Genomic DNA, 105,549 nt, shown 5'->3' with positions numbered 1-105,549 from the left:
GGCTCTGGCATAGGCCAGCAGCTACAGCTCCTAATGGACCCCTTGCCTGGGAACCTCGGGTACAGCCCTAATAAGACAAAGACAAAAAGAAAAAAGAAAAGTTACTGAAAGCACAGAGTCTAGTAATGATGTACCACTAATTTCCCACTCATTTGTTTAAAATATTGTGTTCTTTTTAGTGCCAGCTGACTTGGATTGGTGCATTCAATGCATGTCTGGGTAGTTATGTGAAGAGCATGTTTGTAAAAATTTAGCTTTCTTTTGGCATTCAGAAATTTTTGCCAACCTCCGCAAAGGAGTCCCCTAACTCTAATTAAAAAAAGATCACTCAATTCCAGTACCAACAATAATAAAATACTATAAAGTATTTAAAGGGTAATGGGGGAAATGACTTATTTAGAAAGTATGAAATGATGAATTATGGTGTATATCTGGGGTCTCTAGCATAATAAAAAAAGATGTCCACCTTTATTAGTATAGAGTCTGTACACTATACAATTCCTTGTGTATATTTACTATCTATGAGGTCAACAATAGGCCTGGTATTTTGTGGAAAGCAAAAAGCCCAAACACATGATTCATACAAGGAATCAAACAATTAGTTTATGTAAGCTTTGCATGAGCAATAAAATAAGCCACTGTTTAGTATTAGAATATGGTAATCCTTGTTGCCTTAAAAGTCCTCAATTTGATAAATACTATTTCTTTTAACCCATGTAATTCTCATTTCTTTAGTAGTTTTCACTGATTCTTTGCAAGAATGGTTACATTGCTTTTGCCATTGCTTTGGCAATTTAGTGAAAGCTCTACTATGAAGAGACTAAAAATAAGACAGATTTTCTATGAGTGAATGGATGGATGGGAGTGAGGAAAGATGCCCTTAATATGCACCAGGCTTGCATTTGAAAAAAAAATAAGAAATGCTTCTAGTGACATCCATCCACAAAGGTACTCAGAGTGTTGAATAAATAGGATGTTCTAATAGTCAAAACATCAGGTCCATAATCTCTGAGGAGAAAAGAGAAAAAGTGGTCCTAGCTTTATGGAAGACTATATATATATATATATATATATATATATATATATATATATATATATATTTTTTTTTTTTGGTCTTTTTAGCTATTTCTTGGGCTGCTCCCGCGGCATATGGAGGTTCCCAGGCCAGGGGTCGAATCGGAGCTGCAGCAGCCACAGCAACGCGGGATCCGAGCCTCGCCTGCAACCTACACCACAGCTCACGGCAACGCCGGATCGTTAACCCACTGGGTAAGGCCAGGGATTGAACCCGCAACCTCATGGTTCCTAGTCAGATTCGTTAACCACTGCGCCACGACGGGAACTCCTATTTTTTATTTATTTATATTTGGCCACGCCTGCAGTATGTGGAAGTTCCCAGGCCAGGGATAAAACCCATGCCAAAGCGGCAACCAGAGCAGCTGCAGAGACAAGGCCAGATCCTTAACCCACTGCACCGCAATGGAAACCCCCTGGCACTGGGCATCACCTTTTCCATATTTGCCACTCTAAGGGCCTCAACTCCAGAAGGAAGCCAAGGGAGTACTGCCTGTGCTCCATCCCAGTGCCATCCAGTAGAAATATGTGAGCCCCATTTAAAAAGCTACAGGTTAGGAGTTCCCATTGTGGCTCAGCAGAAACGAATCTGACTAGCATCCTTGAGGACAGAGGTTCAATCCCTGGCCTTGCTCACTGGGTTAAGGATCCAGCATTGCCGTGAGCTGTGGTGTAGGGAACCTCCATATGCTGTGGGGTTCGGCCCTAAAAAGACAAATTAATTAATTAAATAAAAAGATACAGGTGAAATCACTTTTAGTATATTTTATTTAACCCAATAGATCTAAAATATTGTCATTTCAACATGTAATGAACAGGGGAAAAAATGAGATAGTTTGCATTCTTTTTTAAATCAAGTCTTTGAAATCCAGTGTGTACTTCACACACAGGTCTAGCCAATTCCATAAGTGTGAGACAAGCCCCCTACCCCACCCCTCCCCAGCTGACATGTGAATAGGAAAAAATTTGTAGTTTCTTTTAAAAGTCCTATTTATTTTTCTGGTTGTCTTGAATGCTATGGAAATTGCAACCTGACTTTTAGCAGGCCCCAGGCCATCTCCTTGCACGAATTCAATCACTGGCTCTTTTCAAAATTAACTCATTAGATCTGGAGCAAAATACAAAAACCCTCAGCATTTTTCCTTAGATTATAATTGAACCAAACTGCTCCCATCATTCATTTTCATGTTTACTAATCCTTTTCCAGACTTATCTTTGGGCGTATACCTCTAGTTCTGCCTTTTCACCTTAGAGTCAGTATACTCTCATCTCCCCATTTAACTAACCCTCTTCCTTGTATCCTTTTCTAAAAAAAAAAAAATCCAGGAGTTCCCGTCGTGACACAGTGGTTAATGAATCCGACTAGGAACCATGAGGTTGTGGGTTCGATCCCTGGCCTTGCTTAGTGGGTTAAGGATCCGGCGTTGCCGTGAGCTGTGGTGTAGGTTGCAGACTTGGCTCGGATCCCACGGTGCTGTGGCATAGGCTGGTGGCTACAGCTCCAATTGGACCCCTAGCCTGGGAACCTCCATATGCCGCAGGAGCGGCCCAAGAAATGGCAAAAAAAAAAAAAAAAAAAAAATCCAGGAAAGGCTTCTAAATGGTGTAACTTTTAAATGATCGCAAATCACCTAGCTTGAGGGTGACTAACAGAAAAAGTTCATACCTTAGGACTAAGTTCAATTTCAAAGGATTCTCTCAGAATACCCTGCTGATGAAGAGGGAACAGAAGAACATTCTTTCAGAAGCACACTGTGCAAGCAACCCACTCTCACCACATTCTAATCCCACCCATATTTTCCCACTGTGCGACTGAGACTTGGTCAACTTACACTTCTCTCCAGTAACCCATCAACAAAGATGGTGATGCAGCTGTGGGCCGAGGTTAACATTTTATGAAATATGAGGGGAGAATTTTCTGCATAACAAGCTTTGCAATCAGGGACACCTTGGTTCAAATCCCAATTCTGCCATTTATTAGCAATGTATCTTCAGGAAAGTTATATAACCCTTCTGGAATACTAGTTTTCTTGTTTGTAAAATGAGAATTAAAATCCACCTTATGGGATAGTCATAAAGATTAAGCAAGATATGTAAGTAGGGCTTGTGCATATAATAGGTGCTCAATGAATGTTACTTCCCTTTCCTTCTGACCTATTTGAACAAATTTAACCAGCACTTTATACAGTTAAGCTTTATCAATTCTTTTCATTAAATATCTTTCTGGTAAAATATTAAAATATTGATGTGAATAACAGCTGGTATTGAATATTCAAAGCCACAAGGGAATTCCTTAATTAATAGTTCTAAGATAATATCTGTAGATTGAATCTGTGCCATGCAATAAAACAGCTCTTCCTTGAGCAGCTTTTTTATAGAGTAAATATTTTTAAGGCAAAAATTGGAAGCTGCTTTTAAGGACATTAACTTAGAACATGTTCCCCTTTCATACCAAATTAGACATTATTAGAGCCGAAATTGCCCAAATCAGTATGATTTCTTTCTCCTCACATTTTAACCAAGATGCTTCCCTTTATATCGACAAAAACTGCTTAAGTGAGACTCTTGCCATCCCCAGTAAATGCATCTGGGCATCAGTACTTGAGAGAGAATTGGGTTTGACAACACCCAGAAGCTCACAAGGCCATGTGCTTTTTCTCAGACCTCTGCATTTGGGAGCAAGAAAGCAGAATTACTTTGTGGACTTCTTTCAAAACATTTTACAAAATATAAAAACCTTACCTTGTTAAACATAAAATAATGCAGCATCAGTTTCCAAGTTGTTACTGCATTTTAGCCCCTACTATGTTTTAAACAGAATAAAGTATTGCCAGTGAAAAATATCTTCCAGTCGTGTGCCTTTTTGAAAGCTATTTAGGAGACAGACATTAATTTGATGGGTTAGAGACTGCTGTTATCCCACTAAATGAAGCTGAACTTTCTTAAATCTAAAAAGCTTACAAAAGCGAACTGTAGAGATATTAGTCATGCAAAAGCATACTTTTTCCTAATCCTGAATAAGTCAACTCTCTAAGAAAGCTGTCCAGAGCCTACAGAGCAAAAAGGACTCTCCTCCCATCCTCCTCACCCTGACCAATTTAATCCAGATGTTTAAGTGAAAAGTGAGTTTTGGCTTTTAAAATTGAATTCTTACTGGGGCAGCATTAGAACTGATGAAAAGAGTATCCAGACAAAGAAGTGCATACAAAATCTTTCAGATCATGAGAAACTAAAAATTTGTTAAAATATTGGTCTGCAGAAACAGGTATTTTATGCCCAACTTAGAGGGAAACAAAACCAGAAGTGCGTGCTGCTTTTATAAAAAAGTTGCCTCAAATTTAAGTTCATTCAAGTATTAAACGGTGTCAATCTAAAATGCAGTTTCATCACAAAACCATCTTACTGGTTTGCAAGTTTCCAAGCCTCAGGGTTTCATCATGCATCAGCATAGAAGGACATTATCAGCATTTGGTAGGAATAAAAATGGATTGCCCACCCTCAAAAGTCTCCCCAATATGGCTTTCCCTGAGACAAAAAGGTAATTGAATTTCATTTGTTTTCAAGGCATATGTTTGGAGAAATGGCACTTTCTCTAAGTAAGTGCTTAAATGATTTATTTCTTAAAACAGTGTTTTGCTCACCTGGCTTATGAAAACCAGAAGAAATTAGTTATTTCACCATAGATTAAAAGAATATTATTAGCTATTGTTGACAATCAAGTATCGTGATAAAAAAATTAAAAGAAAAGTAAGAAAGTTCCCCTGTGATGTAGAAGGTTAAGGATCCAACATTGCTGAAGCTATGCAGCAGTTCACAACTGCTGCATGGCTTTGATCCCTAGCCCAGGAACTTCCACATGCCACAGGTGCGGCCAAAAAAATTAAAAGTAAATCTTTGTGTATTTTAAATTCAGGAGATTCCCCGCCCCCCATGGTAGCGTTTTAAGAACATTTACAATGGAATTGAAGGTAGTGAAGTAAATGATTATGCCCTAGAAGCCCTTATAATTCACATATTGCCTAAAATGAAAGTATTTTAAAACTGGGAAATGGAGCAAGAATAGCAATAAAAATTGTGGCGTGGAAATCAATCATTTTACTTTTAAAATGGTATTTTTAAAATGTATCAGATAATCATTTAATTAGAATTGGACAATAGTAAGTCATGTCATTCTCTGTAATAACTAGGTCTTAAGTAAAAATTATTTCACTAATGGGTCTTTTATTTCTCAAAATGTTCAGGCATAAAATTTTGGTGTTCTTTAATTTTTCGATCCAAGAGGCAAATATTGATCATGCTAATTAGTTTGGATGTTTTTATCTATTTTTCCTCCCCATGACCTGTTCTAATAATATGATATTATTAGGAGAAATTCCAGTGAATCATATCTTGTATGCCTTTCCATATATAGAGGCCAGCCTCCTAAGCCAACCAACCAACCAACCAGACTGAGTCTCAACAGATTTTAAAACTGGTTCTCAATCCCCTTCATTCACTCCTGTTCTGAGGGAACTGTAGTCCTTTATAAGGACGCAATTAGTTGTTTTGTTGTCCCCCTACCCCCACCCCACGCACTCATGACATATGGAAGTTCCCGGGCCAGGGATCACATCTGAGCCCCAGCTGCAATCTACACCACGGCTGTGGCAACCAGATCCTTAACCCACTGCACCAGGCTGGGGATCAAACCTACACTGCCACAGAGGCCACACCAGATCCCTAACCCACCACACCACAGCAGGAACTCCAGTACTTAATTAGTTTTAATATAATATTAAACAAATTAGTGTTATAGTTCATTATATTTACTTTTTTCTTTCACCTGCTATAAAAAAAGTATAATAAAGTATACATACAATGTGTAAAAAGATAGAATACATATAATACAAACTATGCATTTACATGTATCAGTCTCCATGTTGACAGGCATGATTTCTTTAGGAACTATTGCTGAGAGACTAGGATATTAAAAATTTATATAATTATATTTAGTCTAATTTTTACTGCCTTAATACAACGAATGACACTAAACATAAAGTGTTCTGAAGGGCTTTCAAAATATATTTTAATGGCCTAATGCTTACAGGTTATTAAATATAACTTGAGTAAGTTTCTGATTGCTGGAGACCTCAGAAGTGATGGTTTTATTGACATAGGATGCATACATTTTCTTTTTTTCACAATTATAAATGAGTTTTAGTGGATACTCCTTTAGAAATTGAAACATTTTGAGTTCCCTGAAGAGCCTTGAGAGATATATATTCTCAAAATTAAGGAACCTCGATAAACAAAATTAAAACATTTTTTGTCGAGCATGCATTCATTTCATATTCCCACTAATATATAATTGCTACAGTATTAATATTCTCAGGAACAACAAAAAAGTGAAATATTTATTATAACAAAATACCTCTAAAATTTAGCCATTTCCCATATCTTCTGAAATATGCTTGGAAATATGGTATCATCGGCAGCTGATTTGTATGTGCGGGGGGATCTTAACTGGATATAATCGTTATTTGATAAATGCCACATGACTTTATTTTTTTTCTTGCCATATGACTTTGTGTTTGGGGACTGTCAAATCCATCGAATTGGAAATGTTCATGGCTGCCTCTGGGATGAATCCAGCTGCTTGTTTTGAGTCCAGAACATTAAAAAAAAAAAAAGGAAAAATGCAGCTACCAACAGAACACTACCAAACTACTATAGTAGTCTGCTAAAAGAGGGTTGATCAGGCCTTTTACTGCACAGTGGGACAGCTTTGAGTTGGAATGCTAAACTGTTACAATGCCAAGACATCTGGATTTTTTTTTTTTTTTTTTTTTTTTTTTGCTATTTCTTTGGGCCGCTCCCGCGGCATATGGAGGTTCCCAGGCTAGGGGTCCAATCGGAGGTGTAGCTGCCAGCCTACGCCAGAGCCACAGCAACGTGGGATCCGAGCTGCGTCTGCAACCTACACCACAGCTCACGGCAACGCCGGATCCTTAACCCACTGAGCAAGGGCAGGGACCGAACCCGCAACCTCATGGTTCCTAGTCGGATTCCTTCACCACTGCACCATGATGGGAACTCCTGGATTTTTTTTAACCTCACATTGGATATTATCTAAGGAATATTTTTATTTTTATTTTTTTTGTCTTTTTGCCTTTTCTAGCGCCATACCTGCGGCATATGGAGGTTCCCAGGCTAGGAAACAGCACAGCACAGCCACAGCCACAGCAATGCCAGATCCAAGCCGAGTCTGCAACCTACACCACAGCTCACGGCAACGCCGCATCCTTAACCCACTGAATGAGGCAGGGATCGAACCCTCAACCCCATGGTTCCTAGTCAGATTCGTTAACCACTGAGCCACGATGGGAACTCCAAAGGAATATTTTATATTTGGTTCATGTATAATTTGTAAATTTTGACAACTAAAATTGGAAAAATATTAGTAACTTCCTACTGACTTTATAAACTGGTAGTGGGCTGCCACCATTACCCAGATTTTTCAAAATGTAAATTTACTCACTAGATGGGAAGCTCTTTAAGAGCAAGGACCACTTGTGTATTATTCATCTTTGTGCCACAAACCTAGAACCTAGTGGATATTCAACAAATGTCAACTGAGCTGAACTGACCTGGGCTGAGAAAAAAGTTTGTCAGATACACAAAAATGATTAGACTGTAGGCTGGCTTGACACAGAATTAATTTTGAAACTAAAAATGAACTGAAGACACATTGCCTGCAAGAAAATAGGCTCTCCCTTTATTCCTACTCTCTGGAATGTGGGTAAACTGTTTCCTTTGATCATGGTACATAAAGAGGCTGATATATCTGCTAGTTTAGCCTCTTTGAATTGGCTTCCCTCCATCACCTAACGTTTAGAAACAGACTGGACTCCCACTTGCAAAGTGACACCTCTGATTAACTCTATGACCTGAGGCCTCAGACCCAGGGGAAGCAGGAAACATACATATTTAGTCCACATAACCAAGGCAACAAGGTCAGTGTACCTGAACACAGGAGAAAAACAAGCACAGATGATGCTGAATATTTTAAAAGTGTTCCCTGCACCTCACTCTAATGGTTGTTAGAAACATGGATAAGTTATTTCTGAAACCAGAAAAATAAAACTTCTCTAATATGTGTGTGTGCTTTGTTTTTCATTGCCAACACTTCACAGGCAATCTTGGTCAATTAACATTATCTTAGTACCAACAAAAAAGGTTCAGTTTGGTTTTGACATAAGTGACTTAGATATTTTCTTTTTAAGCATATAAGGAGCTATAGACCTCGAATAGAGTGCCTCTCCCCCAAACGGGGAGACATCTAAATTTGAAACTAGTACGTGAAATGAGACTAGCTATTGAGAATCCTGCTCTGAAAGAGAATTTCTAATTTTGTTACTGATAAGATTATTGTTTACTAATTGCTTATCTTAAGCACTCTTATCACTATAAATTAATACATTTATATTCTAACCTGGGAATCTCCAAGGTTTTGCTGGTGGAAAATAGTTTCTCAATCTGAGTCAGCCCCTTCATCTATGTTGTATCTTGGGAGGCCCAGCTGCAACAAAATCCAAAATATGGGAGGAAACTATAAGACAAAACAATTTAATTTCATTCTTCCTTTTTTTTTTTTTTGTCTTTTTAGGGCCGCAACCGCGGCATGTAGAGGTTGCCAGGCTAGGGGTCAAATCGGAGCTGTAGCCGCTGGTCTACACCCCAGCCACAGCAATGCCAGATTCGAGCCTCTTCTGCGACCTACACCACAGCTCACACAACGCCTGATCTTTGACCCGCTGAGTGAGGCCAGGGATTGAACCCGCAACCTCATGGTTCCTAGTCGTATTCGTTTCTGCTGTGCTACGATGGGAACTCCCAATTTGATTGCTTAATTAATTTAAAGGGAAAATGAAGGAGGGGGAACTTATAGATTAAAAGGGACTTAAATAATCTTGTAAGGTACCAATTTCAAGCAGACCAACCGTTAATAAAAGAGAGGTCAATTTGTCACATATTTGAACACAGTCCAGATATCTGTTCATATTAATAAAGTTAAAAATTGTAGCTGTGATATGATACTATAGTTTTTTTTTAACTTATCTTTTTGTTTTGTTTTGTTTTGCTTTTTAGGGCTGCACCTGCAGCATGTGGAAGTTCCCAGGCTAGGGGTCAAATAAGAGCTGCAGCTGCCGGCCACAGCTACAGCCACAGCCTGTGCAACATGGAACATGCAACCTACACCACAGCTCGTGGCAACACCAGATCCTTAACCCACTGAGGAAAGCCAGGGACTGAACCCACATCCTCATGGATACTAGTTGGATTCTTAACTTGCTGAGCCACAACAGGAACTCCAAAAAAACACTTATCTTTTAAAGATACATATTAAAGAAATTATGGAAGTTCCCACTGTGGTGCAACAGGATCGAGGCACCTCTGGAGCATCAGGATTCAGGTTCAATCCCTGACCCAGCACAGTGGGCAATACCACAGCAGTAGGTTGCAACTGCTGCTCAGATCTGATCCCTAGCCCAAGAACTCCATATGCCGGGGGGCGGCCAAAAAAGAAAAAAAAAATTATGGATGAATCAATATATCTGAGATTTGCTTCATAATTGGGGAGTGGAGTGGGAAGGAATGAGTGAGATATAGATGAAATAATATTGGCCGGGAATTGAAGCTGGGTGATGGATACAGAGAATGTCCATTATCCTCTTCTCCCCATACTTTCCTAAATGTTCAGAATTTTCCATAATGAAGAGAATATTTCCAAATGAAAATAAAAACAACCACAGCAGAAATTCCCTTGTGGCACAATGAGTTAAGGCTCCAGCATTGCTGCACCTGGTAGCAACTGTGATCCAGGTTCAATCCCTAGCCTCGGAACCTCCATAGGCCATGGGTACAGCAAAAAAACAAAAAACACAACCACAGCAAACAAAAAAAAACACACACACAAAAGAGAGGGGGCACTACTAGGTTCCCTGGGATAAAAATCCTAGTCTAGCTTCAAGCCCCATTAAGTAGTCATATTCACAGGGCGGGGGGGATGTCAGCCATACAGCAAGTTCATTTACCAAGTCTTGCCGTTCATCTTAAATCGTTAGCCTGAGAAAGGACATTAAGTTGTCTGAGTTTGGTTTCTTACCAGATACCTTTTAATGTCCAAGTTTATTACCCAAATTTAATGTGAGTTTAAGAAAATATAATTTTTGAAGCTAACAGCGTTTTAGCATCTGTCGAATTTATTAAGCATAACCACAGAGGTATTGCCTTCATGCTGTCACACACAGACACAAACACAGATACAGCACAATATCCATATTTAGCCCAAGTACATTCCTTCTGAGGCTCATTTATATGTCTTCATATGCTACAGCCCATCATTTAAATAATGGATATTTTCAATACCAATTCCTTTGTTGACTTTCTCACTGTAGAAGGAATAAAGCACATAAACATATTGTTACTTTTTTTTTTTTGGTCTTTTGTCTTTTTTAGGGCCACCCCCACGGCATATGGAGGTTCCCAGACTAGGGGTCGAATTGGAGCTGCCGGCCTACACTACGGCCACAGCAACGCCGGATCTGAGCCGCCTCTGCAACCTACACCACAGCTCACAGCAACACTGGATCCTTAACCCACTGAGTGAGGCCAGGGATCAAACCCACAACCTCACGATTCCTAGTCAGATTCATTTCCACTGCGCCATGACGGGAACTCCTGTTACACATTTTTATAGGCTTACTATGGTAAATATAATTCAGGGTACATTACTATTTCACAATTGTTGAGCCACACGTAGGGGATTTTTTTAAATTATTACACTAACATTATCACCTATATTAAACTATAGTACTCTGCTACAGTTCATGTTTTAAAGTGATTCTAGGGATCTAACTAGTGCATCTATAGAAACAGTAATAATGTCATCAAACCAGGAGAACATCAAAGTGTTATCATTAGCCCTGAAACTAAAGTAATAGGAATAATTTGGTCATCAAATGAGCCCCAATATTTTTAAGCATACTGACTGTATTCTGGTACCATATCTTTAATATTTCCTTAATATTTTATACCACCAGGTCAAATTATAAGATAACTACTCTGTGGTGCTGAATTATGTCACTGTTTTTAAAAACTAGCAGCAAAATGTCTTTCCCCAAAACTAATTTAAATGATACGAGGAGTTCCCATCGTGGCTCAGTGGTTAACGAATCCGTCTAGGAACCATGAGGTTGTGGGTTCCATCCCTGGCCTCGCTCAGTGGGTTAAGGATCGGGTGTTGCCGTGAGCTGTGGTGTGGGTCGAAGACGTGGCTCGGATCCCGTGTTGCTGTGGCTCTGGTGTAGGCTGGTGGCTACAGCTCCTATTCGATCCCTAGCCTGGGAACCTTCATATGCCACAGGAGTGGGCCTAGAAAAGGCAAAAAGAAAAAAAAAAATCATACGAAATTAAAAAAATTCCTAGGAGCTCCCACTGTGGGTCAGCGGGTTAAGAAGCCAACCAGTATCCATGAGGATGGGAGTTCAATCCCTGGCCTTGCTCAGCAGGTTAAGGATCCTCCGTTGCCTTGAGCTGTGGCATAGGTCACAGGTGCAGCTCAGGATGGCATTGCTGTGGCTGTGGTACAGGCCAGCAGCTGCAGTTCCGATTTGACCCCTAGCCTGGGAACTTCCTGCAGGTTCAGCCCTAAAAAGCTAAATAAATAAATAAGGAGTTCCTGTCGGGGCACAGCGGAAATGAATCTGACTAGGAACCATGAGGGTGTGAGTTGGATCCTTGGCCTCGCTCAGTGGATTAAGGATCCGGTGTTGCCATGAGCTGTGGTGTAGGTCGCAGAGGCGGCTCAGATCTGGCGATGCTGTGGCTGTGGCGTAAGCCGGCGGCTACAGCTCTGGCTACAGCTCGGATTAAACCCCTAGCCTGGGAACCTCCATATGCCTCAGGTGCAGCCCTCAAAAGATAAATAAATAAAATAAATAAATAAATAAAATTTAAAAATTACTAAAAATACTACATACATATAAAACAGCTGTGTTGGCACACAGGTTCTTTTCAGAGTGCTTAAAAAAGAATGCAATCCCAGAGACAAAAATAGGCATCAATGGCTTCCTAAGTGTTATTAGGAAAAATAAAAAATGAGGCTTCAGTGCTTAAATATCTGTAAGATGTGGAATGTATGAGAGCAAATTTCACCTTTAATTCCGACGCCTCCTGCATAGGTTACCTATATCTCAAAAGCTAAGGGGACCTAATCAGAGACTTACATATCTTCTGCAGACATCCTCATGACTCCAACACACAGGGCATGCTGTTTTCCTTCTGCCATGATTGCCTGAAAACACAGGGCTAAGAAAATAATTTATCTATCAAAATGCCTTGGAGAGGGGGTGTCACATGACTACTTAAGCCACTCTGAACCCAAACTGCCTTCTCACTTAGCCCATTAACTCCTTGAGGGCAAGGACCTAGCAAAGTTTATGGGCACATTGCAATAATCAATAATGCTAAATCAATGAATCTAATAATCATTATTGGTTTTAAAGTCAAATGTTAACAATGCCAACAAAAGAAAAAGTCACGCAAAAAAAAAGGAGATAAAATTTCTTGCATATAAATATTAAAAACTGAAATAAATAAATATCAATTGTTCTAGTGCTTAAATCACTACATGGTGGATTTATATAAAGAACACATTAATGAATTCTCCTATGGCTCAATGGGTTAAGGATCCGGCCTTGCAGTCAGCTGTGGTGTAAGCCAGGGGCTACAGCTCCGATTAGACCCCTAGTCTGGGATCCTCCATATGCCTCGGGTGCGGCTCTAAAAAAACAAAAAAACAAAACAAAACAAAGAATTAAATCCCCAATCTATCTTTAACAGCCCAGTGTAAGCTAGGAGTCCTACAATCAATGAATGCCTTTTTTCAGGGATCAATGCTTTTAGAAGAACATACAGATCCTGAGGCTTTGGCTGAAATTCTCTTGAAACTTGTAAATCAACCACATATTCTTTCTCTTTTTTTGTCTTTTGTCTTTTTAGGGCTGCACCCACAGCATATGGAGGTTTCCAGGCTAGGGGTCTTATTGGAGCTACAGCTGCCGGCCTACACCACAGCCACAGCTACACCAGATCCGAGCCACGTCTGCAGCCTACACACCACAGCTCATGGCAACGCTGGATCCTTAACCCACAACCAGGGAGTGAACCCACAACCTCATGGTTCCCAGTCGGATTTGTTTCCGCTGTGCCACGATGCCAACGGCACATTCTTTAGAAAATAAGACCTACTCATCTGTGAGAACAGAAGCTTTATTGATGACAGAACTGCTGCTTTAAAAACTTGAAGAATCTAAGTAATGGGAAACTGATATCTGAGTGCAGAATGCTTGCTCTAAACTGAGTCTTCAGCAACTATGGAGACAGCAGACCTGAGCTGCAGGAGAAAGCATCATTACTGAAGAAAACACTTGAAAATCTAGAATAAATTAGAAGGGAAGAAACAAACAAGTGCCATGTTCATTGGGGACTGAAATGGTGGTATTCTTCGAAAAACCAAGTGAGGAAAAATAAAGATTAATCTTTAGCATGCATCATTCCTTGGCTGAAACAAACAAAAAAAGCCTTAAAAAAAAAAAAAAAAAAAAAAAGCCCAGGAGTTCCTGGTGTGGCTCAGCGGTAACGAGCCCAACTAGTATCCATGAGGAGGCGGGTTCAATCCATGGCCTCACTCAGTGGGTTGAGGATCCAGCTTTGCCATGAGCTGTGGTGTAGGTCGCAGAGGCGGCTCAGATCTGGCGTTGCTGTGGCTGTGGTGTAGGCTGGCGGCTACAGCTCAGATAGACCCCTAGCCTGGGAATTTCCATATGCCACAGGTGTGGCCATAAAAAGACAAAAAAAAAGGCTAGTGTAAGTTTCAATCTATTGGGAACAACCATAATGTTTTTGGTTATCATCTGAAGTGTCTAGAATGTTAAACATTGCAGTACATATTTTAAAAAGTATAGGTTCAAGGGCACACAGTACCTCTCTGTACTAGTTTTACAACTTTCCAAAAGTCTATAACTTTTCAAAATAAAAGTTATTTAAAAGGTAAAAAGTAAAAGCTAGGGGAGTTCCCATGTGGCTTAATGGGTTAAGGATCCAGGGTCATCACTGCAGTGGCTCAGGTTACTGCTGTGGCATGGGTTCATTCCCTGGCCTGGGAACTTCCACATGCCTCAGGAATGGCCAAAAAAAAAAGGAAGTAAAGGCAAGGTGCCAAGAAAAATTCCCATTTAGGGGACATTTCAGAACTATAAACTTCAAAACTTAGAAAAAGCATAAACATAAAAAAGTAACCTGTCCTCACAGAATACTTTTCTCTATTGGTTTTCAATTCATTCACTCAACATTCCACAAAACTTTGAGCACCTATTATGTGACCAGTATCTATGTCAATACAAGCTGTCCCTAAGATATAAATATATGACTTATACTACCTCTCAGATATAACTGCCACAAGAGAGGACACCCTCCTTTTGAGCAAATGACACATTCCTTTTTTTTTTTTTTTTTTTTTTTTTAGGGCTGCACTCATGGCATATGGAATTCCCAGGCTAGGGGTCAAAATCAGAGCTATAGCTGCTGGCCTACACCACAGCCATAGCAACGCCAGATCTGAGCTCTGTCTGTGACCTACACCACAGCACACAACAATGCCAGATCCTTAACCCACTATGGCCAGGGGTCAAACCTGTGTCCTCATGGATACTAGTTGGATTGTTACCACTGAGCCATGATGGGAACTCCAACACACATTCTTAAACCCACTCCAATGGCCTTTTCACTCCAGTGATTTCTCCATTCCCTCTAAGTATGGTTCCTTTTCTCAACCTGAGGCAAATGGCCATGATGACAAAGGAGATGTCCTCCTGTCCAGACTAGTTGACCAAAAAACTAATCTAGAATATAGCTGAAACAGCACTGTAGAAATGGAAATAATTTGCATTACTCAGATACATCATGCAGAATTACTCATCATGAGTGAATAGATCCTTAAGAACTATCTGGGACTTTAACATTTCTCTTTGAGAAAACATGTGCTGAGGCCCAAACAATCAGCTTAAAAATGAACTTTAAAATAAAAGTTGGGGATCGCCCATAGTTCCCACACTACTCACTTTTAACATTTTACCTGGTGCCTAAGTTCTTTTCTCTCTCTTCCTCTTTTTTTTTTTTTTTTTTTTTTTTTTTTTTTTTTTTGGCCGTAGTGAGCAGCAGCTTGATGTAGGTTCTCAGTTCCCAGACCAGGGAATGAACCCAGGCCACAGCAGTGAAAGTGCTGAGTCCTAACCACTAGACCACCAGGGAACTCCCTCTTTTCCCTTTTGAGCGCTTCTACTCCAGTGTATCTGGGGTAAGTCAAATGTAAAAGTAGCAAGATGATGTCCAGATAAGTGATCCAATCATATCATATACATCCTCTCCATTAATAATCAAGAGTTTTATAACACTGGGCCCCAACTGAGCTGAAATGTAGCTTGGACTCTTGTACTACTTGTTCTCATTTAATTTCTAAGATGGGCATAATATTGTCTCAAGAAATAACGTTGCTTCAGAGTTCCCATTGTGACTCAATGAGTTAAGAACCTGACCAGCATGCATGAGGATGTGGATTCCATCCCTAGCCTCGCTCAGTGGGTTAAGGATCCAGAGTTGCCGTGAGCTGTGGTGTAGGACAGCAGCTGCAGCTCCGATTCCACCCCTAGCCTGGGAACTTCCATATGCCACAGGAGCAGCCCTAAACAGAATAATAATAATAATAATAATAATAATAATAATAATAATATTGCTTCCCACATCTTAGAAAGGCATGAGATAACAGTAACCTCCAAAAAAGTACTTCTCATGTTCTCTTCGATGATGGATCTTTCAGTAATAACAAGAGCACAATGAACATATTTTTCAAGAGTTACAGCATTGTAGGAAGAGTTGTTTCAAGAGTTGTAGGAAGAATACAACAATCGTATCTACCGCAGCAGGGTAAAGTTTAGCTCCAGGAGAAGTTAAGCCTGGACACATGATATTTGCTCCACTGAGCACAAATTTGATGGCTCCTTTATCAACCTGCTGGTGTGGCAGGATAAAAGGATCTAGAAGAAAAGAAATACATTACATAAATTAATAGGACTCAACAGAAAAAGGCAAAGGACATGAACAAATATTCCCTCAAATTAGAGTACTCTGAAAGATGCAAAATAAAACACCTTCCTTCACTTATTCGTGTGTGTGTGTGTGTGTGTGTGTGTGTGTGTGTGTCTTTTGTCATTTTAGGACCGCACCCACGGCACATGGAGGTTCCCAAGCTAGGGGTCCAATCGGATCTTTTGCCGCCGCCCTAGGCCACAGCCACAGCAACACCAGATCCGAGCCAAGTCTGTGACCTATACCACAGCTCACGGCAAAGCCGGATCCCCAATCCACTGAGCGAGGCCAGGGATCGAACCCACAACCTTATGGTTCCCAGTCAGATTCGTTTCCTCTGGGCCACAACGGGAACTCCAAATTGGTATATATTTTTAAGAAAAATAAGCCCCAGTGCTAGCAAGAGTGTGGGAAAGCTGGCATTCCCATATACCGCTAGAAGGTTTATAAATGGATACAACCTTTCCTTTGGACTACTTAGCACAATGTATCAACGGCCTTGAAAAAGTTCAAACTCTTTGACTCTGTCTGTAATTCTACTTCTAGGACTTTATCCTAAGAAAAAATAAGAGATGCATGATAATGATATATTTAGGTAGAAAGATATTCATTATAGCACTAATATTTATATTAGAAATAAACCGGAGGGGTTCCCATCATGGTGCAGCAGAAACAAATCTGACTAGGAACCATGAGGTTGCAGGTTTGATCCCTGGCCTCACTCAGTGGGTTAAGGATCCGGTGTTGCTGTGAGCTGTGGTGCAGGTTGCAGACGCGGCTTGGATCTGGCGTTGCTGTGGCTGTGATGTAGGCCAGTGGCTACAGCTCTGATTCGACCCATAGCCTGGGAACCTCCATATGCCGTGGGTGTGGCCCTAAAAAGACAAAAGACTAAATAAATAAATAAACAAACAAGCAAACAAACAAACTGGGAATCAGCCTAAATGTCCAACAATAAAGTAAGAGATAAATGACTTAAACTATGTCTATAGGAGTTCCCGTCGTGGCACAGTGGTTAACAAATCCAATTAGGAACCATGAGGTTGCAGGTTCGATCCCTGGCCTCACTCAGTGGGTTAAGGATCTGGCGTTGCCATGAACTGTGCTGTAGGATTCAGACTCGGCTTGGATCCCGAGTTGCTGTGGCTGTGGTATAGGCCGGCGGCTACAGCTCCAATGGGACTCCTAGCCTGGGAACCTCCATATGCTGCGGGAAGCGGCCCTAGAAAAGGCAAAAAGACAAAAAAACAAAACAAAACAAAACAAAAACCTATGTCTATAATATCTATATACTAGAACCACTTTTTTTGGATAATATGTAATACCCTGGAAAATGTCCATAATATGTGATGAGTGAAAAAAAAGAAGAAAAAACTGCCCAAAAGATCAGTGGTTGCTAAGGGTTAAAGGAGAGCAGGAGATGGGAGGGATGAATAGGCAAAGCGCAGAGGATTTTTAGGGCAGTGAAACTTTTCTGTGGGGTTTGGGGGTGGGCTGGGGTTTGGGATGGAAATGCTATAAAATTGGGTTGTGATGATCACTGTACAACTATAAATGTAATAAATGTAATAAAATTCATTGAATTAAAAAAAGAAACTATTCTGTAAGATACTATAACGGTGGATACACCATATTATGCAACTGAAAAAATCCACAGAATGTATAGCACACGGAATAAACCCTAATGTAAACTATGGACTTTAGTTAATTATAATAATGTAGCAATACTGGTTCACCGGTTAAATAAATGAGGCACACCAATGCAGGATATTAATAAGAAAGGAGGAGTTCCCATCATGGCACAGCAGAAACGAATCCGACTAGGAACCATGAGGTTGTGGGTTCAATCCCTGGCCTCAATCAGTGGGTTAAGGATCCAGCTTTGCCATGAGCTGTGGTGTAGGTCGCAGACACAGCTCGGATCTGGCGTTGCTGTGGCTGTGGTGTAGGCCAGCGGCTATAGCTCCCATTCGACCCCTAGTCTGGGAACCTCCATGTGCTGCGTGAGCAGCCCTAAAAAGCAAAATAAATAAATAAATAAGAAGAAGAAGAAAGGAAGGGTGGGGAGAAAGTATATAGGAACTCTGTACTTTCTGTTCATTTTTTTTCTATAAATCTAAAACTGCTCTAAAAAGGTCTATGTATTAAAAAACAAAAACTATATATAACAGCCAAATTTAAAAAGGAAAAAAATAGGAGTTCTCATCAAGGCTCAGCAGTAACAAACCAACTAGTATCCACGAGGACTCGGGTTCAATCCCTGGCCTCGCTCAGTGGGTTAAGGATACAACTTTGCCAAGAACTGTGGTGTACACAGGCACAACTCGGATCTGGCCTTGCTGTGACTGTAGTGTAGGCCGGCAGCTACAGCTCCAATTTGACCCCTAGCCTGGGAACCTCCATATGCCATGGGTGCAGCCCTAAAAAGACAAGAAAATAGGAGTTCCCGTCGTGGCGCAGTGGTTAACGAATCCGACTAGGAACCATGAGGTTGCGGGTTCCATCCCTGCCCTTGCTCAGTGGGTTAACCATCCGGCATTGCCGTGAGCTTAGGTTGCAGACTCGGATCGGATCCCGCGTTGCTGTGGCTCTGGCATAGGCCGGTGGCTACGGCTCCGATTCGACCCCTAGCCTGGGAACCTCCATATGCCGCAGGAGCGGCCCAAGAAATAGCAAAAAGACAAAAAAAAAAAAAAAAAAAAGACAAGAAAATAAAAAGGGAAAAAATGCATTTAAATATAACACATAGATATATATACAATACAGGAAATAACTGGTTGGAAGTACACTGACATACTAATGATGGTTACCTCGAGGTCATGGGAATACAAGTAATTTTATTTCTGTATTTTCCAAATCTCTAGAATGAATACACATTCCTTTTGTAATTTAAAAAAATTATTTTTTCTGTGTTTATATGTATCTACTATTAATTCATAACTTAACAATGAAAGGATCCCTGAAAGATTTAAAACAATGACTGTAGCAAAAACTTTTTAGACTTCTCAGGGGTCGAATCAAAGCCTTAGCTGCCAACCTACACCACAGCCACAGCAACACCAGATCCAAGCCTTGTCTATGACCTACACCACAGCTCACGGCACGCTGGATCCTTAACCCACTGAGCGAGGCTGGGAAGCAAACCCACGTCTTCATGGATCCTAGTCGGGTTCGTTAACCGCTGGGCCATGAAGGAAACTCCCATATCTCTATTTATACACACACATTTTTTTTCTCTACCATTTGGCATTTTAGACATATTGCTTCACACATGCCAGATACTCTATGATTTAAAAAGCAGAAATTTTACTTCACAGTTTAAGAATTCTTGTGTACTGGGATCGCACCTTCCTTTGATTTTCTTTTGTAATGTACTCAATTTAATAACACGCAAATATGGATAGGTAATAAATATCATTTTGTTTCCTAACATCTGACCTTGACACTCAACTAATAATAACTAGGACTCCTACAATTACCTGATGCTTTCCCTTATACAGAATTCTTTCTATGAGGCAAATCTGGATACAAATTTAAAAGAAAATGCTCACAGCACTTATTAGAGTTTGTATAAATATCTAATTGTTGTCTACTCTCCCAACCAGACTGTTAGCTTCCCAGGGACAGGGACCAAGTCTGTCTTTGCTTCCCATTAACGTTCTCAGATGTAAAGTTCAAAAAATATTTGCTGCGGAGTTCTCTTGTGGCAGCGCGTTAAGGATCTGGCATCACTGCAGCCGCTGGGGTTGCTGCTGTGGCACAGTTCAATCCCTGGCCTGGGAATTTCTACATGCCTTGGGTGTGCCCCCCCCCCCAATTTTTGTTGAATGAATGAAGGAACACTCTTTCTTGGAATTTCTGGAATGTATAATGAAAGAATTTGCATTTTTCAGATTTACCACAAGATGGGGAGGGGGGAGATTCATTTTAACTTTATATTCCACATAACCTAGTACTACTAAGTTAATAAGAAGAAGTCATTTTCAGCTCCTTTTGTGTCTTTCCATATCCCCAAATACATATTTCCTAAGAAGACTTACATTTGTGAAGTAATCTTAGGGTTGGATAAAAAGGCGCTTCTCTTTGTCTAAAAAATAGTAACTCACCATTTACTGTAAGGATTTCTATATGTTCATGGCTGTAAGACAAATGTCACAAAGTACCAAGTTAAATATTTTCTTTCAAAAATGAATACGCCAAACATCCTTTAAATAATGTATATACAAAACATGCATATACAGAGATGCAATAAGTTTTAAAATTTTTCAATAAAAAAGAAAAAAATTGTTTAAATCGTTTTACCTATCATACCAGTCCAGTAGAGAAAAGGAGGGAAAAATGAAACCTGCTACAATTTTATTTCACATTTTTATTATTTTAATTTCCTTGTTAGATAATAAAACAAATCTCTAAAGTACAAACTGAAATAAATCCAACTCTGAATAAAAACATTTAATTAACTCTAACAAAATAATCAGTACACAAAGCCACATTTTTCACAAACATAAAAAATTTTTAAAATACAAATAGTGATAAGTTTTATTCATTTAGAGTAGATAGTTGTGAAAATAATTACATTATAGGGCAATCTAATCATGCAATAAATCTAATCATACAATATTCAGCTTCTCTGAGCTTTACACAGAAAAAAAGACTGACCATCTCACTATTTTGACAGGATCTTTCTTAGGCATGATTTGATTAAGCCATGGTTCAATACCTGGAAATTGCTCTATCAATTGATTCTTAATACCCTTTATAACTGAGGTTTTCAACTGGATGAAGTTGGACACATTTTCTTTTTCATCAAATCTGCCAAATGATTTTTGCAAGGAAAAAAAGGCATTTCTAAGAAGACATATCAGAATAGCTAGAGGTATTGTTTTAATTAGTCACCTATTTCCAAGCAAGTATTTAGATGCCTAAAATAATTATGAAATAAATTGTTTTTAAGATACTATTTCCCTTTTATTCTGTCCTGCACAATACCAACGTCTTAATAAAATATTTAAATAAACTGTCATACGTACACAATTAGCAGAGGGACGAGGGAAAGGATATGAAGCATATTTCATATCATAGTCTGTAATCAGCTACACAAATGCCTTTCCTGGAAAATCTTACTCAACTCTACCCAGGAAGAAACTGATTCCCACCTATAACAAAACCCGTGTAAAAAAATCAAAAGCAAAACAAAATAAAATGAAAATACCCTTAAGCGTTAAGATACAAAAGCCCAACTTAATTATAACAGAAAATCAGCCCCTCCTAGGCTCTGTAATCTGCTGAGATTTTTTTCTAAAGTGATGACGACGATGGTATTTAAGATCCCTATTTATTTTTGCTCAAAACGTCGTGCACAAAACCCACCTTCCTTTGCCCACGTTCCCCCTGTGCTTTTTGCGTCTATCAAAACTGGAAGGCAATCTCACTAGGTAGGTTCCCAAAGAACTTTTGTCTTCCTTACGCTCAATAGCCTATGCGGCAATCACGGTATTTTCAAAACAAAGTTAATCTGGCAGCTAGGCAATAGGCATGACAGGCCGCTAGCTTCCTGTCACCCAGACTCCTTCACTCCCATGACCCAGGAAGTCAAGCCTTCCCTTATTCGGTTCATAACTAATAACCACATGGCAGTGAGTGCAGGGCTCAGCTCTCGGCTAAAGAGCTTATGTCCCTAAATCACAGTACAAGGATGTGATTGGTAGAATCCTTGGGATGGAGATAGGATTGGGAGAAAAAGTAAAAGAGAGGTAAGGAGAAAGAAAATGAGGGTGGGAGGACCGAAACCCATTTGAGGACTGGATGAAAGGCTTAAAGAAGTGTTGCAAGTTGCGAGTTGAGAGCATAGGACTATAGAAAACCTTAGGGAGTAAGGATGGCTGGGGCTGGGAAGAGAGAAAGGGAATTTTTGCTCTCGCCCTCTTCCCCACCCCCACCCCCTTTGTGAGCATACGATGGAGGCCACAGTATGTCCTTACTTCTTGAACATGATCCAAGGTGAAGAGGGCGACGATAGGGAAGGGCCCAGAACGGGGCGGGGGCGGGGGGGACTGAATTAGCAAGGGTCCCGCAGGTTCCCTTACACGAGGAAGGCCGGCATTGACAGTCGGAGCTGTTGTCGTTATCCGGAAAGGCAGACAGCCAGCCTCACTTTACGGTTCTTAGTGAAATTTGACTACTTCCGCTTCTCTAAATACGTCGGCGCTTTTGCCGGCCCTTTTTGGGTTACCGATCCCTATCCAGAGCGGGTAACTGAAGGGCGGGACTTGAAAAGGAAGAAGAGCTAGAGCAATCATCCTAGTAGCAGGAAGAGAAGAATGGAGTGGGCGGGGCAATCAATCAAGGTACTATTTAAACCCGTTGCGTCACTACGGATTCCTCAAAGGGTCAAGGTTCTTCCGTGTATCGTTGCTACCTGCTGTCAAACAATTTTTTAGTGGGAATGATTTTTGTTTCCCGAAACAACCGAAAGGATTGGTGCTTACCGACCAGCATGAATCTTGGCAAGCCTCTTGACATCATGCTAATGTAGTGGTGGGCTTGCCGAGTTTAGCAAATAAAAATACAGGACACCCTGTACAGGACATTTGGATTTCAGATAAAAATGAATATATTTTCTAGTATAAACTATACCTCATTCAATATTTGGGAAATACTTTATTCCAAAAAAGAAAATTTGCTTGCCTTCTGAATTTAAGTGGGCATCCTGTATTTTAATCGGGGAGCCATACTCACTGGCCAAAGAGAGGTGCCTCCAAAGAATTCACTAGGTTGTGGTCCCCTGCTTCACCCTCATAACCATAAGTTGAGCTTTAAATCAAGAGAACTTCTTGGAGTTCCCTTCGTGGCTCAGTGGTTAACAAACCCGACTAGCATCCATGAGGTCACGGGTTCGATCCCTGGCCTCGCTCAGTGGGTAAAGGATCCAGCGTTAGCGTGAGCTGTGGTGTAGGTCGCAGACACGGCTCAAATCCCACGAAGGACTGGCGGCTACAGCTTCTCTTCGACCCCTAGCCTGAGAACCTCCATATACCTGGGAACCTCCACGTGCCGTGGGTGCGGCCCTAAAGAGATAAAAAGACAAAAAGTAAAATAAAAAAAGAGAAATACCTTACTTAAACGATCGAATGTCCTCTAGGCAATCAATGCTAGACTAACTGATTGAAGAAATAACAGCTAAAGAAACACGTTTTACTTATGCAATTTTTTTTGTCTTCTTTTTTGAGGGCCCACAGCATATGGAGGTTCCCAGGCTAGGGGTCTAATCAGAGCTGTAGCTGCCGGCCTGCACCACAGGTCACGGCAATGCTGGATCCTTAACCCACTGAGTAAGGTCAGGGATGGAACCCACAACTCATGGTTCCTAGTTGGATTCGTTTCCGTTGCACCACAACAGGAACTCCCTACTTATGTAATTTTTAAAAGTAGATCAAATCAAGGGTTTTGATCAGCAAAGAAAGCATGGAAAAATACAAAACCTGAACAGGTACTACCTAGGCAGTGGGGTAGGTGTGAAGGGATCTGTAAAATAAATACACCCCTGTCTCTCCAGGGAGCAAATACTCTAGTCTGTACTGGGGAGATGGCCATTTGGGTTGTGTTTGAATTGTACAACCAACTCAACTTGCCTTGATTCCATGGTAGCAACACACTTCTGATTATAATTTAGCTTCTCGTGAGGTTCTGCACAGAAAGAATTTGCTGTTTTCAAATTATATCCCTGTGAACAATTGTTTGGCTTTGTAAATTAGTCATTTAGGATGTTGTTTTCTGCATCAATCTCTTGTGAATGTTCTGAGAGTGAATCCACATTCCCAGCATCAATCAACTCTGTGACATTTAAAGTATTGTTGATGAACATGCAAAACTGAATCCCAGACTCCAACCTGTGATTCGTGCTACACTATTGGGCTTCTTACCAGAAAGGAGAGCTTTCCTCTCCTGGCAACTCTCACATCACCCTGGGAGCCTACCATGTAACAGTAGCTACATTATAACAGCCATAAACAAGGTATTATTAAGGGGTTTGAGGTAAGTGAAAATAGATATTTTATATTCAATCTATACATAATAACACTTTAGTAATAGCTATGTATTACACTAGTAAATAAAAGTTAACTTGATGGACCCCCAAATTAATAACATCTAGATGGACTTCCTAATTTATTGAACTTTTTGAGAAACCTACTAATTTTAGATTTACTAAAAATTAACACAACATTGTTAAGTCAATTACAAGTCAATAAAAATTTTTAAAGATGAAAAGTAAATAAAAAGTATTATGCTGAGTATTTGCAGTGCTAGAAATAATAGCTAACTTTTCATGCTCTAAGAATTATACATACTCTAAATTATGACAAATCCCACATGCATGGAATTAGCTAATTGCTACATGTGCATACATATTTTAATCCACTTTCATACACTCTAATAATCAGAGAAACCAAATCTGAATTATGACAAATTCCCAGTTATGTCATTAGTATGAATGAGGGAGGTATTTAGTTCTGCATGTGCGCTTGAATACCTTTATTCATAACCCATCTACACAGATACATGGGCAGGAGCCCACTTTTCACTGCAGTGTGTCTCTGGTTTTATGTTGTAAATGAGATCATTATAAAGTGGGTTCTGTTTCTCCAAGGTTACAATTAAGGGTTTACTCCTGACAGAACTCATCTTCAAATAAATCACTGCTGCAACAAACAGTATGTCATAAAAGAAGAAATACCTCAAAATAAACCTCTTCAAAAAATGGAATGTATTCATGAAATAGTTATAAAGGACTTTTATGTTTTAGACATACATGCTGTCTATACTATAATTTGTGCATACAGAGTTCCCATTGTGGCTCAGTGGGTTAACAACCCAAACAGTATCCATGAGGATGCAGGTTCGATCCCTGGCCTTGCTCAGTGGGTAAGGATCTGGCATTGCTGTGAGCTGTGGTGCAGGTTGCAGACGTGGCTCGGATCCCAAGTTGCTGTGGCTGTGGTGTAGGCTGACACCAACAGCTCCGATTCGACCCCTTGCCTGGGAACTGCCATATGCCATGGGTGTGGCCCTAAAAAGACAAAAAGTAATAAAAATAAAATAAAATAAAATGCTTACACAGGGGGAGTTCTCGATGGCCTATCAAATTAAGGCTCTTGCATTTTCACCACTGTGGGTCTGGTCACTGTTGTGTGGTGCAGGATTGATTTCTGGGCGAGAAACTTCCACAAGCTGCAAGTGCAGCAAAAAATAACAACAGAACAAACAAGAGAGAACCTGAAATAAACATTGCAGGTCTTGTTTAAAATAATTAATTAATTAAATTAAGTTAAATGCTTACACAGCTATTCCCTGGCCTGGGAATTTCCATATGCCATGGGTGTGACCAGAAAAAAAAAACTCAAATAAACAAAAAACAAAACAAATGAACTCCTATATACTTCCCCCCCTTATCTTTTTATCTTGCTTTTTAAAATTTTATTGAAATATAATTGATTTATAGTGTTGTGTTAGTTTCAGGTGTACAGAATAGTAATTCATATATATATTATGAATATGTTATGAAATATTGACCACAGTTCTCTGTGCTGTATAGTAGGTCCTTTTGAAATATTATGAAATATTGACCATAGTTCTCTGTGCTGTATAGTAGGTCCTTTTTGATCCATATACTTTTACTTTTTTTTTTTTTTCATGGTGGCAGGTAGTTTTTTATGCTGTGCCTCAGTAGAGGCGCTAGGACTTGCCCATGGTGCTCTTAATGTACAAAGCCCAGATGTATTGCCAATTTTTCTTGAACAATGACACCAAGAAGTTGACAACTAAGTGGATGTTGTACACAAGCTAATCATCTGTCATCTTCATGTAGCCAACAGCCACTGCCAGACACAGTACCTTCTTTATCTGGAACTTGATGGTGGACTTCACTTCATCAATTTGGCCACCATATTCTCATTGTGGGTCTGCAAGGAAGGAAGGGAACTTGCCAGCCTTATTGAGGCCTGGGCCCAGGATTTGTGGGATCTGCTTGATGAGAGACCAAAAAGGCATTATACTTCTTGGCCAGCTTTTTGATCAATTTTTTATTCTTGTCGAGTTTCTTTGGTGCCTCGATGTCCACGTGTGGGATATACACAGCCTTGGCCTCATCACAATACTGCTGGGCTCCAGATCACGCATGAAAAACTTGGGGCAGGGAGTAGACCTAAACCTAACAGTGCCTGAGAAGTGGTTGTCCTTCTCAGGGTCATAGTTCTTCAGGCGGATTTGAGGCTCCACTGTCTCAAAAAACTTCCCTCGCTTGTGCTGGTTCCCATGCAGGACTTCCCGTGCCGCCTCATACAGGGTGTCTCAGGAGACTGCTTCTCATGGTGCCTGGCAGAGTAATAACTGGAAAAGAGCTGGTCCTTATTCTTTAATATTTGGCTGCACCTGCAGCATGCATAAGTTCCCAGGCTAGGGATTAAACCTAAGCAAGAGCAGTGACCCAAGCCACAGCAGTGACTTAACTTGCTGCTCCAAAAGGGAGCTCCCTGGTCCAAATAGCTTTTTTTTAATTGAAGTATAGTTGATGTACCATATTACAAGTGTGCAAAATAGTGATTTACATTTTTAAATGTTAGATTCCATTCATAATTATAAAAACATCTATACACTTTTTTTTTTTTTTTTAGGGCCGCACCTGCAGCATATGGAAGTTCCCAGGCTAGGGGTCAAATCAGAGCTACAGCTGCTGGCCACAGCCACAGCAACACCAGATCCAAGCCATGACTTCGACCTATACCACAGTTCCCCAGCAACAGTGGATCCTCAACCCACTGAGCAAGGCCAGGGATTGAACCCACATCATTATGGTTACTAGTGGGATTCGTTTCCACTGCACCACAACAGGAACTCCAGCTCCCATATACTTTAAATCATCTCTAGATCACTTATAACACCTAATACCTGCTGATACTATGTAAATAGTTGTAAATACAATGTAAATACTATGTAAATAGTTGCCAGCTCTGCAAACTCATGTTTTGCTTTTGGGAACTTCCCAGAATTTTTATTTTGGAATATTTTCAATCTAGGTTGGTTGAATCTGTGGATGTGGAACCCTTGGATGGAGGGCAGGGAGGGCAACTGTGTTCATTTTGGGTTTTCTTTTTTTCTTTTTTTTTCCCTTTTTTTGCTTTTTTAGGCCTTCACCTGCTGCATATGGAGATTCCCAGGCTAGGTGTTGAATCAGAGCTGTAGCTGCCAGCCTACACCACAGACACAGCAACACAGGATCCAAGCCGCATCTGCAACCTATATATACCACAGTTCATGGCAATGCCAGATCCTTAACCCACTAAGCAAGGCCAGGGATCGAACCTGTGTCCTCATGGATGTTAGATGCGTTAATCACTGAACCACGTTGGGAACCCCGGTTTTTCTTTTTTATGTTGTATGTTTTCTCCAACTATTTCTGGTAATCCTTTGTTGTGTATGCATATTAGTGAATAAGAAGCAAATCAGTTAGCAAAGATAGCTTGCATGGATTCCCTCTGTAGTTTTGTGCCTCTGACTGGCCTGTTTCCTGAGCCGAAGGACTTTGTGTAAGTGGGTTATGTGTGTTGATCTGTCAGGCTGCCATTTAAGGTAGGTGTGTATGAAGGAGACAGAAAGGCTATTCTCCCCACTCCCTGCAAATTGCCAAAACAATTTTACTCTGGCAGTGGAGAACTTCAGTGTATTTCTCTGTTGTCCAAACCTCCTTCTCGATCTTCATTTTTCCATATATTTTGTGGAAGTTCAGATTACACCAAGGTCTGCTCTGTTTTTTTCTAGGACCCTACACCGACACTAGAAAACTTTTGGAAACAAATAGCTTACTTTTTTTAGCGTGAAATTTTTAAGTTTTAACTTTGGAATGGATTGGGGGAAGGAGAGGTAGGACTGATCACAAGGGGGCCCAACTGATCCTTTTTTTCTGAATGCAATTCTTTTGACCAGAGAGCCTTTCCTGCTCTTTGCATTTATTCATTCTGAGATTTGATTTTCTCTGGATTTAATCCAGTAATTTTCTCTTGCAGGTTTTGACTAGGCTCCTCCTTCTCTCTTATCAGTATGACCATATCTGATTTCTTTTTTTGTTGTTGTTGTTGTTGTTGTTGTTGCTATTTCTTGGGCCGCTCCTGCGGCATATGGAGGTTCCCAGGCTAGGGGTCCAATCGGAGCTGTAGCCACCGACCTACGCCAGAGCCACAGCAACGCGGGATCCGAGCCGCGTCTGCAACCTACACCACAGCTCACGGCAACACCGGATCGCCAACCCACTGAGCAAGGGCAGGGACCGAACCTGCAACCTCATGGTTCCTAGTCGGATTCGTTAACCACTGCGCCACGACGGGAACTCCCATATCTGATTTCTGTCCTCAAGGGAGTCTTCACAATTTCTAAACCACTGATGATACACTTTCCTTCAGTTTTACTCTTCGTCCTTTTGCTATTCTGATCTTCTAAGAGATTTGAGGAGGGAAGGATGGGGACAAAGTTATAAGTGCTTGGGCTGCCATCTTGATCTAATCTGACCCAAGTCATTTTCTAATGTCAGTTTGACTGAGGCAAGGACAGTGACCAGGGCTCACTCAGAGAGGTCAAGAGAAAGGGCCTCTTCGGTGTAACTTCTGATTACACAGGACTTCTAATAAATATCCATTAGGATTGAGAAATCTAGTATCTATATTTTAGTGCTTCTGAGAAAGCCAAGGTGACAATTGGCAGCCATGACCCTCAGAACAGAAAAACTGTGCACAAAAAGTTCCTTCTTTGGGTAAGTTGATTAGAAGAGGGCACTCATTTGGGTAGGCCAATTATAAAAATGTTTGCCTTTCTCTACTGACAGCAGCATCCCTGCATTAGGGCACAAGGCTTGTAGACTAGCAGAGTGTGGGCTAAATTTCATCCTCCCCATCCAATACACATACCGCCTCAGTGTACACCATTGTGCAGAGCATATCCTGCAGAACCATATATAGGTGAACAATAGCCTCTGCCAGTGCCCCTTACACCCAGAGACAAGGTCTCTACCCTCTGGGCTTCTTCCAATTCCATGCACAGGGCTGAAAGGTCAGGTTAAAGCTCAGAGAGACTGCTCAATTAGGCCTCCTATGACAGCAGCCTTTGCTCCCCACTACCCACTGTCCCAAGAGACAAGCCTCTGACCTCCCTGAGCCCTCGCAGAGCCAGCACTGCAGAGCAGCCAAGAGATCCTGTCTCCAACAATCAGAGAGCTCTGAATTTAAAGACTAGGCCCTCAGAGTTCCTGTTGTGGGTCAGCATTAACGAAACTCACTAGTATCCATGAGGATGTGGGTTCAATCCCTGGCCTCCCTCAGCAGGTTAAGGATCTGGCATTGCTGAGAGCTGTGGTGTAAGTTGCAGATGTGGCTCAGATCTGGCATTGCTGTGGCTGTGGCCAGCAGCTGCAGCTCTGATTTGACCTGCATTAGGCTGGGAACTTCCATATGCCACAGGGGAAGCCCTAAAACAAACAAATAAACAAAAACCTGAGGAGTCTGTGTAGAGGACATATGCTGCTTTGGTTTGCCCAGCATTCCTTCCTCCCTGCTTCTGGTAATAGCAATCTTCTTCCTTTGGAGACCTGCTCCCCCTTCACTGTTCTTTCAATATAGCCCAGGCGGGACCAGCAATGTCAGCACCTTGCCCCATTCCACCTCCACACACATAGCTGGGCACCTAACCTAGGATGGGCTAATCACAATATCACTGGACACTGTGGCAGCTCCAAGGGGTAGTAGACCTATGACCCAGGCCAGAGATATAAGACTTTCCTTGGAATATTTCAGATCAGAGGTAAAGAAGTAGCTTTCTCTTTTCTTTGGGTCTTGAACTGTAAGTGCACAACCCCAGAGTAGATGGTAGCGTCTCTCTACCATGTGGAAGAGTCTTAGAGAATGAGGTAATACCCAGAAGAAAGAGCCTGAAAAGACAGATGAAGAGATGAGTGAGAACCTAGGTACTATTTGAGTCTCGGGATCCAGGTGTGTCTGAGATCTGCACTGCCCTGACCAGTTATAGAAACCAATAAACTCTATTTCCTCTTAAGCTTATTTGAGCTGGGTTTCCATCACTTGGAAATAAGACTCCTAACTAATAATACAAGCTGGATGTAAAATGAATGTACAGACTCCAAGAGCTTTCATTTTTCCACTTTTTGAAGTATTACAAAGTAGTTCCCTTTTATTTTCCAGAATTTATTATACAACTTTTTTTTAATTATAAAACTTTTTAAACATACAGAAAAGTTTAAGGAATTTCACAGTGAACACCAATATACCCACCAGGGAGATTTTTACAATTAACAGTTATTATTATATTCCACTAACTTTTCTTTTTTTCTGGCAATACTGGAAATAGAAACAGGAAAAAGAAGTATCCCACACACAATAGTGGAAAAAGATATGTGTGAAACGCCAACTGGTACAGACAAATAAGGGCTCCTCAAATTCTGCTCTCTCTAGACGAAGGGTCGGGAAAGGAGCAACCTAGCAAGACAGAAAATTTTAAATAACTGATGTACTCTAGCCCAAGGCCACAGAAAAACCGCACCCTGCCCGTCACCTGTGCCACCGTTGGCAGGCTATTTCGAGGCTGCCATCCCACTTCTTCAGCCCGCTCCCCTCAGTGGAGACCACGTGAGGAGCCTGGCACCCCTCCGCCCTCCACACTGGGATGGTGTCGGAGGAACCCTCCCCAAGGAAGGCCAGAACTTTCGCTACCACTCAGTGGTGTTAGCGCAGGTACTGTGCCAGTCTTGAAACAGAACAACCTTGGCTGACCCACCAATGTCCCATAGGTGGTATTATTAAAGAGAGAATAACCCAGACTTTAGGAAATATATCGACAGCAGATTGCTCTGATGGTTAGCTTTCACTTTTGGCGCCAACTTGGCCGGTTAGGTGAATGGGGTTTCTCCTAAAGGGATTGATCAGATGCGCTGTCAATCATCCTTGAAATCCGTTAATTTCACAGGAAATCCAACCTCGATGGGCGGGGCTTAGCTTGACGGTTGGTCGCTAGTCACTAGCGTGTTTACCGATCAGTTGTCTTCCGAGTCCTCAGGTTCGAGATCAAACTAGATAGACCAACAGTAAACAACCAATCCTGTTGATTTTTCTGTGACGGTGAGCTTAGCAGCCCCACTGAGATTCTGAAATGCAGGGAGGGTTTCCATTAAGAATTTACTGAATTTCCTGAACGTGGACCTGCTTTCCGGCCAAGAGACACTAAGTGATGCCACATCTTAAGACAATTTTTAAATTATTCTTTATGTTGTACTTCCTTTCATTATTCCCAAACGTTCAGAAGAGGTATATTATAAATTATAGCCTTTATTCACCTGCGATATGGAGAATTGAGGAGAAAGTATGTGAGAGTGAATTGATCTGTGGTGAAAACTGTGCCCGGCAAAGTGGTGACCACAGGAGGACCCCCAACAACCGTAGCTCCGTAGCCTGCTTAAGAGGCCAAAATAGAAGATAATTAGAAACAGGCTGAGATCACAAGTGAGATGGTTCTTTGGAGAACCCTCCAAAATAGCCTTAGGACAGTTGGAGTCTAGTCCTTGGCATTCGAGCCAGCGAGGGCTTAAGCCATCATCATTTACAATAGGATTTGAAGGGCTGCATCAGACTTACAGTTTAAGATGTTAGTCTGAGCAAATGTGTTTTTGCCCCCGCCCCAATACCTTTAAGTAAAAGGAGAAAAAGAAATATAATAGACCTATAACTACAAGGGATAACAGAGAAGGGTGTGATTAGCATGCCGACATTGTGAGAATTTTCTTGAAGATTTATGAAACAAATAGGATAAAATTGGTTGGGAAACCAGAGCCAGTGACTCCATAACACCAGACAGATATGGGAGAGGGCAGCTGTGAAAGTGAATTCTCTGTTTTCTAACATAGCCCCCAAAGATAGACGATGTCACAGTCATCTGGATCAGGGGATGGGAGTGATGATGGAGCTGTCGAAGAAGGCACTGGTGAGTAAATGAACTAGTAAAACTTAAAGTCCAAATGATCATTGAATATATCTAGGGGAGTTCCTGTCATAGCACAGTGGAAACTAACCTAACTAGTATACATGAGGATGTGGGTTCGATCCCTGGCCTCGCTCAATGGGTTAAGGATCCAGGTTGCCATGAGCTGTGGTGTAGGTCACAGACACGACTCAGATCCGGAGTTGCTGTGGCTGTGGCATAGGCCTGCAGCTGTAGCTCCATTTTAATGCCTAGCCTGGGAAACTCCATATGCCTCGGGTGCAGCCCTAAAAAGACCAAAAATAAAAATAAAAAAAATAAAAAAAAGAACATATCTAGGAAAATACATCTAGGAGTAAATTATTAAATTATTCCTAAGGTCAAACATAATAAAACTACTAATAAAAAATCAAAGCAAGGTGGAAATCAGTTTCCAGACAGCGATCAGGAGATGGTGGTCAAGTGGGCCCTTCTGCATTTGCTTTATTATGGTTGTTTTGCAGTGAGCATGAACTCATATAATATTTTGTCCAAAAGTTTATATAGTTTGATAATATTTAGTGTTGCTAATGGTGTGGGCAACCAGTGGTCATTCTGAAGTTGGGTGTGTATGCACAATATTTCTTAAGGGTAATATGGCGATCTATCGAAATTTAAATATAGCTTCCCCTTGACCCAATTCTATTTCTAATATATCCTCACAAATACTTTAACACATGTACAGAGATCTATGTTACAGGATGTTCACTGCTGCAAGTTTGTAGTAGAAAAAATTGGGAGTAACCAAATGTCCCAAAATAGGGGAATGGTTAAATAAAAATGTGGTATGTCTTTATTATGAAATAGTATGCAGCCCTTAAAAAGAATTAGGCAGAGCTCTATGTACTATCATCAAAAGATCTCATATATTGGATTTAAAAAGCAAATTGTAAGAGTTCCCATTGTTGCTCAGCAGGTTACGAACCCAACTAGTATCCATGAGAATGTGGGTTCAATCCCCAGCCCTGCTCAGTGGGTTAATGATCCAGCATTACTGAAACCTGAGGTGTAGTTCATACATGCAACTTGGATCTGGCATTGCTGTTGCTATGGCATAGGCTGACAGCCGCAGCTCTGATTTGACCCCTAGAGTGGGAACTTCCATATGCCACAGATATGGCCCTAAAAAGAAAAAAAAAAGCAAATTGTAGAGCTATATATACAGAAATGATAACATTTTAAAAAAACACTGAAGCTTCCTATTTGCAAAGATACAAATATATATATATATATATATATAAATGGTGAGGAATGCTATGCACTAATCTTTTTTTTTTTTTTTTTTTTTTTTTTTGGTCTTTTTAGGACCGAACCACAGCATATGGAGGTTCCCAGGCTAGGGGTCAAATCAGAGCTGTAGCCAATGACCTACACCACAGCTACATCAATGCCAGATCTGAGCCTCATCTCCAACCTACACCACAGCTCATGGCAACACCAGATCATTAACCAACTGAGCAAGGCCAGAGATTGAACCTGCATCCTCGTGGATACTAGTCAGATTCGTTTCCACTGAGCCATGACGGGAACTCCCCTATGCACCAATCTTAACAATGAAGGGACACTTCCACTTTTTAATCCTATATTCTTTTATTTTGGTTTTGTATTTTTTTTTCCAAAATGTGTTTGTGTGTCATTTGTGTAAGTAAACAAAACTGAAAGATAACCATTAATAGAATGTAAATAGTTTATAGAACTTCCCAGCCACTAATAGTTGAAAACAATGCAGATAGGAAATTCAGTCCGTCCAGCAAAAGTAAGGAAAGGGGAAAAAGAAACAATAAAAGTGTGTTTATTATACTTTTTTTAAAAGTGCCAGGAATATGGACATCCATATACAGTAGTCCTTGGGTATGCACAGGGAATTAGTTCCAGAACCACCCTCTTCCAGCAAACACCAAAATCCCCAGGTATTCTTGTCCCTTATGTAAAATGGCAGAGTGCAGTCCCTCTTATGTATCCACTGATGCAGAACTGGCCCATACAGAAGGCTAAATGTGCAATATACTATGCTGCTCTTAAAAATGGTGAGATAAGTCTATGAATAGTGACATGGAAAGATGTCCATGATATAATATTTAAGCAAAATAAATAAAGTCACAGGACAATTTGCACAGTATGAACTTCTTTTAGAAAAAGCAAAAACTCTATCTTGCTAAATATTTAGAAAAAGATCTTTAATTAACAAACACTAACTGAGGTTACCTTTGGGGATCAGGGGAAGGTATCACCTTATTTTGGAGTCAAAGTTTATTCAGACCTGACATCTCTAAATGTACAACAGATCATATTACTTACTCCCTTCCCTGCTTGAAGCTGTTCAGTGGGTTGCCCATGACCTACTGGATCGAATCCAAACTCTGGAGCATGGCATACAAAGTTCGCCACTATCTGAACCCTGCCGATCTGTCTTTATCTCCTACCATCCTCCCTACAGGCCTATTGCACTGTCAGTCACACAGCATGGTCATGCTTGCATTTGTTTAAATGGGCCATGATTTTCATCGTACTTCCATGTCTTTGCATACACTGTTCCCTTTTTCAGGAAACGCATAGATTTCCAGATCTCGCCATCCTGAACTACAAAGCAAGTTCAGATTTGTGTAACTCATATACAAATAACAATTCTGAGCCCTCATCTGTGGACCATGGGAAGTCTGCTCTACCAGGTGGGAGGGCCGATACCCCCCCAGCTCCTGAGTAATTTCAGGGTGTCCATGAGAAATGCTTAAATGTTCCAAAAAATCAGTCCTCATTGTCATTTGCCTTCTTTGCCAACTATTCATTCTCCAAACTGCTATGCTCCAGCATTCAACAGGTCACCACTTGCTATCTTTATACTTTTAAAATCTTTTTATTATATAATTTTAATACATACAAAAGAATATATGTGACATGTAATTTATGGAGCATAATAATAAAACAAACATCCAAAAACCCACGATCAGCTTAAGAACTAGAACATTACCAATCCCTTTTGCATCTACCTAAATTGTCACCTCTTGCTTCTAGAGCAATCCCCTATCATGGATTTTGTGTTTATTCCCTTTTATATTTTAAGTTTTCATATTACATATCCATAAGGTTTCCTTATTTTTGAGCTTTACAAAAATTATCAAATTGGGAGTTCCCATTGTGGTGCAGTGCAAATGAATCCGACTAGTGTCCATGAGGAAGCAGGATCAATCCCTGGTCGCAGACAAGGCTTGGATCTGGCATTGCTGTGGCTATGGTGTAGGCTGGCAGCTGCAGCTCTGATTCAACTCCTAGCCTGGAAACTTCCATAAGCCGCGGGTGCGGCCCTAAAAAGCAAAAAAAAAAAAAAAAAAATCCAATTGTACGTATTCTTCTGTGATTTGCTTTTTTCATGTAACATTATTTCTGTGATTTATGCATGAAGCTGCCATTTAATTTTCAATGCCGTGGAGTATTTTCTTTTGTGAAAGTACCACAATTTATCTAGCCATTCTATCGAAGAATATTCTCTTGCCATTCTTTGAAGTCTATGTCAAAGGTGATGCAGACTAGGAACAGCAAATAGGGAGTTCCCTTCGTAGCTCAGTGATAAACAAATCCATGAGGTTGCAGGTTGGATCCCTGGCCTCACTAGTAGGTTAAGGTTCCGGGTTGCCATGAGCTGTGGTGTAGGTCACAGATGCAGCATGGGTCTGGCATTGCTGAGGCTGTGGCGTAGGCCAGCAGCTGTAGCTCCGATTCAACCCCCAGCCTGGGAACTTCCTTACGCCTCGGGTGCGGCCCTAAAAAGAAAAAAAAAAGAAAGAAAAAAGAAAATACTTCACATATTTTGAGTCACTTCCTCCTTTGTGCCACCACTAAACATTCTCCACATATCTCTTTTTAGCACTTAGTATATTCAAGGGCAAGGGTCAGCAAATTTTTTTTTTCTGTAAAGAACTAGATAGGAAATATTTTGGGCTCTGTGGACCTTATAGTCTGTTTCAACTACTGTACTCTGTTGCTTTAGCACAAAAGCAGCCACAGAAAATATGTAGATGAATGAGTATGGCAGTGTTCCAATAAAACCTTCTTTATAAAGACAGGCAGTTGGCTGGGTTTGGTCCACTGGCTGTCATTTCCCAAACCCTGCTCTAGTTCATCTGAAGTCATGTAGCATTGTCCAGTATTGTGGTCAAACGTGCATCTGTATTATCTCATTATCTTATTTCCCATGCCTCATCACTCCCTCCTTCTGCCCTTTTGTGATTCTGAACTCCTATATCTACGGATGAGCCCAACTTGCAAGTCCAGTTCCTGAACCAATAATTTTTGTAAAAGCAAAAATTATTGTCAGTAGCCACAGCTCCAACAGCCAGTAGGATATAGAAGTAAGGCCTAGTGCTAAGAGGCCTAGGAATCGCTATACCAGATTTGAGACTGGGATGCTGCCTTCATTTCCCTCCTAAGCACTCCAGGGGTTCTGGTTAGGGCTGAAACTATTCCCTGAGAACTAGTCTCCTTACATTTTCCTGACTATGCCTTATTCTCTATCCCCTTCAGGATTTATTTTTTTATTTTTTTATATTTTTTTTTTTTAGGGCTGCACCCACAGCATATGGAGGTTCCCAGGCTAGGGGTCGAATGGGAGCTGCAGCTGCCAGCCTACGCCACAACCACAGACAGCAACATGGGGTCAGAGCGGCATCTTTGACCTACACCACAACTCTCAGCAATGCCAGATCCTTAACCCGCTGAGCAAGGCCAGGGATTGAACCTGCTACCTCGTGGTTCCTAGTTGGATTCGCTTCCACTGCGCCACTACGGGAACTTCTCTATCCCTTTCAGGATTTAAATGTGCTCCCTATTTTCCTTCTTTGTGTTCCCTGCTCCCTCCCGCTCACCTTGCTTGGCTAATTCTCACTTATCCTCTGGATTTAAATTTAATTACTTTCTCTGGAAGCTATTCTTAACTCCCCATCCCCACCCTTTCTCCACCCCACCACACCTCTACCTTCCTAGGCTGTGCAGGTGTCTCTCCTCTGGGTCCCTACACCAGCCTTTATCTGCTCTGTTCTGTAACTGTATGCCTCGCCCACTAGGCCAATTGAGAACTGTTTGAGGGCAAGGGTTGTCTTTGTACACTCAGTGACTGGATCATAACGGGTCCTCAGGCGAGGTGTGTTCAGTGTCTGCTTGGATTTGGCTAGAAGAAGCAGCTGGTTTCAACCTCCGGTGAAGATTAACCCCTGGCTGAGGGTCCAGCCGGGGAATGGACTAATTTCCTATAACCAAATTGCCACTGTCTCCTTGAATGTGCATTGCTTGCTGCTGTGTCCTGTGTGCTTGATGATGGCCTGAATGAAATCCAAGCTTGGTCTACTTTTGGGCCTGTGATTTGGCTCATCTCAATAAAGGAGTTGTTTTTTTATTCCTCATTTTTTTTTCTCCTGGTGAGTGGGGCTCTGAACATTTTTTCCTAACTTGTCTATTAGTTGAAACAATTTTGTGGCATGTCTCCTTACTAAATTGTAAACTATGGGAAGTACACTATTGAAATTAGAGAAAAGCTGGGTTTGGTTAAGTCTATGCTTTGTGATTTTGGCAAGTCATTTTAACCGCTTCTCTGAGTCTGTTTCTCATATGTAAAATGGGGATGGCACTTGACCTTTCTCACAGTATGGTTATGAGGATAAAATAAGATTGTATGTGAAAATGCTTTGAAAAACTGTAAAATCAACTGCAAATGGAATTTTGTATTAGTTCTGTATTCCCTTATGACATCTAGCACCATGCCTTGCCCAGAGTAGTTTGCTCAATACATTTTTGTTGAATGACCAAATGAATTGGCAAGAGAGATAATGTTATCTGTGGGAATAAAGGACATTTAATAGAATCAGGAAAAACAGATCATGTGGCAATAGAAACATCCATTTGGTGAGTGATAATTCAGAAGTTGGGCATTTATGGATGGCTCCAAACCCACATTCCCAATGTCCACTCATTGTTTTACTAATTTGAAAATTTAAAATTTTCTTTTAACATGATTTTGGCAGCTAAGATAAGTTGTCAAATTTGACTGGAACCTAAATATGCAGTCCTGTCAGGCCAGGTTGGCCCCAGGCAATACTGTGAGGTCAGCAAAATGTACTCTCAGAAAGCTTTCCTCCCTTGATGGTACACCCCCCCCCCCCAGTACATTACCTACTCCTACTTATTTTTACCTCCAGGCACTTAGGACTTTTATATTATCCTTTGTTTCCAAGAAGCATTCACTCTAAAGGGTCAGGACTAAGTCTCCCTGGCTAATCTGCATTTGGAAAAAAAAAAAAAGGATTCCTAGAGAAAGCAGTTATTTTTATCAAAAGGAATGAATAAATAATTGTGAAATTTCAGGTATTAAAATGAGTACAAAGATTTATCAGCTCATTCAGATCACAGTGGTACTATTTCACCTACAGCTGTGTTCATGTAGAGTCACCCAGAGAGCTTCTTAAAAAGTGATCATTGAGGCCCTATTCACTGAGATTCTAATTCAGTTGGACTAGGTTCAGACTTGGGCAAAGGTGTTTTGTTTTGTTTTTTACATCTCCCCAGGCAGTTCTGTTGTACAGAGTTGGGACGCTCTGATTGGCCCTGTTCTTGAGAAAAATAAAAGCCAAATGCCATTGGAAGATCAAACCTTAAAGCAGGGTTGGAGTGGAAAGACTGTCAGTCATTGATAAAGTGAACATAAGGTTAAAATGAGCCCAGGAACTCCATAATGAGCAAGTTCTTGGTAGCACCAAAGGAAGAAGTTATCTGACTGATCTGTCCCCGACTCCCAAACCTCCAAAGGAAACGGCCTGGCCCTAACTGTTAGCCCTTAAATTTATTTTCCAGATGGTTCACAAGTATGACAGTAGATAAAATCTGAGATGAGGGGATAAGTACTCTAATGGTTAAGTACCTAAATCAGTAAATCTTCAGTTGATAACTACATAGAAGATACATGATTTTGTTAAAAACATGAGATCTGTGTCATTTATTTACATTTTACTAAACACCATACGTTCAGCATTTGTTACTAAGTTTCTTGTTTTATAAAGCAACTCCAGGATGGGCATATTGTATAGCTGGATCATCTTTGCTTAAGCTCTGGCCTCCTCAGTCATCCCCTCAAAGGCCCTTGCAGCTCATAGCATAACAAAGCCCTTATTATGATGCAATGTTTACTGTGTCACCACTGCTAGATTTGACTCCTCTATATCCCTGCTTCAGAGATGGTCCTTCAGAAAAGTGGATAGAGAATATGAACCATCTTTTACCCAGCAGTTGTCTTTTCTGGACACATTCTTAAACAATGCTTGCTGCAGAAATATCTTCCTAAGCAAACAATAGCACCTATTTTTAAGGAAATTCCTACCCATGGATAACAAGGCTTCCAGGAGTGACTATTCACTGACAAGCCTCTCCTCAGAGATGTCTGGAGAAGACCCCAAACCACGCACCCTGGGGAATCCCCATGATCAAAAAAAGGAAACAGGTTAAAAACTCTCTGCCTTTTTAGAGAGATGCCTACAGAAATAGGGGAATGAACATTAGTCCCCTATATTTGTATTTCTTCCTTTATGCATATATTTACCTTCATAAATAGCTACAGATTTATTTATTTACTTGATTAAAAGGTTAATAATAACTATACCTCAGCTGACAGCACTGTAAAGTTTAATGAGTGTTTCTAAGGTATGACGAACTGACAAGATGAAAGATTCTATATATGTTTATGTTAAGTGCCCAATCAGGTTTAGTCTGATAATGGCCATAATTGTATGGTGTCCTACATTGCACGACTTGATTATTGTGGCTTCATTGAGTTAACCTTGAAAAATGTATTTTAATGTTAAGAATGTCTTTAATGTTGGTTGGCAAGTATTTGGGTATAAATACTTGTTTTAGCTAGCCCATTTAATTGATTCTTGATGTAAAAGATGTTTTACAAAGCAGTGTGGGTTTTTCTTCTTAAATTGGTTAAATTTCCAAAGAGACAAAGCTCTTGCCTTCATACATCATATAGTAATATCTAAGTTGGTTTGTGCCACAAGATATAAATATTGTTTTAAAAATTACTTAAATTACATATTCATATTAAGATGTGCTACACAGGAGGTCCCGTCATGGCCCAGTGGAAACCAATCTGACTAGGATCCATGAGGACGCAGGTTCCATCCCTGGCCTCATTCAGTGGGTTAAGGATCAGGCATTGCCTTAAGCTGTGGTGTAGGCCGAAGACAGGGCTCAGATCTGGCATTGCTGTGGCTGTGGTGTAGGCCAGCAGCTACAGCTCTGATTCGACCCCTAGCCTGGGAACCTCCATATGCTGCAGTTGTGGCCCTAAAAAGAAAAAAAAAAAAAAAAGATATGCTACATATGTGAGGATTGACCTTTGCAGAAAATAAAGAGGTCATTAAATGTCGAAAAGAAGATTTTTATTAATAACTAAGAAAAAAAAGAAAAATATTTTCTTACAAAATTCACTTAAGGATATCTCTATGGAAAACTCAAATAGTAGGTTAGGCTACCGGGTCATTCAAAGTGAGCTCGAGAGCCAAGGATCTGTGCTTTCAGAACTAATATGTAATGCGGAAGACTGAAGGGCTCAGATAACCTTGTCAGATTGGGAGCTATTATTATTAGCATGAAGTTGAATATTAACTGGACTCAGTTCTCCTGTATGTTAATATAAAAGTTTATCTTTGTATGGTATTAATATAGTAATTTAAAAAATAAACAGTACTTCCATACACCCTTCTAAGCAATATAATTACATAAATTGGAACAAGGCCCACTTTTTTTGGTCTTGAAGAGCCCCTGGTTAAAAATGCAAATGGTCCCTGGAAAGGGTACCACTTTGGGCCATTATTAGCTGGCCCATCCATATACCCTTCTAAGGATATAACTACATGAAATAAAAAAACCCTTATCATTAAATCCTGAAAATTAGCCAGTTAATCCTCCCTTATGAAAACATGGCATTATTTTATTCTCATTTAATGAAACATTCAACTCAATAAGTATTTACTCTGCATTTACACAGTTGTTCAGCACTGGGTGAAATGTGGGACACAATAAAGGAGGGTTTAATATTTTAGGACACCTTATCTGGCCTTAAGAGTTTACAGTCTTGGGAGTTCCTGCGTGGCTCAGTGGCTTAAGTACCGGCATTGTCATGGCAGTAGCTTGGGCCACTGGGGTGCAGCCAAAAAAAAAAAAAGAGTTTATAGTCTCATTTAGGGCAGGAAGAACAACATGGTACATTCAAAACAGATAGGAGTCCATCTTTCCCCTTTGAGGCTTCTCTCTTCTCTGGGCCTAAGTTCCATGAGGGCCTTGCTTTCAGCCTGTTGTCATCAAACAGCACAGTACTGATAGTGGCCCTAAGTGGTACCTCTTCTATGGGGATTTTGCTTTTTAATCAAGGACTTTTCAAGACAATAAAAAATAAAAAGTGGACCTATGTAACAAAATTAGAAAACTGATATATTCTTAGGGTTCTGATTTGTCTATCTCAAACTGATATATTCTTAGGGTTCTGATTTGTCTATCTCAAACTGATATATTCTTAGGGTTCTGATTTGTCTATCTCAAACTATACTTTACCCACAATCCTGTCACTACCCTGCTTTTAAAAGCCCAGTTTGGTCTCCATACTGTCTATCCTAGCCTACAGGGTAGACTCCAGATTTTTTGGCTTCATTTGCCAGGCACTCTTGAGCCTCATCTTACTTCCAACCAGACATATGACTTTTCAGCTTCACTGCACTTTCCACATTTCCATAAACAACCCAGGCCCTTTTACAACTCCCTGCTTTGCTCCTGTTTCCACCACCCAGAATGCTTTTCACCCTCTCCTCTCTTGTCTTTTTAGCAACTCCCTGTTTGAGACCTGACATAAATGTAAATTCCTCTGTGAAGCTCTGACTACTGCAGAATTACCCCCAAATTTCTTGTTTCATCTGTTCCCGTAGTACTCTGTACACTGGTTTATAATACTGTTTAGGAAATTAGTTTCGAAACTCTTCGCCCACTGGCTTCTCAATGGCAGGACCTGGTATAGAGTCTGGCATACAGAGACTTCTATGTACTTTCAGTACATGCTCACTGTGTGTTGCTCCAGTTAAAAAGATCAACAGGTTGGCATATTTAGTTTTGACATTGTGCTCTTACCCCTCCCCCGTACCCTAGCGTTAAATAAAGACTCCCAACAGGGGATTTACACGGTTTATTATTGCTAATTTAACCAAATTCAGAGGTTTGTGTTTAGGAGTAATCCATTTTAAAATGTGGGCTCGTTGGACTATATTGGTAGAAAACATTGACTTTTGCCAATATTATTCTCCTAAAATGTCTTCTTTGTGATGGGGGATGGGATTGGTCTTGGGAATTGTGTTAGTTACCTTCCTGTTTTTTGGCCGCAGAATGCACCCTTAACTCTGGCCAGCCATCTTAGAAAATGCTTCTGGTAGGAAGGTAAAAGGATTTACAATTATATTACTGAGAAAGGTATCAAAACTCAGTATTGGGTAAGCGGTGTCCTTGACATAAAAGAGAAACAATTTATAGCTCAACCGAATGAAGAACTCTTTTCTTTCTATCCAAGCTCCTTTTCTTTTTCTTTCCTATCTTAACATCATGACATTCCTCTCCAGCAGCAGGCATAATGGCATGATTATGTTTTCCTCCTTTTCGGCTTACTCCTCTAGCCTTGCAACCCCTCCTTATTCTTTTATCTCTTTCAAAGTTTCCATTCTCCGTTCCCTTACTTTTTACTCCCTCCCTCCCTTCTCTTTTTTCCCAGCTAGTTCACCCCGCCCCTCACCGTCACCATCTTCCCTCCCCTTCGGGCTCCTTCCCGCTCCTTCTCCCGCCACCGCCCCTCCCTGCCCGCCTCGCGTTCAGGAAGCTCCAATCAGGAGCTCCGAAGGTGCCTCAAAGGCCCGCCCCCCTTCCACTTCTCCCCCCCCTCCCTTTTCCCTCCTCCCCCGCCCCCCCCACTGAAGTCCTGCGGACCTGGGGGCTTCGGGATCTGGGCGCTATGAAAAGTGTCTGCCCAGTCACTTCCGGTAAGGGCGTTGCGGCGCGAAGCTTCTCGCGGCACAGTGTAGGAGGGGGTGGGAGTTACCGGTGGGCCGGGGTAGGAGAGTGCTGCTGGGGGGGAGGGGGAGGGAGAGCGAGCCCAAGCTAAGGAGCGCGAGCTTCTCGGGCGCCTCAGCCGCCCCTTCGCCGCCGCCTCCCCAGGAGCCTGCTCCCCCGACCCCCCCCCCACCCAGGCGCCTGCAGTACTTCTCTCCACCCCCACTCTCGCGGGCTGACGCCGCCCCTCCTTCGCCGCCGCGTGACCGGAAGTGGCGCCATCTTTAGCCTCTTGTGCTATTGACAATAACAAGCTCCGGTTCTCTCCCCCTCCCCCTCCCCCCTACCAAGGCATCTCCCCTCCCAGAGAGAGGGAGAAAAGGAGGAGGAGCTGCCGCCTCACAGACTTAACTGAGTCGCTCCTGCAGAAAGGGGGGGAGAGAGACCGAAAAGCAGGGGAGGGGGACGGCACGGCCGTTTACCTGTCTGCCTCCTCATTAGCTCTCCCCCCTTGTTCTGCTCACTCCTGGTGTCAGCCTATCCTCCTTCCCAAACCCTCCCATTCCCCCGGTGGAACCCCCCCTTCACTTTCCTTCTCGTCCTCTGTGTTTCTCCTCTTTCTTCCCTTCCCCCCTCTAGCATTGCCACCTTCTCTCCTACACGCACGCAGGCATATAAACGTAGGTTTTTGATGCTCGTCTGCCTGTTGACCCCGCTATTTTCATGTTTCCAACAGGTTTTTCTTCCCCCAATCCCTCAGCTGCTGCTGCTGCTCAGGAGGTCAGATCTGCCACTGATGGTAATACCAGCACCACTCCGCCCACCTCTGCCAAGAAGAGAAAGTTAAACAGCAGCAGCAGCAGTAGCGGCAGTAACAGTAGTAACGAGAGAGAAGACTTTGATTCCACCTCTTCCTCCTCTTCCACTCCTCCTTTACAACCCAGGGATTCGGCATCCCCTTCAACCTCGTCCTTCTCCTGCCTGGGGGTTTCAGTGGCTGCTCCCAGCCACGTACCAATACAGAAGAAGCTGCGTTTTGAAGACACCCTGGAGTTTGTAGGGTTTGATGCGAAGATGGCTGAGGAATCCTCCTCCTCCTCCTCCTCATCTTCACCAACTGCTGCAACATCTCAGCAGCAGCAACTTAAAAATAAGAGTATATTAATCTCTTCTGTGGCTTCGGTGCATCACGCAAACGGCCTAGCCAAATCTTCTACCACCGTCTCTAGCTTTGCTAACAGCAAGCCTGGCTCTGCTAAGAAGTTAGTGATCAAGAACTTTAAAGGTAACCAAGGCCAAAATCCATAATCACCTAAGGATTTGACACTTGAGTGGTCACGTGCTCTATTTATGTTAATATATTAAACACTATAGAGGTGGCCTAATGTTTTATGCATAATCAATGAGGTGGAGGGAGGTCCTTTTTGGGTGGAGGGTTCATTTTCCTGGGGTGGTTAGTATCCTTGTGCTCATATATACACCGGGTGTTTCTGTGCAGTATTTTGAGGTCTTAGCCTATTGTATCTAATCTGTTATTGCTTATAACATTGACAATCAATATGATTGATCCGGATTTTACAGGTGAGAAATTTGTATTCCAAAAAGATTTATTTATTTCAGGTGCATAGTGAGCCTTGGAACTGCTTGGATTTTTATTTTTATGCTTCAGTAGGCCACATTATCTAGTCTTCAAAAATGCAGGTAGCAATAGTGATCTTTTCATGTTCCAAGACGACTTGTAGTTAGATTTATAATGTTGAATACTACATGCTTGAAACTCATTGTGAAAGCAGTAGTTGGAGAAAAGTATTTATGATCTCTGCATTTCTTTCCAAAGGTAGGGTTTGGAAGTGGAAAATACTGTGTATCCACAGAAGTACTAACTCTGTGTACCACTAGTCTAAACATAAGAACAGTTACTACATCTATTTTTTTTATCACTGAAATGAATTTTAAGGTACTGACGTGCAACTTTTAAGACAATTTGTTCATTTCGTGTTTGAGACATAGGATTGAGAGTGTTATGAATGCATTGATGCAAATATAAAATCAGCAACATTTTAAAATGTAATTGAGCTGAATTACTTTTTATATGTTGTGTTTCTCTTTTTCTGACTGACTTTTTCAACACCCTTAACTGGCAAGTAATAGATGCTAAAATGATTATTAAATGAAAAAGTGAAATGAATGAACTAAAGTAATATTTACCAGATCATTGGCTTGTAGCTAAATATTAGTATTGAGGAAATTATATTTTCCATGCTTGTATTTTCACCATTAGTGTAGAAATCAGGAATATGCTCTGTTTTGTCATAGGGTTGTTTATTTTTAACCTTTTTTTTTTCACTCTCCCACCTCCAAGCTCTCAAGAGTGTTGTAATATTCCAGATTTAATAGTAGACCTTTCTGAAGTCAATATGAATTGTAATTGACTAATATGTTCACGGTTTTGCTTAAAATATATTAGCTTAATAGCCAAGGATTTTTAGAGATGAGCTGTGATCCTAATTGCATCTGTATAGTCGTTTCAGAGTTTTTGTTTGGGTTTTTTTTTCCTCCCTCCTTAAATAAAAACATATTAAAGTATTTGGATGTTCTGATAAAAAAAAAACTTCATTGCTGGTCAATGAAGTTTAAATTAAAGCCTGGATTAAGATGTTCCTTTCCATTCTGAAAGTCCTACATAGGATCTGAAGTTGTTTAGATGTTTTAATTTTTTTAGATTTCTTTCTGCTCATAAAAGTAGTTTAAGTTAAAACCTGAATTAAGATATTTCTTTCTATTTCTGTAGATGTCACATAAACGTGGGGGTCAAACAGACCTGAATTAGAATCCCAGTTTTGCCATTGAGTAGCTATGGTGACCTTCGTCAAGCCTTACTAAATGAGTCTTCCAGCCTCAGTTTCCTCAGTTGCAAAATAGGGATAATAATACCTTATTTAGGACATTATTAGGAAGATTAAGATGTTTACAAGTACTTTGTACATAGTAGGCACTAAGTATTTTAAATCTCAAGTACCAAATTCATGTTGACTTAGGTTTTATACCACGATGTAATAGGATCAGGATTTTTTTTTTTAACCTGTCATTCTTGAATTTTTATTTTTTGAATCAGTATAGTCAGTAGGAAAAAAAACCCCTCACTTTCAATTTTAATAGACGAGTCAAAATGACTTACATAGTATTCTGGCATTTCAAATTTTATTCTTTATACTAATCCTAAAAATGGTGGTTACTTTAACAATTAGGTATAATAATTATAAAAATCACAATTTACCCTTAAAGAGCAATAATACTTTTTGTTACTACATCTTATATATTATTCTGATATTAACCTTTTACATATCATCTAGATAAGCCTAAATTACCAGAAAACTACACAGATGAAACATGGCAGAAACTAAAAGAAGCAGTGGAAGCTATCCAGAATAGTACTTCAATTAAGTACAATTTAGAGGAACTCTATCAGGTATGTATTAATGTGGATAACCAGATTTGGTTAGCTTAAATTGAGGTGCAGTGTATATGGATTTTATTTTTTGAAATGGGTGCTTATGTAGACTTTTTCCTTCTAATTGCAATTTGTTGATTAATGTATGCACTGTGTTCTTTAATCAGACCATGTATTCTGACAGGAACTCGGTGCAGTCTTATTGGTATAAATTGAGCTTATCTTGGACCCTTCCGATTAGGATTTACAGTTAGGAGGACCTTGGTATAAATAACTATAATAGAATCCTGTAGCCTAGATCTCAAAGATGATTTCCAGTGACATGTCATTCTGTTGTGATACATGTCATCAAGAAAGGCCTCAAGAAATGCAGATATTCTCTCTACTTTATTCTACCTCTTTCCTATTAGTACGGTCTTGCCATTTCTTTTTCTTGTTATGTTTATCTCCTGGCCTATGAGACACACCTTAGCCCTGGAATGAGCAGCAGGTTGTAGTTCAGCAACTTGGTCTGAGGTTCAGTTTTGTTTCTTTTGTTTAACAAATTGATTATATTTGAAGTGTTTAACTTAAATATACAATTAAGGGCAACTACTGATGTAGACTTCTTGCCACCAAGATACTTTGCCCTACTGTTACTTTTTTTTTTTAACTTTTGTCTTTTTAGGGCCGCACCTGCGGCATATGGAGGTTCCCAGGCTAGGGGCGAATAGGAGCTGTAACTGCCGGCCTACACCACAGCCTCAGCAATGTGGGATCCGAGCTGCATCTGCAGCCTACACCACAATTCACAGCAATACCAGATCCTTAACCCACTGAGCAAGGCCAGGACTTGAACCTGCATCCTCATGGATACTAGTCAGGTTTGTTAACCACTGAGCCACAATGGGAACTCCTGCCCTACTGTATTTTTTTCCATAACCAATTCAAGAAGTTACTTTTCATTATAGTGTCAGCAGTTTCATATTTAAAAAATACTTCAGAGTTCGGTGGCTGGAGTTTGTATTGATAAGTACCTTGTAAGAAATTATGTTGGTTCAATTTATCAGAATTTTAGTTGTAGAGGTAGTATGGTGATGGACAACCCATGGATTAGGAGGCAGAAGACAAAGGTTTGGGATCTAGTTTTGGCTGCTCTTACCCTTGTGATCTTGGGCAAGGTACTAAACCTCTCTCAGCTGCTGTTTCCTCCTCCATAAATAGGGGGAAAAACACCTGCTCTGTCTAGCTCATGGAGTTACTTATAAGAAATAAGATGTTTGAGAAAAACTTTGAAGCACTATGATAGAGAAATATAAGTTGATGTTGTCACTAGTTAAAAACTTTTTCATAACCCACAGTATGATTTTTTCACTTGTAATATGTCAACTGAAATCACCAGTTGCTGTTTAAATTGAGTGTACCACTGTTTGCTTAAAGCTCTAAACAGGGCCCAGTACATAGTAATACTGCTAATGTGATATTACAAGCATTATAATGCTATTTAAGTGTTTGATAGTAGTAGTAGTAATAAGGTTAAGGATAAGCTCACCTCATTTGGCTGTGTTGGTATATTACATATGTGGCTCCTGAGTTGTACAATAATAAAAGTAGAATTAGAGAATTAGTGTTGGAAAGGCCTTAAGCGATCATGTGGTCCATTATCTTTTCTTCTATAGTGTATGTGACAGCCTACAAAGTAGGATTATCTCGTTTAAGCGTTATAGAAATCCTTTGTCAAGTAGGTAAGTTGGTAGTTATCCCCACTGTGTTGATGAGGCAGAGGAGTCTCAGGGAAGTTAAATAACCATGCCTGGAGTCACATATTGGCAGAGTAGGGGACTTAAACTGAGATGCCCAGGTTTCTAGTTCAGTGCACTTTCACCACTATACCACAGCACTTTGCGTACTTCTGTAATGCAGTGTTTGAAGCAAATAGTTTTACTTGAGGAGAAAACTTCTTTGTCATCAAATAAGGTAGGTTTTTTTCATTCGTGCACATATTTGGTATTTATTTGGATATGCTGGCATATAGTATCTTTCATTTCAATATGTTAATTTATGTATTTCATAATTACTACATATTGATTGTAGTTGTTAATGAACTTTGTTTACTTTACCTGGAGTATGTTTCTAGAGCTTTTGGGTTCAAAAAATATTTTCATAGTAAATTGTTTCTATTAAATCCCTTTATGTTCCAAAAGTTTGTAGCTTACATTTTTTTTGGTGTTTTTTCTTCATTGTACTTAAGGGTTTTTACCTGCTGTTGGTCAGTTGCATTTCTTTGGCCTAAAATCAGTGTTAAAACTTTTCACTCTTAGCGTTTTTCAGAATACTTTACTGCTTCTGCTATAATAAATTCAGAAGCATTTGTTTCTAGCTCTTTTGTTGTTTTTGATCTTAATTTGTAAATGTTCCTTTGGATTGTTCTCAGAAAGATTATTTTGAGATGTTCAAGTTCAAAAAAGAAGATAAAAGGATAAAGGGAGTAAAATTATACCATCCGGATTTCAGGTGCTTGTTTGATTTTAAATGGTTGAAATGTAATTTAAAAGTACTCTCCTAAAATTCAAACAGTATAGGAGTATGTAGTATACCACACAAATGTTCTCCAAACCCCTCATTCCCCTATCTCACTCTATCCCTGAAGTAAACCATTAGTTGGCATGTATCTGTGCAGAACTTTTTTCTGTGACTGCAAAACCATTTTGCTTTAAAGCTTAAGCATGGAAGTCTCTAGTGTAGATTGCATGTACTTCCTAAGGTGTTTTTTTTTGTTTTTTTTTTTTTTTGTTTTGCTTCACATCCTTGGCATATGGAAGCCCCCAGGCTAGGGGCTAGATCAGATCCACAGCTGCTGGCCCACGCCACGGCCAGATTTGAGCCACATCCTCGACCCACACCACAGCTCATGGCAACACTGGATCCTTAATCCACAGAGAGAGGCCAGGAATCGAACTCGCATCCTCATGGATACTAGTCAGACTCGTTGCCACTGCACCACAATGGGACCTCCTCCTCCTAAATTTTTAATTTCTAGAAAAGAACATGCCGTTCTGAGTGTTTCTGCAATAAGTAAATGCAGAAACTTTTTGTCTTATTAGGGCCGCATTTGATGTGTATGGAGGTTCCCAGGCTAGGGGTCCAATCGGAACTGTAGCTACTGGCCCACACCATAGCCACAGCAATGCCAGATCTGAGCCTGAGTCTGCAACCTACACCACAGCTCAAGGCAACATCGGATCCTTAACCCACTGAACGAGGCCAGGGATTGAACCTGCATCCTCATGGATAGTAGTCAGATCCATTTCCACCGAGCCATGACGGGAATTCCAGTGTGGTCTTTTAAAAGTGATTTGGGGAGTTCCCATATTGGCGCAGTGGTTAACGAATCCGACTAGGAACCATGAGGTTGAGGGTTCAATCCCTGGCCTCGCTCAGTGTGTTGGGAATCTGGTGTTGCCGTGAGCTGTCGCAGACGTGGCTCGGATCCCGAGTTGCTGTGGCTGTGGTGTAGGCCGGCAGCTTCAGCTCCGATTAGACCCCTAGCCTGGGAACCCCCATATGCCATGAGGGCGGCCCTAGAAAAGACAAAAAATTAAAAAAAAAAAAGAAAAAGAAAAAATAAAAGTGATTTTAAGTGAGAATTGTACCTAAGTTTAAAAATTATCTTCCCTCCACAATCTTGAAATCCTGTGGGAGTGAGGCAGTGGTTCATGTTGTTTTGATTTGGGTTCATTTGTTTGTTTTTGATTAATTGCAGATAGGAATATGCACTGACTTTCAAGTTGATCAGCCTGCCTTAGATTAGAGATCTTCCACTCACGATTTAACTTTGGTTGAGTTACTTCTCTAAGCCTTGGTTTCCTCATTTGCAAAATGGGGAGACTAACACTACCTTATGGCAGGGTTCAGTTGTAAATAAATTACTGCAAAAGAAGTATTTAACTACACTGCCTGCTGTATGTCTTTGTCATTGGTGATGATGTTGATGATGATAGTAATATTTGAGTCTTTAAAAACAAAATCTTTATTTTATTGCACAGATCTAAAGCCACACATGTTTTTCAATTCTGAATCCATGCTGGGCCAGAACAACTGGCTGATAAATTGATTACATTCCAAATATGTGTTAGAAAATACCACTAGCCAAATTGAAAAAAAATAATAGGCAAATGGAAGAACTCTCTAGGAACAGTGTCCCTCTGCACTTCTCAAGAATGTGTCTTGTTTTTTACATGTGCTATCTTAATAGTTGGAATCTTGGTTTTGGCGTGTGACTTTTTTACTAAGTAATATTTTAAGTAATGGGATTATTTTCCTCGTATTCTCAATCTTGAATGAGTTGCTATGTAGGGTTTTTTTTTTTCAATGCCAAATCCTAGCCGGGTCTTGTGACCACAGCTCACAGCAGCACCAAATCCCCGATCCACTGAGCAAGGCCAGGGATCGAACTCGCATCCTCATGGATACTAGTTGGGTTCAATTCTGCTGCAACACAATGGCAGCTCCCGCTGTGTAGGTTTTTAAATCAGCTACCTTTTTTGGAGCTGGCTAGTTTTAATATGAAAGTGTAACATTTCTTCTTCTTCTTTCTTTTTTTGTCATTTTAGGCATATGGAGGTTCCCAGGCTAGGGGGTCCATTCAGAGCTGTAGCCATCAGCCTATGCCACAGCCACAGCAATGCCAGATCCCAGCTGAGTCTGCAACCTACACCACAGATCATGGCAACGCCAGATCCTTAACTCACTGAGCGAGGCCAGGGATCAAACCCTCAACCTCATGGTTCCTAGTCGGATTCGTTTTCAATGCGCCATGACGGGAACTCCTGTTGAAAAGTTTTGTGATGTGCTTTCTTTTCTTTCTTTAAATATATGGTTTGAAAAGTAAGCCCCAACCCATTAGGCCAGTGACCAGAGTTGAGTACCATGGTGGGAATTTTATATCTTTCTTAAGTGTCTGTCATTGTTAAATCAGAAAAATTTCTATATTTCCTCCTTTATCATTTATTTTTTGCCTTCTTTGTATTTTTTATCCTCGCTTTAATTTTCTTCCTTTTTTAAGACTAGTCTTTTCCCCTTATTTCACTCTTTTCCTCATCCCAAATGCAAGCTTATGTGCCTTTGCTGTTTTCTTAAGTCGTATATTTTGCAAAGCATCAAATTTCAGAAACTATATAGCTTTAGCATTTCATTTATATTTTCTTCTTTCTTCAGCCAGACAGGGTTTTTTTTTTTGTGACATGCATGAAGGGGCTGGGATTTGGAGGAATAAAGGTTAAAACCTTATTAGAATTGTTTTTATTTTATACCCAACTACCTTCAAGAAGGATTTAAGGCAGTATATTTAACCTGTAATGATTGGGAGCTTAAGTAAAAAGGTAGTGTTTTTTTGTTTTGATTTGTTTTGACCTCACCCGTGGCATGCAGAAGTTTCTGGGCAAGGCATTGAACCCAAGCCACAGCAGTGACAGTGCTGGATCCTTAACCCCCTGTACCACCAGGGAACTCCAAAAGATAGTTTTATTTAAGAGACTTGTGGAATTATCTAGAATGTTTAATACAAATAGTTGCCTGTGAAACAAGGTTAGGTTAGTAATAATTATACCAGATCAAACTTCCAGGAATTTCCAAAGTATTTAGTGAAATGTAAAATAATACATTTCTAAAAGTACCTTTCAGAGTTCCTATTGTGGTGAAGCAGAAACGAGTCCAACTAGTAACCATGAGGTGTTGGGTTCGATCCCTGGCCTAGCTCAGTGAGTTAAGGATCTGGCGTTGCCATGAGCTGTGGGGTAGGTCACAGATGTGGCTCGGATCCTGCATTGCTGTGGCTGTGGTGTAGGCCAGCAACTGTAGTTCTGATTCAGCCCCTAGCCTGAGAACCTCCATATACCAAGGGTGCAGCCCTAAAAAGCGAAAGTAAATAAATAAATAATTAAAAGTAACTTTTAAAGATCTAGAATAAAATAGAGTTTATCTCAGACTCCTAACTAGTGATTTAACACTTACTCATGTTTCTGTGCTAGCACCTAACAGGATACAGTGCTTAGTAAACACTCCATTTTTGTTGAATCAGTGACTGTTTACTGTGTTCAAAGCTGGACAGATGCCGTGTACATACAGAGATCACATGGTTCTTGCCTCTGAGTGCTTATATTTTAGTAGGTTCATGAAATTAATTTGTGACCAAAGTGGGGTTTTTTTGTTTTTTTTTTTTCATTTTTGGCCACCCTGCAGCATATGAAGTTGCCAAACCAAGGTATCAGATCTGAGCCACACTTGCGACCTGTGCTACCAGATGTGCCACAGCAGGAACATCATGACCAACATTTTTTTTTTTTTTTTTTGTCTTTTTGCTATTTCTTTGGGCCGCTCCCTCGGCATATGGAGGTTCCCAGGCTAGGGGTCGAATTGGAGCTGTAGTCACTGGCCTACGCCAGAGCCACAGCAACTCGGGATCCGAGCCGCGTCTGCAACCTACACCACACCTCACGGCAACGCCGGATCGTTAACCCACTGGGCAAGGGCAGGGACCGAACCCACAACCTCATGGTTCCTAGTCGGATTCGTTAACCACTGCGCCACGATGGGAACTCCATGACCAATGTTTTTTAAAGAAGTAAAATAGAAAATATCAGTACATTACACACAGTAATGTTAAGTGTAGGTTCAGGAAGATTTTGTTTCAATTACATTAATTTTCTGTGCAATGGATTGCAACATAAAATACATTTTTTTACTGTGGCTTTTCAAAAACTATTGGAAGTCCCTATTTTTTAGACACACAGGATTGCTCCAAACAAACTTGCTTGAAAGTGAGGAAAGCAGAGTGTTTAGATCACAGAGTGTATGTAAGATTATAAAATAGAAATGAGACTACAATAACAGTAATATCGAGCCTTGAATGCCATGCTAAAAAGTGTGGTGGTGGGGAAGATAAGGTTGTATTGGGGGACGTGAGTACTTAACATTTTTAGAATACATAATATATTCATCTATTTCAAAGCCCAAAAAGTATTACAGAGTATGTGGTGAAAAGTATCACTTCCATTCCATCCTCCAACTCTCCTCCCCCCAGCTAATTGTTCTCTTGACAAACATTATTGGGGGGATTATTCCAGAATATTTTATGTATGTAAAAACAACTGTGTTAAAGTTTTATAGTTGCTCAGCAGATTAAGAACCTGACTAGTATCCATAAGGATGTCGGTTCTATCCCTGACCTTGCTCAGTGGGTTAAGGATTTGGTATTGCCGAAAGCTGCAGCATGGGTCACAGACACAGCTCAGATCCATTGTGGCCATGGCTGTGGTGTAGGCTAGCAGCTATAGGTCCAATTCAACTCCCTAGCCTAGGAACTTCCATATGCCGTAGGTATGGCCCCAAGGGGGAAAACAAAACTGTGTTTTTTGTTTTTTTTTCTGTCCATGCCTGCAGCACATGGAAGTTCCTGGGCCAGGGATTGAACCTGAGCCACAACAGCAACCTGCAGTGACAATGCCAGATTCTTAACCCACTGTGCCGCAAGGAAGCTCTGTATGAAGGGTTTTTTTTTTTCTCTCTTTTTACGTAAATGATAATAGGCCAAGCACCACACCATTCAGTCCTTTGTATTTTTTATACTTGTTAATGGGATTGCTCCATAACAGTACCTGAAGAGCTTGATGGAAAAGTTCCTTTTTTTTTTTTTTTTTTTTGTCTTTTTGCCTTTTGAGGGCCGCTCCCTCGGCATATGGAGGTTCCCAGGCTAGGGGTCTAATCGGAGCTGTAGCCACCAGCCTGCACCAGAGCCATAGCAATGCGGGATCTGAGCTGCATCTGCGACCTACACCACAGCTCGTGGCAATGCCGGATCCTTAACCCACTGAGCAAGGCCAGGGATCGATCCCATGTCCTCATGGGTACTAATCGGATTCGTTAACCACTGAGCCACGACAGGAACCCCAAAAGTTCCTTCTTTTTTTAGGGCTGCATATGGAAGTTCCCAGGCCAGGGGTCAAATTAGAGTCGCAGCTGCCGGCCTACACCACAGCCATAGCAATGCAGGGTCCAAGCCGAATCTGACCTGTACCACAGCTCACGGCAACGTGGGATCCTTAACCCACTGAGCAGGGTCAGGAATCAAACTCACATCTTCATGGATACTAGTCACGTTCGTTACCACTGAGCCACAATGGGAACTCCTTTTTTTTTTTTTTTTTTTTAGGGTCACGCTTGCAGCTTATGGAAGTTCCCAGGCTAGAGGTCAAATTGGAGATGCGGCTGCTGGCCACAGCCACAGCAACACCAGATGTGAGTCGCATCTGATCTGTGACCTGTACAGCAACTTGGGGCAATGTCGGCTCCTTAACTCACTGAGTAAGGCCAGGGATCCAACCTGTGTTCTCATGGATACCAGTTGGGTTCTCAACCCGCTAAGCCACAAGAGGAACTCCTTTTTTTTTTTTTTTTAAACGGCTGCACCTGTGGCATATGGAAGTTCCTGGAGTAGGTGTCAAATTAGAACTATAACTGAGATTGACACTACAGCTACGGCAACACAGATCCTTAATCTACCAAGCACGGCCAGGGATTGAACTTGCATCTTCACAGAGACAATGTTGGGTCCTTAACCCCCTTAGCCACAATGAGAACTCCTGAAAAGTTCTTTTTTTTTTTTTTTTTTTTGTCTTTTTAGGGCTATATCCACACATATGGAAGTTCCCAGGCTGGGATTCCAATCAAAGCTGTAGCTGCCGGCCTATACCACAGCCACAGCAATGCCATATCCGAGCCTCCTGAGTCTTCGACCTACACCACAGCCCAAGGCAACGCTGGATCCTTAACCCACTGAATCCCGCATCCTTATGGATCCTAGTTGGGGTTGTTAACTGCTGAGCCACGAAGGGAACTCCTCCACAAAGTTCTTAAGGAAGGGAAGGAATTAAATAGGTCTGGTCCATACATTAAGCAGTCAAGACTGAATTAGGGAAGCAGTGTGTTCTTTTCCATCTTGACCTTCACACCTACCCAGGATGCTCCTGGCTTTCCCTTTTCTTTTCTTGCCTCTAACATTTTTAACCACCCTCCAACTAAACATAGGTGAGACTGTATGTGTATAAAGCCCATATAATTCTGTATGCATATAGTTCTCTATTTCTCACTATTCCCATTAGCTTTTTATCCATTTCCATCTGAGTCTTTGGGACTCCACCTCTTTACTTCTGCTTAGGAAGCCTTTCCTGACTTGCCACTGTCCTGAAAATTCAGTTAGGGGCCTCATATTTATGCTCATCCTCATCATAGCACATAACACAGCGTATCATAATTACATGTTTTCTGGCCAGTTTTCTCCTTTTGCCATAAGCCCCATCTATGTCCAGGACACATCACTAACTATAGATACATTAGTTTTTTGAGTATTGACTATATTTACCTGGTTCAAAGCCCCAAAAGTATTAAAGAACATATAGGTACATGAGCACATGTTCTCTTTCTGTCATTAAGGAGAGCTGGGGAACAGAATATAAACATAAAAGGATACATTACTGACGCAGTGACAGGTCATTGTGCTATGATTAGTGGTCATGCCAAATGAGTCACTGGTAGCTGAGGAAATTAAGGAAAGCCTATTGGAAGAAGTGGAACCTAGCTGGGTAGTAAAGGAATATGGCATCATGCATGAAAAGATAAATAAGTGCAATGAGAACTAATGTATGAGAGAAAGAGGAACACAGCAGAAGGGAATGGTAGAAGTGGGACTTGGAAAAGTACTGGAAGTGGGAATTGTGAAGAAGATGAAGTACAAAGACAGAATCTAAGTGGGGAATGAGAAATGCTGAGAAAATTAGTCACTCAAAAGGAACACCAAGGAGTTCCCGTCGTGGTGCAGCAGAAATGAATCCAACTAGGAACCATGAGGTTTGGGGTTTGATCCCTGGCCTTGCTCAGTGGGTTAAGGATCCAGCATTGTTGTGGCTGTGGCATAGGCCAGCCACTATAGCTCCAATTAGACCCCGAGTCTGGGAACCTCCATGTGCCGTGGGTGCGGCCCTTAAAACAAAACAGGAACACCAAGATAAAATGAGAAGAATACTAAAGGAGAAAGAGAGAGAGTCCTTAGAGGATCAAGTGAACCAGTCAGGCTCATGAAAAAAATACAACCTTAGGCATTTGTGGCCTGACCCAAGCCCTCATGGAAAGTGGTGGCCAGTAGAGTCTCAGCGTTCCTATTCCTCCTTAGCTGCTGGGTTTGATTGGCCTGCTGTTTCCTGGTAAGGTATATTGTCTTTCCTCTTTTGTTGTAAGTGGATTCCTTTAAGCTTTCTTTTCATTTGCTGGTTTATTTGCTAGACTTGTATACTAGGAATATGACTTCCAACTACATATTTATAAAATGGCACTCCAACCAACAGGACTTGGATGGTCCCTTAGAGTCAGTTTTTTGTTTGTTTGTTTGTCTTTTTAGGGTTGCACCTGAGGCATATGGAGGTTCCCAGGCTAGGGGTCTAATCGGAGCTGTAGCTGCCAGCCTATGTCACAGCCACAGCAACGCCAGATCCTTAACCCACTGAGCGAGGCCAGGGATCGAACCTGCTACCTCATGGTTCCTAGTCAGATTCGTTTCCACTGCGCCATGACGGGAATGCTTAGAGTCAGTTTTTTTTTTTTTTTTTTTTTTTTGTCTTTTATTGTTGTTGTTATTGTTGTTGTTGCTATTTCTTGGGCCGCTCCCGCGGCATATGGAGGTTCCCAGGCTAGGGGTTGAATCGGAGCCGCAGCCACCAGCCTACACCAGAGGCACAGCAACGCGGGATCCGGGCCGCGTCTGCAACCTACACCACAGCTCACGGCAACGCCGGATCATTAACCCACTGAGCAAGGGCAGGGACCGAACCCGCAACCTCATGGTTCCTAGTCGGATTCGTTAACCACTGCGCCACGACGGGAACTCCCTTAGAGTCAGTTTTAATGAAGTTTTTGCCTTTTGTTGTGGTGAGAAAGAAATCCTGGTGTTATGCTTAAGTCGTTACTAGTTAGATTGGTAGGTTATATCAGAGCTCATATAAAGAGTTTTACCATGCTTGTTGTATTAAATTTTAAAGTCTTGATACACGTAACAAGAAACTCATTAAAATCTGAAGTTTGTCCTCTTGGGATCTGAGTATAAAAGACCAATTCAACTGTTAGAATGAAGTAAAAATACAGTATTTCTTTAGTAATTAATGTTTATTCAGTTATGCAAATTTAAAATCCTATTTATTCTTAAACTGAAATGTTGGAGAAAAATCTTTGGTATATAATTATATCATACTCATAATACTGCTAGCAATAAATTCTGCACATTGCTCTGTTAAGGAAAACCAAAGAAGGTATAAATAAATTTTAATTCAGTAGTGGTTGAACTGCCCATTCCATCTGATGAATTATTTTTTGAACTCAAAACAGTATTCTGCTTATGAAAACATTTTTAAGAACAAGACAAAATTGGAAGTTCCCCTTGTGGCTCAGCAGTAATGAGCCCAACTAGTATCCATGAAGATGAAGGTTTGATCCCTGGCATTGCTTGGTGGGTTAAGGATCCAGCACTACAGTGAGCTGTGGTATAAGTTACAGATACAGGTCAGATCTGGCCTTGCTGTGGCTGTGATGTAGGCCAGCAGCTATAGTTCTGATTCGACCCCTAGCCTTGGAACTTCCATATGCCATAGGTGTTGCCCTAAAGAGCAAAAAAAAAAAAAAAAAAAAGAACAAGACAATTTATATGTAGCAGTTGTTATAGATTGGATATCTTCACAAGGGAAGAATTTGGCTTAATTTCCTCCATCTTTAACCTGTACAGCTACAATACAATAAATATATTAATTTGTAGAGGAAGGATTGGTAAAAGTACATTGGTTATGAAGAAAGTACACTACCCATAGTGATATTTTGTTTTACCTTGTGTTTTAAATGGACAAATAATCTTTTTTAATAAGCTGACATGATAGGAATAACCAATAAGAATTTGATTTAATAGTCAAGTAACACACCCCACATGTGCCTATTCTCCTAAGAAAGTATGTATTTAATTTTGCAGGCTGTGGAAAATCTCTGTTCTTACAAGATTTCTGCTAACTTGTACAAACAGCTGAGACAGATTTGTGAAGATCACATCAAAGCACAAATTCATCAGTTCAGAGAATATCCTTTAAAAAACAAAAAAATCTTGTATTTTCACCTTTTCCTCTCTATCCATGCATCACTTTTTAACCCACCTTGAAATGGACTGTGTTTTGTAGATTTGTTATTTTTGTTCATTTTGGCTCTAGAGAAAAAATAAGCAAAATTTGACTTTCTAATTAAGGTCCAAATCTGTATTAGAGTAAATAAGATGTCTTTATGTCTTCTTTACCTTTTGTCCTAACAAATTTCCATTTGAGGGAAGGTAATTGGGAAATAATAAACAGAAAACACAATGCTCAGTTATGTCTAGGACTTGTTTTTAAAGGTGTTTTCTAGTGGGATCTAACATGTTTTTACAGTTTAAGAAGTAGCATTTTGTTCTAAAGTGCTATTTATTTTCATTTAAATATGTAGGACATTCTATATTTAAGACAAATGTGCTCTTACATTGCATGTATTACTTGTACTAAGCACTTTTAAAATATCCTTAACATATATCTCACAGATTCATTGGATAGTGTTCTTTTTCTAAAGAAGATCGATAGATGTTGGCAAAACCACTGCAGACAAATGGTAAGCTGGAAAAAGCATTACATTTCAGCTAAATATTGTAGTTAAAAAATGAGTTTCTTCAAATGCAGTTTATTTTAAAAGCTTTGCAATGGAGGACTGTCTCAATATCTAGTCTTATTCTGAACTGGGAACTAATTTTGGTTGAGTTTCCCATTTTCAAACCTCAAGTAATAGGTAAACCACTATTTTATTTATTTATTTATTTATTTTTTCACTTTTCAGGGCCACACCTGGGGCATGTGAAAGTTCCTAGGCTAGGCATCAAATCAGAACTGCAGCTGCCAGGCCTACACCACAGCCACAGCAACAGGGGATCTGAGCCACATCTGCATCCTACAGCATAGCTCACGGCAATGCTGGACCCTTAACCCAATGAGCAAGGCCAGGGACTGAACCTGCATCCTCATGGATACTAGTAAGGTTCTTAGCCTGCTGAGCCGTGACAGGAACTCCAGACCCATATTTTAGAATGACTTGTACCTTAGATTCATTTTTATTTTCTTAACACTTAACCAGAAAATATTTATCTCATTAAATAAGTGTTACATTTTGTCTTTCAGTCTTTTTAATTTTATGGCTGCATCCGTGGCATGTGGAAATTACCCAGTCAGGGATTGAATCTGAGCCACAGATGTGACCTGTGCCACAGCTTCGGCAACACTGGCTCCTTTAACCCACTGTACCCAGCCAGGGATCTAACCCACACCTCTGCAGCTACCTGGGCCTCTGCAGTTGAATTCATAACCCACTGCACCACAGCAGGAACTCCTGTCTGTCAGTCTTGATGGTGTCTCCCCTGCTATTTGATTACCTGTGAAGGTGCCAGATGATTCTTTATTTTAGCTTATTCAGATCACAGTCTCTTCATATTTCCTTAATTTGGTATAATTTTAAACCTGATATCCTTCACATTAAAAACCTTAAAATCCATCCCACCATCCAAAATCCCAAGTGTACAATTTAGGTACTTTCACTCTGAGGACTGTTGCTGAGGAAAAATTGTATGTGTGCCCTCTTGATTCTGTTTTTATTTTCATTTACTTCTCAAATTGCAGAGAAGTCATAGACCATTTTAAGTGTCTTTTTTTGAATTCCCATTGTGGCTTGACGGCATAGGCCGGCAGCTGTACCTCTGATTCGATCCATAGCCCAGCACTTTCATATGCTGCAGGTTCGCCTTCCCCCCAAAATTGATTAATTGATTAGGTATCTTTTTTTCTGTAAAGTATATCAAGAATTAAGACAATAGAATAGTTTAATAAAAATGGTATGGGTTTATTCTCAGGTAGATGTGTTTATCTGTATGTTTGACCCTAGTAGTCTAGTATATATACAAGTAAACCCTGCAATCTTATTTTATCAAGAGCCAATATTTCAACTGCATGACATAAAAGAATTGTTTATTTTTTTCCTTGGCAGATAATGATCAGAAGCATTTTTTTGTTTCTGGATAGGACTTACGTTCTTCAGAATTCAATGCTACCCTCCATTTGGTAAGGATGCCAGAAAAAAATTGAAAAGATTTTTTTCAAATCATAATCAAATCTTAATTACACTAACAGAAGAGAAGAAATGATGCTGTGTATATTCTCCTAAAAATTCACATTTGGCTTCTAGACTTGGATTTATAGCAGTTTTATCTTTTTAATTATGTCTTGCTTCTGGTGATATTGGAGGGCTAACATTCCCTCACCAGGTAATAATTTATGATGGGTTTTTTTGTTATCCAGGGGATTAAAGTTTGCTCTGGTCTGTCTGTGCATGATTTTGTTGCTGATCAAGAGTCACTCATTATCTTTTAACATTATCGTGGAAAATTCCCTGTATACACCAAAATAGAAGAGTTTAATGAGCTCTTCCCCCCACCACATGCCTGGCATTTACCTTTGGCAATTATCAGACAGTTTACTGTTTTTTGAGTACTGAAGCCAGATGACAAATGAGCAATTAAGCCTTCATTACCAGTACAATGAAGACCATTTTATAGCTTTGGACTAATTTTCTCTTTTTTTGACCAAGGAAGAAATCCACTAAAGAAAATAATACAGCAAAATTTAGTTATGGAGGAACATGGGAGTTTAGCTTCAGTTTTCATTAAAGACAAAATGAGTTTCCTGTATGCCTTAATTTAATAATGTTATTTACAATTAAATGTGTGGGTTTTATCCTTTTACAGTTGCTGCTTCAAAGCCTGGAACCCTAATTAACATGTGGTGAGAAATTAAGCAAGCTCTCCAGAAGTGGTATTGTTGTCAATTAATTAATTTATATATGTTTTTTTGTTTGTTTGTTTTAGGGACATGGGACTGGAGTTATTCAGAGCTCATATTATTAGTGATCAGAAAGTCCAGAATAAGACAATTGATGGCATTCTTCTTTTGATTGAGAGGGAAAGGAATGGTGAAGCAATTGATAGAAGTTTACTCCGAAGCCTTTTAAGCATGCTCTCTGATTTGCAAGTAAGTTAATGACTTCACTTACTACAGAGCTGATTGGTATCCTTAGCTTGATGTTTAAAAACCAAATTCATAGTACTATTCACATAGAGAACATTTAATAATAACATTTATTGAATAATTGAACTTTATTTTGTTACCCTCTCCCAGATTTATCAGGATTCTTTTGAACAACGATTTTTGGAAGAAACTAACCGACTCTATGCAGCTGAAGGCCAAAAATTAATGCAGGAAAGAGAGGTATTTAAAAATCACGATTAAGAAATCCACTATGTCTCACAAGACCCTATTTTATAGAATATAAGCTGCCCTTTGCATTTATCTTCCCAACATTATGCCGCTTTTCTCTCAGTTGCTCCCTTCTTTTCTTTCTTCTTAAAGGCCAGAATTCTGGATCATAAACTCTACCCATAATTTTACATATGATTCACCCCTGTCACATTTGACAGGGCTGCTCCCAGGATCTTTTGGACTTAACATTTTCTGAATGATTTGTGGGGAGGAAAAAAATAATATAAAAAAACTATCTTTGTAGGTTCCTGAATATCTTCATCATGTTAACAAACGTCTAGAAGAAGAAGCAGACAGACTTATTACTTACTTAGATCAGACCACCCAGTAAGTATTACATGCTCAGCCTAATAGCCTTAACCTATGTTGTTGAATCACCTAAGGCTCTTTGGGTGATTCAACATGTTAGTAACTATTTTCAGGTGTGACTTGAGACTTTAACAATGTTTTCATAATACAGTTATTATCCCTAGTTAATTAGATTTAATCAATGATTTGATTATTGGTTATGTGTATGTATTTAGGACAGTAATTTTAAAAAGTTACAACCTGATGTGATCTTTGAAATGTTGGGTCAATTAAAATTCAGTGGGTGCAGGACTTCCCTGGTGGCCTATAGGTTAACTACAGTGGCGTTTTTACTGCTGCAGCTCTGGTTCAATCCCTGGCCCTGGAACTTCCCCCTATACCTGGGTTCAGCCAACCGAAACAAACATTTTAGGAGTTTCCTTGTAGCTGAGCAGGTTAAGGATATGGTGTTGTTACTGCAGCGCCTCGGTTGCTGCTGTGGCATGGGTTCGATTCCTGGCCTGGGAACTTCCACATGCCACGGGCATTGCCCAAACAAAACAAAACAAAACAACCCAAATTCAGTGGGTGTTCATAGAAGAAGAAAGTATTTCTGTGCTTTCCTAAATATTACCAACCCAGGAGAACCTGTAAGCAGCATAGATAAATTCTTTACTTTCCTAATAAAACCAGAGAAATTTGGGGGAAAGCCACAGCAAGACTGTGAAAGTATTTATTTCATGCTGTTACAAAATTCTGAAATACGATTCCCCCCCCCAGGAGAGGCTGTAAATTTTTAGCAAAGTCAAATGTCAATAATTCTAATTTTTTTTGTAGGAAGTCATTAATTGCTACTGTAGAGAAACAACTTCTAGGTGAACACTTAACAGCAATTCTTCAGAAAGGTAATTGGCAATTTATAAATAAGAGATTACTTTTTAAATGATAGCAGCAAACAAGTAGAAAATTTTTAAAGATTGCACCTTTGAAAATTTGCTAGCGTGTGGCTGCATTTCTGAGGATGGATGCAACCCACTTTTCCCTAGTCATCACTGTAAACTTAAGGAGGTGCTTCTTTCCTTAAGATACAGAAAGTAAGATGAGAGGACTCTACCAATACCAGTAAAGAAACAGTGGGAATTTGGGGATTTTTTATTTTAATTTGTAAGACTACAGTAATAAGGAAAGGCATTTTTTCACTAAAATGTTTCTGTTCCTAGCATATAAAACCAAGCATTTCTTTTTTTTTTGCTTTTTTTTTTTGTCTTTTTAGGGCTGCTGCACCTATGGCATATGGAGGTTCCCAGGCTAGTGGTCCATTTGGAGCTAAGCTACTGGCCTACACCACAGGCAGCACAGCAACACCAGATCTGAGCTGAGTCTACAACCTACACCCCAGCTCACGGCAATGCCGAATCCTTAACCCACTGAGCGAGGCCAGGGATCGAACCTGCAACCTCATGGTTCCTAGTCGGATTCGTTTCCGCTGTGCCATGACGGGAACTCCCAGAACCAAGCATTTCTATTACTCCTAAGTTATCTATGAGGATGTCCTGAATTTTGACAGTGCCACAAATAGGCCAAAGTCTTACCTTTCTTTCCAGTCATCTTTTCTTTTGTGTAAAATATTTTAGAATTTTAATGCAGTTACGCTATTCATTCTGAAAATCAAATGCATTAGAACTTCATTTAAACTTTGCCTATTGGTACATGGGTTTCAATATACCACAGGCCATATCTAATACTCTAAAATATACCTATGTACACTGATGTATATATGGCTGTTACAAATTTGATATGAAGTATATATATTTATGTAAATCAGTTTTTATAAGTTGGTTTATACATGTGATCTGCCATACTAAATAGTATAAACTGCTATATTATTATTTTTATTTTTATGTAAAGTTTTCTATATTTAGTTTTCATTTGGAAAGGTGACTGTCTCTTTGAGTTTAATTCAGAGCACATATCCATATTAAAATCTAGTATCACAGTAATAATTTAACTTAATTTTCATTACAATATCTGATGTTTTCACTTTTTTAATAACAAATACTTCAAAATTCAGGTTTAAATAATCTCCTTGATGAAAACCGAATTCAAGATTTATCTCTCCTATATCAACTCTTCAGTAGAGTTCGAGGAGGCGTTCAGGTTCTCTTGCAACAGTGGATTGAATACATTAAGGTATTAACAATTAACCTGGTTTTTTTTTTTTTTCCTCTCATGGCTTATCATTTATATATCCAGAGTGCATATCAGCTAGCATTTAGTACTCGTGAGATCCAATTTTTTTTAAGTAATGAGAATTTTGAGAGCAGTCAACCTGAGAATGATAGCTGTGTGGAAAATTAGCAATAAAACAGTTACCTTCTTGATGTCTGATGTGATTTCTAGCTCTGATACTCAGAGCAGTGAATGTGGAGAAAGAAATAGGACCTTTTTTCTATCCAAATTTCTTCCCTTTTTTCAATCTTACACTGAAGGCAGATTGCTATTTTCTAAAAATTCAAAGCTCACTTCTTTAAAAGTAGGGAAAAGACCCTAGACACTTCTATAATAATACCCCATTATGATACTGTATACCCAGTGATCATTCATTATTTTGTGATTATAGATGAATGGTATTTTTTCACTATTTTTTTCTTTCCTTGACTTCAAAACTAGCTTTATTTTATTTTAAGTTTTTTGAGATTTTAAAGTATGTGTACCTACTTAAAATATGATTTTTGGATTATTTTCATTGTAGATAATTCAATTCTGGTAAAAAGTGGTTATTTCTGTTTTTTAGGCATTTGGTAGCACTATTGTAATTAATCCTGAAAAGGATAAAACCATGGTTCAAGAATTACTGGATTTTAAAGATAAGGTTGACCATATAATTGATATCTGTTTTCTGAAGAATGAAAAATTTATCAACGCCATGAAAGAAGCATTTGAAACATTTATTAACAAAAGACCAAACAAACCTGCTGAACTTATAGGTATTTTTCCAATTCCTTTCCCCAATTATTTAATGTTCTTCTTTTACTCATAAAATTTGAGTTAATCTGAAATTTTGACAAGGTTGTAGTAAATTAACACCTCATTTATTTGGAGTTACTTAGGTGATGATTTCTTTTTTTTTTATAATTATTTTTAGTTTCCCACTGTACAGCAAGGGGGTCAGGTTATCCTTACATGTATACATTACAATTACATTTTTTCCCCCACCCTTTCTTCTGTTGCAACATGAGTATCTAGACAAAGTTCTCAATGCTATTCAGCAGGATCTCCTTGTAAATCTATTCTAAGTTGTGTCTGATAAGCCCAAGCTCCCGATCCCTCCCACTCCCTCCCCCTCCCATCAGGCAGCCACAAGTCTCTTCTCCAAGTCCATGATTTTCTTTTCTGAGGAGATGTTCATTTGTGCTGGATATTAGATTCCAGTTATAAGTGATATCATATGGTATTTGTCTTTGTCTTTCTGGCTCATTTCACTCAGGATGAGATTCTCTAGTTCCATCCATGTTGCTGCAGATGGCATTATGTCATTCTTTTTTATGGCTGAGTAGTATTCCATTGTGTATATATACCACCTCTTCCGAATCCAATCATCTGTCGATGGACATTTGGGTTGTTTCCATGTCCTGGCTATTGTGAATAGTGCTGCAATGAACATGCGGGTGCACGTGTCTCTTTTAAGTAGAGTTTTGTCCGGATAGATGCCCAAGAGTGGGATTGCGGGGTCACATGGAAGTTCTATGTATAGATTTCTAAGGTATCTCCAAACTGTTCTCCATAGTGGCTGTACCAGTTTACATTCCCACCAAGAGTGCAGGAGGGTTCCCTTTTCTCCACAGCCCCTCCAGCACTTGTTATTTGTGGATTTATTACTGATGGCCATTCTGACTGGGGTGAGGTGATATCTCATGGTAGTTTTGATTTGCATTTCTCTTATAATCAGCAATGGTGAGCATTTTTTCATGTGTTTGTTGGCCATCTGTATATCTTCTTTGGAGAAATGTCTATTCAGGTCTTTTGCCCATTTTTCCATTGATTGATTGGTTTTTTTGCTGTTGAGTTGTATACGTTGCTTATATATTCTAGAGATAAGCCCTTGTCCATTGCATCATTTGAAACTATATTCTCCCATTCTGTAAGTTGTCTTTTTGTTTTCTTTTGGGTTTCCTTTGCTGTGCAAAAGCTTTTCAGTTTGATGAGGTCCCATGGGTTTATTTTTGCTCTAATGTCTATTGCTTTGGGAGACCGACCTGAGAAAATATTCATGATGTTGATGTCAGAGAGTGTTTTGCCTATGTTTTCTTCTAGGAGTTGGATGGTGTCCTGTCGTATATTTAAGTCTTTCAGCCATTTTGAGTTTATTTTTGTGCATGGTGTGAGGGTGTGTTCTAGTTTCATTGCTTTGCATGCAGCTGTCCAGGTTTCCCAGCAATGCTTGCTGAATAGACTTTCTTTTTCCCATTTTATGTTCTTGCCTCCCTTGTCAAAGCTTAATTGACCATAGGTGTCAGGGTTTATTTCCGGGTTCTCTATTCTGTTCCATTGGTCTGTCTGTCTGTTTTGGTACCAGTACCACACTGTCTTGATGACTGTGGCTTTGTAGTATTTCTTGAAGTCTGGGAGAGTTATGCCTCCTGCTTGGTTTTTGTTTCTCAGGATTGCTTTGGTGATTCTGGGTCTTTTGTGGTTCCATATAAATGTTTGGATTGTTTGTTCTACTTAGGTGGTGATTTCTAAGACTCTAGATGCAAGGAATAAGTCCTTCAAGCTAAAGAGTACCTCAAAGCCCACATGTCAAACATGATGGTCTTTCTTTGGGACCCTATTTACTTTTATAATAAGTTTTATAGCTGTTTTACAAGCCTGCAGCAATTTAGAGGTGGAGGCAGCTTGCTGTTTCTAGAGGCCTAAACATAGGGCTATAGGAATTAGCACAAAATTTGTGCTGCAGGAAATAGCAAAAATTATAGTTGCTAATGAGAAAGGAATAATGTCTAGGATGAAAACAAACCTAATAATCTGGGCCCATTTAGAGAAAAGGGTATGGTATACTGCAGTGCTTCTCAGTTTTTCTTAACTGGGTACCCCTTAATGTCAATGGGAGAGGTACTCGAGAAGGTTCTTTGCCAAAAGGGTAAAATTTTGTTGGTCTGCCACTTAAAATTTGCAAATTTTGCTTCCTACTCTGTAATGTATCTGGTTTGTTTTAATAGAATACTGGTGTTTATAAGGAGTTCCTACTGTGGTGCACTGTGATTATAGATGAATGGTATAGATGAATGGTATCAGACTGGGTTTTTTATCACTATTTTTTTCTTTTCTTGACTTCAAAACAGCTTTATTTTAATTTTTTTGAGATTTTAAAGTTTGTGTACCTATGTAAAATATGATTTTGGGATTATTTTCATTGTAGATAATTTAATTCTGATAAAAAGTGGGTTAAGAATCTGACTGCAGCAGCTTGGGTTGCTGCAGAGGTGTGGGTTCGATCCCCGGCCTGGCGCAGTGAGTTATGAGATCCAGCGTTGCCATAGCTGCAGTTCAGATTTACTCCCTGGCCCAGGAACTTCCATGTGCTGTGGGTGTGGCTTTAGAAAAAAAAAAAAGAAATAGAAAAAAGTGGTGTTTAAGATTGCCGACCATCAGTATAAAATGGATACTCAAGAAGATGAGCCATGTCTTTCAGGAGCTTTGACAGCCCCAGCACAGAGCATCCCTGCCGGATACCCATTCCCCATTCTAGTAAGCATCAGTATGGTGGAAAGTACATTAGATCTGGAGCCAGAAGATTTGGGTTTGAGTTGACCCTCTGGTATTTATTAGCTCTATGAAATTAAACAAGTCACTTGATCTTGAATTTGGAGACTTTTTAAAAATGCATGTATACCTGTGAAGTGTTGAAAAACTCAGTATATCATACTCCTATTTAGGAATATATAGTGACCAGTACTTCATGGATGCTCATGATCACTAAACAATAAACTTTCTCCCCATTTTAGCTAAGTATGTAGATTCAAAGCTTCGTGCAGGAAACAAAGAAGCTACAGATGAAGAACTTGAGAAAATGTTGGATAAGATTATGATTATATTTAGATTTATCTATGGTATGTATTTTTGTTTTAGTATTTTTCTTTTAAAACAAAACACTCAACAGAGAAACTAGAGAGTATAATCAACCTGGAAGGTATATTTATTTGGGGGTTAGATATTTAAAATTCTATAATATTTCTTGCATTTAATTTATTGGGATACTCAAGGAATATTACTTAATTGCCTTGTGCTTTGACTTTTCTACTATAAAGAACCTTGAGGAGTTCCCTAGTGCCTTAGCAGGTTAAGGAATCGGCATTGTCACTGCTTTAGCTCAGGTCGCTCCTGTGGTTTGGGTTCAGTGCCTGGCCTGGGAACTTCCACATGTGTCTGTTGGGGGTGGGGGAAAAAAACCTTGAATTTTGCTACTCGTTTTAATCTCTAGAGTACTGATTCTAAAGCTAATAGTCGACTAAAGCTTTTCTAAAGAAAAGTTGATTCAGTCTTCATTCTTTACAGCAAAGAGCTTTTGAAATGTCTGGCACAAAAATCTACCTGTAATGTTTCTTGTATTTAGCAGACGTGGGTAAATGTATAAATTTAAATAACTTGGAGAAATGGTGTTATTAAGCACTCTGAAGCAATTTTCTCAGAACCTTTTGTTGAAATATTTACTATGAGAGTTGTGTTTTATTATTTAACATAGGCAAGGATGTTTTTGAGGCCTTCTATAAGAAAGATTTAGCCAAGCGCCTTTTAGTTGGAAAGAGTGCATCTGTAGATGCTGAAAAATCAATGCTGTCCAAACTTAAGCATGGTATGTTTGTCATTCTTTCTGTTCCTTTTCTTCTTTGATGTCTGAGGGGAAATGTTAAGCTTAATTTTTATTCTTTTAGTCAGTTGTCTCTTTTGTCAATCATTGTATGTTTGTATGATGAAAACATAAAGTGAGTAAGCTTATGAGGTTTCCAACCTATTTACACAAACAGAGCTGTTGTGATTTTTTAAAAAAATAAAGCATTGATCTTATTTTTAGCATTTGTATAAAAATTTCCCATTTATCTTATGCCTAAATAGTAGATAAGGTTACTACAGGATTAAAGATTTGATTCTGAATTAGTGGGGCATACACTTTGGGGTAAGGACTTCTTTATTCTTAGGAGTAGTTACAGGTCATATTTCATGCTAAAGTGAATTTTATATTTCATGTTTTTTATTCTAAATTCTTTGTTTTTACCACTTTAAAATACTGTAAATATACAAACATCTTTAATAGAATGTGGAGCTGCTTTCACCAGCAAACTTGAAGGAATGTTTAAAGACATGGAACTTTCTAAAGACATCATGATTCAATTCAAACAGGTAAAAGTGAGTTAAACTCTTAGTTAATTCCTTGAACTTAAAATGTATTTAGTTATCTCCTTGCTGTGGTTTGTACTGAAGAGGATCAATAGAAACATGTATTTGCTGTAAATACTTCATAGCAACCTAGATGATATTCACAGTAGAGGAAAAAAACACCAATGAGGAGTTCCCGTCGTGGCGCAGTGGTTTTCAAATCCAGCTAGGAACCATGAGGTTGCGGGTTCGATCCCTGGCCTTGCTCAGTGGGTTAAGGATCCGGTGTTGCTGTGAGCTGTGGTGTGGGTTGCAGACGCAGCTCAGATCCTGCATTGCTGTGGCTCTGGCGTAGGCCGGTGGCTATGGCTCCCATTGGACCCCTAGCCTGGGAATCTCCATATGCCGTGGGAGCGGCCCTAGAAAAGGCAAAAAAAAAAAAAAAAAAAAAAAACCACCAATGAAATGTATTTGACCCACTTCAAATTTATTCTCAATACACACCTAAGATAACATAGAAATAAAATGTATTGAGCAGAAACCAGAGCAAGAAAAGCTATAGCTAGTGAAAAACAGGGCTTCCAGCGTCTCATCACTATTGGTGAGTTCAAGCTGGTGATAGGGTTCAAGCTGGTGATAGGGTGGTTTTGTAAGGCCTTAGAGGACATTGGGAATGAAAAGCCAGATCCATGGTTTTTGCAGATGTTGTTAGAAAGTGGTTTTGAAATATTTAAGAGCATAAGTAATAGTGATAGCAAATTGGATTTTCCACTCCTGGGGTTTTGATAATGACGTATTTACCACTGTATTCCAGTGGCGGGAAATGAGAGAGTGGAGGACTCAAGTGAAAGGTCACGGTCGGTAGGATCATGGGTCCTCTAATAGCTATAGAATAGGGTTTATCTGCTTTGCCCTTTCCTCTTCCTTTACCACTTCAGGTCATCCCTGCAGCAGGTAGTTGAGCAAGTAAAAAACTGGAGAATTGGGCTGGCTGGTAGGGTGAGGAGTGTGGAGTGCTTCCAGGTGTTCCAAGCCACATACAGGTCTCCAAAGGTGAAGACTATAGGTGGTATGGGATTTTTTTTCTCCATTCTTTTCTCCATACCACCATAGCCCAGTCATCTGTAAGAAATCATTTAAGTTGTTAATGCCTCTAACAGAGTCACGTGATCCTTGTGTACCATTGTAGCAAAATGTTACCCAGTGCGCTTTGCTTGTGCATTTAATATAGGCTTTATTTATAGTTCTTTTAATAGTTACTTTTTATATCAAAAGGTGGTCAGTATTCACATGTAATTTTGTAATAGAGAACTTCTTAAATGGTCATTATTATGGCATGAAATGTATATACTTTTATTTTTTAAGATCTCAGTATGCTTGTTGATCTTATTGTAGTATATGCAGAACCAGAACGTACCTGGGAATATTGAATTAACTGTGAATATCCTAACAATGGGTTATTGGCCAACATATGTGCCTATGGAAGTCCATTTACCACCAGAGGTAAGAGTTGCTGTTAAGGATTTAATAAGCATATTTTTATTTATATTACTCATACTTTTATCATTAGAGCATAGCTAAAGATGCCAAGTTTCTGGGTTCAAGGCCAGTTTCCTTGACTCTTCTTTCAGTTTCTCAGGTTTTTTCCATAACTGCCCAGCTCTCAAAAATTCTTGCCCAAGAGTTCCCATCCTGGCTCAGTAGTAGCAAATCCTACTAGTATCCATGAGGACGTGGGCTCAGTCCCTGGCATCATCCAGTGGGTTGGGGATCCAGCATTGCCGTGAGCTATAGTATACATCGCAGACGTGGCTCGGATCCTGTATTGCTGTGGCTGTGGTGTAGTCCAGCAGCTGTAGCTCCGATTAAACCCCTAGCCTGGGAATTTCCATATGCCTCAGGTGTGGCCCTAAAAAGACCAAAAAAAAAAAAAAAAAGAAAAGAATTCTTGCCCATATATCACCCAAGGAGTTGGATTGCTGAGTGATGGGTACTTGAGTAAATCCATCCTAATTCCTGGGGAAATGTCTTAACCCAGGGCTGAAGCTTAGAAAAGGAGTTAAGGCTAAAGAGATAGATACTGAAAGTCCTCCATGGAGATGATTATGGAAGTCTAGGGAGCAGATCGACTCATTAATAGAACTTTGGAAACGGCTCACATTTGTCAGGTGGTAGGAAGAGGTACCTACCTGTAAAGGAAACCAATGAAGAAGCAATAGTGTGATAAAGGAACCAGCATGGTGCAGAGGCACAAAAGACATTGGAGGTGAATATTTCAAAAGAGGGGATGATATAATTTTGCAGATAGATCAGAGAGTCTAAAGACTGATTAATGTCATTCAATGTGGTAGTTGTTACCTTACATGAAAGTGATCAGTGGACTTGCTAGGTATAGTCTTAAAAACTCAGAAATTTGTTTAAAAAAAAAACTTCCAGAAATTTGTACACATGAGATAAAGAGTGGTGAATGTGATTGTTGGATACAGAGCTGAAGTAAAGTTTTTATTTTATTTATTGTAGATGGTAAAACTTCAGGAGATTTTCAAGACATTTTACCTAGGTAAACATAGTGGCAGGAAACTTCAGTGGCAATCAACCCTAGGACATTGTGTGCTAAAGGCAGAATTTAAGGAGGTAAGTGGATGTTCCCCAAACATAGTTTCACCTTCATCTTTGATATTAAGGTGAACCCTCTTAACTTATAGGCTTAAGGCTTATTTTTATAAATTGATCATAAATATCTACATGACATAGTGATAGCTTGTCATGGCTTTGTATATGAGAATGTGGTCTTTGCCACACTCGATTTGGCCCTGCTGCAAAACCAAAACCAATAACCCTTTTCCCCCACGTCCTTTTCCACACCCGTGGATGCAAAATTCATGCTACCACTTCCTGACAGGAAACTTCTCTTCTTGTTGCTGGGAGCTAGAGAGTAGAGTAGGCGTTAAGGGGAACAGTTCTCATATCTAATTTCAAAAAATTCCTGCAGCTTTTCATGACTAATCTCACTCAAGTCAAAAAATGTATTGAAATAGTGATTTTTTTTTTTTTTGCTGCTCATGGTAAATATCTGTAATGGCACATAAGTCTGAGTTATTAATTTTCATAAACTTTGTTATTCTGTTTTAATTACAAGGTCACCCAATCCTCCTGTTTTAGATAGGACCATACCAAAACCCTACATTGAACATACTGGCTCTTTTCTGGATAATATTAATCTGTGTTTCTCAATCAACTAATTGAAAAATGCTTTTCCTGTAAGAGATTAGTTATGTGATTAATTTTTTTTTTTTTAGTGATGGCTAAACTCTTGTTTCTCCAACAGGGTAAAAAAGAACTCCAGGTCTCTCTTTTTCAAACACTGGTGCTGCTAATGTTTAATGAGGGAGAGGAGTTCAGTTTAGAAGAGATCAAGCAGGCTACTGGAATAGGTTTGTATTGAATCATCTTATTAGCAAGCATTATTCAGCGTCCACTATTTTCACCCACTTGCTTAAGAGCTCTGAGGGACTATAAAGGAATAATCCCTATGCTTAGTACCCATAATATAACCATGGGGAAGGGGGAGATGACACTTGAAATAATTTCACAACCAATAAGTACCAATCTATGGTGCTGATGCAGTATGTTAGGAGTTTAGTGAAATGAGGTAACTGTGGACTATTACTAATTAGGAAGGAAGTGAGACTTGACCTAGGCTTTCAGATTTCAGTTAGGAAGAAGGCATATGTTACAAAGGCATAGAATAGTGAGATACAAAGTTAGGAAGGATATGGTGAGCCAGCATACATTGTAGGATCTCAAGTGTGTGCCATGATGGAAGTGACTTATTTGGGCAGCTTGCCTAGAATCAATAGAGAGTAGGACAGCTTGGAGGATAAAGAGATTCCAGTCCAGAAGCTAGTGAGATAATTCAGTCATAATGTGATAAAGGGCTTTGACTAGAATGAGACCAATGAGAAGAGAGAAGGGCATCTTTAAGGAAGCAACTACTAGGTAGTGGAGGATGAAAGAAAGGGAAGAGTTAAAAGATGATTCCAGGGTTTCTCACCAGAATAGGTTGGTAGCTTCATGACCAACAATTGGAAAGAAAACAGTTTTATGGGGAAGAGGATGAATAAAATGTTGGAAATACTGGAGTTGATGATAGTAAAATAGCCAGGTAGAGGTACCCTTTAAATGAGGGACTAGGAAAAAGTGGGACGTCATTTCTGAAGATGCAGTGGTTACCCACATGGAATGATAATTGAAGCCTTTAGAGGTCAATCAGAAAAAGGCCATTGGATAGAACAAAGAGAAAGTTGTTCATGACCTTGGGGGAAAAGGAAACAGTTTTAATAAAGGGATGGGGTAGAAGCTAGATTGAGGTTGAATATGGTTGTTCATGTTGATGACCTAGTAACAAATAACTGAGCCACTCTTTCTTCTTCAGAGGATGGAGAGTTAAGGAGAACACTGCAGTCATTGGCCTGTGGCAAAGCTAGAGTTCTGGCAAAAAATCCAAAGGGTAAAGATATCGAAGATGGTGACAAGTTCATTTGTAATGATGATTTCAAGCACAAACTTTTCAGGATAAAGATCAATCAAATTCAGATGAAAGAAACGGTATTTCTTTTGCATTCTCCTCATCCTAATGTACTGGAATTATATGTGTTCATAATAAGGACTTGTAAAGAAGAGTTTACCCTAGAAGACTACCACTGACGTTAACATTATTTGTGCTTATATCTAGCTCACTGTATTTCAGTTTTTGATTTTGCAGGTTTTGGGGTAGGGAGGTATACATAGTTGGGCCTCATACTCAACATAATTTTATATCCTGCTCTTTGGTTGTTTAACATTAAATCTTTAGAATTTTTTTTTCTTTTTTCTTTTTTTTTGGGGGGGGTACCCTCACCCCTAACATATGGAAGTTCCAAGGCTAGGGGTTGCATCAGAGCTACAGTTGCCAACCTACACCACAGGCACAGCAACGTGGGCCCGAGTCGTGTCTGTGACCTATACCACCACAGCTCACGGCAACTCCAGATCCCTACCCCAATGAGCGAGGCCAAGGATTGAACCCATATCCTCATGGATACTAGTTGGGTTCTTAATCTGCTGAGCCACAATAGGAATTCCCTAAATCCTTGGAATTTTTCCATGCCATTAAACATCTTTTAAAATGGCACACGGCCCTTGCCAGCACTAAAGATTATGTTTTCTTTTTTCAATCTTTTGCCAACTTGCTTGGTGAAAAATTGGAATGATATAGTTAGTATTTCTTTGATTAACAGTGAATATTTTGTTTTTTGTCATTTGAATTTGTAAGATACTTTTATTAAAGAAACCAACAACTGCAGCATTTTCTTGAAACCAGTTGGTTTCAATTCCGACAATGTTTAATGCAATTCTTGAGAAAAAGTTTTGGAGTTCCCATCATGGCGCAGCGGAAACAAATCCGACTATGAACCGTGAGGTTGTGGGTTCGATCCCTGGCCTCGCTCAGTGGGTTAAGGATCCAATGTTGCTGTGAGCTGTGGTGTGGGTCGCAGATATGGCTTGGATGCTGAGTTGCTGTGGCTGTGGTGTAGGCTAGCAGCTGCAGCTCCGATTCGACCCCTAGCCTGGGAACCTCCATATGCCGCAGGTGCAGCCCTAAAAAAAGAAGACCAAAAAAAAAGAAAGTTTTAACGTGAGACAGAGGTCAGTATCACAAACAAGTTCCTGTCTTGTTCATGTTCACATCAAAGGTGTGATACTCCCTTAGATAACTATGTCCTTTCAAAAGAAGTGTGTTGTATCAGAAAGAAACTGACTACAAAAAAGCCCAAATTATTCTTTCAATTTAGGTGCTAAAGCATTAAAATTGGTTAACTGGGGTTCCCGTCATGGCTCTGTGGAAATGAATCTGACTAGCATCCATGAGGACGCAGGTTTGATCCCTGGCCTTGCTCAGTGGATTAAGGATCTGGCATTACCATGAGGTGTGGTGTAGGTCACAGATGCGGCTCGGATCCTGAGTTGCTGTGGCTGTGGTGGAGGCTGGCAGTTGCAGCACCGATTCGACCCCTAGCCTGGGAACTTAGATATGCCGCAAGTGTGGCCCTAAAAACCAAAAAAAAAAAAAAAAAGGTTAACTGATTTCTTCTTTTTTTTTTTTTTTCTCTTTTGTCCTTTTAGGGCTGTACCAGTGGCATATGGAGGTTCCCAGGCTAGGGGTCTACAGCTGCCAGCCTCCAGAGCCACAGCAATGCCTACACCACAGCTCACGTCAACGCCAGATCCTGAACCCACTGAGCGAGGCCAGGGATCGAACCCGCAACCTCATGGTTCCTAGTCAGATTCGTTTCCACTGTGCCACAACGGGAACTCCAATTTCTGAACACGTAAATTTCTAACTGCCCTTCAGATTTATAGGTTAAAAAAAATTTTTTTTAATTTTAGAGTTTGACTCTGAAAGTTCCCTTATAATAGCACTGGTTAAGGATCCAGTGTAGCTACAGCTGTGGCACAGGCCACAGCCACAGCATGAATTTGATCCCTAGCCCAGGAACTTCCATGTGCCTTGGGTATAGCTGGATAGTATCATACCCTGAGTCAGGTGTCAGAGTCAGTCACTTTTACAGGTAAGCGAATGTCATATAGAAATCTGGTCAGTAACTTCTTCTGACATATTTAAATTTTTGAGAATAGCTTAGAAGAAAATGATAAATTCTACATCAGCTGTTTATTTCTAGGAAAGCAACTCAAAGATAAGGTCTTTTTCTATTAACTAATATTGGCATTACTTCATTGGTACAGGGCAATATAATTAGGACAGAAAAGAGTTGTTTGTAGGGTTTTTTCCTCTCTTTGTCTGTATTTATAAGGTTTCTTTTGATAATTCAGCATATTTAAAGCATTAACTGTGTTATGTCCCTAAAATGTACAATTTGTATAGGTAATCAAGTTTCACTTCAAGTACAGTTTCTAAGTTTAAAACTTTTTTGTTAGGTTGAGGAACAAGCAAGCACTACAGAAAGAGTATTTCAAGACAGACAGTATCAAATTGATGCTGCAATTGTTCGAATTATGAAGATGAGAAAGACACTTAGCCACAATCTCCTTGTTTCAGAAGTGTACAACCAGTTGAAATTTCCAGTAAAGGTAGGTATTTCTCTGTTTTCTTACTGAGCTGCTTATATATAAAAATTACATTGAGGAGTTCCCATCGTGGCGCAGTGGTTAACGAATCCGACTAGGAACCACGAGATTGCGGGTTCGATCCCTGCCCTTGCTCAGTGGGTTAACGATCCGGCATTGCCGTGAGCTGTGGCGTAGGTCACAGACGTGGCTCGGATCCCGTGTTACTGTGGCTCTGGCGTAGGCCGGTGGCTATAGCTCCGATTGGACCCCTAGCCTGGGAACCTCCATATGCCATGGGAGTGGCCCAAGAAATGGCAAAAAGACAAAAAAAAAATTACATTGAGCTTGCTATGTATAACAATTAGATTTTTCAGGAGTTCCCTGGTAGCTCAGTGGATTAAGGATCTGGTGTTGTCACTGTAGCAGCTCAGGTTGCTGCTATAGCACGGGTTCAGTCCCTGACCCAGGAACTTCCACATGCCTAGGGATCAGCCAAAAAAATTAGATTTTTTAGAAATGAATCTTACAAACATAGAAGAAAACCTAAAGACCATTTGAACAGACAATTTTCATTTCTCATTCATGCTCATATATGATTCAGAAGAATCCTTTATTGGCATATGGGGGCACCTGTGACAAAAGGGGGAAAACAATTTATAAAAGTTCTTGTACCTGAAAGTTTAGTTGCTGAGTATAATTTTCAAATTCATTGACTTAATTTTTTTTGAGGTTCTTTGTTATTTTTGCTATCTTTTTTCTTCTTAAAATACCTTGCTGTTTGACAGATTTTTGGGGTTTTTTGTTTTGGGTTTTTTTTTTTTTTCTTTTTGCCATTTCTTGGGCCGCTTCCTCGGCATATGGAGGTTCCCAGGCTAGGGGTCGAATTGGAGCTGTAGCTACCGGCCTCCACCACAGCCACAGCAACTCGGGATCCAAGCCGCATCTGCAACCTACACCACAGCTCACAGCAGTGCCGGATCCTTAACCCACTGAGCAAGGCCAGGGATCAAACCCGAAACCTCATGGTTCCTAGTTGGATTCGTTAACCACTGAGCCTCGACGGGAATGCCTGTTTTAGGTTTTTTTTAATGGCCACACTTGTGACATACACAAGTTCCTGGGCCAGGGATTGAATCTGAGCCCACTGTACCAGGCCAGGGATCAAACCCAAGCTTCCACAGCAACCTGAGCTGCAGTCAGATTCTTTTTTTTTTTTTTTTGTCTTTTTGTCTTTTGTTGTTGTTGTTGTTGCTATTTCTTGGGCCGCTCCCGCGGCATGTGGAGGTTCCCAGGCTAGGCGTCCAATCGGAGCTGTAGCCGCTGGCCTACGCCAGAGCCACAGCAACGCGGGATCCGAGCCGCGTCTGCAACCTACACCACAGCTCACGGCAACGCCGGATCGCTAACCCACTGAGCAAGGGCAGGGACTGAACCTGCAACCTCATGGTTCCTAGTCGGATTTGTTAACCACTGCGCCATGACGGGAACTCCCCTGCAGTCAGATTCTTAACCCACTGTGCCTGCCACAGCAGGAACTCCAGATTTAGTTATTTTAATTAAGTCAAGTCTTCTTTATAAGTGTCCATTAAAAACTATACAAATAGGAGTTCCCGTCCTGTTGTGGTGCAGCAGAAACAATCCAACTGGGAACCATGAGGTTTTGGGTTCAATCCCTGGCCTTGCTCAGTGGATTAAGGATCTGGCATTGCCGTGAGTCATGGTGTAGGTCGCAGACGTGGCTCGAATCTGGTGTTGCTGTGGCTGTGGCGTAGGCCAGCAGCTACAGCTCTGATTATACCCCTAGCCTGGGAACCTCCATATGCCACAGGAGCGGCCCTAGAAAAGCCAAAAAGACTAAAACAAAACAAAACAAAACAAAAACCATACAAATACCAGTCATCACTAGGCGTCTTTTTAAAAGCTTAGGCAATAGTTCTGGTAAACTGAAATTAGTCATCACATAGACATACTCCAATATAATGCCCAGTAATAAAGTTCCTTAGACAGTGTGGTGTTGTACTGGACTGTATCTCATGTTTTAGGAGATTCCCAAAGTCTTATGATAATAACCACTTGGTAGAGTTTGGATAGACTCCTGACTATTAGGGTTCTCATGAGCTTTGGGACTAGGTAAGTCATTTCATCTTTTTTAGCTTGTTTCCCCTTTTGTAAAATGGAGAAGATAGTAGTACTTAACATTGTAGGATTATTGTGAAGCTTAAATAAGATAATATATGTAAAAAACTTTACACTGGGCTTGGCATGTAAGTGCTCATTAACTGTTAATGCTAATAAGGTAGGCTTTCTCTCTTCACCAAATCTAATACTGCCTCCTCATTACCACACTTTGACCCTCAGGCTCTGCTTAACAATCATTTTACCTTCAGTCAGAGAGATCACTAATGCTAGTTAGGGAAATTTAGAGGATCACTGTAATAAACATTGTACCGATTTTTCTAGTTCTTTTACCATAATTAAGGGAGTGTTACTTTGATTTTCAAACCTTGGAATTCAGACTTTTTTTTGCACCTGCAGCATATGGAGGTTCCCAGGCTAGGGGTCAAATAGAATCTGTAGCTGCTGGTCTATGCCACAGCCACAGCCACGTCAGATCCGAACTGTGTCTACAACCTACACCACAGCTCATGGCAACGCCGGATACTTAACCCACTGAACAAGGCCAGGGATCAAACCTGCATCCTCATGGATGCTAGTTGGATTCATATCCCCTGAGCCATGACGGGAACTCCAGAATTCAAACTTCTGATAAAATTATGGCTGTAATTTTGGCTGCTGCATTAAACTACTTTCCCTCTTGACCTTTCTCGATCAAGTGGCCAATTTACACAATATGAAAAACTGTCAGCAAGCAAGATTATATTCTTTTTATAGGCTAGATACAAAATACAGTGGAATTTTGTTACCCAAGAGCTAAGAATGCAATCATGTGAACAAACTATTAGCTTTTTCAATGATTTTTCAACAAGTAGGATTCAAAACTTCAAATCATTTACTACAGGTAACAGTTAAATCTTAAATTAAACCTGAATGTGAAGATCTGAATTATGAATGATACTTCACTTATCAAACTATTTGTTGTAGCATTCTTTTTTTTTTCTTTTTTCTTTTTATGGATAGACCTATGGCATGTGGAAGTTCCCAGGCTAGGGGTCAAATCAGATCTGTAGCTGCCAGCCTATACCACAGCAATGGCAACATAGGATCCAAGCTGCATCTATGACCTACACCTCCGCTCGAAGCAACTCTGGATCCTTAACCTACTGAGCAAGGCCAGGGATCAAACCCACATCCCATGAATACTGGTTGGGTTCTTAACCCTATGAGCCACAACGGTAAATCCTACATTTCTTTCATTTTTGGCCATGTCTATGGCATGTGGAAGTTCCCAGTTCAGGGATCAAACCTGCACCACCGCAGTGACCCAAACTGTTGCAATGACAACACCAGATCCTTAACCCACTGAGCCACAAGGGAACTTCCCACAGTACATTTGTTTTTTAATTTATAAAAATGCAACCTGAGAACCAGTTTTTGTCCAAATTTAGGGTTTACTGAGGAGTTCCTATTGTGGTTCCGCAGGTTACAGACCCAACTAGTATCCATGAGGATGCCAGTTTGATCCCTGGCCTTGCTCAGTGGGTTAAAGATCCAGCTTTGCCGTGAGCTGTGGTATAGGTTGCAGACATGGCTCAGATCTGGCATTGCTGTGGCTGTGGTGTATAGGCTGGCAGCTGCAGCTTTGATTTGACCTCTGGCCTAGGAACTTCCATATGCCACAGGTGCGGCCCTAAAAAAGAGAAAAAAAAATTAAGGAGATTTGGGAGTTCCCATGTGGCTCAGCAGATTGAGGACCCAACATAGTGTCCATGAAGATATGGGTTCAGTCCTTGGTCACACTCAGTGGGTTAAGGATCTGTCACTGCCATAAGCTGCTGCATGGGTTACAGATGAACCTTGGATCCAGTGTTACTGAGGCTGTGGCATAGGCCTGCAGCTTCTCCCATTCACTTCCTAGCTGGCGAGATTAAATACACAAATCAGTGAGCCAAAACTGTTCTTTTTTTAATGGGGTGTTGATAAATGAGCTTGAGCCAGTGATTATGAGCTCTGTACTGAAAATTTGCCTTTTCTTATAGCCTGCTGATCTTAAGAAGAGAATAGAATCCTTAATTGACCGGGACTACATGGAAAGAGATAAAGAAAACCCAAACCAGTACAATTATATTGCATAAAATGGCCTTGAAGCATTTGGTGTCACATGCAGTAGCCAGTGGATAAACTAACCTGTTATTATTTGACTTCTTTTATACTACCAATGACCAAATGAAGCAGTGTAATGGAAATAGTTGAGTGACTTTTCAGTGGTTAACATGCCCATTTAAAGAGTAATACTTACCTTTAAGAAGAATGTTGTTGAACTCTTTGCATGTTATTTAGTATGATGTGCAGGAAATTCTTAAGAAAGTACCTGGTCTTCATGATTCCTGTTTGGAACTGGGGAAGAGGTCCCTATGGCTATTAAAAAAGGAGGAGGGGGGGTTCTTGTACACCATTAATTATGAAGCAAACGGTTTATTTGCTTAAAATGTCATTTAAAGATACTTAAACTGCATGCAAACTTTATTTACTGTACAGAGTTCTGGATGTATTTATCAAATAGAAAAACCACCCTGGACTTGGTTGTTCACCTGTTTTGTGATTTCCCTTGAAGAGAAAAATAAGTTGTCATCGCTGTTGGTATTTTACTAAGTAATGTTCTGTTACACTGAAAGGGATGTTTTTTAAAAAGTTTATTTGGAAACAAATTTTCAAGTAGAGGGACAGTTGCTTACATAATCTCTTGTAAATACACATCCTAAAATGTTACAGTTATGACTATGGGATGTGTGTATATGGCTCAGCCCTGAGTTTACTGTGCTGATTAACAGGTACTTATAAAAATAGCTGAAATGGAAAATTGCTGATCAGTTGTACTAGAAGAACATGGTAGGAAAGAAAAATCAAACTCTTCATATTAAAAATGAATACAATATGAACATCATAAAAGAGACCAAAACCCACATGTTTATAACTTTTTACAAGAGCAAAAATTCATAAACTAGTTTTCAACTTCCTTTAGACTTTAACGTTGCTTGGAGAGTTTTGTCTTTAACTTGGACCAATTGTAGATTGTTGCAGGCATCCTGGGATTTAGCATTCCTATTTTCTCTACCAAAGTTTTTTTTAAAAGCACCCCAGCTCTCCATTTTGTTGGCATATAAGCCTTTTCCTATCATCCTTATTTTAATTTCCCAGACCCCTAGATAGAACTAGATCCTCCCTCATCTCCCCTATACACTCCCTAGTTGGGAATTTCAAATTCTGTATTATGCTGATCATATTCCTTTCAAAATTGCTTGAAGAGTTCTCTCATAGCCACTGGACACCTACTTTTAAGGGGGAATGTCCTAGGATTGTTCATACATAGAAAATAGCAAGAGTATTGTTTTTCAAATCGATAATGTGAGTAAAAGGCTTCTCTTTGCCATCAGTGGTTTTTTTGTTTTTGTGTTTTGTTTTGGGAGGGTTTTGTTTTTGCTTCCTTGTTTGTTTTTCCTTGAAGCTTTGAAGGGAATTGATCTTGGAGGAGAAGCAAATTTTTTTCAATATTTTTTTAATCAGAACTACTTTAATGCTTTTTGCAACAGTGTATATCCTTGACTATTTGAGCCTTTAAGAATACCTAGGTCAAAACCCTCTAGTGAGGAGACTTTTGGCTCTTGTGTTTGCTACTGATTGTCTTCTTGAGTTCTCAAAGACCAATGACCAGCTATTATTTTTTAAAAGTTGCCTGTTTTCTTTGTAATTGCATCAACTTGCACACTGTTGTCTAACAATATGTGGTATTTAGAATGCCTTCCTAATTATTTTTGAACGGCCGTTGCCTGTATCTTTTTAGTTCTTCCCTGGTTTCCTTACGTGAGCTCATCTGACAAGGAAATGCAACTCTTTTGTTTGTCCTCTCCATACTAGACCATCTATGTCAGTGTTCTAACTCATCCCTGATGGTCTCTGAGATACATAGACTATTCCACCAGACTCCATGGTTACTCTTAAGGAATTTTTAGGTAAAATTGGTCCTATTAGGAGACTCTTGGTATCGTCTTTGTTATCTTGAAAGCTGGTCCCTTCCCTGAGGCTCTTAATTTTTTGAAAACTTGATACTATTTCAGCTGAAAAAATTGGCAAGACTAAAACACAACTTGAGGGGAGCTGTTTAAGAAATTAAAAAGTAATCACAAACAACATTGGGTAATTGTGACTTTCAGTTCTGTATCAGTTGAATTTTTGTGCTCTTTTCCCTGTGTACGTGGTGGTTCTATTTTTCTCCAATAAAACTTTTATTTAAAAAAAGTTCTGGAAAAGATCTTTAAAATTAAAATATTGTAAGAAAGTTATAAAGCCAGAGAACTTAAAATCTAATGATTTCTTTAATGAATTCGCAGTTGTCGATTTTGTTATTTTTTAAATTTCTTTTTAATTTTTGTGATGGTTTAATTATATGCTATAGGAGTGTGGAGAGGAGAGTATGGTAAAGGGTGATTCACAGGAATCTTCAAGGTGAGTATTTATTCTTAAATGTCATATTTTAGAAATATTATGCACAAGTATGAACATTGTTTCATCTAAATCCTCAAAGTCAAATAGTTTCATAAAGTCAGTATGAAACTAGTCTAGATTTAAGTTGAAGGGGGAATAAAAGACTAAATGAGTACTCTTGTTTTTGTTATGACACTTGATCTGCCTTTTCTGTTAATGTGAGTTCTGGGCCATGTACGCTCAAGTAAGATGTTCCTCCTGAACCTTATCAAACCGGAAATCAGTAAGCTTTTTTTTTTTTTTTTTTTTTTTTTTTTGCTTTTTAGAGCCACACCCATGGCATGTGGAAGTTCCCAGGCTAGGAGTCTAATCGGAGCTACAGCTGCCGGCCTACACCAGAGCCACAGCAATGCAGGATCCAAGCTGCATCTGCAACCTACACCGCAGCTCACGGCAATGCCGGATCCTTGACCCACTGAGCAAGGCCAGGGATTGAACCCGAAACATCACGGTTCCTCCTCGGATTTGTTTCTGCTGCTCCACGATGGGAACTCCTTTTTTTGGTCTTTTTGTCTTTTCTAGGGCCGCACCCTCGGCATATGAAGGTTCCCAGGCTAGGAGTCGAATCAGCGCTGTGGCTGCCAGCCTACGCCATAGCCACAGCAACGCTGGATCCTTAACCCACTGAGCAAGGCCAGGAATCGAACCCACAACCTCATGGTTCCTAGTTGGATTTGTTAACCACTGAGCCACGACAGGAAATCCTCAGTAAGCTTTTTTTAACCCATTTCCTGAGTCTGCTGAATGGTCTTAACTTAATGTCTAGCAATATGCTTGAAATTCTTATCCTAGTACATATGTGTACAGTTTAGGAAATAAGTTTGTTCTATTTAGACATCTCTGTCTCAAGGTTTTCACAAAACTTTTGTTTCTTTTTTGTTCTTAGGGCCAGGCCTATGGCATATGGAAGTTTCCAGGGTAGGCATCCAATCGGAACTACAGCTGCCAGCCACAGCCACAGCAACATCACATCTGACTTGCGTCTGCAACCTACGCTACAGCTCACAGCAATGCAGGATCCGAGGCCAGGGATGGAACCTGCATCCTCTTGATACTAGTCAGGTTTGTAACCCCACTGAGTCACAATAGGAACTCCCAAAAGTTTGTTTTTTTAATCTTTGGATCCATAAATCTTTATACATTAACGTTTTTTGTTTTTATGACCAAAAACTCCGTTTAGCAGTGTGAGTGGCGGGAGTGTTGTAAACATTCTTATCTGCATAGAATTGCCAAAACAAATCATTCATTAGAAAAAAGCAGTCCTAATGAGAATTTGCATAGTTATGTTTTATATTTCTTTCAGTAATATATTGTACTTTTTACTATAAGTCTTGAATCGCTGGTTTAAATATATTATGTGTTTTGTTCTTTTAGATGGTATTATAAATTGTTTTCTTGTTTTACTACTTTACTTTTCAGATGATTGTTCAGTGTTAGTGTATACAGTTTTTGCGTGTGGATCTTGTACCTTGCAACTTTGCTGAATTTATTAGCTCCGATAAATTTTTATGGATTTTAAGGATTTTCAATATATAGCATTTTTTGGGTTTACAAATAGAGATGGTTTCACTTCTCCTTTTCAATTTGGGTATGTTTATTTCTTTTTCTTGCCTAATTTTTCTGGCTGGAGCTTCCAGTACAGTATTGAATATAAGTGGCTAAAGCACGCAGCTTTGTTTTGTTCCTCATCTTAGGGGGGAAGCTTTCAGTCTTTCACCATTAAGTATGTTAGCTGTGGGTGTTTCATCAAATGCCTTTTATCATGTCGAGGTAGTTCCCTTCATAGTTTTCTGAGTGTTTCTGTCATTAAAGAATGTTGCCTTTTGTAAAATGCTTTTTATGCATCAATTGAGATAACCCTGTGGGTTTTTTTCCTTCATAAGTTGGGGTAATTACATTGATTGATTTTCGTATGTTTAACTACCCTTGTGTTTCTGACATAAGTCTCCTTGGTTGTGGTGTATAAGCTTTTAGTGTGCCATTGGATTTGGTTAGTTAGTATTTTATTGAGGATTTAGCATCTATATTCATAAGGGATATTGATCTGTAGTATTTTTTTTTGTAGTATCTTTTTTTGGCTTTTGGTATCAGGGTAATGTTGGCCTCATAAAATGAGTTGTGAAGTGTTTCCTCCTCTTCTAGTTTTAGACGACTTACAGAAGGATTGGTGTTTATTCTTTTTTTTTTCTCATTTTTAGGGCCAGACCTGCAGCACATGGAAGCTCCTGGGCCAGGGGTAGAATCAGAACTGCAGCTGCTGGCCTACACCACAGCTGCAGCAATGCAGGATTCGAGCCTCATCTGCATCCTACACCACAGCTCACAGCAGTGCCGGATCCTTAACCCACTGTGAGGCCAGGGATCAAACCCATATCCTCATGGGTACAAGTTGGATTCTTAACCTTCTGAGCCACAATAGGAACTCCTGTTCTTTAAATATTTAATAGAATTCACCAAGGAAGCTATCTGGTCCTAGACTTTTTTTTATGAGGAATTTTTTTTATTGTTGGTTCAATCTCTTTACTTAGAGGTTTTTTTTTTTCAGATTTTCTATTTTTTCTTGAGTTATTTTTAATAATTTGTTTCTAGGGATTTGTTAATTTCATCTTGGTTATCTAATTTGTTGGGGTACAATTTGCTCATAGAGTTCTCTTATAATCTTTTTGTTTCTGTAATGTTAGTAATGTCCTACTTTCATTTCTGATTTTAGTAATTTGAGGCTTCTCTTTCTTGGTCTAGCTAAAGACTTGTCAATTTTGTTACTTTTAAGAGAACAAACTTTTTTTTCTTTCTCAGCCACATTTGGCAGCATATGGAAATTCTCCGGCCAGGTATCAAATCCGAGCCACAAATGCAGCAATGCTAGATCCCTTTTTTTTTTTTTTTTTTTTTTTTTTTTTGTCCTTTGTCTTTTTAGGGCCGCATCTGTGACATATGAAGGTTCCCAGGCTAGGGGTCTAATTGGAGCTGTTGGTGCCGGCCTACGCCAGAGCCACAGCAACTCCAAGCCGCGTCTGTGACCTACACCACAGCTCATGGCAATACTGGATCCTCAACCCACTGAGCAAGATCAGGGATCAAACCCACAACCTCGTGGTTCTTAGTCGGATTCATTTCCACTGCTCTATGATGGGAATTCCCAATGCTGGATCCTTAACCCACTGTGCTGGGCTGGGGAGCGAACCCGGGCTGCCTCAGGGACAATGGCAGATCACTAACCCACTGTGCTACAGTGGGAACTTCAAGAACCAACTTTTCTGTGTGTGATTATGTGTGCTTTTTTTTTTTGGCCACGCTCACAGCATATGGAAGTTCCCAGGCTAGGGATCGAATCAGAGCTACAGCTGCTAGCCTGTACCACAGCCACAGCAACACCAGATCAGAGCTGCGTCTGCAACCTACACCACAGTTCAAGGCAATGCCAGATCCTTAACCCACTGAGCAAGGCCAAGGGTCGAACCTACATCCTCATGGATACTAGTCGGGCTTATTACTGCTGAGCCACAACGGGAACTTCCACAAGAACCAACTTTTTGAATTTGTTGTTTTCTCTTGTTATTCTGTTCTCTATTTCATTTATTTCCACTCTAATCTCTCTCACTGTATGGGTTTAATTTGCTCCTTTTCTAGTTCTTTAATATGTAAAGTTAGCTTATTGATTTGAAACCATTCTTTTTTAGTATAGGCATTTATAATAAATTCCCCTTGAGGCACTGCTTTCATTGCATCCCATAAGTTTTGGTATTTTGTTTTAGTTTTCATTCATCTCAAAGTATTTTCTAATCTCCATTGTGACATCTTCTTTTTCCCATTGTATAAGAGAGTGTTTATTTCCCACATATTGTGAAATTTTCAATATTCCTTCTGTTACTGATTTCTAATTTAATCCCATTGTGGTCAGAGAAGATACTGTTTATGATTTTAGTCTTTTTTAGGTTTATTAAGACTTGTTTTATAGCCTTATGTATGATTTATCCTAGGGAGTGTTTCCATATGGACTTGAGAAGAATGTGTATTCTGCTGTTTTGCATATTCTATATATGTTTGCTAAGACAAGTAGGCTTACAGTGTTCACTTAGTCTTTCTCCTTATTGATTTTTTGCCTTGTTCTATCCATTATTGAAAAGTGGGGTATTAAAGTCTCCAACTGTTATTGTACAACTGTCTATTTCTCCCTTCTGTCAATTTTTGCTTCATTTATTTTGGGACTCTGGTTAGGTATGTATATGTATGTGACTGTCATCCTCTTAATTAATTGACCCTTAATACATATTATTCTTTGTCCAGTGCTTTTTTCTATTGACATCATCATGTGATTTTTATCCTTCCTCTTGGTAATGTGATATATATCACATTGATAGATTTGTGAATGTTGATCCTTCCTTGTGTACCTGGAATAAATCCACCTTGATCATGGTGTATTGGATTTGTTGGAATGTTAATATTTTGCTCAGGGTTTTTTCATCTATATTCATCAAAGATACTGGCCTATAATTTTCTTTTTTGTAGTGTCTTTGCCTGCTTTTTGTATCAGGGTAATGGTAGCTTCATAGAATAAATTTGGAAGTGTTCTGTCCTCTTCAGTTTTTTGGAATAGTTTGAGAAGACTAGATATTAGAACTTCTTTATATGTGAAGCCATCTGGTCCTGGATGTTTTTTTTTTTTTTTGCTGGGAATTGTTTTTACTACAAATTCAGTTTCACTACTTGTAATCAGTCTGTTCAAATTGTTTCTTGTTTCAGTCATGGCAGTTTGTATGTTTCTAGAACTTGTTCCATTTATTCTAGCTTGTCCAGTCTGTTAACTTGTAACTGTTCCTACTGTTCTCTGATAATTTTTGGTTTATCTGTTGTGTCGATTGTTATTTTTCATCTTTCTTATTTTATTTGAGGTCTCTTTTTCTTGATGAACCTGGCTAAAAGTTTATTAATTTTGTTTATCTTCTCAAAAAAAAAAACGAGGTCTTGGAGTTCTTATGTGGTGCATCAGGTTAAGGATCTGGTGTTGTCACTGCTGCAGCTCAGGTTGCTGCTGCCGCGTGGGTTTGATCCCTGGCCTGTGAACTTCTGCATGTCATGGGCATGGCCAAAAAAAAAAAAGACTTTTTTTTTTTTTTTGGTCTTTTTAGGGCTGCAACCATGGTATATGGAGGTTCCCAGCCTAGGGGTCCAATCGGAGCTGTAGCTGCCAGCCTACACCACAGCCACAACAACTCAGGAGCTGAACCACATTTGCGACCTACACCACAGCTCATGGCAACACTGGATTCTTTTTTTTTTTTTTTTTTTGTCTTTTTTGTTGTTGTTGTTGCTATTTCTTGGGCCGCTCCCGCGGCATATGGAGGTTCCCAGGCTAGGGGTTGAATCGGAGCTGTAGCCACCGGCCTACGCCAGAGCCACAGCAACGCGGGATCCGAGCCGCGTCTGCAACCTACACCACAGCTCACGGCAACGCCGGATCGCTAACCCACTGAGCAAGGGCAGGGACCGAACCCGCAACCTCATGGTTCCTAGTCGGATTCTTAACCACTGCGCCACGACGGGAACTCCCAACACTGGATTCTTAACCCACTGAGAAAGGCCAGAGATCAAACCCGCATCCTCATGGATACTAGTCAGGTTTGTTACCACCAAGCCATGACGGGAGCTCCTAATCTCGATTCTGTTTCTTCTCTGATCTTTCCTTGTTTTCTTCCTTCTGGCTTTGGGCTTTGTTCTTTTTCCAGTTCCTTTAGGTTGTATTTTAGGTTATTTATTTGAGAGTTTTCTTGTTTCTTGAGAAAGGCCTATATCAGTATGAATTTCACTCTTAGAACTGCTTTTGCTGCATCCCATAGATTTTAGAGTGTTGTTTTCCATTTTCATTTGTTTGGATATATTTTCTGATTTCCTCTTTGATTTCTTCATTAACTCACTGGATTTTCAGTAGCATGTTGTTTAGTATCCATGTGTTTGCCTATTTCCCATTTTTCTTCCTGAATTGATTTCTAGTTAAATAATATTGTGGTTGGAAAAGGTGCTTGATATCATTTCTGTCCTTAAACTTGTTGAGACTTGTTTCGTTGCCTAGCATGTGATCTATCCTGGGAAAGTTCCATGTGTATCTGAAAAGAATGTATTCTGCTGTTTGTAGATGGAATGTCCTGTAGATATCTATTAAGTCCAACTGGTTCTTTGTGTCATTTGAGACCACTGTTGCCTTATTAATTTCCTGTCTGGATGATCTGTCCATTGATGTAAGTGGAGTGTTAAGGTTCCTTACCATAACTGTATTGTTGTCTATTTCTCCTTTTGTCTCTTAGTATTTGTTTTATATGTTTAGGTGCTCATATATTAGGCGTATATATGTTAACAAATGTAATTTCCTCTTCTTGTATTAATCCCTTTGTCATTATATAATGACCTTCTTTGTTTTTTATTGTAGTCAAGTCTATTTTGTCTGATAATGAGCATTGCTACTCCCATTTTCTAATTGTTTCCATTTGTGTGAAATATCTTTTTTTGTTGTTTTTTTAGGGCTGCACCGTGGCATATGGAGGTTCCCAGGCTAGGGGTCAAATCTGAGCTACAGCTGCCAGCCTACACCACAGCCACAGCAACACCAGATGTGAGCCATGTCTGTGGCAACACTGGAGATTTAATCCACTGAGTGAGGCCAGGGATCGAACCTGCATTCTCATGGATACTAGTTGGATTTGTTTCTGCTGAGCCACAACAGGGACTCCCATGTGAAATACCTTTTTTCTTCCCCTCACTTTTTAGTCTGTATGTGTCTTTAGCCCTGAAATGAGTCTCTTGTAGACAGCATATTGAAGTGTCTTATCTTTTTATTCAATCAGCCACCCTAGGCCTTTTAATTGGAGCACTTAGATTATACTTATTGTCAGTTTAGCACTTATTTTCCAGTTGTTTTTGTAGTTCTTTTCTATTCATTCTTCTTTTTGTTTCTTCCCTTGGGGTTTGAAGATTTTCTTTAGTAGCTTGCTTATATACCTTTCTTTTTAGTTTTTGTGTATCTATAATAGGGATTTGTGTGTGTGTGTTTAGGGCCACACCCAAGGCATATGGAAATTCCCAGGCTAGGGATCTAATCAGAGCTGCAGCTGCTGGCCTACACCACAGCCACAGCAAACCAGGATCTGAGCCGCATCTGCAACCTACACCCCAGCTTATAGCAACACTGGATCCTTAACCCATTGAGCAAGGCCAAGGATCAAAAATCTGAGTCCTCGGGGATACTAGTCGGGTTCGTTAACCACTGAGCCACAACAGGAATTCCTCACCTTAGTTTTTGCAAGATATTTTCACTGGATATAGAATTCTAGCTTGGCCATTTTTTCTTTTTATATATTTTTTTTTGGGAGGGGCACACCTGTGTCATATGGAAGACCCCAGGCTGAGCCACAAGGGGAATTCCCTCTTTTAGTGCTTTAAATGTTTTACTCCGTTGCCCTCTTGTTTTCATTGTTTCCAATGAGAAATCTGATGTCATTCTTTGTGTACAAAAATGTCTTTTTTTCTCTGGTCACTTTTAAGTTTTCTCTTTGTGGCATGTTTTGAGCAGTTTCATTATGATGTTCCTTGGTGTTGTTTTTTCCTGTTTCTTGTAATTGGGGTTGTTGAGCTTTTTGGATCTATGGGTTTATAGTTGGAAAATTTATTTGTCATTATTTCTTCAAATCTTTTTTCTGCCCTCTCCCTCCTTCATGGACTCCAATTAGGCCATTTGAAATTGTCCCATGGTTCACTTATGGTCCTCACTTTATTTTTGGTATTCTTTTTCTCTCTTGTGTTTCCTTTTGGATAGTTTTGATTGATTGATTGTGTTGAAAGGCAATTTTTATTCTTAGAGCAATTTTTTTTTTAAACGGCTGCACCTGCAGCATATGGAAGTTCCCAGACTAGGGGTCAAGTTGGAGCTGTAGCCGCCAGCCTACACTACAGCCACAGCAATGCTGGATCCTTAGCCCACTGAGCAAGGCCAGGGATTGAACCCATGTCCTCATGGATACTAGTCAGATTAGTTACTGCTGAGCCACGATGGGAACTCCCAAACAATTTTTAATTTATACCTCAAAATGGGTTAAAAATAAATGGGCTGTTAAAGACTTGGGCTAAGCATCACAGCTCTCATTATTTTTTTCTTTTCAGGGCCACACCTGAGGCATATGAAAGTTCCCGGTCTAGGGTTCAAACCATAGCTGTAGCTGCCAGCCTCTGCCACAGCCCATAGCAACACTGGATCCTTAACCCACTGAGCAAGGCCAGGGATTGAACCCACATCCTCATGGACACCGGTCAGGTTCATTACACAAAGCCACGACAGGAACTCCCCACTGCTATCATTTGCAGACTGATAGATCTTAGTCAAACCAAAATGATTCAGTGGTAATATGCATCGGATATTCAACTGTTGTTATGAACTACATTGTGCTATACAAGAATTCACAGAGCAAGTATTTAATGGAATAAATTGTTTATTTCTTCCTTTAAAACATTAATGTAGAGTTCCCATTGTGGTGCAGCAGAAACAAATCCAACTAGTAACCATGAAGTTGCATGTTCCTTGGCCTCGCTCAGTGGGTTAATGATCCAGTGTTGCTGTGAGCTGTGGTGTAGGTCGCAGACACAGCTCGGATCCGGCATTGCTGTGGCTGTGGTGTAGGCCAGCAGCTGCAGCTCAGACTGGACCCCTAGCCTGGGAACCTCCATATGCTGTGGGTGCAGCCCAAGAAAAAAAACAGTGCAAGTAGCATTAATCTAGGCCACAAACTAAACAGATGATAATAAAATAATCTCTATAACTCAAGTTTAAAAGAGGAGCTTTTTTTTTATGTGCTTTCCATTTAAAATAGCTATGTCTTTGTATTTTTTTTTTTTTTTGTCTTTTTGCCATTTCTTGGGCCGCTCCCACGGCATATGGAGGTTCCCAGGCTAGGGGTCTAATCGGAGCTGTAGCCACCAGCCTACGCCAGAGCCACAGCAACGCTGGATCCGAGCCGTGTCTGCGACCTACACCACAGCTCACAGCAATGCCAGATCGTCAACCCACTGAGCAAGGGCAGGGACCGAACCCGCAACCTCATGGTTCCTAGTCGGATTCATTAACCACTGCGCCACGACGGGAACTCCCTAAAAGAGGAGCTTCTTAATTAATGGCTATAGTTCTTTCATCTATGTATTTTTATCTCTAGATCCCTTATTACTGAGAACATATCTGATATATGAACAATTATAAGCCAATAAATTTTCTGGATAGAGTTTTTTATCATTGTAAGTCTTTTAGCTAATAGTTTCAATTTTCAGAGTTCCCGTTGTGGCACAGTGGAAAAGATTCCAACTATTATCCGTGACGTTGCTGGTTTGATCCCTTGCCTCAGTCAGCTCAGGGATCCAGCATTGCCATGAGCTGTATTGTAGGTCGCAGATGCAGCTCGGACCCTGAATTACTGTAACTGTAGTGTAGGCTGGCAGCTATAGTTCCAATTCACCCTCTGACCTGGGAACTTCCATATGCCATGGGTGTGGCCCTAAAAAGCAAAAAAGAAAATAATGTAAAAAATAGTTCCAATTCTCTAATATATTAACAAGAAATCAGGATTACAAATTATACACCATGAATTATGTAAGATTTCTCAAGCTTTGGAACATACAGTGTTTTTTGTTTTAATTTTTCTCTGCTTTTCTGAATCTCCTGCTTATATTCTAGAATAAATACTCCAACAATAAGAGGGAAGGTGTACTACATTAAATAATTTTGGTGAAACAAGGCAAACCATATTAAGTATGAAGCACTTTGATGTAGTTCAAGCAAGAGATTTGTAACCAGTGTATCTATAAAGTAACACAAATCTTCAATTTCCAGCATTGTAGCAAACATGATACTTAGAAATGTTATTTATGTAAATGAAATACCTTCAACATACTTAGTGTTAGGACAATAAGCTCTTTTTGGGGGGGGGCGGTGAAGGAGAAAAAGATAGCTTTATTGCTTTTCTAGGCAAGGGGTCCACAGCAAGCTAATGCCTTAAAAACTGTCCCCTCTTTTTTTGTGTGTGTCTTTTTAGGGTCACACCTGTGGCATATCAAAGTTCCAAGGCTAGGGTTTAATCGGAGCTGTAGCTGCTGGCCTACACCACAGCCACAGCAATGCGGGATCCAAGCCAAATCTGCGACCTACACCACAGCTCAGGGCAATGCTAGATCCCTAAACCACTGAACGAAGCCATGGATTGATCCCGTGTCCTCATGGATACTAGTTGGGTTTGTTACTGCTGAGCCATGTCAGGAACTCCAACAATAAACTTTTAAAGTTCAAGTCAATAAAGATGTAACCATCTTTCCATCAGTCCTACAATCAGAGAAAATATATTTGCTTCACAGACAAATCTTCCATCTTGTTGCCATAGCTCAATTGAGTTTTCAGCCATATGGTAGACACTAGATCTAAGGGTGCTGAATTGCCATAAACACACTTCAGACTTTCAGGTCATCTCAGTGGAAGTTAACTATCCCAAGTAAGCTTGAGGTAAAGGAGTTACCAACTCATCCACCTCTCTCCTTCCTAATCCAACCCTCTCCCTTCATGATCCATAACATGGCCACATACTCCACAGAAATGTTCAGAAAAACCCATTTTTCTTTATATATTTCATATTACAAACAGGATGAGAAATTTTAAAAGTTTGTAACAATCAACCTTGAAATAATCACTACACATGTGTTGACCTCCTTCATACTCAGATTTGGTCCTCAGTCAAAATGAAAGCAGGCATATTCCCAAGTGACATTCTCTTAAAATAATAACTTTTTATGGAGTTCCTGTCATGGCACAGTGGAAACGAATCTGACTAGGAACCATGAGGTTGCAGGTTCAATCCTCAGTGGGTTGAGGATTTGGCGTGGCTGTGGCTGTGGCGCAGGCCAGCAGCAACAGCTCTGATTCGACCCCTAGCCTAGGAACCTCCATATACTGTGGGTGCGGCCCTAAAAACACACCAAAAAAACCCAAAATAATAACTTTTTAATTTCAGCTTTATTGAGGTATAATTGACAAAATTGTGTATTTAAAGTGTACACTGTGTTTTTTGTTTTTTGTTTTTTGGTTTTTTTTTTTTTTGGCTTTTTAGGGCCGTACCCACAGCATATGGAGCTTCCCAGCCTAGGGGTCTAATCAGAGCTGCAGCCGCCGGCCTACACCACAGCCACAGCAACACTATATCTGAGCTGTGTCTGCAACCCACACCACAGCTCATGACAACGCCAGATCCTTAACCCACTGAGCAAGGCCAGGGATCCAACCCGCAACCTCATGGTTCCTAGTTGGATTCGTTTCCGCTGTGCCACGATGGGAACTCCTACATTGTGATTTGATATCTGTATACACTGTGAAAGTATTCCCATCTAATCAACACATCTTTATTTATTTACTTATTTAGAACATTTAAGTTCTACTCTCTTAGCGAATTTTAATTATACAATACAATGTTAACTACAGTGACCATGTTTTACATTAGATCCTCAAACTTTATTCATCTTATAACTGAAAGTTTGTATGACTTTACCAACCTGTCCCTATTTTCCCCACACCTGTCCCAGCCCCTGGCAACAATTTTTCTACACTCTGTTTCTGTGTGTTTTGACTTTTTTTTTTTTCTGTTGACTGCACTTGCAGCATGTGGAAATTCCCAGGCCAGGGATTGAACCCACACCACAGCAGCGACCTAAGACACAGCAGTGACCTAAGACACAGCAGTGACAATGCTGGATCCTTAACCCACTGAGCTACGAAGGAATTCCTGACTTTTTTTCCTTCTCTTAGTGATACCATGAAATATTTGTCTTTCTCTGACTTGTTTCACTTAGCATAATGCCCAATTTGTTGTTACAAATAGAAAAATTTATTTCTTAATCATAACTGAATAGTATTCCATGGTATGTGTGTGTTTACGTGTAAAAGATGTGAGATATGTATCTCACGTATTTTATATCTATTTATCCTTTGATAGACACTTAGGTTGTTTCCTTGCCTTGGCCATTGTGAACAATGCTACAACATGGGAGGGCATGTATTTCTTTAAGGTCCTATTTTCATGTCCATTGTAATGTAAATCAGAAGTGGAAATGCTGACTCATATGGTAGTTCTATTTTTAAGGTTTTTTTTTTGTTTTTTGTTTTTTTTGTCTGTCTTTTCTAGGGCTGCACTTGGGGCATATGGAGGTTCCCAGGCTAGGGGTCTAATTGGAGCTGTAGCCGCCGGCCTATGCCACAGCCACAGCAACGTGGGAATCTGGGCCGTGTCTGCAACCCACACCACAGCTCATGGCAACGCCGGATCCTTAACCCACTGAGCAAGGCCAGGGATCGAACCCACAACCTCCTAGTTCCTAGTTGAATTCGTTAACCACTGTGCCACGGCAGGAACTCCTATTTTTAAGTTTTTGATGAACACCCATACTGTTTTCCATAGTAGTTGCACCAATTTACATTCCCACCAACAGTGCACAAATGTTCCCTTTTCTCCTTATCTTTGCCAACACTTGTTATCTCTTGTGTTTTTGATGACAGCCACTCTTACCAGGTGTGAGGTGACATCTCTTTGTGGCTTTGATTTGCATCTCCTTGATTATTAGTGATGTTTAGCATCTTTTCATCTATCTGTTGGCCATTTGCATGTCTTTGGAAAAATACCTATTTGTTCCTCTACCCATCTTTTGATTGGATTTTTTATGAGTTCTTTGTATATTATATGGTTTTACTTTTTTTTTTTTTTTTTTTTTTTTTTTTTTGCATTTTAGGGCTGCATTTGCAGCATATGGAGGTTCCCAGGCTAGGGGTCGAATTGGAGCTGTAGCCATTGTCCTACACTAGAGCCACAGCAATGCCATGTCCTTAACCCACTGATCGAGGCCAGGAATCTAACTTGCATCCTCATGGATCCTAGTCAGATTCGTTTCTGCTGCACCACAACGGGAACCCTGGTTTCAGTTCTTATGTAAAGTCTTTAATCCATTTCAAGTTGATTTTTGTGCATGGTGTATAAGATAGGGGCCATTTTCATTCTTTTTTTTTTTTTTTTTTTTTTGGTCAGGTAGTTTTGCTATGCCTTCAAGATCACTAATATGTTTTTTGGCAATGTCTAATTTGCTGTTAATCTCATCCAGCCTGTGTGTGTGTGTGTGTGTGTGTGTGTACACACATGCATATAAAAATTTTTTGGCTACATCCATGGCATGCAGAAGTTCCCGGGCCAGGGATCAAACCCTTGCCACAGCAGTGATAATTCTGGATCCTTAGCCCACTGAGCCACCAGGGAACTCCCCATCCAGTATGTTTTTCATATTAGACATTGTAGTTTTTATCTGTTACAAGTTCATTTTATCTTTTTTATATCTCCCATGTCTTAATTAATTTTTTAACATATGGAATACAGTTATAATCAGTTTAATGTTATCTCTGCTAATTCTAAAATTTCTGCTTTGTTTTTGATCAATTGATTATTCTCATTATGGGTTGTATTTCCTTGCCTTTTTGCATGTCTAGTTATTTTAATTGGATACCAGACACTGTCAGTTTATCTATGTTAGATCTTGGATATTTTTGTACTTCTATTAATCTTTTTGAGTTTCCTAGTGTTAATTATTCTCCACTACTCCAGGAAGACCTGTCTATCTACGCAGTGCCCTGTGAGTCATGAGGTTTTCTATTCTGGCTGGTAGAAACAGCCACTATTCCTGACTTTATATGAATACTAGGAATTGTTTTTTCTAATTCTTTCAGATGGTTCTTTTGTATGTGAGGTATTTTCCTCATGTGAATGCACTGATTAGTTCTCTTGAACATTTGAAGGACACCATCTGCAGATCTTTGGAGGTATGCCTCTGTGCAGGTCTCTTCTCTCTGGCGTTCTTTCTTATGTGCTCCAGTTGCCTTGGCATCTGCAGATGCACAGCTGTGTCTACTCAATTTTGGAAGTCTGCCAGGCTGCCTTGGTTCCCCCACTGGTGGACAAGGCTGGCTCCGTGGACCTGACAGTCGCACAGGGCCCCAAGTTCCAAAAGGGCCCATGTTTGGATTTAATGCTCTGTGGTCACCATCTTGAAATTTATAATTTTATCTTTGTTTTGTAAGTGAAGTCCCAGGGGACAACAGAGCATGCACGGGGGGCTTGGAGCCTGGGTTCACATGTGGCCCTTCCTGTGTCTGTTGAATTGCCTCTTTGGATAGGTTCTGGCTGACCACTTTCCTACCTCAGCCTCCTCTCCTGGCAACTAATGCTGCCCTCTGTCTCCAGTAGGGGGCTTGGGCACGGGCACAGGCAGAGTCAGAATCAGACGCCTGCCCCTTTGGCATCTCAGGGTAGGACATGGTGGCAACCATCCCTGCCCCAAGCTGGCAGCCCAATCACATTCAACAGGTGATTCAGCTGGCATCAACTTCTTGCCTATTCCATCCAGTTACCTAGCCATCCTGGCACAGAAGTATTAATACTCGTGCAGGCTGCCCATCCACAGTGGTTTGGAGTATCTGACCCATGGGAAGTGGAGATTCCTGGCTCTTCTTCCTGGGCGCATTGATTCAGCAGTTGGCATGAGGGAGAAGCCAGCAGTTGGTTTGCTGCAAGTATGTGTGTGCTTGCCTTGTCAGAGATTAAGCTTCAGGGCATCTCTGAGGGTCTGCATCTGCCCTCCAAGGATCCCATGCCTGAGGGAGAATAACATTAAATAGCTCATAAAACCCATCAAGATGGTTAAGAGAGAGACTGTGGAAAAAAGGAAAACTTTCCTGCCTTACATTTTGTACTGAGCCCTGCAGCTTATGTAGCCAGCTGTGATCAGAGGACTCACCTTATTTTTTTTAACCGTCTTTCAGGGATCACTTTTCCTTTGTTTTCTGCTGTGTCTTGAAAACCATTGTTTCATGAATTTTGTATGGGTTTGCTTTTTTTTTTTTTTTGGTTGTTTCAAACAGGTTAAATCCAGTCCTTATTACTCCATCTTGGCTGGAGGCAGAAATCCTCTACATTTTCATACATTTATCTTCATGTACTTGGTATGAGTATTATGCAACTGCATAAGAAAAGAAAGTTCAATGCCAGATTAATGGCAAGCTAAACTCAATAGTAATATTTGGAATTACTGGAGTTTTGTTTTGTTTTGCTTTTTGGGGCTGCATTCGTGGCATATGGAGGTTCCCAGGCTAGGGGTCCAATCGGAGCTATAGCTGCTGGCCTACACCTCAGCCACAGCAATGCAGGATCTGAGCCACGTCTGTGACCTACACCACAGCTCATGGCACTGCTTGATCCTTAATCCATTGAGCAAGGCCAGGGATTGAACCCGCAACCTCATGGTTCCTAGATGGATTGTTTCTGCTGCGCTACAATGGAAACTCCAATATTTGGAATTCTTAGGGAGAGACACATACATCAGAAATGGGTATAATCTCATTAAAATTTAACACTGTCAGGGAAATCATTTCAAAAAATTTGACCAGAATCTGTCCTTGGACTTTTTTTTTTTTTTAATAGCTGCCCCAGCGTCCTGGCACTCTCCTAGCCAGCCCTGGGTTCCAGGATAGCATATAAAGAGTTAATCTACAAGAAAAGGGAACCTTCCTCCACTGTTGGAATGTAAATTGGTACAACCACCATGGAAAAAAAGTATGGAGGTTCCTCAGAAAACTATAGAACTACATGATCCAGCAATCCCACTCCTAGGCATATATACAGAGAAAACTATAATTCAAAAGGATACATGCACCCCTATGTTCATTGCAGCCCTATTCACAATAGCCAAAACATGGAAACAATCTAAATGTCCATTGACAGATGGATGGATTAAGAAGATGTAGTACATATATACAATGGAATACTACTCAGCCATAAAAAAGAATGAAATAATGCAACTAGAATTCTCATACTAAGTGAAGTAAGAAAGACAAATACCATATGATACCACTTATATGCGAATGTAAAATATGGCACAAATGAGTTCCTGCTGTTGTGCAACAGGATTGGCAGCATATCTGGAGCACAAGGTCTCAGGTTCAATCCCTGGCCTAACAGTGGGTTAAGTATCCAGCATTGCTGCAGCTTCAACATAGGTCACAACTGCATCTTGGATCTGATCCCTGGGCCAGGAGCTCCATATACTGCAGGGTGGCTGAAAAAGGAAAAAATATATATATATGGCACAAATGAACCTACCTACAAAACAGAAACAGACTCACAAAATGTGGAGAACAGATTTGTGGTTGCCAAGGGGGAAGAGAAGGGAGTGGGATGGACTGGGAGTTTGGGATTGGTAGATGCAAAGTATTACATTTAGAATGGATAAACAACAAGGTCCTACTGTATAGCAGGAGAACTATAGATAATCTCCTGAGATAGGCCATGATGGAAAATAATAAAAAAGAGTGTACATATACATGTGACTGAGTCACTGCTATACAATAGAAATTGGCACAACATTGTAATCAACTATACCTAAAGTTTTCTTTAAAAAAAATACTAAAAGGAAATAGAGTTAATCCACAAATAGGTCATTCTGTTCAACTTCCCTAAAGACACAAGCTGGCAATTAAGTCATAAAGACCAATTTGTCAGCAAACCAACTGTCCAAAGGCCTCCTAATCCAGAACACAGTGTTTTGAAAGGACATACAAAATCTACCATGCCCCACACAACCTGGCCAGGATTGCATTTGAAGAGTAAAGGTCAGCAATGGACAATTTCCACTGGACAGGTTAGGAAGGTCACCAAAAGGCCAGTGAAGTGCCTAGTACCTGGGGAACAAAATCCAAGGGCCAGGGTCTCTAATGATGCTTTCCTTTCTCCTCCCACCAGAAGAGCACACCAGACCCTCCCTCATCTCTGATTCCTTGGCCATTAAGAAGGTCCAACAGGGAGTCACTGCTGTGGCGCCGTGGGTTAAGAATCCAACCTCAGTGGCTCTGGTTGCCATGGAGGCACAGGTTCAATTCCCCAGCCTAGTGCAATGGGTTAAAGGATCTAGTGCTGCCACAGCTGTGACACAGGTCACAGCTGCAGCTCAGATTGAATCCCTGGCCTGGGAACTTCAATATGCCGTGGGCACAGCCATCAAAAAATTTTTAAAAAGGTCAAAATCTTACAAAGGCTCCAGCAGCATATGGAATCCCAGGGATAGAACACAAGCAGGAGCTGCGACCTGTGCCACAGCTGCAGCAACAGTGGATCCTTAACCCACTACGCCAAGCTGGGGATCAAACCAGCACCTGCACAGAAATAAGCCAGATCACTAAATCACTGCACCACAGCAGAAACTCTCTGTCACTTATTATTAGGACTTTCAACACTTTCACTTCTTTCATATGTATCAGATATATGTTAACAATGTTCATTAAGCTGCTCAAACCTAGGCAAAGTCACAGCGAACGCACCTGATGAATGACAATGCCAGAGACCAAGATAGACAGTCAATAAGCTGCTGGTGGCAGAAAGAGTTGGAAATTTGCCCTCTATACAACTTTGTGGCTGCAAGAAATGTCTCAAGTAGAGGAGTTCCTGTATGTATAAGGAATTTAGCAAATGCCAGGCATTGTGCCAGGAGCTGGGAATCCCATGGGGAGCAAGAGAGACCTAGCCTCTGATCTCCCCAAATTCTCAATCTAACAGAGGGGATAGATCAGGAAATGGGCAACTGCCATGCGGTGTGGTGAAATGATAGGGAGCTATAGAAGCACAGAGAAAGGTCACCTAATTCAGACTTGGCAGGCAGAGAAGTCTTATGGAGGATAAGAAGACTTATGGAGGATGAACAAGCTGAGACTGGAAGAACAAGTAGGATTGGGTCAGATAAAGATAGAGGAGGGTCCTACTGGGGGAACATGGCCTGTTTAGGCAACTGAAAGTACTTCAGTCCCGCAGGATGCAAACTATGATGAGGGAAGCCAAGCCACGTAAGGCCCTATAAGCCATGAGGAGGGAGTGAGGTGCAGTTGGGTGCTCTGGAGAGAGACACTTGGAGTCTCAGCTGTCTCTTCTACTTAATAGTGTGAACTTGGACAAGTTATTTAAAACCCCATGAGGTTGCGGGTTCGACCCCTGGCCTCGCTCAGTGGGTTAAGGATCCGGCATTGCCGCGAGCTGGGGTGTGGGTCACAGACTCGGCTCGGCTCGGATCCCACGTTGCTGTGGCTGTGGTGTAGGCCAGTAGCTACAGCTCCGATTAGACCCCTAGCCTGGGAACCTCCATATGCCGCAGGAGGGGCCCTAGAAAAATTTTTTAAAAAGACAAAAAAATAAAAATAAAAATAAATAAAATTTTCAGTTTCCACATGTGTAAAATGACAGTGCTCTAATACTTCCTAGGCTTATTTATTAATGACAGTGCACATAAGACATGTAATACATAGTATATGCTTAATAAATATTAGAATTATGGTCTCAGACTTGGTCTCATAGATTTATGTAGAATATATGAATATATGTATAGACATACACACAAATACACATATACACGTGTATGTATATATATATATATATATATATACATTGTTTTCATATTACATTTTTTAGTTTTGTTGACTATGAAACAAATTTTACACATTGATATAGTCCTATTAGGCTCTCTTTCTTTTCTAATTTGTTTTCCATGGCTTTACATCTTAAACATTGTCATGCCTTCAGTGACAGTACCTTCTGTTTTAGTCATTTTGAAACTTAACTGCTTCTATCTTGCTGCTCGTTGAATCTTGAGATCCTTGGGAATGAGCGCCCTCTGGCTTTCATATTGTGTCAATTCAAGAGACAATGTCCCAGGAGTTCCTGTTGTGGACAGTGTCTGTGAGAATATGGGTTTGATACCTGGCCTCGCTCAGTGGGTTAAGGACCCAGCTGAGGTGTGGGTTGTGGATGGGTCACAGATGTGGCTTGGATCGGGTGTGGATACGCCATGGCTGTGACGTAGGCCAGCAGCTGAAGCTCCGATTTGACCCCTAGCCTGGGAACTTCCTTATGCCGCAGGAGTGGCTGTAAAAAGAAAAAAACAGAGAAAAAAAGAGAGACAATATCCCATTAACCGTGGTCTTCGGTTCCTGCATATTGCTTAGGAACAGAAACCCTTAGTCCCAGAGATTAGGGAGGCTTTAAAGCTGCAGGTTCACAATACAAAAGCTCTGGCCTTGAATTTTCAAAGGTATCATACAGCTACTAATTAACATACAGTTCACATTATTGTATCTGTGCACAAAGATTATTACATACATAGAGATTTTCCTCCAAGAAAAATCACAAGGATTTGGAGACCTGGAATCAAGGTCTATGTATCTGCTGTTACTGCGTGGCCTTGGGAAAATCCTCCCAGTTAGGCCTCTCATTTTTTAAATAAAACAGACAAGATCCTTGTTTCACGGAATATGTTTTGTAGAATACTCTTAATTTTAGGCATCACATACACACAAACGAGATAGGAGAAGCTAGGAATTCCCTGGTGGTGCAATTGGTTAGGGACTCAGCATTGTCACTGCTGTGGTTCAGGTCACTGCTGTGGCATGGGTTTGATCCCTCCAGGAACTTCTGCATGCCATGGGTGCAGCCAAAAAAAAATAGGAGAAGCTATAGTATCAAATTTTGAAAATGGGGGTTAAACAAGACAAATATGTTTCTTTACTGTGGGAGTTCTCAGATTTTGCAGTACTAATACAATATGTGTTATGAATTTGCAAGATATAACTATAGCTTTCCAGTATCAGTTGACTGCAGAACCTTTTGTTGGCAGAGCATCTCGCAGTGCCAATATTCTAAGAAAAGTATTCTTGAAAATGCTGATCTATGCCATAATTTAATTTGGTGAATCTTCCTGATCGCCAAAGACAAGATCAGGCAACCAATCTTCTAATGTTATGACACCAAGTCAGTGATAAAGTCTGACAAAAATCATGAACATAGGCCTCTTAATAATAACAACAATGAGAACTTCCTGTTGTGGCTCAGTGGTAACGAACCCAACTAGTATCCATGAGGATGCAGGTTTGATCCCTGGCCTCAATCAGTGGGTTAAGGATCTGGCGTTGCAGTGAGCTGTGGTGTAGTTAGCAGACAGCTTGGATCCTGTGTTGCTGTGCCTATGGCATAGGCTGGTAGCTGCAGCTCCGACTTGACCCCTAGCCTGGGAACCTCCACATGCCGCACATGCAGTCCTAAAAAGCAAAAATAAATAAAGAATAATGATAATGATACTTATCAATAACTCTTTTGAATGCTGGATAAGCCAAGGCACTGTACCAAGTGCCTTATACATGTTATCTCATTTCATCCTCACAACAACCCAATGAGAGAGGATCTGTGATTTTCCCATTTTATTTATTTATTTAGTTTTTTATGGATCTGAGCTGCGTCTGCGATCTACCCCGGATCCTTAATCCACTGAGTGAGGCCAGGGATTGAACCCGTATCCTCATGGGTACTAGTCAGATTCTCAACCTGCTGAGCTACTATGGGAACTCCTATTTTCCCACTTTTATTGATTTATTTACCTTTTCACTTTTGGCCGCCCCTCAGCGTATGGAATTCCTAGGCCAGAGATAAGATCTGAGCTGCAGTCATGACCTAAGCTGCAGCTGCAGCAATGCGGGATCCTTACCCACTGTGCCAGGCCAGGGATTGAACCTGCAACCCAGCACTCCCAAGATGTTACTGATCCCATTGCACCACAGCGGGAATTCCTATTTTCCCATTTTTAAAGATGAGGAAACTGAGTTTGAGAGAGATTGAATAACTTACTTAAGAAGCTACTAAAGCTATTACATTGCAGAACTGGAATTGAAGTCCTGACCAGCTGCTGCCAAAGAAAATGTGCTACATATGCTGTGGTTATGGTAATAATATAACTTCTTGTCCAAACCAAGACATTTTGAGACTGAAGGGGGCTCTAAAAATAACCATATAATTTTTGAAACATTAAGTTTTTCCACCAAGATGATTTAATTATATTGATGCGCAAAACCTATGGTCAAAAAAACTCCTTTAGGAGTTCATGCTGTGGCTCAGTGCATTAAGAATCCGAATGCAGTGGCTTGGGTTGCTGCAGAAGCGAGGGTTCAATCTCCAGGCGCAGTGCAGTGGGTTAAAGGATCCAGCATTGCTCTCTGGCATAAGTCTTAGCTTGGCTCAGATTCAATCCCTGGCCCAGCAACTTCCATATGTTATTTATATTGATAATCTGAACATTTAAAAATAGCATAAGTGAGAGCTCCCTGATGGCCCAGTGGGTTAAAGGTATGGTGTTGTCACTGCTGTGGCTCAGATCGCTGCTGTGGGGCAGGTAGATCCCTGGCCTAGCAACTTCCACTTGCAGCGGACGTGGCCAAAAAAAAAAAAAAAGTTCAATACCATGGTAGGACACTTAGGTGGACTAACAAAGTGGTTCTTCAAAAGCATAAATATGGAGTTCCCTTTGTAGCTCAGTGGAAACAAACCCAGCAGAGGATACGATTTCAACCCCTGACCTCACTCAGTGGGTTAAGGGATCCAGCATTGCCGTGAGTTGTGGTGTAGGTTACAGAAGCAGCTCGGATCCCAAGTTGCTGCGGCTGTGGCGTAGCAGCTGCAGCTCTGATTCGATCCCTAGCCTGGGAACTTCCATATGCCACACCTGTGGCCCTAAAAAAAAAAAAGAAAAAAGGAAAAACCAGACCACACATACATTTCAAAATTCCCTGGTGGCTCAGCAGGTTAAGGATCTGGTGTTGTCACTGCCGTGGCTCTAGTAACAAGCTGTGGCGAAGGAGCAATCCCTGGCCTAGGCACTTTCACATGCCTGGGTGCTGCCACAAAAAAAAAA

The 105,549-nt window shown here is 40.3% G+C and overlaps 2 protein-coding genes, 1 long non-coding RNA gene and 1 pseudogene across 8 annotated transcripts in view; 1 reads left to right on the top strand and 3 right to left on the bottom strand.

Moving 5' to 3' along the window:
• Positions 1-9,465: 9,465 nt before the first annotated feature.
• Positions 9,466-22,603, bottom strand: MCTS1 (MCTS1 re-initiation and release factor). 2 transcript variants are annotated; one of them, NM_001435149.1, is given in 5 exon segments: positions 9,466-10,505; positions 12,342-12,409; positions 16,090-16,208; positions 20,367-20,398; positions 22,242-22,603. In NM_001435149.1, coding segments are annotated over 5 exon segments (291 nt in total). In that variant the 5' UTR covers positions 22,253-22,603; the 3' UTR covers positions 9,466-10,444.
• CUL4B (cullin 4B) lies at positions 21,859-83,563 on the top strand. Of its 5 annotated transcripts, none has more exons than XM_085008284.1 (22): positions 21,859-22,013; positions 32,216-32,292; positions 44,132-44,680; positions 46,749-46,864; positions 58,887-58,991; positions 59,477-59,545; positions 60,965-61,038; positions 61,842-62,004; positions 62,152-62,241; positions 62,537-62,619; positions 63,418-63,485; positions 64,652-64,770; positions 65,375-65,567; positions 68,586-68,690; positions 69,323-69,433; positions 69,893-69,978; positions 71,350-71,457; positions 72,475-72,588; positions 73,283-73,388; positions 74,390-74,562; positions 76,933-77,085; positions 81,222-83,563. In XM_085008284.1, exons 2-22 carry the CDS (start codon positions 32,232-32,234, stop codon positions 81,315-81,317), a joined length of 2,742 nt encoding a protein of 913 aa, XP_084864410.1. In that variant the 5' UTR covers positions 21,859-22,013; positions 32,216-32,231; the 3' UTR covers positions 81,318-83,563. The 5 variants fall into 5 exon arrangements, with proteins under 5 accessions (XP_084864410.1, XP_084864409.1, XP_084864413.1 ...); XM_085008283.1 differs by having other exon boundaries at positions 69,893-69,984; XM_085008287.1 differs by lacking the exons at positions 21,859-22,013; positions 32,216-32,292 and adding an exon at positions 43,319-43,385.
• On the bottom strand, positions 25,981-28,015 carry LOC100511974 (large ribosomal subunit protein uL1 pseudogene; annotated as a pseudogene).
• An 11,179-nt stretch (positions 83,564-94,742) lies between the features above and the next one.
• The window catches only part of LOC106507022 (uncharacterized), a 14,874-nt gene continuing 4,067 nt past the window's right edge, over positions 94,743-105,549 (bottom strand). Inside the window, exons 2-3 of the long non-coding RNA XR_001302688.3 lie at positions 98,572-98,793; positions 94,743-98,428 (exon numbers count right to left, since the gene is read on the bottom strand). This is a non-coding gene — a long non-coding RNA (uncharacterized LOC106507022). The remainder of the gene's footprint in view (positions 98,429-98,571; positions 98,794-105,549) is intronic.

The sequence above is a fragment of the Sus scrofa genome, chromosome X, assembly GCF_054392235.1.
Source record: "Sus scrofa isolate SSC_HxYL_T2T_F1_AM1 chromosome X, Sscrofa_HxYL_maternal_Yorkshire_Landrace_v2.0, whole genome shotgun sequence".
Taxonomy (NCBI): Eukaryota; Metazoa; Chordata; class Mammalia; order Artiodactyla; family Suidae; genus Sus; species Sus scrofa.
The sequence above is the reverse complement of the archived record's forward strand: the minus strand, read 5'-3'. Positions and strand labels throughout refer to the sequence as shown.

Coding starts and splice junctions, on each gene's coding strand:
- CUL4B (XM_085008283.1), top strand. CDS start 32,232: ATGTCACAGTCATCTGGATCAGGGGATGGGAGTGATGATGGAGCTGTC. Junction 65,568..68,585: donor CAAACCTGCTGAACTTATAG/GTATTTTTCCAA, acceptor TCCCCATTTTAG/CTAAGTATGTAGATTCAAAG. Junction 71,458..72,474: donor AAGTCCATTTACCACCAGAG/GTAAGAGTTGCT, acceptor TATTTATTGTAG/ATGGTAAAACTTCAGGAGAT.
- MCTS1 (XM_021080806.2), bottom strand. Junction 16,209..20,366: donor AGAAATCCTTACAGTAAATG/GTGAGTTACTAT, acceptor CTTTTCTTCTAG/ATCCTTTTATCCTGCCACAC. Junction 12,410..16,089: donor CTAAACTTTACCCTGCTGCG/GTAGATACGATT, acceptor CTGTGTTTTCAG/GCAATCATGGCAGAAGGAAA.